At 46.7% G+C, this 118,180-nt stretch overlaps 14 protein-coding genes and 2 long non-coding RNA genes across 30 annotated transcripts; 8 read left to right on the top strand and 8 right to left on the bottom strand.

Moving 5' to 3' along the window:
• Positions 1 to 7,023: 7,023 nt before the first annotated feature.
• On the top strand, positions 7,024 to 11,817 carry LOC101771460. The gene is given in 2 exon segments (XM_012844434.2): positions 7,024 to 7,890; positions 7,892 to 11,817. Coding segments are annotated over 2 exon segments (3,909 nt in total). The 5' UTR covers positions 7,024 to 7,075; the 3' UTR covers positions 10,986 to 11,817.
• A 576-nt stretch (positions 11,818 to 12,393) lies between these two features.
• Positions 12,394 to 13,088, bottom strand: LOC105914081. Its single transcript, XR_001163615.2, has 2 exons — positions 12,818 to 13,088; positions 12,394 to 12,720 (listed from the first exon to the last, which is right to left on the bottom strand). It is a non-coding gene; the product is annotated as an uncharacterized LOC105914081 (long non-coding RNA).
• A 1,973-nt stretch (positions 13,089 to 15,061) lies between these two features.
• Positions 15,062 to 19,399, bottom strand: LOC101775629 (transcription initiation factor TFIID subunit 15). Its single transcript, XM_004960296.2, has 10 exons — positions 19,104 to 19,399; positions 18,951 to 19,015; positions 18,079 to 18,184; positions 17,667 to 17,783; positions 17,207 to 17,544; positions 16,895 to 17,104; positions 16,534 to 16,617; positions 15,839 to 15,920; positions 15,631 to 15,757; positions 15,062 to 15,491 (listed from the first exon to the last, which is right to left on the bottom strand). The coding sequence occupies exons 4-10, from the start codon at positions 17,781 to 17,783 to the stop codon at positions 15,265 to 15,267; spliced, it is 1,185 nt and encodes a 394-aa protein (XP_004960353.1). The 5' UTR covers positions 18,079 to 18,184; positions 18,951 to 19,015; positions 19,104 to 19,399; the 3' UTR covers positions 15,062 to 15,264.
• A 555-nt stretch (positions 19,400 to 19,954) lies between these two features.
• On the top strand, positions 19,955 to 21,122 carry LOC101776035 (chromosome transmission fidelity protein 8). Its single transcript, XM_004960297.3, has 3 exons — positions 19,955 to 20,310; positions 20,404 to 20,614; positions 20,721 to 21,122. Exons 1-3 carry the CDS (start codon positions 20,149 to 20,151, stop codon positions 20,765 to 20,767), a joined length of 420 nt encoding a protein of 139 aa, XP_004960354.1. The 5' UTR covers positions 19,955 to 20,148; the 3' UTR covers positions 20,768 to 21,122.
• Positions 21,123 to 23,501: 2,379 nt separating this feature from the next.
• Positions 23,502 to 26,085, bottom strand: LOC101776436 (pentatricopeptide repeat-containing protein At2g37320). Of its 2 annotated transcripts, XM_004960300.3 has the most exons (3): positions 25,757 to 26,085; positions 25,518 to 25,602; positions 23,502 to 25,438 (listed from the first exon to the last, which is right to left on the bottom strand). In XM_004960300.3, the coding sequence occupies exon 3, from the start codon at positions 25,366 to 25,368 to the stop codon at positions 23,755 to 23,757; it is 1,614 nt and encodes a 537-aa protein (XP_004960357.1). In that variant the 5' UTR covers positions 25,369 to 25,438; positions 25,518 to 25,602; positions 25,757 to 26,085; the 3' UTR covers positions 23,502 to 23,754. The 2 variants fall into 2 exon arrangements, with proteins under 2 accessions (XP_004960357.1, XP_004960355.1); XM_004960298.3 differs by lacking the exon at positions 25,518 to 25,602 and having other exon boundaries at positions 25,757 to 26,083.
• Positions 26,086 to 29,067: 2,982 nt separating this feature from the next.
• Positions 29,068 to 31,690, top strand: LOC101777403 (glutelin type-B 5). The gene is made up of 4 exons (XM_004960301.2): positions 29,068 to 29,401; positions 30,245 to 30,438; positions 30,533 to 30,961; positions 31,137 to 31,690. Exons 1-4 carry the CDS (start codon positions 29,089 to 29,091, stop codon positions 31,497 to 31,499), a joined length of 1,299 nt encoding a protein of 432 aa, XP_004960358.1. The 5' UTR covers positions 29,068 to 29,088; the 3' UTR covers positions 31,500 to 31,690.
• A 781-nt stretch (positions 31,691 to 32,471) lies between these two features.
• LOC101777810 lies at positions 32,472 to 35,306 on the top strand. 4 transcript variants are annotated; one of them, XR_002676830.1, is made up of 5 exons: positions 32,473 to 33,489; positions 33,675 to 33,811; positions 33,940 to 34,155; positions 34,571 to 34,654; positions 34,774 to 35,306. It is a non-coding gene; the product is annotated as an uncharacterized LOC101777810 (long non-coding RNA). The 4 variants fall into 4 exon arrangements; XR_002676829.1 differs by having other exon boundaries at positions 32,474 to 33,242; positions 33,330 to 33,489; positions 34,571 to 35,306; XR_002676831.1 differs by having other exon boundaries at positions 32,472 to 33,489; positions 33,893 to 34,155; positions 34,571 to 35,306.
• A 5,638-nt stretch (positions 35,307 to 40,944) lies between these two features.
• Positions 40,945 to 43,931, top strand: LOC101778088 (L-type lectin-domain containing receptor kinase VIII.2). Its single transcript, XM_004960302.2, has one exon. The coding sequence runs from the start codon at positions 41,402 to 41,404 to the stop codon at positions 43,661 to 43,663; it is 2,262 nt and encodes a 753-aa protein (XP_004960359.1). The 5' UTR covers positions 40,945 to 41,401; the 3' UTR covers positions 43,664 to 43,931.
• Positions 43,932 to 48,161: 4,230 nt separating this feature from the next.
• On the top strand, positions 48,162 to 50,561 carry LOC101779688 (probable serine/threonine-protein kinase PBL25). The gene is made up of 5 exons (XM_004960304.4): positions 48,162 to 48,282; positions 48,919 to 49,142; positions 49,243 to 49,432; positions 49,541 to 49,932; positions 50,107 to 50,561. Exons 1-5 carry the CDS (start codon positions 48,162 to 48,164, stop codon positions 50,518 to 50,520), a joined length of 1,341 nt encoding a protein of 446 aa, XP_004960361.1. The 3' UTR covers positions 50,521 to 50,561.
• Positions 50,562 to 52,223: 1,662 nt separating this feature from the next.
• On the bottom strand, positions 52,224 to 55,718 carry LOC101778485 (isovaleryl-CoA dehydrogenase, mitochondrial). The gene is made up of 13 exons (XM_004960303.3): positions 55,374 to 55,718; positions 54,993 to 55,259; positions 54,840 to 54,884; positions 54,647 to 54,695; positions 54,452 to 54,561; positions 54,087 to 54,163; positions 53,923 to 53,973; positions 53,778 to 53,842; positions 53,344 to 53,498; positions 53,195 to 53,235; positions 53,068 to 53,122; positions 52,883 to 52,939; positions 52,224 to 52,543 (listed from the first exon to the last, which is right to left on the bottom strand). The coding sequence occupies exons 1-13, from the start codon at positions 55,491 to 55,493 to the stop codon at positions 52,397 to 52,399; spliced, it is 1,239 nt and encodes a 412-aa protein (XP_004960360.1). The 5' UTR covers positions 55,494 to 55,718; the 3' UTR covers positions 52,224 to 52,396.
• A 2,511-nt stretch (positions 55,719 to 58,229) lies between these two features.
• LOC101780089 (tetraspanin-6) lies at positions 58,230 to 60,279 on the top strand. 2 transcript variants are annotated; one of them, XM_004960307.4, is made up of 3 exons: positions 58,230 to 59,026; positions 59,246 to 59,521; positions 59,875 to 60,279. In XM_004960307.4, exons 1-3 carry the CDS (start codon positions 58,526 to 58,528, stop codon positions 59,890 to 59,892), a joined length of 795 nt encoding a protein of 264 aa, XP_004960364.1. In that variant the 5' UTR covers positions 58,230 to 58,525; the 3' UTR covers positions 59,893 to 60,279. The 2 variants fall into 2 exon arrangements, with proteins under 2 accessions (XP_004960364.1, XP_004960363.1); XM_004960306.4 differs by having other exon boundaries at positions 58,234 to 59,026; positions 59,246 to 59,565.
• A 1,559-nt stretch (positions 60,280 to 61,838) lies between these two features.
• On the bottom strand, positions 61,839 to 63,568 carry LOC101781039. Its single transcript, XM_004960308.2, has 3 exons — positions 63,162 to 63,568; positions 62,804 to 62,925; positions 61,839 to 62,284 (listed from the first exon to the last, which is right to left on the bottom strand). Exons 1-3 carry the CDS (start codon positions 63,433 to 63,435, stop codon positions 62,120 to 62,122), a joined length of 561 nt encoding a protein of 186 aa, XP_004960365.1. The 5' UTR covers positions 63,436 to 63,568; the 3' UTR covers positions 61,839 to 62,119.
• A 2,575-nt stretch (positions 63,569 to 66,143) lies between these two features.
• Positions 66,144 to 74,682, bottom strand: LOC101781442. 4 transcript variants are annotated; one of them, XM_012844779.2, is made up of 6 exons: positions 73,423 to 74,682; positions 72,981 to 73,311; positions 71,904 to 72,881; positions 70,185 to 71,330; positions 67,399 to 69,321; positions 66,883 to 67,255 (listed from the first exon to the last, which is right to left on the bottom strand). In XM_012844779.2, exons 2-6 carry the CDS (start codon positions 73,183 to 73,185, stop codon positions 67,215 to 67,217), a joined length of 4,293 nt encoding a protein of 1,430 aa, XP_012700233.1. In that variant the 5' UTR covers positions 73,186 to 73,311; positions 73,423 to 74,682; the 3' UTR covers positions 66,883 to 67,214. The 4 variants fall into 4 exon arrangements, with proteins under 4 accessions (XP_004960366.1, XP_004960367.1, XP_012700232.1 ...); XM_004960309.4 differs by having other exon boundaries at positions 66,144 to 69,321; positions 74,031 to 74,674; XM_004960310.3 differs by having other exon boundaries at positions 66,144 to 69,321; positions 73,423 to 74,674.
• Positions 74,683 to 75,881: 1,199 nt separating this feature from the next.
• Positions 75,882 to 81,238, top strand: LOC101782094. Of its 7 annotated transcripts, XR_002677122.1 has the most exons (5): positions 75,898 to 76,168; positions 76,896 to 77,077; positions 79,026 to 79,255; positions 79,893 to 80,430; positions 80,878 to 81,238. XR_002677122.1 is itself a non-coding variant. In XM_022825551.1 (3 exons), the coding sequence occupies exons 1-3, from the start codon at positions 75,944 to 75,946 to the stop codon at positions 79,900 to 79,902; spliced, it is 336 nt and encodes a 111-aa protein (XP_022681286.1). In that variant the 5' UTR covers positions 75,882 to 75,943; the 3' UTR covers positions 79,903 to 80,351. The 7 variants fall into 7 exon arrangements, 1 of the variants encoding a protein (XP_022681286.1); XR_002677124.1 differs by lacking the exon at positions 80,878 to 81,238 and having other exon boundaries at positions 75,891 to 76,168; positions 76,977 to 77,077; positions 79,893 to 80,351; XR_002677123.1 differs by lacking the exon at positions 80,878 to 81,238 and having other exon boundaries at positions 75,892 to 76,168; positions 76,933 to 77,077; positions 79,893 to 80,351.
• A 1,161-nt stretch (positions 81,239 to 82,399) lies between these two features.
• On the bottom strand, positions 82,400 to 84,056 carry LOC101782377 (uncharacterized protein At4g08330, chloroplastic). Its single transcript, XM_004960311.4, has 2 exons — positions 83,765 to 84,056; positions 82,400 to 83,670 (listed from the first exon to the last, which is right to left on the bottom strand). Exons 1-2 carry the CDS (start codon positions 83,836 to 83,838, stop codon positions 83,301 to 83,303), a joined length of 444 nt encoding a protein of 147 aa, XP_004960368.1. The 5' UTR covers positions 83,839 to 84,056; the 3' UTR covers positions 82,400 to 83,300.
• A 482-nt stretch (positions 84,057 to 84,538) lies between these two features.
• Positions 84,539 to 91,114, bottom strand: LOC111256673. The gene is made up of 3 exons (XM_022825023.1): positions 90,565 to 91,114; positions 89,416 to 89,544; positions 84,539 to 84,543 (listed from the first exon to the last, which is right to left on the bottom strand). Exons 1-3 carry the CDS (start codon positions 91,112 to 91,114, stop codon positions 84,539 to 84,541), a joined length of 684 nt encoding a protein of 227 aa, XP_022680758.1.
• Positions 91,115 to 118,180: the final 27,066 nt, after the last annotated feature.

A 118,180-nucleotide genomic window follows, 5' to 3' on the forward strand; every position in this document is an offset into this window, starting at 1 on the left:
ATATCTGAGATGGACCTATCGGTTTAATCGTCTCTGAATGTATGGAGGAGGTGAGGGAATATCAAACCACCAGCAGGAATCGTGGATTCGACTGCAAGAAGTATGAAATGCTGTACGTGTGATGTAGAATGAGCCATCAAGTCCGTGGGCTGACGGCTACGGAGTGACCTGGATGAGGGACGGGAGAAATTCATGGCGACGCTGGGCAGACATCAGTTTGTCCTGAGGCGGTGCTGGTCGATGGTGCGATGGATTATACGACTCGGGATCCAGTAGCTGCATCCGCGGCGGTAACAATCGGCCCCGGGTAGTTAGCGTGCGAGCAGTTGGTGCATTAGAAATCGGAGGCCGGCAGCCTTAGAGTTTTGTTTCTTACCGCGGGCTGACAGGGCGGGGGGAGGTGAGGCGAGCGGCGGGCGGCGGCGCAGCGGGCGGGCGGCGCGGGCCACAGAGGCCGGGCGCGGAGGAGAGAGAGGAGCGTGGGGGAGGAGAGAGGGGAGGGTACCGGTGGAAAAATGGAGGAGGGGGACCACTTTTAGCACTTCTAGTCAATTTTAGCACCTCTTGGAGGGCTAATGGATTATGGGGGGCTAAAATTTAGCCCCTCCATTTTAGTCTAAGTGTTTGGGAGGAGGAGAGGCTAAGGCCCTGTTTGGGAAGGGCGTGTTAAAATTTAACAGGGTGTTAAACTTTAACACCCTCAAATAAAGGTGTTAAACTTTAGTATCTTGAGGTGTTTGGATGATCTGTTAAAATTTAACACCTTAGGTTGTAATTGACAACTTTACCCCTCATTACTCCTCTCAATGGCAGCCAAATACCCCTTCTTCCTTCTTCTCCTTCCTCCTCCTTCCTTCTTCCTCCTTTCCTGCGCCTGCCGCCTCCGGCCCCACCCCTGCTCGGTCCACGCCGTGCCCGGCGCCAACGTCGGCGTCAGCGCTGCCGGCCGCCCCGTCGGCCCCTCCCCTGCGCCTGCCGCCTCCGGCCCCGCCCCGCCACCGGCGTCCCCTACCGCGGCACTAGCGGCCGCGCCCGCCCGAGCCCCCAACGCCACCACCGTGCCCGCCCGAGCCCCCACCGCCACCACCTGCGCCGCCCGCCGGTCCCCACACCACCGGATCGGCCTCGCCCGCGCCCGCGCCCGCCGGCCGCGCCAGCCGCCGCCCACGCGAGGCCGCCCGCGCCAGCCGCCGCCCGCCGCCCGCGCGAGGCCGCCCGCGCGAGGCCGCCGCGTGCTGCCCAGCGCGGCATCCCGGCGCAGGAGCGGCGCGGACCGGCGGTGGCGCGCGATGGGCGGACCAGCGGCGGCGCGACGGGCGGACTGGCGGCGGTGCGCGACGTGCGGATCGGGGAAGGAAGATGGGGGCAGTGGAGGAGAGAGAAGAGGAGAGAGAGGGGGGCAACCAGGGAATAAGTGGGGAGGGGGACCACTTTTAACACCTTTAGCACATTTTAACACCCCCTCCATGTGTTTATGAAAAGAGGGGTGTTAAATTTTAACACTTCATCTTTAACACTTGTGTTTGGCAACCAAAAATGTTAAAATCTGTTAAAAAGGGGGTGTTAAACTTTAACACCCCCTTCCCAAACAGGCCCTAAAAGTGACTAAAATGGGGGTGCTAAAATTTAGCACCCCCCTCCCAAACACCCCCTTAGTTTGTTTGCCTCAGAAGATTCCTCTATTTAAGACCCAATAGTAGTATGGGGACACGCATTTGTTCCCCCAGACCCAATGCCATGCAAGTACGGTAAGCGCCTATGTTGAAAGCACGCACAGCGTCAAAATAGTAACAAGATAAGCATCGCTTGCCTTACCCCCAACGTATGAGGTGAGCTGGGGGAGGTCACGAAACATGAAGAATTAGAGGCCCCACATCCTATATGAATCAAATGATGCAAAAAAAATGGTTCTATCCGAGGAAGATTCCAGCACAGTTAGGAACAAAACGTATGGGTAGTAGTCTGTCGGACATATGCATATATTATGCTATTCTCTCTTTTTTTTTTAAAAAAAACTTTTAGCCTTGTGTGTGCGTGACAAAACTTTTGTGTACCCTGCATGCATGCATGCATTAGCGAGCGACTTGGAGTCTCAAATCTGCAAAAGGGAAGGACATGTCTTGAGCACGGAGCTAGTGTGGCCTTTAATTTGGATGGTGTACTGGGCAACACGGTAACACCCTTGCTATCACGGCTAGCCGTATGTCTCCCATGAATGACGCGCCAAACAGAGGCACACAGCAACTCTCCAAGGCAAAGCAAGAGTGCCCATCTGCCAAGAGGATCGTCACCGTGACCGTACCAATAATGCATTTTCCAGGTATATAATTGTTCAAGAACTGCATCTAATCTTAATTAGTAGTACATAGTTTGTGAATTTCATCAGAAATCTCCCGCCATTTTTGCAACGAATTAGATGCGTGGCTTCCATGGCGATGATGAAACACACACACGCGGTAAAATGCACAAAATTAAACTTGCTTTGGATGAATTAAACGCATGATGGAGATCAAACTAGCGTGTCTAGGTGGGTTGCAAGTCGTACGTGCGTGCATGGATGGTGGTGTACACGACACATGGGCGTGAGCCCCCTCTCTGGGCCAAGGCCAGTACGCTCTGCCGTGCGGCGACCACGGGCAACATCTGACGCATACGGCAACCAAAGTTTCTCCTTTCCTTTCCTTTCCTTTCCCCCATATATACGGTAGCTGCATGCCTTCAGCTTTTTTTCTCGTCTCCCTGTCCGTTTTGGATGTTGAGGATGTAGGTAAGTAGAAAGAGAACGACGTCTCTCCCTCTCTTGTGGTTTTGTGGATGACCATCTTGCTTGGTCTCTCTTCTCTGCATGAGAGGACCTCACATTGCATATACTGTAGCTAGCAATAGCATGGCAATTGGCAAAGCCCTCCTCCTAGGGTCCCAAGTGAAGAGTCACTTCACTGTGGTCATCTTATCTTGATAGGCAATGAGGACTTTTTGGATGCATGTATGTGTCTCTATACATCCACTCAATAGCCTATCAGGAAAAAAATGCTAATCCATTTAAGAGTGATAAAATGCATGTCTCAGGGGCAAGGCCTTCACAAGCACCGTATTATACTACAGGCAGGGTACTGAGTCAAAACAAGAATGAATCAAGACTGTTTCGGAGTAGCCGTGGAGGGTGTAGTACTCATAGATTGACAAGGCACTTGGGATTTACGTGTATACAACAATGATGCACATGTACTCGTACAGGTGCAGTCGCCAATGGACAACAATAATGCACATGTGTGTGGGCCGGACGGCGTATTGCTGGACATGTCGATGCAACACGTGTACTCCCCTGCCAACCAAATGCTCGATCCAATACAGTGGTACTGTTGTTCTCTTTCTTTCTTGGTTTTTTTTTGTGGTTGGGAGATGAACGGAGGACTTGATTTGCTCTAATTTTTACCGCATCCAAACCTAACTAAGCTCGTGCTCCAAAATATGTGCCGGCCGGTATTCGAGAAATTCTTTGGAAAATTAAGACGTTGTTAATATCTAAAAATACAAGTTGAAATATATGAGACTGAAGGACAAGTAAATCGGAGCAGAGAGGCAGTGTCACATACTCACATGCATGCATCCTGAAAAATCAGTTCCCCGGCCGGCAGAGGAGTGGGAACATGTAGATCTTTGACCAATAAAAATCATGAACGGGATCGTCCAATTCAACAAAGTCAGCGGTGTAGCATTGGATCAGGCAGTATCATTTGCTCCACCTTCCTCATGGGGCTCTATAGTAAGTACTATAGTAGTGTATACTGTTCAGTGGCCTTCCACACCTTTTGCCACGGCTTCCCATGGTTTTTACCTCTTGTTCAAGACCTCACGCAGTGACGGAGCTCTTGTTCAAGCTTCACGCAGTGACGGAGCTATGATTGGAATGTGAGGAGGCCCTGTTAATCTTTTCGTGGGCTAAATACTGAAACATGCAACTTCTTCTCTATCTAAAGAATGTCAATGGAAAAATGGACCATATGATGACTTCGTCCCTGACTTCACTGCTAAAAGCCGGCATCTGAATTAGCTAATTACTAATTAGTATCATGGGATACTTGTTATCTCATTTCAAAAGCCATTCTGTTTTGAACTGAGTAGTCAGATACAAAATCAATTAGTCCAGTGCGCAGTAAAATAATAATAATAAATTTACAAAAGTGTGTAGTCCATCCATTCAAGAATACGAGGCAATTTATTATTTATTTGACAATTTCCTTTTAGAATTCTATATTTTATTTTAGCCGTGCGAGAGATTTTTAGAATATGAATCTGACGGTATAATCTTTTAAACCTATGCCATACTTGTAATAATATTTGAGCGAACTGGAGCTCAATTAGGTAGGTTTGTTGTTACGGAGCCTGCATATATATTTGAGTGTTGATGCTCCATGCTCGTAATTTTGCGATTACGTTCCAGAAATGAATGGTACTATGCTTTTTTTAATGATAGTGCCGAGTCTAAGTGTGTGCATGCATTCACATGTGCGAGTATGTGTGTTTGTATCTTAGCCTTTGCGTTTCATATTTTAAAAAAAATAATATTTGACTTTTCTACAACAAAAGTTTTCACACGGAGGAACACATACTATTACTGCTCTAAGCGAAATATACAAGCAGAAAGTCTCAATTTAAGGACGGAGTAAGTTAGGTTAAAGACATGAAAAAATTAATATGATCTTGATCCTCCTCCATGTCATTAGGTCCAAACACGGAGCCTGATTGGTTGGGACCAAAATTTACCATGTCAAAACTATGGCAGACCAAAACGTGGGCATGCCAAAAAAAAAATTACCAAAATCAGGGCAAGAATTTTAGAATATGAGCTCACCAAATTTTTTTACCAAAATCAGGGCAAGAATTTTTTACCAAAGTTTATGAGCTCAACCTAATTTTGGCTGGCTAGACTTTGGATGCCACCCAAGCAGGCTGGTTTGATTATGGAATCAGTTTGCTATACATACCATACATGAGTCAGTGGGCTCATTTTCCTCATTGGAAAAGGGCTCCTGGGCTGGGACTGTTTAATGGGCTTCATGCTAGATTGTCCGACGTTTTGACTCTATACTACACCGACTGATTGCCTTACGGTAAAATGCCATTGGGTCTGCTACCTAGTAATAGCCCTGTACATGGTGCGGTTTCAATCCGGCCAGCCCGTGGAGCTTTTCGTAACTTTTTTGACCCAAAAAGTTAAACACCTTCTGTTAACGCCAGATTTTGACACGTATGGAATCGGCATCAAGGAAGGAAAAGATTAGCCGATATAGCGAGTTAAAAGGTCACGATCGGGAATCGGCCGATTGGTGCTACAGTTGGGGATCGGCCGATTGGTGCTACAGTGTTTTGGCAGACGGGGTTGGTGGAGATCGGCCGATTGAAAGGCTGGAGCGATTTGGCCAATATGGATTTAAAGTGGATCAGAGAAAGAAGATGGAGGAAGATTGGCTCGCGGGAATACAATAACCAACTCCGATACGAGTTGTCCTTGTAAATATTCGTTTTCAATTAGAGATAGATCCTAGTCGGTTAGGAAATTGCTTGTAACAGGCTATAAATAGCCATCTTTTTAGAGATTTGTAAACAACACATCAATCAATACAACAATCTACTATTTCCTCGTATTTTACTTTCAAGTCGGCGACTTCGCCAATACTTTTCTTCTTTCACGAGTTCGTACGGGTTGGCAGGGCTGCATCGACACGATCTCCGGCCGATTCTGTAAGTTCCGTTTATCGAGTAATATCTAAGCTTTAACTTCGGGCGCATCGCTGTCGTTTCGTTTAGATTTATTCACCAGTTATCGATATTTACTAGAATTATAGGTTTTATCTGTTGTTCTAGTTTTATCACCAGTTATCCAGCTTGAGATTTGAACTGTCGGCTTTGTTATTGTTATTTTCATTCATTATTATCATACAGCCGATTAGATCTGTTTCAAGTGTTGTTTTTGTAGCTTTGTTTAGTTCACTCTAGTAGTTTTCTTTACAATCGCTACGTGATTGTCGGCTGTATTATAGCCGATTATCTTTTTATAGCAAATCGGCCGATTCGCTGATATGCTCCTCGAGATCGAAACTTTAGTCGATCGGAACCCCTGGAATTTGACACGTTTTCTTCCTTGCCAATCAACAGGTCAGATTGGCTGGCACGCCGCGCGAACCGCACCAGGGCGATCACCCGAACAGGAGCTAAGCAGATTCTCTCGGGTCGTGTGTCCGATGCTGAGGGTCAATCAACTGACTTTTAGCGCCAGCACCTTCTAATTTTTATATGGAGGGAGTATATTTTTATCCTACTTTCCTTGCTTTTAAATTTGGATTAGTTGTATTTTAATAGGTTCTATAGGTCGATCTAGACCTGAGCAAACCTCGGGTCGGGCCGGGCTGGCAAAAAGCTCGGTTTCTTTCAGGCCCAAAAATCTCCATCCAAGCAAGCACATTAACTCTATCGGGCCAACGAAATCAGGCCTAATTCGGGTCGGGCTCAGGCCACACCCTTATTTTCTAGTGAAAATTTGATTCATTTTATTATTCGGATCGAGCTCGAGCCCGCCTATTTTTTTGGGCCGCGAAAAGCAGCGCCACGTCCAGCCCTGAATGAGTGTAGGGCCGGGTGAGAAACTGTGATATGAAACTCCCCGCTGGGAATAGCCTACCATATATCACCCACCGTCGCCAATAAATTTGCAAGAGGAAATAGTAGGTACGAGGGATAGAGGAGATTTTCACCTTGGTTTAATCTAGCAAAGCAAATTGAAGGCAAAATGAAAGCCCCAAATTAAAGAAAGCAAAAGGCAAGCTAATATACTAGCTAATAAGCATATACTTGCCTTGGCGCGTGGGTTCGCGTACGTGAACGGGAATAGCACAATTCCTTGGCTCTCCTTGTCACCTACCTATGGGCCATGGCCGCACACTTGACGACACTTGCATGCGCGCAGAATGCACGACCACCTTAGCCTTACCACTGCCAAACTAAAACTAACTGGAGAAACAGGCGGCACGCCGGGCACCAGCCGCCGCGCGGCGGAGGGAGAGCCTGAGAGAAGATGGCCGAGCTCGCGTCGGGCGCCGTGAGCTCGCTTCTGGGCGTCATCCGCGATGAGATGCGGCGGCTGGGCCGCGTCCGGGGCGACGTGCAGTTCATCAGGGAGGAGATGGAGAGCATGAACAGCTTCCTGCTGCACCTGGCCCGGACGGCGCCTCCCGGCCGCGAGCACGACGAGCAGGTCGGGACGTGGATGAACCAGGTCCGGCAGCTCGCCCAGGACTGCAACAACCGCATCGACCTCTACCTGTACCGCGGCAACCCCGACATCCAGCGCGCCAGGGGCGGGCTCTGGCGGCGCTACCTCTGGTGGGTTCCCTGGTTCCTGCAGAAGATGGACGCGCAGCACCACGCCGCCGCCCAGCTGCGCGCCCTCAAGGACCGGGCGCGAGACGTCGGCGAGCGGCGGCTGAGGTACGGCGTCGAGGTCCCGGGGAAGCACGACGACAAGGAAAAGGAGGTACCTGCTGCACGAGGCGGTGACGGCGACGACGGTGACGATCAACTCGCGGCGGCGAGCCATAACTATTCTACTACTAGCAGTCGTCGAAGGGCAGAGTTATTGGAGCCTCGCACGCCGGAGGACTTCTTGAAGTGGAAGCTAACCGAGTGGATAGATGAAATGCGCACAAAATCATTCCTCGCTATTGTGGCACCACAATCACATGATGAAGAAGTCTGTGCTCTTGCATGTGAAGTTCTGGACGCGAAGTGATATGCCAACTATGTCCTGGTCGATCTCCCGGCAGTGTACCTGGAATTCCTACCGCTGCGACCCAAGGACATTCTGTTCTACATCCTGCGGGGAAGTCGAGCTCCAGCGTGGCCGCATATCCCCATCCCAGCCCCAGCTGCAGCATGTTTCTAGATGGCGAGCTGAGAGCATAAGGAAATGGGATGCTTACTTTGAGAAAAAGAAGGAGTTTGATGAAATCAAGTATAGCATCCAAAAAATGAAGGTTTACGACAAGCTTGAAGAGGTCAAGAACGAGGTTCTGCAAGTGAAGGGCGACCACCTGCGGCTGGACCTGACAAAAGAGGTGGGACACAGATTATATTTCTTCGACAAACCCTTAGGCGCACTCCTCCTGCTGCTACTCAAGTCAGCTGCAGCGGCGGCTCAGCAAGATCGAGTAAGCAAAATGAAATTAGAAATGGCCACATTGGCAGCATGTTACAAATACTTCATCGAGGCAACAGCCAAGAAGCTTCAAGAGCATTTGGAAGGAGGTGCGAAGCAGCCGATTCGTCTCGATAGAAGACAATACGAGGACATCCTACGGGAGGTGTTCCCCAAGACCAGCGACACCAAGGACCAGGAGCAAGACACAGAGCAAGCAACGAAGATCTCCATCACCACTACATTGGATGAGAATCAAATCAAAGGAATTGTCGATAAGGTTAGACAACAAATCCTGCGGGAGGTGCTCCCCATGACCGGCGGCGGCAGCAAGCCCCAGCAGGAAGACAGCACGCAGCTGGCCATGCAAGACACAAAGACCACAACCACTACATTGGGCGACGAGGATCTGATCAAAGAAACGAGACACGATGATAGCCTAGTAATCGTGCAGAGGGTGACGGAAGCCGAATCTAACAGGAAACAAACAGCAGGTAAACTGGATGGTTCTATGGTTGAAGAAACCATGGAGAGGATTGAGACCATCAAGCGGAAGATCAAAACGCAGCTGAATATCAAAGGGATCATGGACAGGATTGAACAACTTTTGGATGACAAAATCACCAACACCATGGTTATCCTCAAGATAGGTGGTACGATGGATAGATCCGTATGGGAGGAGACCAGAAACGCTTTGAGCCTGTTGGGTTGTGTGGGTGGTGCATTAATCATCACCACCTCAAAGGGCACCCAGCGGGCTAAAGAATATTGCTATCCACCATGGGAGCCTATTGACTACTCTGTTGTTGGCCCCTACCATGCCACTGTGCTAGCGCTAGCAAGCCAGAAGATGCAACAGGACGCCCAGATTTTCCGCGACATCGTGGATGAGTGTGCGCCACATGAATTCTGCATGAAGATCTTCGCTCATGCTTTGTACGCCAAGCCCAAGAGGAGCAATGAAGAACTGCACCAGCTGCTCAGCACCCTCAAGGCGGTTTCGCCAAAAACTTTTATCGGCATTGCTAAGAAGATGCTCAAGTTCTCATTCAATGATCTGCCCAAAGAGTACAAGTCCTGCTTGCTCTACCTGTCCATCTTCCCTCAAGGTCACAACATCAGGCGGTCAACCTTGATAGGGCGGTGGGTTGCAGAAGGTCTGATAACCAAGGAAGACTGGTCCACTTCGGTGCGTCAGGCTGAGCGATGTTTCGATGCACTTATCGAGAGGTGGCTTGTTTATCCTGGTTACATTGGCGCTACAGGAAAGGTCGAGAGCTGCGTGGTAGGTGCTCAAATCCACGGATTCATTACAAAGATAGCCAAGAAACAGCACATTGTGGAGGCACGCCTGTCACATCACCTGGCTGGCCACTTCTCCATTTTCAATGATGTCCGGCTGCGCGGCTCTGATAGAATCGACGATTTCTTTCGAAAGCTCCCCAAGTCACATCAATTGTCCCTGCTCAAGGTGCTTGATCTAGAAGGATGCCATTGCTTTGGTGGGAAAAACCAGTCCTACCTCAAGGACATCTGCAGCAATATCTCACTGCTCAAGTATCTGAGCCTGAAGAGAACAAATGTTACCCAGCTGCCTAGTGAAATCAACCACCTCCATGAGTTGGAGGTACTGGATATACGGCAGACTGAGGTACCTGCACTTGCAACAAAAAACATCCTGCTACTGAAGCTGAAGCGTCTGCTAGCTGGTCACACCGTTCCAAGTCCAAGCAATACTGACGCTGGCATGGCTGTCCAAGTTCCTGACAAGATTGGAAAAATGTTAAACATGGAGGTACTATCCAACGTCAAGCCACGGAGTGGTCGAGATTTGGAAGACATTGGAACTCTATGGCAACTGAAGAAGCTTGGTTTGGTTATCAAAGAGTATGGTGATCTTATTAATTTGGCTGGAGCCATCAGTAACCTACATGAGAGTCTCCGGTCTCTGTCGATCACTCTTCCCATAACCAGTTGTGACGGCACTCTTTCCAGCACAGAGTTTCCTTATGACATTGATTCTCACCTGACATACGGTCCCAAGCTTCTTGAGAGCCTAAGCATCTGCGGAACCACAGCAAAAGGGTCACTTCTTTCAGTGTTGGCCAAATACGGCGATTGCCTTGTCAAGGTAACTCTAAGTAGGGCCTCACTAAACCATGACGAGCTGAATATCCTTGCCAAGCTGCCAATGTTAAGCTGTGTTAGGCTCCGACACATTGTGTGCGCCCAGAGAAAGGTCAGCTTCAAGGAGAATGAATTTCAAAAACTCAAGTACATTCTTGTTGAAGGCTCCAACATCACTGATATCAACTTTCAACATAGAGAAGTTCTTGAGCTTGAGAAGATTGTTTTGTCCTCCACCGGCTACCTGAAGTCTCTTTCTGGAGTCAACCATCATCGAAAACTGAAGGAGCTTGAGTTGAACAACAGCAGCAGATTGCTTTCATTATTTGACAGTGCCGAAAAAATAGCCAAGCTAACTCTTCGTGGAACATTTCTCATGCAACGTGATCTAAAAATCCTCGGTAAGAAACCAAACATGCGCTGCCTAGTGCTCCTGAACAAGTCTTGTGCTCAAAGAGAGCTTACTTTCAACAAAGATGAGTTCCCAAAGCTCAATATTCTTATTGTTTGCTGCCCCAACATCACCAAGATCAACTTCACCAACAGATCTGCTCTTAAGCTCGAGAAGATTGCTTGGACCTTCACCAACAATAAACTAGAACAAGCAAAAGGAGATGCTGCAAAAGAGGATGGTGATGCTGCAAGATTCCCATTCTGCTGGTAGAACAAGGTCTGATGCTGGGCTGGAGGAGCCTATCCTTTTATCTGTTCATCATCGATTTTCATGGTGTGGTTTGTGTGTGGTCGTGTGGTTTGCTATCTGTTCTGCTTGTGAATTTATGTTTTCTGCACCTGTGCGTGTGTTTATATTCTAGATGTGTGTCGACCAAGTGCATCCGGTCTCTAACTTACACACATGCCCTGAGCATAATGGTTGTGTCTATGCTCATGGATTTGGATTTGTGTGGCTTTCATCTGGACCATCATGCTGCAGCATGGGCCGACTGCAGGCCTGCAACCTACCTGAACCTGCCTCCTTTCACCCTGCCCTTCTGAGTTGTTGTGTGTGTTACAAGACAGTAGACTTCTCTTGCGTTTTAATCTATCCATGTGCGTGTGCCCGGTTAGGCCCACGTTGTAACTGAACATTCTATTGTTCTTTTTCTTCTTAATACAAAGATACGCAGCTCTCCTGCGTATTCTCGAAAAAAAAATGCTGCAGCATGCATAGGTTCACTCATGTAATAAGTGCGATGTTTGTGTGCACATCTGACTTCAAATTAATGTATGATGTGCCTGTAATATGTACAGTAGTACTTACTATTTTACAGGGGCTTCAAACTAGCTCCTGCATTCATGCCTGGCTAGGTCCTTGAAGCTCAGCTATGCAGATTAAACATGTGTCGTCTCGAATCTGTTTATATCTTCCCCATTGCAGTGCCAGCAGTAGGACTCCAGGCAGAATTGCACAATCATTTTCCAACGTCTCCTCACTTCTAACTCCCTCCATCCCAAATTATTAGTCGTTTTGACTTTTCTAGGTTCGTACCTTTTACTCCCTCCGTTCCAAATTGTAAGTTGTTTTGGTATTTTTAGATTCATAACTTTTACTATGCATCTAGATATAGATACGTAACAAAAGCTATGAATCTAGAAATGCCAAAACGACTTATAATTTGGGACGGAGGGAATACTATGCATCTAGACATAATATATATCTAGGTGCGTAGCAAAATCTATAAATCTAGAAAAACAAAAAAGACTAATACTTTGGGATGGAGAGAGTACATAGGATCGTTGAGGAGGCATCCTGCTGGTGCTCGCGAAAGCCACAGATTTAAGCCTCCTTCCACATGAGAATACGAGACTAGAGTGGAGGTGTGATCCACTGATCTGGGTGGTGTGGTCGTTTTGGTTTTGCGTGTGTGTATGTGGTGCTGATGGCCCCTATTTGCCTCAATAGACTGACTATTGGTAGGTTTCAACTTTTCCTATCATAAATACTAAGACTAGTTGATTACTAAAGCAGAGCTCGTGGAGATGTATGTTGGTTCCTTACTGATATATGTTACCAACTCCATCCATAATCATACCCATTCTTGGTAATATGGCAAAGAAAAAGAGAGAGTGCATATGTGCAAGAAAACGGCCTCAACTGGTAGACTTTGTTAGCATTATGTCTGCAAATTACAGGTATTAAAAATAACTCCTCCATGGATCTACTTTTTTCACGCTGAACAAATATTCTAATGTTTGGATTTGGCAGCAACGTGTTGGCAAAAGATTATAAATTCTCTATCTTGAAACGTAGGAAATTGGATTTGACCCAACAGAGAGAAAGGGCTCACAGCAAATTGGACGCCGGCCTTAAGCTGTTGACCTGCCCATGAACGGCACTGCGCCGCCGCCGCAGAACACTCCAGCACCGCGCCCCACTCCTCGATCACCACCGCTCATACCTAACAAACCAAAGCAAACCTGATTTAGTCAATCGCTTCCGTCGAGGGAGAGGTCGGCCAAGCGAGGTGCTCTTAGGTTAGCTCTTAGCAGCATTACACCGAACATCTTATATGCCGCATGAACGCCGCGAGGTCGGACGGCATGGTGCATGAACGCCGCGAGGCCGTGCATCAGCACATCGCTTCCCTCCTCCCGCTCATCTGCGCCGTACCCCGGCGTCCACCCTGGCCGCTGGGTGGGCTGTGTTGGTGCCTTGGAGGCTGACTCTTTTTTTTTTCCTTTTTTTTTTTGATAGGAACCAACCTTGGCTCGCCTTCGCTGGAGGCCTGGTGCGGGACGGGGGCTCGAACCCCTGCCGGCCAGCTGCATCGTGTTGTGTCACGTGCGTGGTCGTGTGGAGCTGCCTTTTTCTTAGAAGAAAAAAAATATATTGCAGGTTGCAAAGGATTTTCCTTCGTTTTGCAGCAGAAGTCTTATCTGATCCGGATGCTATCAGTTTAACATATGTCTTTGATAAAAAGCCGTGATAGATGGAGGCGGTTGCCCATCAGTCTGTTTTCACGAACATGGCAAGAAAATTCTACTGCCGATGAAGTGATGATTGATCAATCAAAGCGTGACGGTGGTGTAAAGGACACCGGCACTAATTTCTCCTTTTATTTCTTACAAGTTTTAAGGATCATGCTACTACGATGATAGAGATCAAGAGCTTCTGGACAAAACCAAATACTCATCGATTAGTAGTAGTAGTTGCCAGCTTCTACTGTGAAAAAAAGAGAATTACACAATAACCCCTTCGAGGGATCTAGTCCTCGTTATCATCAACCGGCTCCATCGCTGCTCGGTAATCTTCCAACATGGTGAGCGGTAAAGATCACCAAGGAGGAGCGGTGGCGGAAGGGAGGGATCTGGTCGGAGCCGGCCCCCTGCCTGCAATTTCACATTAAAAGCTTTGAATTTGATCAAATTTTTAGAAAAATTAGCTCTGTTGATCCCTCTTACAATAAAAAATGAATACCTAGCTACGCATTACGGAGGAGGTTCGAAGCTGATATCGGAGCGAACAAAGCATTCTTTTACATGCCATGAGTGGCACGACCCACAAGTAGCCGCACACTTGAAGCGTTGAACGCATGACATAAACAGCAGCCTAGAGCAGTTGGTTGCTCGGAAATCAACAGCTGCTTGGAGCATGGCGGTCCAGCATTGGCCTGGTTAATGCCAAACCCTCGCCCCAACAAAACGAAACCTCTTGGTGCTTCAGGTGAGAGAGGCGAAAAGGGAACGGCTTAGTTTTCCCGTTCTCCCGCCGGCGAGAGCACCGGTCCCCTTCTCCTCCGGCGGCTGTTTCGACCTCGGATGTGTAGGGGAACGATGCTTCTCTGCCCGACGGTGTAGTTTAGGTCCCTGTAGGGGTAGGTTTCCCGGTGGCATCTGCATGGTGGAGGCAGCGCCGCCTAGGTGGAATAACGTCCTCCGGCCCGTTCTCCACCTCACTGGCGCTTGCTACGGTGCCGGTGATGGGCTTGTGAGGTTCGTTGCTGGCGGATCTGGAGGTCCTGTGGTCTTCACGGATCTGTCCAGCTCCTGTACAGGAGTCTCATTCCGTCTGGTGGGTTCGCTGGCGGTGAAGGTGTCGATGACAACGCGGCGCTTGGGATGTAGAGGAGATGGTGCTGCGGTTGACAAGTATGTGGATCTAGCCACTCTTTGCAGTGGCTTCAAGCGACGAGCTCAGATTCAAGGCCAACATGGCGTGGGGTGCATCCCCGCCCGATGTTCTTGCTCGGTGTTCGGGTTCCGGTTTGTGGCGGGCATCTTTGCGGCTCAGTTCAAAGCGTTGGTGCGATGGCGCTTATCTTGGTCTGTGGCGGGCGGCTACCATCACGGGTTTCCTCCGGCAACTTCTGCGATGGCGGAATCCAGGGATGGAAAGCGGTTCTAGAGGATGCAGAGACCCCAAAGGATCTTTTTGTTGTTATTCTTGTTTCTAGGAGCCTGTCTAGTTTGGTTGATACCCCTGTATCCTTTGTGCATGCGTTGGACCATGTACACGTATCTGTTCGGTTTCATTACATCTTAATATATACTCCCTCCCCACCCCAAAATAAGGGCACATCTTGCTTCTCAAGGAATCAAAACGTTTCTACGTTTGACTAAGAATATAGAAAATAGTATCAATATTTATATCTCCAAATAAATTTATTAGGAACGTATACTCAATGCTCAATCTAATGATATTTATTATACATCATAAATAGTAGTGCATTTTTGTATGGAGTTTGACTCCTCACGAAGTGAGATGTACGTTTATTTTGGAATGGAGGGAGCATGCGCGAATTATCAAAAAAAAAAAGTCAAACTGGTTGTTGTAAAAAAATAACAAAAAATATCACACTCGTTTTACAAACAGCGAAGTTATCAGAATGCTGTCCGTGCAGCAAATCAGTTAAAGCAACTGTAAAATAATACCACAGGTACCACGGCTACAAAAATTGGCAAATGCAATGTAAAGAAACAGAAAGCCCCTATCATTTCTCTCTTCACCTGTGGCGGCGATCACGGTCCCGCTCCCGACTCCTCTCGTAGTCATGGTCTCTTCCCCTGTCCCTCCCTCTTTCCCTGTCATGGTCTCTGCTCCGGCTTCGGCTACGGCTCCGGCGCCGCTCCCTTCCATGATCACCCCTATCCCTGTTCCTGCTTTCCTTTTCATCATAATCGACCCTACCACGATCCCTGCTCCTCTCCCTGCCTTCCCTTTCACTGGAACCTACAACAGTGAATTAGCACCAGGTCATGTTCAGCACTGACAGTAATTCATGACAATTACCAAAAAGAACGAACTGAGCGATAAATAATCCTACAACGGTCTGAAATATGGACTTATTAAAGCGTGTCAAGAAGAATACCACGCTGCTCAACTTCCCATCCAGCACGTCCTGACCCAGGAAGAGTCTGCACACTTTCAGTATGCTGAGATTTAGCACGGAATTTCTTTTTGAGGTTGCCAAACTCATCATATATCTCTCCATCATCCTACGATACAAGCCAAATTTAGACATGGAAAGCAATGGTTAAGATATATAAAAAAAAGGTAATGTTCAGTAAGCATCCTACCTCCTCGACCTCTTTCCGACGCTTTTTAACTTCCTCTAGTTCTTCTTCATCAAGCTCTTTGTACCCACCACCACGGCCACCCCTAAAACAATAAGCAATTGGTGAGACAAGCCTCAATATTTAAAGAAATACCTTTTAGTTATAAATAATTGTACACATGGTTGCTCACTTATGGACATAACATACAACACCCAGTTGTGCTGGTCTATACATACATGGCCGGTTTTTAACATCATATTTCACAAAATATGCACTGCAAGATTCACAACTAGCCACTCACTATTGTCGATGGATTAAAGTGTTGTGGCACTGCACCGCACCTCCTTTGAGTCCAGTTTTGAGCCCAAAAGCCAAAAGCTGGTCACAAGGAGGGCACCATATCACAGCAGTTCACTGTTGACCTCCATTTTTGAAGGACTATCCTAATGTTGATGTGAGGCCACACTTAACCTGACAGTGAGTGTATCAGGTGGAAAAGCATGATGTTTGGAATTAATGAAACAACCCTCATCCATCCTTCACCACAAATAACAAATGCACTGCTCTTTGCAATAATTTGGTATTATAATTTACAAGCTGCCAGCCATATGGGCCCAAGGGCACAAACTATAGCTGCTAGAGTAAATTTTATATTCAACTTCTCAGATAATGTGGTTATGAACCAGCCAAATGCAAATAGTAAATCTTGTACTTACCTTACACCGCCTTCATTCGTACCAGGCTTGGAAGTGTTACATATATTACATTTTGTCCGCTTAGCCCAGTTTATGTTGCCACACCTGGAACACAAATGAAGTTGGGTATCATAACATCATTTTTTTCTGAGAACTCATAACATCATATAAGACAGCAGGTTTAAGTACAAAATTGCAACAGATATAGAGGGCAGTAGTTTAGTTTAAGCATAAACAAGCATATAATAGAGGCTTGGAAAGAACTATCCCATTGGTTTCATGGGGCAGCAATTACATGATGCATACAAATGAATGTGAACACCAAGTTCAAAAGATGTATCCAATCTATGAAACAGAAAAACTTAAGCTGTTAGCCTCTTACATTGGACATGGCCAATCATTTGGACCAAACAATCCAGGTGGACCACCAACAGCAGCAGCAGTGCCAGCACGGCTGCTTCCTCTTGCATCAGCGCTACCACGGCCTCTACCCCTACCGCCACCACCACCACCAGCTCCCCCAACACCAGCAGGGCGAGCGGCTCCACAGCGATTACAAACACCACGGAAGGCAAAGTTTACATTGCCACAACTGAGAGAAGAAATCACATCAGAAAGAACGGAATACACAATTAAGACCATACTAGTCAAACTGGAGAAGTGATAGAGAAGTTGCTCACCCATCATAACAGACCTTGTATTTGGACACATCCAATCCCCATCTTGCTGCCAAGCCTTTCCTGGACCATCACCACGTCCTCTGCCTCTGCCAACCCCGCTATCCAATTCATCTTGTCCACCAAGGTCAGCAGCGATGCCCAAATTCGTGGAGCTATCGAATGTATCTTTACTTTTTGACTCAGCTATGTCAACCTGGATAATACTTCCATGGAAATCCTTGTTATTGAACCAGTCCACAGCAGCTGAAGCAGCATGTGGATCCTCATATGTGACTGTTGCATCACCCTTCGGTTCATTTGTAACCTTGTCTCTATATATCCAAATTTTTGGACGCCCAGTCCTTTTGTCCTTCTGTGTGGTTTGACAACAAATAAGAGAAAAAATTATCATCAAACGGAATTTGAAAAAGGCATACAAGGGATCTTGACAAACTTGATAGTGGTTGCAAAAATGCTACCTGATAAGACCCATACCTTTAGCAACCCTATGGTGCCAAAATATTCAGCCAGCATAGTCTCATCAGTTCCAGGAGGCAGGTTGCACACATAAACCGAACCGTTTGGGGGCCCTCTTGACATATATCCAGCCATCTGTAACAAACCACCAGTATCATTATTATAAATTATTTTCTATGGAATAATATAAAGAAACCGTTGTGCATAAAGCCAAGCTTGTCCTATCATTCCAGGAACAAAATACACTTGCATACCAAAATAACAAATCTGAACTGATGGTTTGCAATCAACGTGATGAACATATATAGGGTTTTGAAAATACTACATGCAGACCACTTGATGCTAGAGCAAAGCAAATGAGAATGGCAATCACAACATAACTATTAGCCAGAGTGCATTCATAAATGTAGCAAAATTTGAAGAGCTTTACCTTGAACCAGAAGGCCAATTCAAGCCGCCTCCTTCTGTGTACAGTCCTGAATGGTTTATCAGTTGGTTGACTGCAACACAAATCTTCAGTATGTGAGAAATTTAACCTGTACCACAGAAATAATTCACTGTCAGTTGTAGTGATGCTCAGCTATACAAAACCAGAACCCGATAATCTTTTCTTATTGCCTAAATCTGAGTTGATTTAAAAACCTTAGCAATTTCATGTGTGGTAGTGGAAGCAGCTAACAACCAACGACTACCACGCCAATGTTTAAGTGCGGTACACAGATCATCCCCAAAATTGCTTACTACAGATTTCATTCATAGTTTTCCATCATGGGTTTAAACCTGATTTCATTACTTCAAGGTATGCAACGAAATTACAAGTCTGGTATGGTTCCAAAAGCATCCCTGAACTGAAAGCAAAGACTACTAAGACCAAAACCTAGCCTGGGCTCTTTATCAGCAACTGAGGGCTGAAGAGACACAGCTAACACCAAAGGGGAAATACATGAGAGAGGCAAGACAGACCTGTCACAAACAAAAGTAAACTACCAAACACCTTACAGAAAAGAACTCTAGATATGGATTCCAAAAAGACCTCCCAATAGACAAAGACTAAAAAAACCAACATGGACTGAACCCATCCCACCACCATGAACTTCATCCTATCATCTTCTCACACATCCCAGTTTAGATTTCATCCAACTATTGTTTTTTTATCTCTTTCTAAAGTATATACATACTGGTAAAGTAAAAAAATCTACATAATCACCTAAAGGATGGCAAATCCAAGACCTTTGGTCTGATCATCACTATCCACAGAAGAAACATAGTACATTGCAAGTCAAGGAAAAAAATGGCACAAACCAGTGGATCCGCTTCACGGGTTGGCTGGTTGGAGGCGAGTGGATTCCACGGAGGTCAGCGAAACCCTAGCACCACGAGAGAAGGAGAACCATATCATCAAAGAATCCTTGGATGGGAACGAAGGAATCGACGCGTCGAGCTTCTTTGTAGTACCTGTGGATCTCGTCTTCAAAGAGAGAGGGATCCACGGAGAGGGGTGGAGGGAGGAGGGGAGGGCTCGGGGTCCGCCTCGAGGGAGGGGTGTCGTCAGCGGGGAGGCGGCGGCCGGCGGCGCAGGGCCAAGGAACACGCGTCGAGGTAGAGACGGCGGCCAGCAGCGAGGAGGCGGCGGCGTGGAGGCGGGGCCGTCCGGCCTGAGGGGAGGCGGCGGGAGCGGCGACCGGACCTCGTGGTCTCGTGGATGCGCTTGGGAGCAGAGAGGAGACGGGGGTGGCGGCTGGGTAGAGATGTGAGAGGATTAACAAAATTAACAAATCAGGGTCACTTTTCATTAGTTTTAAGGAGATTGGCAACTGTTGATTATCTTTTTCTTACGGTTTCTATGAATTTATACATTATTTTGTATCAAATTACTCTGAGAAACACTAGGAAATGATATTTTTTGACAATAGTAGCAACCCTGTCCGAGTTTATATAGCTTCGGAAAATTGGGATTATTCATGAAGTTTTCTGCAGCAAGTTGTCCTGTCCGCAGTCCGCGCTACTGATAAGCAAGTCTACGGAAAGTACCTATCGTGCTCTCTCTTTTCACTGTACAATTTCTTTGAGAGGATTTTTTTCTTGTATGATAAAACCATACAAAGACAAAGGTAATTTTCTTGTGGGGGGATAGATTTTTTTTGTACATGATCATACTACAAAATCTCGTGTTTGGAGTGTCATCGAACCTAGTTTTCAAAAAAAAAAAAGCCAAAAATCTGTTGCAGCCCACATCGTTGCACTCGTTAGCAATGTCGTATTCCTAGACGGAGTGATCTCCCGCTCCCGCTGCCCTTTTTCCCCCGGCGGTGGCGCCAACTAAACAAAACACCAGAGGGGGAAGGCGGGAAAGCAAGCAGCAATTTCGCGCCAAGCGGCAACCCCCGGAAAGATCTGTCATTTTTTTTCTTTCCTATTCCTTCTCGTTTGCGCTTGCTTGCATTTGCATCCGTCTCAGGGGAAGCACGAAGCAGAGGCGCGTCGCCGAGGATCGGCGGAGATGCAGATCCGCGTGCGTTGCGGGTGCGGCGATTCGTCGTGCCCGGAGTGGGCCGTCGTGGAGCTTCAGGGCGTGGTGCAGCCGCAGGCATCCTTCTCCGGCGACATCCGGGGGCTCCACATCGGCCGCCTCTGCTCTGCCCCCTCCCCGTCCTCTTCCAAGGCAAGATATCTCTTCCCGATTCGCCGGTCTTCTCTTGTCACCTGATTGGAGGTGTTCGTCCCTGATGCGATTATGGGAATGCGATGGTTGCAGGGAGGGTACACCTTCACGGTGGGGTACCATGAACTCGCCGGGACGAAAGTGACCTTGAAGAAGCCCCTGCTGGTGCTCAGGAAGAAGAAGGTGACCGGTGGTGCTGCGGATCAGGAGCCACCGACGGCGGCGGAGGAGGCGGAGCTGGAGGTGATCGGCGTCATCCGGCACAAGATCCTCTTCAAGGACCGCCCCAAGGCCCTCATCTCAAGTAACCAACAATCCACTGTCTTCCGTTGCGTCCAATTGCGTCGGCAGTAACTGAATTTCGTGTATAAAAGACCCTGATCGTGTGATTCGGTTTTGGTGTTGTTTAGAGCCACCGACCAAGGAGAAGAAGGCCGTGCAGCCAGCAGCAAATTGACGCCATTCCTGGGGAACGGCCAGCAGCAACTTGGTCCAGTCATGCCAGCGATTTCGTGGACCTTGAGAATCTGAAACTCCCTTGGTTTGGCTGTGTGCATCCAAGGTTTTCTGAACATGCCATTGTTCTAGTCATGATTGGGCGAAATTGGATGTCGTGTTCTGTGGTTGGTTGATGCACTGTATGGTCTTTCCTCTGCATTCAGTTTAAGGATGTAACCTTGTACTGTTTCTGTGCTTTCTTGATAGCTAGTGTCTGTGTCAGTGCTGTTTGGTTAGCTCAAATGTAATGTAATCTGATTACGGAAGGTAACGAATCCTATTACGCATGTTTGATTGCGGTGGTTTATAATCAATTGACACTGTAATTGAATCCCTTACTTAAATAATATCTATACAAGCTTGTTACCCCTCCTCCTCCATCGTAATCAGATACAACGCCCACACCGTAATCTGATTACGTTATCATAGTGCATCCAAACAAAAAGAGTAATCACTCATTCCGTCATCAAATACATTTACATTACCTTAGCACGAACCAAACACTATCTAAGATATTTCATTATCACTGGCAGTATTGAATCGCTGCTGGTAAAAGTGAAACATTTCAGTGCTCCTCTTGGGGGCAAAGTGGCAACAAGGAAAGCTTATAGGTTCTAACCAATATGAACATTTAATCCTCCGTCATATATTATTCATACTCACATCTTCCTACTCACAGCAATGATGATTTCCACCCTTTCAAGTGCAGAATCATAACAGCACATCAGTTATAATTTCTATAGACCAAACCTACATCCAATTGAATGTGCATATTTCCCATTCCAAAATTCTTATGGCATCCGTCATGGTTTCTTCCCCCTTGTCCCTAGGTTACGTGGCCAAGTGATGAGTCTTGAGTCTCGAGAAGGCCCGGAAGCATTATATTGCCCCAGTTTAATGTGTCCAGCCCCCAACACTGGTTGCATCATCATGACATCCTTTTCACAAATCTCCATACCTCCATGAACCTGTAAACTTCAAGTTCTGATTACCTGGATAATGCAAAAAATGTTCAAACATTAATTAATACAAAAACTATGACGTTTGCAAGCCTGATGAAGCAAATAAATCGACTTTCAGAAAGAGTTGTAAACATGGGGAAAATAACTCATCTTATCATAGGAGGACAGTGTTCACCATCGTGGTAAATGTTGTATGATGATAAATACATAGTATAGCTAAAACTAAACATGATCACAACCTACATGCGATGTGGAGTGTAAATTTGGTAGCTTCTGCATGGTTACAGGGTGCCGAAAGGTAAAATGTTCTGCGCATCAGGATAGCACAAGTATTGGGCCACTAGTCTCACCAGATAATAAGCTTGCAGTAGTAAACTAATCAGAAGGCCATAAGGGCAATAACGGAGACTTTGCAGAAGAATTTGGGTCGATTGCCTTCTGCATTTTTTTAATAAAAGTATGGGTCTTTAATTTGCTGAAAGATCACAAGTTTCTAATCAGGCTGGTGAAACCAATGTACTGAAAAAAATAACATGTCATTCATTACACGTCAACAGTATTATTTTATTCTCAGTCCAAAATGTCATCTTGGAATGGCAACACATGTACTCCCTCAGTTCCAAAATGTAGGTCGTTTTAGGTTTTCTAGATGCATAGATTTTGATATGCATCTAAATATAGGGTTATGTCTAGATACATAGCAAAATCTATGTACCTAGAAAAGCCAAAACGATATACATTTTAAAACGGAGGGAGTACTTTATATTGGCTTAATATGGATGCAGATTCCTCCAGATATTCTGTTATTGTATAAGAGAGACCATATGGTTTTCAGAGTCCAATCATCAAACAAAAGACCAAATATTGGACAATATTGGGTTCGAACCAATGGGCCAATAAATGGATGCAAGAGTAAGTTTAAATTGGCTAAAACGTGAACAAGGTTTAATAATGACTTAGCCAATTTGCTAGGACTGGTTGTGGAAAAAATCAACCAATAATATCCTTTTTTTAAATGATTTTGTCTGTAGATCTGATGCATAGTCGAAATAACCATTTCTATTTCTATGCCAATAGTTGTTAAGGCCAGTATTAATAAAACTAGAATAACAAAGTGGATGATTGGAAGATAGAAAACACAAAAAAATATCAAATCCATCAACCACTCTAGAAAGCTCAGAAGGGCTGGAAAAAGGGATCAATATTCTAGACTTCATCAACAGGGTGAACATACATTTTATAAAGAAGTGAAAATGTCTACTTATCATAAAATGCTTCCTATGTTGTTTCAGAATACTAGTCCTACGCTAACCTTATCAGGCGAAATGCTCGTAGAATTAAATGATCATATCTTAGAAGTATGGATAACAGGTGAGAAACAGCATGAAGTGCAGTACTGGATCCTTGATTTCAACCACTAAGCATCATGGAATGACTATTCACAATAAAAATGGGAAATGCATTATGCAGTAGACATGGATATGCTGCAGTACAAAACAAATGCAGAAAATGAAAATAATGTTGCCGACTTGCCGGAAGTCGGACCTGGGTCTCTTGGGTGAGAATCGAGTAACAAGAATATTAACCACCTAGACTGCAACAGATCCTCTCTTGCAGAGCATTCACAACCAATTGTATCAAAGACACCCAGTTCCTCACCCATCATCTTCTATGCAGCACTGCACGTAACTCAGGTTATAAGATTTGAGTATTCATTCTTTCAAATGGAGGTTTCGGTTGTCAAAATATATTAGTATAAAATGAATATGGGTATCATTGACCATTCAACAGAAAGTAAACTGAGCAAATCACATTCTTACAAAATGCTTACACACAGGTGTTATACTTGCATGTTACATCGAGTGATCTTTTACAAGATATTTGAGGTGCGAGTGACCTTGTCATTTCCTATAAAGTGCCTAGTTGAACAAGGCAAGCCGTGATCTTTTAAGTTTATAGAGTGTCCTAACTTGACTTGATATGCTCAGTCCCAATCCAGACCATCAATCAATATATCACACTTATAATCCATATGTGACCGCAAGCAATCAAGAATGGCCAGAACATAATTTACTTGGCTCTTTGATCTGTTTTCTGCTGTGAAAGTGTAAACTTTGTTGCCAACTTCTATCCAACTGCACCCAATGTTTGTTTTCAGCCCTCTTTCTTTCATTGTCTTCCTCACTCTTGCCACATCACTCCAGCAGCCAAAGCTTGCATACAAATTCGCTAGCTGCACATGAGCTGCCGCGCAACCTGGTAAAAGCTTAAGACGGTGCTCTGCAGCCTGTATGCCAATTGAAACACTTCCGTGCACTCTACAGGAAGCTAGCAGGGAGCCCCATACGACACCATTTGGGGGCATGGACATCGTCTGGATAAGATCCCACGCTTCATCAAGCAGTCCTGCACGACCAAGGAGATCAATCATACATGAGTAATGATCTAGCTCTGGTTTTATTCCATGCTCAATCATTTCCATGAAGCAGCGTCGGCCTTCTGCTACAAGGCATGCATGCCGGCATGACGAAAGCACGCCTAGGAAGGATATTGCATCCGGCATTATGTGCCCTTGCATTTCTTTCAGCAAATCAAGGCAATGTTCAGCAAGGCCATGCTGTGAATATCCAAAGATCATGGAGTTCCATGAGATGAGGTCTTTGCAGGCGATGCTCTCAAATATGGCTCGTGCTTCACCAATACTCCCACACTTTGCATACATTGATACCAATGCATTGGACACATGCACATAGGAATCGAAACCCATTTTCAGTTGTAGGCCTTGAACGCTTTTACCAAGGGCAAGAAATGCATGGTTAGTGCACACACTGAATATAGTTGCAAATGTGATGTCATTTGGCTTGCACACAGACTGCCTCATCAGTGCAAAAAAATGGAGACATGGCTCCACCTGATTATCCTGGGCATAACCAGAAATAAGTGCTGTCCATGACACTGTGTTTTTTGCCGCCATGCCCAGGAAAACCATATGAGCATTTCCCAACTGGCCACATCTTGAATAAAAGCTGATCAATGAGCTGCCAACAAGGATAGAGGAGTCATATCCCACTTTCACTAGTAAAGCCTGAAGCTGTGCACCTCCAGTAAGGGTTTTCCTGTCAGCACAAGAACTCAGCGCAGGTGCCAAAATAGATGCATCTGAACCGATGCTCCCACTCCTATGCAGTTCCACTACCTGCATAAGCATGTCCTCCTTTGGGAATCTAGTCTTGTGAGGGTAAACTGAGATATTACTTGAGACAACATTACCACCTTTAGGCCGTCGTTGATTTGAGCTTGAGTTAAAAAAGTCATATTTTCTCTTATGCAGAACATTCCGCTTTGACTGAACTCCCAGGATGTCATACATACAGTCATTGATAAGGCGGTGATGGGATGGAACTTCCTCTTCACCACAATGGTGCTTGGTTGGTACTAGGTCCAAAACGCTCAATGCATTGTGGATGTTGGCACACCTTTGTTTTCTCGACCTCTCAACTGCTGAGGATGTGCCAAAATTTGCCACAACTAGACGAATTACCGCCAATGCTGGTAGAACAGCACGATTTTTGAACCGGCAGAAGAGATGATTGGGCATGACAACAGTGGCAGATCAAGAAAAACTCCCATGAGTCCACATCCGTGAACAGGTTCGGTTTATAGTACAGCTGCATCATATATTCGAAAGAATTAAGTCCAAGATTAAGCTAGTTGCAATACTAATTGTTGAGCATCGAATGGTCTTACATGTATAAAAGATTTGAAGTTATCGATGGAAAATTACAGCATTGCACAATGTTGTTTCAATCGCTTTCGAAGTGACTCGGTTAAACTAATAGAATATAAAAAAAAATTATTCCAAGGAAAATGCGTCGCTCGGCTATAAAGTCAGTGGATACTAATGTAGCAAATAAAAGACGAACATCCTTACTCCCTAATCCCCATATCAGAAGAGAAATCAAGGAGAGGAAGAGAGGAGAATATACCTGGCCGTGGGTTGCTTCCTGCCGCTCTGCCGGCGCTCAGGTACTGGCGCAGAGCCGCACGCACGGAGTGAGAAGGAGCAGCCGGCTGCCGGCTGGTGGCGCTGTGCTCGCGGCGAACCTCGTAGCGCGACACCGCCGCCGGAGGAACCGCAGGAGACCGTGCAGGACCGCCTGTCCGCCTCTCCTACCGTCTCCTCCTCCCCTCTCCAGTGGTGCTCATCCGCGGCGTACACCGGCGTCGCCGCGTCGGCCCCGTCAACATCGGGCGGCGCTACGGCAGATTGCTTGGACTGGGTGGGATAGAGATGATGGGCCGCGTCCACCTCCGAACGCGTCGGTCGCTGCTGTGTGGCCCGCGGCCCGTGGGAATATCGTCGTAGGCCTGGCGTACTACCTGATGGGCTGCACACTTCACGGTCCCCCAGCCGTGGGCGTGACGACCCACCAGACTCTCAAGAGATGGGGAATTTTTTATTTTTTATTTTAGTATTTTGAAAAATATATGGCCTAACAAAAAATTGAAGATCTATACCTGTACGAAACGGCGCAAGGTGCACTGTAGCAACTTAACTTACCGCTAGTTGAACCGGCGATAAGTTCCCTCCTCGAACAGTACACATTCAAAAAATCATAACTTAAGTTAGATGAAGATAAACTTTATATAAAAATTGTAGATCAGATCTACAACTTTGTAGTTCAAACTTTTTAAATTTGGTGTCATATTGGTACTCAAATAATGGACACAAGTTTTAATCTAAAATTCAAATTTTAGATGTGAAACTGAGCAGCACACATTCAAAAAATCATAACTAATTCATATAAACTCGGATAGAGATAAATTTTATCTCTCGATAAGATTTACAACTTTGTAGTTTAAATTGTTTTCATTTGGTGCCATCTTTGTGTTCAAATAATCGACACATATTTCAGATCTCAGCACAAAGATGGCACCAAATGAAAATAGTTTGAACTACAAAGTTGTAAATCACATTGAGAGCTACGATTTTTATATAAAACTTATCTCTATCCGAGTTTATATGAGTTTATATGAATTAGTTATGATTTTTTGAATGTGTGCAGCCCAGTTTCACATCTAAAATTTGGATTTTAGATCTGAAATTTGTGTTGATTATTTGAGTACTACTATGACACCAAATGAAAAAAGTTTGAACTATAAAGTTGTAGAGCTCATCGTGATCTACAATTTTTATATAAAGTTTATATCCATCCGAGTTTATATGAATTCGTTATGATTTTTTGAAAGTGTACTACCTAGAGGAGGGGACTTACCGCCGGTTCAACTGGCGGTAGGTTGCTTCCGCCGTTTCAAACGGGAGTATAGGTATAGATTTGTAATTTTTTTGTTAGGTCATATGTTTTTGCAAAATACTAAAATATAAAAATAAAAAAAATAGACATGGGTCACCCGCAGTCCCCCAACCCGAACGATAGACCTCTCTTTCCTCTTTACTGCAATTCCTGAGGCGAAAGAGAGGCGATTCTCCTCCCCAGTGCCGATCTTGCCGGATTTCCTTCTCCTCCGGTGGCCCTTCGGTCGCCGGAGGGAAGGGAATCTTGCAATTTCGGTAGCTAGTGTGAATAATCCCCTATTACTACTGTAGTTTGCTAGGGTTAGAGTAGGGTTAAGTTTCCCGTTGATGACGTTGCCGGTCACCAGTTTTGGATCCCTCCATGGTGGCTCTGTTGGCGACTGTGGAGAAGGATTCGGCGACAGTGCTACGGAGGTTTGTCGTGTCAAGTTTCTCTACCGTTGGTTTTGTTGGAGGGACGGGTTCCGGTGGTGACCATTGTTTGTGTGAGCTTGATGACGGTGTCATATGCGGAGGTTTTGTTACCGGTGATAATTTATTTGATGCTTCCCTTTGCGCCGGTGTTCAAATTTTCTATGGACTTATTAGTGTCGTTGGTGCTTGCGATGATTAATGGCATTGTCGACCCCGCATCCCTTGAAACAGGGTGTGGAGGACTCAAGGTGGCCTTACCGATGGCGAAGGTGACTTGGCCACTGGTGTTTTGTCCCTCCAAGGGGGTTCTGGTGGTGCCAGGATTTTCCTTGAGAGGTTTTTAGTCCACCTTCTCGTATGTACGGGTTGGTGTATATCAATCCCCCTAGAGGGTCTGCTGTCCGTCGTTCGGGGTTGGCCGGTGACGCAAATGACATCCGATCTCGACAACGACGAGGAGTCGGCATTTTTGCCGTTTGCCGGTGCATTCATCGGATCAATTGCGCACTTATAGTGTGTTACTAATCAGCTATTTAAAATTTCAACGTTCTTTGTTGATTCGGGATACGGCCACGAGCTTTATCTTGGATCTTCTTCATTGCGGGAGATGGACAAGAACCGGGTTGCGGCAACTACGGTCGGTGACAGCGAAGACCAACGGGTGCTCTGTGAGAGGTATATGGTGTATTTTCTTTCTTATTCAGGAGTGCCCTGCTCGGAGGCTGGATATGCTGCATGTACAAGCTTTGTTATCTTATAATTAATAAAATCCGACCCGTTCTAAAAAAGACAGAGATGGGTCAACCACTCTCTCTCGCGGGCTCGTGCTTCGCGAAGCTCTCTTTCCGGCTTCGATTCGGGTGATGGCTTGCTTCTTTGGCGTCGGAGGAAGAGGGTGGCAGGCTGGCAGTCGGCTGACCTCCCCTTGCTCGTCGTTCCTGCGTCTAAGGCCCGGCCTGATTTAGGTAGGAGCCGTCCTTTTGGAGTCGTTGCTCTCTAACGCACGAACGCAGTGGTAACTTTCGTGCGGCCAAAACCCGCAAGTTTTGATATGCATGCATGCGAACACGTACGCGAGATGCAAAGGACAGCCTTGTATTTCCGCTGGTACGTCAATAAAATTTCGTTGCAGCGCACGACTGCATGTGAAAATGTAATGCGTGTACATACGTACGTGACAGCCTGGCAAATGAGAGCTACTCCATCCGTCCCAAATTGTAGATCATTTTACTTTTTTTCATGTTCATAGATGTTTGTATGCATCTAAACATATATTTAGATACATACAAACATCTATGAACTAGAAAAGCTAAAACGATCTGCAATTTGAAACAAAGGGAGTAGCAGATAAAAGTTGTGAAATGAACTTTGACAACCATCTTGCACAGGTTGCACGTCCACACGTACTTCCCGGATGACAGGATCTATCAGTACAGTAGCTGGTCAGTACTGCGTACGAGTAGATCAAAAGGTTGATGGCTGTGTTCGAACTGCCTGTTCCCTGATTCTACTCCTATAAATTAAAAGGAAAGACTGCAGCCTGATCACAGTATCGTTATTTAATTACCCTAGCTACTTGATGCATGCATGGCTCCTACCGCTTGCTTTTGCTTGTGCATCGGCCTCCTCCTGTGGCAAAGCTCTCGCCAGCTTGGAGCAGCTGCTGCTGCTTCCAGCTCCGGCTCCGGCTCCGGCGGCTGTGAGTTCGCGTTCGACATGCTGCACCCGCTCGATCCGATTCGGAAGATAAGATCGGAAGCGGGGACCGTCGACTACTTCGACGAGGCGAACCAGCAGCTCCTCTGTGCGGGTGCCTTTTTCATTCCCGTTGTCATTGACTACCGGGGCCTTGTGCTACCTCGCTATGCCAACGGTGGTGTCCTAGCCCTTGCCCAGCAAGGTTGAAGTATTTTTACATTTGTTAATTGTTATATGGTAAAATAGGTAATTTCGTCTCTGAACTTTGCACCAAGGGTCAATTTCGTTCCTCAACTTTCAAATTGATCAATTTAGTCCTTTAACTTTTATTTTTAGGTCAAACTCGTACTTGTGCTGATGTAGTACTCTATATTTGCATAAGACTAATGCAAAAAGTTATTTTTGCCCTTGACTCATGTAGGTCAAACATATATGTGCTCATACTCCCTTAATACATGCACACAACAATATGTTTTTTAAACTAACATAAAATATGGTTTGTAAAAAGCGTATCTACTCGTACTCTTTGGAGTCCTTCACGTGCTCATACAAATTTGATAGGCAAAATATATGTGCCCAAACAAATATTTACTCATATTTGTTTGGTATATATACAATTTAATGTGTGCACATATACTCTAAAATCAACATATGCTCGCATACTCGTAGTACGCTATACCATACTCTGTCGACAAACATATGTATTCTTGTATTTATTTTGGATCATACGTTATTATAATTCTAGAGGTGAAAAATATATGAAGGGAGAAATGAGCCAAGGGTAAAAAAGACTTTTCAAATTAGTTTCATGACAATATGGAGCCACATATCAGCACAAGGACGAGTTTGATCCAAAAACGAAAGTTGAGGGACTAAATTGGTCAATCTGAAAGTTGAGGGACGAAGTTAACCCTTGGTGTAAAGTTCAGGGACCAAATTGCCTATTTTGCCTTGTTATACAGTATGTTCTGAAGTTTTGAGAATGAAGTATATAGTTCGTTTCAAAAAAAAAGAATGAAGTATATAGGGTAATTTCTTTTTTCAGGTACAGGAATTGTGGGATGGACTTTCCCTGGATGCCCCGAAGCGTACCAGAAGTTCAGACAAGGCGATGTCATTGCACTAAGGCCTGGTGTTCCGCACTGGTTTTACAATGACGGCGGCAATAATGAACCACTCGAGTTGATCATGTTTTACGACATAAACACCAACTCTAACCAGCTTCAACCACAGCACAAGGTAAATAACAAAGAGAATACATGGCTTATATATAGCATAATAGTAGATTATTATTAGTTTTTGCTAAGCCGTACGTGAATGACACCTCAAACAGGATTTCACTTTCGCTGGTTCCAACAGCAACCGAAGCAGGAACATCTTCAAAGGACTCACCACCAAGTCCATAAGCCAGTCCCTTGAGATCAACCAGGACCTGGCAACAAGACTGCAGGGTCCAAGTAATGACACTAGAGGCACCATAGTTCGCGTGCCGAATGGCCTCCGTCTACGTCTAGCGGCGCAGCTGAATCTGAACACCACGACCGCGACGCAGTTACAAGATGAAGAGCATGAAACAGGGCAGGCGCAGCCGGGACGACAAAGCAAGACCCTTCTGCCGGACAACAGGTACCTGAATTGCTTGATGAAGGTGATAATGAACTTGGAAGACCCTCATTCCCGGAGGATCACACGTCTGACCGGCGACAGCTTTCCCATCCTCAACTCCCTGGGATTGAGCGTTGAGAGAGGGACTCTAAAACCGGTACGTGCATGCATGCCTCTTGACCATCTACTCCTTCGTTTCAACTAGTAATTAATTTGACTTAATTTAGTGCAAATTAATTTGGTTGGATTTGATTTAAATTTATTGTATACATCCACAAATATGTACAACTACAGTACACGTGCGTCAGTTGATTGTGATCACATGCATGCAGAACGAAATTGTTTCACCATACTACACCATCAACGCCCAAACCGTGGTGTACGTGACCGGAGGAAGCGCCCGGCTGCAGGTTGTTGACAACCGTGGGGTGGCAGTGCTGAACGATGCGCTTCGCCAGGGGCAGCTGCTGGTCATACCGCAGTATTACGTCGTCCTAATAGAAGCAGGTCAGGATGCTGGGTTCGAATACGTCGCGTTCAAGACCAACGCGAACCCTCTGATCAGCCGCATCGCAGGGCCCGGATCCGTCCTACGTGGCTTGCCAGTTGGTGTCATCGCTGCTTCTTATAATTTCTCGACGGCGGACGCGATAAAGATTAAGAATAGTCGGGGCAACGACGAACGAGCTGTATGAATTGAAACTCTCTGGTGATTGTCGCTATGGATTATTAAGGCAACGGGCGACGACGAGATGCATGTATTGCCATGAGTACCGGCTGCTAAAGTAAATAAAGCATGGCATGTGTGTAGCTCCGTGATAACCGTCCACAATGTAATGCATACTATATGTCTACATAACGGTTAAAAAAATTAAAGTTTACCTCATCAGTTTCAAGTTGTAAGTCGTTTTGAATTTTACATCTGAACCCAACCTACCTCTAAGCGGAGCGGGCACACCTTTTTATTATCGTGCATCATTAAATTTTATTCTCGTAAAACTTTCAACGAGCTGTGGGGCAGCAGAGGAAGGCAATCTGATTTAGTGATTTAATTTGATTTAATGGGGGGGGGGGGAACGCTAGTGACAACTCGGCAGTCGGCGGTAATCTTAATTTGGTTTGCCTGTATATTTGGTTTCAATCAAAATAGATTAATTATTACTTTAGTGATAGATAATATGCTCGTCGATAAATCATGAGGTGTTTGATGATGTCATCAGTCTCTCAAAAGTCAGGCATTCAAAGAAATATATTTGTGTGAATGCATGTATATTTATAGAGGTGAATGTCTCTGCAGGTGTTCTTTCTCAAATATAAATGAATCTCCTATTTATCGAGGGGACGACTGATAGACACGCCTTCAACGTAAATATACTGACGCGGATCATAAATCAACGAGCGTTGTGTCCCGTCATCAACTAACTCCAACGACGTACGTCTACTATGGTCAGGAATAAGCGCCGCCCCAGGCGATCGATGCAGATTATCGTTCCGTCTTTTCTATACCTACCTAACGTTAAAGCAAGTATTTTTTTTCGTCCGTCGTGATTATTTTACAAAAAAGGCTCTCAACTTTTATGGAATCAACCCGTAGTCCAATTTTGAAGAGAGGGGAGCTCGGGTGGAAAAAGGAGGGAAGGGAGGGGGTTGAAGGGGAAAAAGCTTCTCCTTTCTTCACCGCTAGGCGCCTGGGCGAGGCAGAGCTGTGGCCGCCGCCGCGGGGGACAAGGCGAGGTGGAGCAAAAAGCGCGACCGCCGCCGCCGCATCTGCAAGCGAACCAGGCGGACTGAGCCTTGGCGCCGCTTGTTCACTCGTCACCATCTCACCATGGAAGGGAGCGGACTCCAGCGGCGGTCTCGCATAGGGGCGAGCGCGGGCGTCCCCGGGAGCTTGGCCGGCCCGCGTGCGGCTCCATCGCTGCTGGTTTCTGTCGGAGCTCGTCCACACCGCTCCGCTGAGCCGCGCGCGAGGACGGAGCTGGCGCTACAGCGTGGAAGGGAGCTCGGCCGCGGAAGAGGCGGGGCCCTGGAAGAGATGAAATCTAAGGGTCTTTTGCCGAATATTACAACCTATGTCACACTCACTGGAGCTATGTATGCGACACAGAGAATGCAGGTTGGAGAGAAACTACTGGAGGATATACAAGAAAGGGGCCTTATTCCATCTAAGCATTCTGAAAGTCTCGAAAGGAGGATGGAAGATGCAATTAGAAGGTTAAACATGATAAGAAACTGCAGAAAGGGAATGCCTGTTAAGGAGGTTGAGGTATTGCTTGTAGAAAGCTTCCAGTGATTGAAATTCCACTGGAACTTACCAAAGTCAAATGAATTTCAGCATTTGACCAATATGGTTGGTAGAAAACTGTGGGTACATTTCCTGGTTTATGCCCTGTGGTACTGTGACATTTTAATGCGATTTGCCTTAACAGTTAATTCAGGTCAGCTTTTGTGTTATGTATTTTTATCCTACTCTTTTTGTCATAATACTATTTCTTCACTTTTAATCATCAGTTTGGTGTTTCCAGAAAGACAAAATTTACCTGGGGAGGAACATCCCATATGCTTGAGCACGGGCAATTTCCACGTTTGTATCTTTATTTGCCTGTGGTTTGTCATTCAGTACATAAGAATGAACATAGCCATGCAATCTGGAGCACACTTACTCACTAAAGAGAACATAGACAAGTAAGCCACTCTGAAAACCCACATTTGACTTCTTCTAACGCCTTAATCTGCAGCAAAAAGAACTCCCAAAAGAGCTTTGTTATTACTCATTAGCTCAAATACTGCGAACAACCACACATCTTGCATTTTATCAGCACAGTTTTCACAACGTTTGAACAATAAGCTATCTACATTTTGTGCTGCAGAGGCCATCAGGTGGAGGGTAGCAGGCTAACAGCGTCTTGGACTCTTGGTCCGAGGCAGGGGCTACTGAACGACAGACAGGGACAGCAGGCGGTGGAAATGCTGTCTCGAGCTCAACATGTGCTTTCACTTGTTGGAGGTGAGTAGAAGTGTTGCCCCACTTGTGATTTAAATCTATGAATCAGAAAATTTTCAGGTTTCATCATGTTTTCATTCACAGGATATGTCTCCTTGGATAGACTATTAAGTGCTATATTTCTGTTGCAGTGAGAATGTACTCCTCGCAGAGGTTCAGTATCAATCTTATGTTCCAATTACCAGGAGCTTTTTAAATGTCTGTCACTCGAAGAGAAGACCTTGGATGGACATTCCAATGTATACGATTTACAAGATGGATGGCCATCACGCGTTCACTTAGTCAAATGCTTATGGTTTCTTGTTGGATCATTTGTTTCGATCTCTGAAGCTGTCTCTGCAACAAAGGTAACCCAACCCCACTGGTTTTATGGAACACCAAAGGATGATCATCTTAATGTTTAGGACAGAAATACTGCCAGATATAATTTCCCAATATACGATCAATTTTCTGCCTTATGCTAGACTTTATCGTCAACCTATTTAGTTTGGCATCTTGCATACTTTCTCACCAGTAAATCTAAATTGTACTTCTTGTTTTAAAGCAACATTGTTGTAAATGCCCAACCATTAGATGGAACCATTAGTTCATCCGGCGGCAAATTCTTCATTATCCTATTGTTAATATACTGTTAAAAAGTTACTGCTCCTATTACTATGTATTTTGCTTCTTGGAGCAATAAGTGTCTGATAATATCTGATTTGTTGATCATCATTAAAGCTATTTTTCATTTTATAGTCAATGACTCAATTTGTGTTTCAGATAAAGGAAAATTTACAAGGCAGAATATTAAGATTTCAGACAAAACGCTGGACGGTACCTTGGACTGAAAAAACCATTGCTCAGGTTAGTTCTTCCATGCATCTTCTGATGTTCGGTGTTTCCCCCTCTGGCTGTTGCACTAATGCCCATTGGCAGCTTATTTTTTGTGATTGAAATTTGAATGACATGTTTTTTCCACTAAGGGCCATGCCCGAATTTCATTACTCCATGAAGCAACGAAATTACAGAGTTTGTCTAGAAGACCGCACAGTTCAGATAGAGAACAAATGACTAAGAGACACTAGGCAAACTTGGCATACAGGACCCGCCACCTGTGCCACAAAAGCTACCCAGCGATCACCAGATACTAAGTGATACCAACAGAAAAAAAAAAAGAAAGGAAACACCGAACGCAACACAACTACATCTGATTGAAAATGGTAAAAGCTTTGGACGATTTTTCGAGCAGAAGATGACAGGCTTCAGCTACTGGATCAACACCACCCTGTGTCTTCGGTTGTGGCCTTCGTAGGATGAAAGTGAAGTGCCGCTTCCTTCTGAGCTTCAGCTCCTGTTTCCATATTCTCCTTGTCTTCTACTTTTTGCAGACCTGCCCAATATATCAAGAAAGAAGATGCTGAACATATAATCTCTTGTACCTATTTTTGTTATTAGGAATCACTTGCTTAAATAAAAAGTGTAATAAGTATGAGTAGAAAAAGTATGTTAAGTCAAAATTCTATTGATTTTCTAGCAAATGTATAATAGTAGAAATATAAAAATACATGAGGTCTAGTCTAATATAATGCATGCAACTCGTAACAATGTTAGTTAGGCCAACGGCCGGGTACATCTGATCCTATGTGCACAATCGTGATGCATGCATGGACGGCCAAAACAGGAGAGTGCACAGTTTGACATGCAGGCATTGCGAACACGTACGAAAGACGATAATTTCTTTGTAGCCAGCGACAGTGCATGGAAATACAGTGCATGCATCGTACGTATGCACGGGTCAGATCTAGCCAGGTTAAATAAAAGTCGTGCGAAATTTGAGAACTGATGGAACAAAAGCAAGTGCAGGAGCAGAGAGAACTAACAATATTCATAATGTATTGTCTTAGTAATTGGCCAACAAAAAAACATATATGCTAATTTTTAAGTTGTAGAAATTAACATGTTAACCACAGATGAAACCAAAATAATGCCCTTATACATGTTGATAAATTATCCAGCAAAAAAAAAATGCAAATGCCCTTGTATGTAGACCTATTTTTTATTAGGAGTTGAGTAGAACAACTACTGTGGCGATAATGAACGCTGATGATGAAGCAAATTGATCTGCTGGGAGCAGGACATGAGAGTGAAACAAATGAGATTTGAGAAGGAACCATGCTTGAAGTGCGTGTGCTATACTGCTGCTATCCATGGAGTTTGCTGCCCTATGGTGGAAAATGTAAAACCACGTATACATATGACCGCATGGTTTATCTCAACCGTTGGTTTCTTTCCATCCAACCGTTGATCCACTATCTACTCCATGTATTTCTCACCTACCCATAATCCATCTCACCATTGATTCATAAATAAATAGTTTGGATAGCTCATTCTATGATGGAAAATGTAAAACCATTTGTACATGCTCTGTGGTAGTGCATAATCCATGCTCTGTGGTAGTGCATAGTACGATAAGATAATAATGCTGAATACAAGCAGCAGTCACTTTGATCTGGTATACGTACGTGCATACTGCTCGGATGACAAGAGTCCATCAGTGGCTGACCAATTGCAAAACGTATACTACGTACGTCTAGGCTCTCACTACCACAAAACGAAGATTTCGTAGAGGAGCACCATTTTCATGAGAGTAACTAACAACTCTCATGAAAATGTTTGTTTTCGTGGGTCGATGCGCGTGTTCCCGTGACGTCGCAGGGCAGTTAAGATCCAGTGGAGATATTTTCCAATTTTCAGATTTAAAAATACATATAATAACTATTAATCCTATTACCTCCTTACAGGTAATATGTCATTAGATCGACGGTCCAAGGTTATTTGAGAGTGCCTTAGCAAAATCCTTGTATATATATTTCATTTATGCATTTCAATTCGTTGTAGGTTATACTTACTCGGTTAAGAAGTTTACAGGGTTTTCATTATTTTTCAGGGAGAGGTTTTGTTGGGGTCACCTTCCCTGGATGCCCGGAGACCGATTCACGCAAGGTGATGTTATTGCAGTGCCGCCCGGTGACCGGTGTTCCGGTTTGGATTTACAACGACGGCCAGCAGGCTAACCAGCTTGAGCCACAGCACAGGGTAATGAGAGGACGGATCGAGTAATGCAAGGTGCTATCCGCATAATTAACACGTTAATCGCGCGCCGCATGCAAGGATTTCAATCTGGCTGGTTCCAACGGGAACAGAAGCAAGATCGGTGTTCAAGACCGACGCGAACCCTGTGATCAGCCGCATCGCAGGACGGGGATCCGTCCCGCGGGGCTTGCCGGTTGGTGTCATCGCCGCTGCGTACAATGTCTCAACGAGTGACGCGATGAAGATAAAAGAATAGTGGAGGGAAAAACGGAAGAAGAAAAAAAGAGTGGGGCGGAAACAAAAAGGGGGTATGGAGTTGGAAGGAGGGCTGGGTGCATCGCCCACGCTGCCCCACGTAGAAGGCCTTTTCGAGGCAAAAAGCCCATAGAAGGCTCAGGCCCATTTCCCCTACTCTCAACCCCGAAGCGTGGTTCCCAGAGGTTAGAAAACAGATATGGGGCTGAGGCCCCGTTTGGATACATAATGCCAAACTTTAGCACATTGCTAAAGTTTAGCACTTGGGGTTGTTTGGATACAGTGCTAAAGTTTAGCACATTAGGTGAGAAATGACTACATTACCCTCATTTATAATTGACTTGGGGAAAAGTGGAAAAGAGAGAGGGGGGCAGCGGGGAAAAAAGTGTTTGGGACCACTTTTAGCACCCATTAGCATCTTTTGGGTGTGCTAAAGAAAATGGGATGCTAAATTTTAGCACACTCCTTTTAGCACCCCTGCTTGGGAGCCCAAGTACTAAAAGATGCTAAAAAGTGGGGTGCTAAAGTTTAGCACCTCTCTCCAAACAGAACCTGTTGCTGTCTTGACGTCCGTACAGAGGGAGGAGAATGGCGTTTTTGGCATCCTTGGGTCTTCACGTCCGGAAGGTCCGTATCTTGGAGCAGCAGCATGCACTTTGTTAAGAAAACCACTGCCCACGCGATCCGTTATCAGTCCCTCTTCTCGGTGAATTTTGGGCCTGGCGTGGCGTATGCGTTGCTTGTTAGGTTTGGGCCATGTTTAGTTACTCCCAACTTCCAACTTTGACACTATGCAAAAAGAAGATTCCCCATCACATCAAACTTGCGGTACATGCATGGAGTACTAAATGTAGATGAAATTAAAAAGTAATTGCACAGTTTTGTTGTACTTTACGAGACGAATCTTTTGAGCCTAATTAGTCAATATTTGGACAATAATTCACAAATACAAACGAAACGCTACAGTGTGCTACAGTGCTGTAACAGTAATTTGGCACCTCCCAAATTGGCCAACTAAACAAGGCCTTGGTGTCCGATATGCTCAAGTGGCAAGCCAACAAACCCGTTCCTCCTCTTCAATCTACGCCACAAGAACCATCAATCTCCAATGCTCCATGGAAAAAAGAAGAAGAACGACTGATTTCGCGTTGACCAATTTGCAGGGAGCCGCTTTCCATGGTTGCCCCCAAACACCTATATGCATATTTCAGCTTTTCCTGCAACCCTTTTTGATGCGGTCCTGCTACCCCAAGAAAAGAAGAAAAACATTTGCATGTGCAAGTGGAAGCATGTGTGATATATAGCCTAAAAGTTCGTAGCGGTTTCCATTTTTTTTTCAGCTTTTCTTCGTGCCCCCGCCACGTGAGAGCGAGCAGCCAAGGAATTTCAAGGACCAGCAGCAGCGCCGTGTGTGTCCGCCTCTTTGCTGCGATCGCAGGGGGAGGGAGGCGGCTGCCAGGCCCAGCTGCGGCCTTTTGCTCCCCCGGCACTTCTTTTTTTTTTTTCCTCCCTCCCTCTTCCTTTAGTCACTTGCATCTTTTAATTGAATTTTGCTATTTAATTTGGTTTCCCCGATTTTTAACCAAAGTCTAGTATTTTTTTCAAAACACGATATAAACGCATACGCACGCGCTTACTTTCATGAATACATGGACGCATCACTATCTCTACGAGCACATTCGAGGGATTGAGCCAACAGATCTCGAAATACATGTGTTATTTTCTATGAATTTCATGTGTATATATTTTTCTCGGCACTCATATATATGGTATATCCATGTCGCACAATCCAACGCATCAAGTGTGCTGACACGTTTGTACTCAGTAGGAGTAGGAGCTAAGCTGCAAAAGTTAGCGCGCGGACGACGACAATTAACATGCCAGCAGGATTAAGCATCAATGGCTATGATTAAGCGAACCATGCGGACTAATTGCTTGCTCTCCCTCTCGACATGAGTACGCTTCAAGCATGCATGCATATAGGATTCGCACGGCTCCGTCGAGCCAGACAGATCGATACACACCAGCGCTACTTTTTTTTTTGTTGCATTCATATTCTTTTTAAATTTGTTGGATATTCAGATACTTAATTAGCTTGCTTGCAAGGAATGGATGCCAACCTTGCTGGTATGGCCTTTGCGTAATTATTCTCAACGCGGGGTGGGCTCCAATCGTGCCATGCCTCATTGTCGCCACGGGCTGAACATCTCTCGGGAAACTTGTGCGCTTCTTTCAAGGATCTGCATGCTCTGATGAGCTGATCGGTAAGCTAAGCTGGTGCAGAGCAAGCAAGCTACGAGAAAGAAGCCAACAGAAACGCGGCACGTGACGGCAAGCAGTGTCGACAGCATCGTCTCGATGCACGGAACGGCCATGCATCGCTCGCCAAATTTTACAGATCGATCGTGCTATACACACAGTCACATACACGTGACGCTTAATTAGATTTGATCTCATCTTTGGATGCGTGAATGATTGTTCACGCGAGCATCTTCCTCGAACCAGGAACAGAAATGGGGATGAAGGAAGTAAGGGCGTCAGCTCGATCCACACTAGATGGTAAGTGCGTGCTGCCAATACAGCTCCACCAAATACAATGCCCATCTATCTAATCATGTGGATCGACTGCCGCTCGACAGGGACACGAGTTCATCACTTCACTCTGCTGCAGTAGATCCGGATTTGGCCTGGCGACCGCGATTGCGCGTCTACCAAATCACTTGTAGATCACGGTAAGACCTTGTTTAGTTGCTCGATTTTAGACAACCAAAATCACTGTGCCAGCACTGTAGCATAATGTAGCGTTTCGTTTGTATTTGTGAATTATTGTCCAAATATTGACTAATTAGGCTCAAAAGATTCGTCTCGCAAAGTACAACCAAACTGTGCAATTAGTTTTTGATTTCGTCTACATTCAATACTCCATGCATGTACCGTAAGTTTGATATGATGGGGAATCTTCTTTTTCATAGTGACAAAGCTAAACGAGACCTAAATTAAAAATAAGCCGAGGCAGATGGATGTGGGAGCCACGTCCACGTAGTGGTAAATCTATAATTTTTTTTTTACAGTTTCTGCCCACAGCAGTTTAACTCGATCTTGCAGCAGGCGCATCCACATCCCCTGACCCGTGCATTTGTTTAAGGTAGAATCCTGGGAACGGACCGACCAAATTTGCAAACCGAATGTAATTTCGTGCAGATCAAATGTGCGTGTTCCTCGCAAAAATGAAGCATACGGAATTTGCGTGCAGTCGTATTTCCAAAAAAGAAAAGAAAAGAATTTGTGTGTAGTCTAGCTCATGGGCTAGCCACTAGAAGTACTGAGACGGGATTACGAGTGCGTTTGGGATCCTGAGCCAGGCGATCCAGCGGTAGGAAGATTATTGTATGTTATACCCGTTGATCTCCATCTCCTCTTTTTCCCCATCCATCGATGAGTGCACTGCAGATTACGCCACCTTGGCTGCCATGGCGATCCACCGCGTCGTGCTCTAGCAGCTTGTAGTCAACGAGCACAAAAGGCTCGTTGGCTCGTTACACTTTTTACACAGGCAGGACGCAGGAGACCCAGAGCTGGATTACCGAGTCAGCGCAACGGCCGAACGTTACAGACGCCGGGGCGGCAGCGGCCGGACGCGATCCCGGCGACGTGACGCGCCAACGGCAAGCCGGCGTCCGCTTGCTTGTTACCGTTCGGGTGGGGGCTGGCGGCTGCAAGGCTGGATGGGCGCCGCCGCAGAACGACACGGCAGTCGGCGCCGCACTAGCTGGCGGCTGGCCTCTCTGCCCGCCGGGCTCCTCCTCCACGTATGATGCAACGGTGGACGACTGCGCAGCGCGCGCAGGTGCGCAGCCCAGCCCGCGCGTCCGTCCAACCCGGAAGCGACCACGCGAAAAACCACGGCGACCGCATCGCCTCGCTCACGCCGCTCCCCCTCCTCCCCAGCACACACCCAACTGCCCGCCCACTCACACTGTCGTGTCACCCTCCACACTCTTCCTCCTCCTCGCTCCAGCGTCGTCCATCCCCTGACCTCCCTACCGTTGCCACCCCGGCGCACGTGTCCCCTCCCTCCCTCGCCACTTTCTCTCACCCTCTCTAAAGCGGCGGCATCCTCTCTAGTCTCTCTCTCCACTTCTCCAGTCCCCCACCTCATCACTCTCCCCAATCTCTCCCCGCCTGCTCCCCTCTCTGCAGCTCTCGATCGCTTGCTTCTCGGGCCGGGCTCCCATGCCCCGCGGCTGATGCGCGCCTGGCCCCATGCCACCAATGCCGGCGCCCGCCATGGCCGCCAGAGCCGCGCTCTCGCTCGCATTGCCGGCGCTGCTCCACCTCGTACTCCTCCTGCGGCTCGCCCCTGAGCCGGCCGCCGCGGTGCGCTTCGACTACGCCACGCTCACCCTCGGCAGTCTCCGGCTCCTCGGCGACGCGCACCTCAAGAATGGCACCATCCGCCTCTCCCGCGACATGCCCGTCCCGACCTCCGGCGCCGGCCGCGCGCTCTACGCCTCCGCCGTCCCCGTCCGCGCCGGCTTCTCCACCCAGTTCGCCTTCACCGTCGCCACGCTCAACCCCTCCTCCGTCGGCGGCGGCCTCGCCTTCGTTGTCGCCGCCGACGACTCCACCGTCGGCGACGCCGGGCCCTACATCGGCGTCTCCACGGCCACCGACGCCGCCGCCATCGAGTTCGACACGCTCATGGACGTCCAGTTCGGGGACGTCAACGGGAACCACGTGGGCCTGGATCTCGGCTCCATGGTCTCCGCCGCCGTCGCCGATCTCGGCGAGGCCGGGGTCGAGCTCACCAGCGGGAGGACCGTCAACGCTTGGATCGATTACCGCCCCGATAAAGGGGGGATCCTGGAGGTGTCCGTGTCCTACGCCGCCAATCGGCCGCGGGTGCCGGTGCTGTCCGCGCCGCTCGACCTTGGGGAGACCGTAAAGGACGCGGCGTTCGTCGGCTTCTCGGCGTCCACGCAGGGGAGCACGGAGGTGCACGCGATCGAGTGGTGGAGCTTCTCGACCGCGTCGCCGGCGCCGGCGCCGCATTCGGCGCCCACGCCGCCGCCGGAATCCCCGGCGGTTGAGCCTCCGCCGAGCGTTAACCCGGTGCTTCCTTCGCCGCTGCTCCCGGGAGTCACCACGCCGTCGCCGCCAGCCGCGACGGTCTCGGCGCCGACCAGCTCGATTTCGGCGGCGAGCGCCCCGTCGAACGCCGTCGCGGGGAATGCCGGCGGCTCGACGCACCCGCCCGCGCACGCGGCCGTGGCCGGCGCCGCCACGGCGGGCGCCTTCGTGGCGGCCTCGTTCGCGGGCTTCGCGCTCTGGGCGCTGGCGCGGCGCGCGAGGGCCCGGAAGCGCACGGCGCTGGCGGTGGCCACGAAGCGCGACGGCCTCGCGTCCGTCGCGGCGTTCGCGCGGTCGCCGCGGGAGTTCAGCTACAAGGAGCTGAGCGCCGCCACGCGCGGCTTCGACGCGTCCCGCGTCATCGGCAACGGGGCATTCGGCACCGTGTACAAGGGCATCGTCCCCGACACCGGCGCCATGGTCGCCGTGAAGCGGTGCACGAACGCCAGCGCCAGCGCCAACGGCGAGCAGGCGCGGTCCGAGTTCCTGTCCGAGCTCTCCATCATCGCCGGACTCCGCCACCGCAACCTGCTCCGCCTCCAGGGCTGGTGCTACGAGAAGGGCGAGATCCTGCTGGTCTACGACTACATGCGCAACGGCAGCCTCGACAAGGCGCTGTTCGACGCCTCGGCCCCCGTCCTCCCGTGGCACCACCGCCGCGAGATCCTCGCCGGCGTGGCGTCGGCGCTGGCGTACCTCCACCACGAGTGCGAGCGGCGCGTCATCCACCGGGACGTCAAGTCCAGCAACGTCATGCTCGACGAGGCGTTCCGCGCGCGGCTCGGCGACTTCGGCCTGGCGCGGCAGGCGGAGCACGGCGAGTCCCCCGACGCCACCGCCGCCGCCGGCACGATGGGGTACCTGGCGCCGGAGTACCTGCTCACGGGGCGCGCCACCGAGGGCACCGACGTGTTCAGCTTCGGCGCGCTGGCGCTGGAGGTGGCGTGCGGGCGGCGGCCGATCGGGACGGAGGGCCGGTGCAACAACCTTGTGGAGTGGGTGTGGAGCCTCCACGGCGAGGCCCGCGTGCTGGACGCCGTGGACCCGCGGCTGGGCGGCGAGTTCGAGGAGGGCGAGATGCGGCGGGCACTGCTGGTGGGGCTGGCGTGCTCGAGCCCGGAGCCGGCGCTGCGGCCCGGGATGCGCGCCGTCGTGCAGATGCTGAGCGGCGAAGCGGACCCGCCGTTCGTGCCGGCGGCGCGGCCGTCCATGAGCTTCAGCGCCAACCACCAGCTGCTGCTCAGCCTGCAGGACAGCGTGTCCGACTACAACGCCCTGGGGCTCACCCTGTCGGACTCGTCGTCGGACTCACTCAGCTCGTCGTCGCTGACAAGCACGCTGCGCAGGGGCGGCCACGACATCGGGTTCAGCAGCACCGCCGGCGATGCCAGGTGAGCTGACCTGGCCGAGGCGGCGGCGCGCCCCGGTGGCGAGCGGAAATCCGACCGGCTCCCATAACTAGCTATAGAGTTCCTCTTCCTTGTCGATGGCCATTGCGAAAACAGAGCACAATGCTCTTCCTTGTCGATGGCCATTGCGAAAACAGAGCACAATGTATGTATTGAAGTACATAGATTAGCAGCATTGGACTCCAAAGTCCAAACCAAAGCCTCCATTTGTAAAATTTGTCTCAATAATGATTCAGAATTCAGATTATTCATTCCCTCGTCACTCGTTCAGTTCATTTCAGTTCAGCGGCGTCCTCGGATTGCAGCGCAAAACGCCACCTTTCTTCTCTTCTCTCTCGAGATATTCTGCATTGTGAACAAAAAGGATTTGCTTTCTCTGATCCTACGATGACATCACCACAAGGATCGGCGAAATATCTATCTTTACAGGGGAAGGATTGCTTGCATTGGTGTGCGATCCTGTGCTTGGGCAGCCGGGCAGCAGCAACAAGAAGAGCTGAGCTGGCTGGCGCATGGCACGGAAAGCATCTATCTGTCTGTCGAATTTCAATCCAATCCATGGGCGAGCAGCTATCTTCTTCTTTCGTCTTGCGCTTGTGCACACATGGCGTGGAAGCCATCCATGATGCGTGTCACCAACCGAAAGTCGCCGCCATTAGTCCACCACTAGCAGGAGCACTAATCCTAACACCAGTGTACCCCTTTCTTCCCTACTAGAAAAGCACCACTGGTCGCTCTCACTCGCACCAACTGATGCCACTGTGAGCACGCATGGGGATTGTCGACATCCAGGTGCCCAAAATCATTGGCCTACTACTTGGCTATCCCGTGAACTCGATCAAGGACACTGTCATGTGAGCCCGGCGGCTGAAGAAGCCGGTGTGCCGGCACATAATTTTTTTTCTCAGGTAAGCCGGCTGGTTCGGTGGTTTCCGTGTGCCATCAGCTTAGAACACCCGCGTGTAGGCCTACGAGCCATCCGATCGGCCCCGTCAGCGTGGCGTGCAATCCGGACCGTCCAATGTTACCATGATTAGAGTTGGGAGGGACCGAGGGAGCATGGGCCAGTCATCAGGCCATCAGATTCCATGAGCAATGGATGTGCTAACCTCCTACGATGCGGATGATGAGATAGTACTATCTCATTTGGATGCTTCCGTGGTATTGCATTGTACTTGTCAACACAAGTTGCGAAGCGGTAGGGGTAGCATCACTGGCGACGGGTTGATCGATGCTCATCATCATCATACGTTTTCCGACGGCATCTTTGAACACGATCCGGATTCGGACTGGTGGTGACGTGGCATGTGAGTGGCAGATTGGTCTCTATGAGCGCAGCGAAGAATGTTCGGGCCTGTTTGGCTGCAGCGTCCTAAAATTTAGCACCTATCACATCGGATGTTTGATACTAATTAGGCCTATTAAACATAGGCTAATTACAAAACTAATTGCATAGATGGAGTCTAATTCGCGAGACGAATCTATTAAACCTAATTAGTCCATGATTTAACAATGTGGTGCTACAGTAACCATTTGCTAATGATGGATTAATTAGGCTTAATAGATTCATCTCGTGAATTAGTATAGGGGTTCTGCAATTAGTTTTATAATTAGCTCATGTTTAGTCCTTCTAATTTGCATCCGAACATCCGATATGACACTCCTAAAGTTTAGCATCTTGTATCAAACACCCCCGAAGTTGTCGGGGAAGGAATCGATCGGGTTGCAGCTTTCCTCGGAGCGGACCACGGGCAGAGGGGCGGTGGTATATCGAGTTTTTGTGAGCCAGTCGGGACGGTGAAGAGTCGCCGTCCGGCTGGGATTAACGCGCGTAATTTGATGGTTGGAATTTGGAAAAGGAGGGAGGGCCTAGCGGTCATTAATCACCTTGTTTTTCGTAGGTTTCGGTAGGAATGGTGGCTGACGTGGACAACGCAGCCGCAGGGCTTTCTTCAGCAGTGTACATGCAAGTAGCCAGGTCTCGTATTTTTCCAGTTTCTAGGCTCTGCTCCTCGTCTGTCTGTGCTATAGCGACCGGCGAGGGAATACAAGTGACGCAGGAGCATTCGAAGCGGGAATTACGATCCACTGTAGGTTGGCACGCACGCTCGCCTGGCGTGTGTCGCCATGCGAGAGGATAGCGGAGGACGGGAATGATACGCCACAAGTGCGTTGGTGGATGGAATTGGATAAGGAAGGGGAGACAAATAAACTGATGCGCTATCCTGCTCAGCAGCACGGTGTGGCTTGGCTCACCCAAGGCCTGCCACTGATCTCATCTGGACACTGCCCTGCCACGAAGCGAGTTTCTTTTCTTTTTTATAAAGCTTGGCACGAAACAAGTTGCAAAAGACGTACTGGTAGGAATACTGTCGCTCGCGCGACGGGTCATCACGTCTCACCGGACGCTTTGGCTACATCTTCCATCCAGGCGGCGCAGACGAAGGAACCGTGGCTCTGCTTGAGGGGAGAACATGAAGAAGACCTCCTCAGAACCGTCCGAAATTCCGCCGTGCTGGCGTGAGATGGACCCCCCGAAAGGAGGAATGATAATACAGATTTCTCACAAAAAGCGCAGAAAGAGAGAGGGAGCCGGGGCGTGGGAACTTTGCGAGCTTTTGGTGTAGCGTCGTTGTCGCCGGGCTGCTGGGATCAACGCTCGTATTACCTACCTGGCCGCTGCGTGTGGGGTTGAGAAGGATTTTATGGCGCTTGCCTTTTACTACAGGCTTCCTTTTCAGAAGGCCCAAAGATTTGGCGGTTGCTGAAGTGGACAAAAGATATCGCTGGGCTCTCTTTATGCGAGTCACAAACTACCACTAGTCGACTATTACTACACTCGTCGTGCTAATTCTCACCGAATGGATTGCTGCCTTGCTGGCCCGCACAGGAGAAAGAAGAAAAAGAAAGGGACCATAGTCTCCCAAGAAATTTCACGGTAGCTCTCGCACCAGTAACATGGATGCCCGTGTATTTTACCGATACCGAGTAACCCCACAACACGTACGAGTTGTCGAGTTCACTTGAACGGGCAGTCAATCTCAGTATTGTTGTGGCAGGACGCCAGGACCAGGCACCGGGACACACCAGCCCGCACCACATGTTCACCGTACCGTACTGACACGGTGCCGGGACCTGCAACTGCGCGCCCGCATGATCTCTGTGCCGTGGCTCACAGTACGTGGTGTGCCACTGCCATGGCATGGCAGGTAGGCAAGGGAAGCCACAGCTCCAATTCACGGCTGCTCTTTAATGACGCACGCAGATGGGCTTCAATTCATGGGGTTTCCGGTTTCCCTCACTTCACACTTCGGGCAGACGGGGACGCCGGCGAGAATTTTCGGCGTATTTATTGGGGCCTCAACTTACCACTTGCATATATATTCTGCAAGATCCACAGAGGTGAGACTTCTTTTAAGCCAATAGGCCCGGGGCGATAGGGCATTATTACGTAGCCCGATTCCATGGATTCTTTTTCGCCATATGGAGTAACAGATCTCACTGTATGGCCGGCCGGCCATTGGCCACCCAGTAGTCCTGCACCGCAGGCTGAAAAGGACCGCAGCGCCCACTCTGCAGTCTGCACTACAGCCTCTCACATGTCCTGCAGGCCTGGATCAGAATTTAGAAAGGACTACTATGATCAGGTAACAGTACAATTATAATGTGCCAGACAATCCCTTTGCATTGAGCCTATAGAAAGCAGTTTCTTTCCTTTTTTTTTCCATCTCTTTTACAATTTTACTTCTTGTCAAAACCTCAAAATGGCTGAGTTGTTTTGCTACCACATTCAGCAGCATGCCACCAGAGACCAGACAGATCAGACCCCTAGACAACTTGTGGTACGATGTAACCAATCCGTCGTGGCCACTGTCTGGAAAACCAAGTAGGCATCCAGATAAAACCGGCCAAAATTGGAACAATAAACGTATGAGCTTATCAAGCTCAACCCAGCTGACAGCTAGTTTCTAAGTGCAGCGCAGGTAAAACCCAGCGTGTTTCAATGCAATGCCATGCAGATCTCCTTAGAACAGAAAAATCAGCAGCAATTGTTTCTAGAATTGGAACTTCGCAAGGTAAAGACGATAGATCCAGCGTTGCATCCAGCGCATTAGCTGGGACACAGATCCTGGAAGACGCAGAGAGCTTCTAAGTTTAGGACCCCTATGACCCTATTCTTGGCTCAGCACATTCTCCGCCGCAAAGGCATGGAGAGGATGATCATCCCATTTGACCACATTTCCTCACAGGGGTCACATTTTCCGCGCACAAAGCACGAACAACAATCGATAACCTGGATAGGAGATCTTTAGCACAAGGAGGGAGGAGGCTGCATATAAAACTCTCACCCCGTGCTGCCATTCTCAACACAACGAGGTCTGTGGATTCGTCTGTGTGTGTTCTAGAGAGAAGGAAGAGGTTTACCAACTGCGGGAGCGGAGAGGAATAGGGATTCAAGGTTTCATACATACAGTTGGGGGAAGATGAGCTGCTTCGCATGCTTCAAGCCTGAGAAGAAGATGCCGTCGAGGAGGGCGGAGTCGAGGGAGGTCGCGGTCGTGAGGAAGTCCACGAGCCAGAATGAAGCGCCTCCCAGGGAATCTGGTAAGAATAATAAGATGCTCCTGCCACTGCTTGAAAACAAATAAGGAATTAGTTTGTTTTGTACTATTCCAACTGATAGCATAAACTACGTTGATTGGCAGCAGTGTCAATTAACAGGCCAAACAATCATAAGTAGCAAATTAAATACAATGTATTAGTGAAGATCCCTCAATACGTCCTCTTCTGCACAGCAGAGTTTTTGAAGTTGGATGCCAGTGGTTAAATAATACACTGTACCAAGTTCAGTGATTTCTTGCAGATGCCTTTTAGGCCTCCAAATACCGACCATTCAGAGCATCTGTGTTTAAGGCAAACCACACCCCTGTGCCACAGTATTCCCTTCTGGATATATGTGTATACAGTATACTCCTCAGAAAGTCTGGATCGAATCTTTGTAGCAATTTTCTTATGCACTGTCTCCTGCCAGTGTCACATGCATTTTGGTGTTATACTTGCCCCTGCAATTTATGTCTAGTTCTAAACTGTCATTGATCAAAGGAAGTGACTTTCACTAATATAACATGAATCATTGCATCCCATTCAAATTTGGTCAGCAAATGACAACAACAACTAGATCAACTAAATAAGTAGAAAATAGAAAATCTGTCTAATGTATGCTACAACTCACCTTTGCAGGGTCTATCAAGCCATCAATAGTCTCTTCAAAGCACAAGCACAAGCCATCATCTGAAACATCAACAAGTATCGAACCTCCTAAAGGAAGCTGTTCTGTTGCCAAAACCGCAAAAGCATTCACTTTCCGTGAGCTGGCTACAGCCACAAAGAACTTCCGTTCTGACTGCCTTCTTGGAGAAGGGGGCTTTGGTAGGGTCTACAAGGGCAAGCTTGAAAATGGGCAGGTACACACCAAACCAGCAAGCATTCAAACATTTACGCCAGGCACACTTGATTCATCTTCAGTAATCAGTGGCTGACTTATTTTTTCGTTTGCATTATCAGCTTGTTGCTGTCAAGCAACTAGACCTGAATGGGTTTCAAGGCAACAGGGAGTTCCTAGTTGAGGTCCTGATGCTCAGTCTACTGCACCATCCAAACCTGGTCAACTTGGTAGGCTATTGCGCAGACGGAGATCAAAGGCTTCTGGTGTACGAGTACATGGCGCTTGGTTCACTCGCAGACCACCTGCTTGGTAAGTGTTAGTCTTTCGTCTTCGATAGCGCATTCAGATAATGGCCCCTTAGCTGTAATTTGGTGAGCTAGATACTTAAAGAAGTTCAAATTTGAATTGTCATTGCAGATACCACTCCTGAACAAGTACCACTGAGTTGGCATATTAGGATGAAGATTGCCCATGGAACTGCTAAGGGGCTAGAATACCTCCATGAGAAGGCGAACCCCCCTGTTATCTACCGGGATCTCAAGTCCCCGAACATCCTTCTTGATGAGGAGTACAACCCTAAGCTCTCAGACTTTGGCCTTGCAAAGCTTGGCCCTGTTGGGGGAAAGACACACATCTCCACTCGGGTGATGGGAACATATGGGTACTGCGCTCCAGAATACATAAGAACAGGGCAGCTAACTGTCAAGACAGATGTGTACAGTTTTGGGGTTTTCCTATTGGAGTTGATCACAGGAAGAAGAGCAGTGGATTCCTCCAGACCAACAAGTGAACAAGTCCTAGTTAACTGGGTATGTACTAAATTTTTATTCTATTACACCACATATATACTCATAATTTGCTTGCCCATAGAATTTCATATATCACTAAGAGCAACACCACACACATGGAAAATGCATATGAACAGTCATAAATAAGTTATGGTGCAAGGTTTTCTGACTGTTAAATTCATGTGTGATCAACAGGCCAAGCCCATGCTGAGAGACAGAAAGAGATACAGTGAGCTAGTAGACCCTCTTCTCAGAGGCGAGTACACAGAGAGGGACTTGGGCCAGGCTGTGGGCGTGGCAGCAATGTGCCTACAAGAGGAAGCCTCAGTCCGGCCTTACATGAGTGATGCTGTTGTTGCACTAGGATTCCTTGCAGAAGTTCCTGCTGGCTATAAAGCGAAGTCTAGCCCTATACCCCAAATGAAACAAGTTGAAGATCCCTCATTAACTAGCAGCTCTAAGCAAGATAAGAACACATATGATCGTCAAAAAGCTGTTGTGGAGGCCATTGAGTGGGGCTCACTGAGGCAAAAACAGAAGTCTCAAAGTCCACAAAAGAAAGCTCAAAGTCAAGGAATATCATCCCCTCCAGAAGCCAACAGGTTGTGAAAATCACATCTGTGGAGTAAAATATACTAGACCAGCCTAGCTTGTAACCTCGCAATTTTGTACAAGCCTCAGGGCTAAAAATTGTCATGCATAGTTAAGAGTTTGTAAGTCAAGTCCTTGCCTCCTAAGGGTGTAAGTGATCTATAGTACTCACTGCCGCTGCTAACATGTATGCATCGTGTCCAGAAGAAATTCTTATTCCATCTCTTCTATAGATATAGCCCTTTGGATCTACAAACTACAATAACCGATCATTGTTTACCCCTCTATCTAACATCTGTATAAGAGAATAGAAAGGAGCACATTGAGGTTCGTCTATTCCTTTGCAGCAGTGGAAAAGCAAATAAATAATACTCTCATACACATAGTGGGTGTTTTGAATGCACTAATCTATTTAGCTACAACATACCAAAGCATCAAAGAAACTCATGTGGCAATGAAAGCTACAGAGCCACTTCCACTCTCTTTTACTATGAATACACTTTTTTAAGACAGAGCCTTTCTAATAAACCTTGCAGCAAAGCTCTTGCTGTCCTTTTAAAAACTATTTAGAGCCTTTCTGGAAAGGTAGGACTGCTCAAGGATTTTGGATTGTAATGTAATCCCACCACCCCAATCCAAGCAGGCTGATAATTGACTTGCAGCAATGATGTTACCAACTTTGGTAGTGTTGCACCGAAGTACTTGTGTCAACAAAACCCTATAACTTAAGTGAGTGATCCATTATTTACTACACAGCAGCAAATGTCAGAGAGTCTTGTAGTTGCTTAAAATTGGTTTTGGGTTTGTTAATATAATTAGCATATAATGGATCATTCTAGCTATGTTTCATATGCCAAGTCGCCAACCGCACATGGAAATCTTAAGCTGTTAAAAGAACAACAATTTAAATAGCCTCGACAAAGTAATGAACCCTACAACATGGACCACATGAACTAAGGGATCAAGTAATGGCTGCAAACTCAACTACTCAAGTACAACAAGTTTTTCTTAACATGGACTCTCCAGATGAGCCCGAGCACTAAAGTAATGATGCATCACTGTGAAAATTAAGCCCCAACAAACTATAAAAAAATGTTCAGAATATGCAACTAACTTCATCAATCTTTAGTTCTTCAATGTTATTATCAGGGCAGCCTATTATCAGATATTCCGATCACTAGTTGTCTTCTGAATTTCTACTGTCATGTTTTCTCCCCAAAAGGGAAGATTCTTACTATAGTGACTGTCAGTGTTAACTCACATTTGTTTCCCAAAACATTAATCATAGCTTCCATGTGTGGCCTATGTAAATCAAATTTTGTTTTTTTTTTTGCTATTTGCCTGCTCAAAACAAGTTTGAATTATCATTATTTTCAGATCATTTGGAATAAAATCCTCAATATAAAAAAAAAACCACCTCAACTAAGTGCTCCAATGTTGTTGTTCAGGATTCGAAGTTAAAACAAGATGGAACCTATGGAGGAGCTATCTAAGATATTCTGATATAAATATTCCCTAATCCCTATGAGAACAATGGCTCTACTCTGCACTTTTGGAACCATCGATACCATGTACTTTGTTTAAACCTTGCAAACCCCCCAACAGAAATTGACTGTTAGTGTTTCTTGTCTATGTTCTATTTATAAAATGTGACTGGCCAACCATGCATAAGTCACAGCACCGCATTTAAAACTTTGCAGACAAAACATAGAGCCACAGCAAGTACAAGGAAGTGAACTTTATTTGATGAATATTGGAGTTATACAAAAGCATGAGACTGCTAGGATATAACAGAATCAACTTTTTGAACCGCATGGGTTGCTAAATATCTAAATCCCGCTCACCTCCTCCAGTTCATAATGAACATTGATATCTGGCTTGCAAAATAACAATTTCAGTCCTCTTTGAAGAGCTCACGGCCAATTATCATTCTTCTTATCTCACTAGTACCAGCACCAATCTCAAACAGTTTTGCATCTCTCAGGAGACGGCCAGTTGGGTACTCATTTATGTACCCATTGCCACCAAGACACTGGATTGCCTGCCATAGTGAAAGGGTTACGCTCAATTAGTGGGCCATCCAAAAAACAATGATACATGCTACAAATTATTAGTTCCAAATCTAAAAGCCTGTTGTGATCCATAATATTGGAAACTGCAATAGAGTGATTTAATATGAATTGTTTGTCAGAAGAGGGCAAATTGAGTTTAGAGATAACTGTAACGCAAATGCAAAATTTGCGAGGTCAAATATTATCTCCTCAGGGAAAGAAAAATGGCTAGGTACATGATGTCCGATCACATCCTTAATAATTCACGAAAAAACAACACAAGAATATGGGTTAACAAAATCCCCAATAAACTGAAGAGAGGTTTTTACCTGAAGTGCAACTTGGGTTGCCCTTTCAGCAGCAAAGAGAATTACTCCTGCACAATCCTGATTAAAAAGATTTGTATGAGATGAACTACTCGCTTGATTTTGTCTTGAGAAGAACTACATGCAGGCAGTGCAGAAACAGAAGTTCAGAGGAATAGTAATGATATTTCATAAACTTATAAGGGTACCTTGCGGTCAACTTTGCCATTATCACAGTCCCTAGCAACTGAGTATACAAATGATCTGAAGGAAAAATGAAACAGAAGTAAGAAGACATTCAAATCTTATAAGCAAAAGTTTTGAGGAGGCTCCTACCTTGATGATTGCAGGGAGGTGTACATATCAGCCATTTTACCCTGCATTAGAAGCATGGTCATTATTATTAGTGCCACGCCTATATTAATAAAATGTTGCACCAAGGAACACGAGAAAACAGGACATAAGTGACAGCTACATGAATTTACCTGTATGAACTGAAATTCACCAATTGGACGGCCAAATTGCTCCCTCTGGCGAACATATGGAAGTACGGCATCAAGGCATGCCTGCATGAGGCCAATGGGACCTGCAGCTAATACAAGCCTTTCCAGATCAAGCCCTGACATCATGACATAAACACCTGCGACAAGAAAAGGCATAGAGATTTCAAGTGAGTATCTCGTTAAGAGAACTCTTTTTTAGTTTTACAGACTTCTGCGTGATAGTACGATAGAACTATAATAGTTTCCCATGTGAAGAATATCTTTGCCTTCTTATTTAGATATTATAAATTTATAATTCCAATCTTTATGCCATGCTTACTGCACAGGCAACTAAGTAACTAACTATAAACAACAAAGCAAAAACCCGGGACAGGAACTTATCTAGAATGAGCATCAAAACAATCAGGAGATAATACCTTTGCCTTCTTCACCAAGAACATTTTCGTGTGGCACAAAGCAGTTCTCAAAAACAAGCTCACACCTGCAGAATAGATATCTGTTAAATTGGGGCCGAATTCATCATTTTAACTATCATGCGTAAGTAGAAACATCATATCATACGTATCGCTTCCTCGCATGCCAAGTTTGTCCAACTTCTGAGCAGTACTGAACCTGTAGGCATAAACAAAGTCCATCAGTACCATGATAAAGGAAGTTACAGAAAATAATAAAATATACATTTATGTTCAATCAAGCCCAATGAAAAGAATGGAGTGGTTCTGTACCCAGGCATCCCTTTCTCAATTATGAATGCGGTTATTCCTTTTGATCCTGCAGATAAATCTGTTTTTGCATAAACAACCTGCAAATCCCAACTTTCGTGAATTAGCAAGTGTGTTATGGCTGCATACAAACAGAAATTCTCTTCCAGCAAAGTGCCATGAAATTCAGGAAAAATCCTGAAAAAAAAATGTGTGACTCTGCTATCTGAATAAGCTCTCGATGTTAACACTACACATACATCCAAAATTCAACAGTGACTTAAGGAAGCACATCAAAACACCAAGGACGTGAAAAGGGCCACGGAACCAATCATACAAGTGTTGGAACAGCAGAAGGGAATGAATATCTAAGAGCTTCATGGAATTACCAGTGTCTGAGCAGAAGGCCCATTCGTGCACCACATCTTATTCCCATTGATGACATAACCACCGTCCACTTTCTCAGCTTTGCATTTCATACTGACCACATCGGAGCCCGCTGAAATTGCACAGGAGGAGCATCAGATCATGAGACCTTGTGCTGAAATCATGGAGGATAGCACACCAACTAAAATGATACTTACAGTTAGGTTCACTCATCGCTAACGCCCCGACATGCTCGCCACTGATCAGCTTTGGAAAAGGTAAAACAGGTTAACAAAATCCATCATCCCCCAAAACATTGGGGGCAAAAAAAGTACTGTTGAAGTGTTAAGCATTGCTATAACACTTAAAGAGTCTGATGAAGGAGACGGTGTTAACAGTCTGGGAACCCACCTTGGGTAGGTACTTCTGCTTTTGCGCAGGGTTGCCATGACGGACCTGCACAGAAACACCACGCACATTTGCAAATCGCTTTCGTATATGCTGTGATGGCAGCATGTGTCATAACCAAAGCAGAGTATTATTACTGTGGACCGATCACCGTACCAGCTGGTTGATGCAGAGATTGGAATGCGCGCCGTAGGAGAGGCCGACGGAGCCGGAGGCCCTGCTGATCTCCTCCATGGCGATGCAGTGGTACATGTACCCCAGCCCCATCCCGCCGTACTCCTCTGGCGCGGTGAGGCCGTGGAGGTTGAAGTCCCCCATGAGCTTCCACAGGTCCACGCCCTTGGGGAAATGGTTGGAGGCGTCGATCGCCGCGGCGTGAGGCGCGATGGCCTCCTGCGCGAACTTGTGCACGCTCTCCTTGAACTGGCGGGGGGAGCGAACGAGCAATCAAACATCAGGCAAGGGGAAATAAGAATGGCGATTCAACTGACGGCGCGAGCGAGCGAGCGAGACGAGACGAGATGAGACGGTGCGTACCTGCTCCTGCGTCTCGTCGAAGAGGAGGGAGGACGAGGAGAAGAGCCGCGCCGCCCCGCCGCCGCCGCCGGAGACGGCGGGGGCCGCGCGGCGGAGGATCGCCGGGAGCCACCGCTGCATCGTCGGCCGGAGCTTAGGTCGGGAGCGAAGCGAAGCGTGGTACGTAAACCAGCCGCTGTCTGTGGGTTATCAGCGCGCTAATGCAACTTTTAGCATGGGGGGAGGAGGGGGAAGACCACCCCACTAGTCTCTATCGGTCTTGCCCTCCCGACGTGCTGGGGTGGGTGGGGTGGGATGGGGGAGACGGCGAGCTTTCCAACAGGATGAGCTGGAGCCGGCGCGGCAGGCCGATCGGTCTGTTATCCACTCTGCTCTGCAGTCTCTGCACGCCGAACAGATAGATGATGACGACTGAGATGAGACGGATCGGGACGGCTCCTCCTCTCCCTCCTGTTTTCGTTTTCGTTTTCTCCTCCTTTTTATTGCCTGGTTGCTTATCTCTCCTCCCGTGCACAGCCTTCTTCGCTCAAAGTTGGGAGCATGACTCCCAAACGTGTTGGTTTTGGTTCCTCTTCCTCGTACGATTTTGAACTAAATTTTGCGCGGTGAACAAAAGTTTCGTCGAATTTCTTGCGGGCGCGGTGACCACTTCGAAGTTCGAACGGGAATTTCGAACGGATTCTTCGGAGGAAATCGCGCAAAACAGACTGGAGACCCCACCTCATGAAGTCATGATTGCTCTGCCCAAGGATGGTACAGTACAACCGCAACTTGTCCTCCGTTACAAAGGCACGTGTTGCCCATGCCTTCCTGTCCCGTCAGACGGTTTTGGGCCGAGCGGATGGCCCAAGATCCCAAGCGGGGGGCAGGCAGCCCGATAGAGAGAAAGGACGAAGCATTGTGGATGCAGCCCACGGAGTTGAAGGACTTGTTTGGGCCGGAGAGCTATGGGCTCTTGTTTGTTTGGCACGGTGGCGGCGTAAGGGAGTTATGGGCCGTTGTGGGCTTGGTGATATTATCATATTTGTTTTTTGCATCCTAAAAGAAGTTGCTTTTTTTTTTACTGCGTGAAATTTTGGGTTTAAACTCAAGAAAAGTTAGGCCTGGAACTTCCGGAGTTAAACCCCCGTGTTCCATATGAAAACAGCTCCATGAACTCTAAATCTTGGGAACCAGGCCTCAAACTCAAATTCTCTTCCGTTTTACGGCAAGCAAATAAAAGTTCGCCTTCTAAGTAATGATGAATCCTAATCCTAATATGATCGCTATTTCGGTTCCCAGGTCAGTAGGTCACTATACTGTTTAGAGTGCAAAATCAACAGCTCAAAAGAAATGTGAGCCCGTCATGAACCAAATAAAAATCATGCTAACTACCAGTAGTTTGCACCTCCAAAGTTCCATGGATCTTCACGCTTCGCGCTTGTGTGGTGGCGAGCTGGCGATCCAAAGCAGCAAAGCTTTCCCTTTTCCACCTTCCCCACACGACAAGCTTTTCCCCTAGTCCGTAGTCACAGTCACCACTACTCATCGTGTCACCTCTGCAATGCAATCACAGGTGAATCATTGCGTCAGGAGTCAGGACCTTTGTGCTGCATGTACTTCCTTTGTCTGTGCACACAAAGTTGCATTGCATGTCTCTGGTCCAAACTCCAAACAACAAAAAATCCTCCAGAATACACACTGATTCGGTGATTCCAACACCACATGTGAATGATACTCCGCTCCCTGGTACTCAAGGCGGCTATATGTTAGTGACAAGACCTAAAAATGAGTATCAACAACTGACAGTTCTGAGGCTTAAAAAAAGATCAGCAACATAAACCCTTGTTTTACCAAAAGCAAAATGGAACAGCATTACAAGAGGTAGAATGCTCTAGACTAGCTCTCGAGCTCCTCAACGTTTCTGGATTCGGACGCCTGGTGCACTTTCTGTCTACCGAAGTACCAAGGTTTACAACATTCCTTCACATCAGAACTCAAGAAAAAGGCAGCACAAAAAAGCAGGCTCAACGTGAACCAATCCGCCATTTTTAAGTCACCTAATATAAGAAATTCCTAGCGTGCGGTGGCGCCCCATTTGTCGTTTGAACAAATTCCAAGCGCCTTCACCTGATTGCCTGCCAAGCTTATCCTGCTGAAAGGGCAAAAAAGAAGGAACGAAATCAGTCAGCAAAGAGATTAAAGCAAGCGCATATGAGATGCTTTTGATTTGCAATTTCTCTGGGCAAGACAAGTAAGGGCCCTTCTTTACTTGCAAAGCGAATACTGGTATGATGCGGCCATAAAGCAGAATTGCTTCATGCACTCGAATTCATGCAAAAGGGCATCTCCCTCCCTCTTATCCTTGCAAGCCCAGAACCAAGAACCACATGCCTTTTTTTAGTTTTTTTACTTCATGATTAAGCATCAAGTTGAGGCTAAGGCATCCCACCCACACATCTCCCAAAAATTCCCACCATAATTCTGCCACTTTTTCAAGCAGAATCGATACCGATGAAACAAATCAAATCGAAGAGAAGTTTTATTCTTATTCCACGAAACAAGCAAACTGTAGCAAGTGGATATGAAAAAAACAGGTGCTCCTTCAACATATTACAACAGAAACTCTCAAATGTGCTTCTTTGATGCTCCAGGAATTGGTCAAGAGTACTCAAATATGGAAGCTTCATAAACTCAACAGCAGCAGCGCTGTACTATATTTCACTCACAAAAGATATTTGAAAGGGAAAATACAGAGTGAAGGCTGAAAACACGGAACCGTAAGAAAACATACACACGTCACGATGGGAGATGGTAGTGCAAAGAGCTAAAAGCTTTCAATAAAAAAGTGAGAACGCAAAAAAGCAAGCAAGGGGTGCATAAGATTTCCAAACCATCAGAGCATTATTAAAGACAGGCCGCCACAAAGCAAACCCAAGCATAGAATACACACAAGCACCCCTTCAAGAGGCACTTACACGCACAGACACCAGGATCAAAAAGTTGTCCAAGGGAAGAAGAAAAGCACTCATACTTGCACCAGACCACTCAGAGAAACGCCACTCCAATCAGTAGAGCTGGACACAAGACCCTGCACCAATCATAGCCATATCATATAAACCAAGGGCAGAGCACCCAAGAACACAGCAAGAGCAAGCAGGAACAGCGACAAGATGTATCCTTACCGCTTCAGCAATGTGCTGATCGGCTACCTTAACCTGGGGACGCTCCTCGCCTCGATTCCAATCATCGGGGCGGGGCTCTGGCTCGCCAAGGGCTCCAACACGACATGCTCCTCGATTCTGCAGACGCCACTCCTCGTCATCGGCTTTGTCGTGCTCCTCATCTCTCTTGCTGGCTTCGTGGGCGCCTGCTTCCATGTCGCTTGGGCGCTGTGGCTGTACCTCTTCGCCATTATGCTCCTCATCGCTTTCCTTCTTGGGATCACAGCGTTCGGGTTCGCAGTCACAGCAGGAGGCGGAGGCACACAGATTCCAGGAAGGCCTTACAGGGAGTACCACATCTCAGACTATTCCTCATGGCTCCAGCACCACATGCAGGACATGAAGTACTGGAGGCCAGCCCTTGCCTGTGTGGTTGGCTCCAAGGCCTGTGACAAGATTGAGAGCTGGACTCCAATGGATTACCTCCAGCATGATCTCACACCAATACAGGTTTGCCCTATCAGCGACTGGTTGATTTTGTTTTCGATTTAATTGTCTGTGTTACTGCTCCTATCCTATATTCACTATCCATAGTTTAGCCTAGATTATCAATTCAACCTAGCTCTTTTCTGTCAAGAAACAAGATTGTCTACTGCTTTTAGTTTCGAAATTTTGACTGCTGCTGCCTTCCATGGCTCTAAGACACTAAAACCCTGAACTATCCTGCAGTCCGGTTGCTGCAAACCACCAACAGCGTGCCAATACAGTGGGGGCATGCCCGTCGGAGCGCAGGACGAGGACTGCTATCGGTGGAACAATGCCCCAAACATCCTCTGCTACCAGTGCAACTCGTGCAAGGCTGGCGTGATGGAGCAGATCCGCCAGGACTGGCACAAGATCTCCGTCCTCAACGTCATCGTGCTCGTGGCCCTCATCTGCATCTGCTCCTGTGGGTGCTGCGCCTTCAGAAATGCTCGCCGCTCCTTGTCCGAGTACCCATACGGGGTAAACCGCATGTCCAAGATAAACCCACGCTGGGACTACTACTGGTACTCAGCAAAAAAAAATTATGTTTTTACTCTCTTTTTTCCCATTTGGCACCTCTTTTTTTCTTCGTAAAATTGATTTCAGCACTGAAAATGCAAAACTATATAGGCAAAAGTGGAAAATGAGGAAGTTTATGGAGCATAAACAATCCCATGACCAAAAAGAAAACATCAATCATTAAGATTTTTTTTATAAAGGATAAAGGAGATATTTTTTATTGTATCCTCACCCTTACGCAGTATATATATACCAAATTTCCCCCCAAATGTTTTCTGTGGTTTTGACACGGTTTTTTGGTTTGTTTGCTGTAGGTTGCGATGGTTCCGTGATAGGAGAGAACAGCTCTACTAGGCTAGCCCTTGGTTCTCAGAATCTCAGTGCTTGTATGATATTTTGCTCCTACTCTATATTCTGTCAAGATATAATAATACTTGAGAGCTGGGTTAGCTTCTGTGGTATACTCTATTTGATTTTAGTTGTACAGTTCCTTACATCCCTCCAAGTTTGTATAATTAAGCTTGTGCAGATGTTTGAGTTAGAGGAGAGTAGCAGATCAAGTAAACAGGATGTATAGTCTTTCCAGTTTCCACTTTTCACTGGTTCAGTATTACCCGAACTCAAACACAGAAGGGCAATGTTCCAGAAATAGGTTCACAAGATTTGCATGTGTCAAAACTGTAGTACATTCCAAAGCAAAACTACTAGTCCTAACTGAATGTTTGTCTCCTAAACATCCTTTCTCTTCAGTTATATCCCAGGTAACTTATCAACAGTTTCCACTTTTCACTGGTGCAGTATTACCCGAATTCAAACACAGATGGGCAATGTTCCAGAAATAGGTAAATAGGTTCACAAGAATTCCAAAAGGAAACAAGTGAAGGCATACAAAACAAAAGGTACACAAATAACAAAAGAATCTGATGCAACCGCAATCATTAATGGGATCAAATATGATTGGATTTGATTATTATAGAATATATTCACATTGACCTTTTATTGCATGTTGAACTGGTACTGATACCAGAGCTTCTCACGGCACAATGGTAGAACTATGAAAAACCCTGAAACCATCCCGAGTTCGATGCTGAGGTACTCTTCTTTAAGACAAAACCAGGACGTCTCTCCCTTTGGTTGATTTTTTTAATTGGCATCTGATATGGTGCAGCAATTTGTGTCATATCAGAATAACACTAACCCCAATCTCGTGGGGAGAATAACACAAACCCAATCTCATATGGAGAACCTCAAAAGGTGGCAACAGTTTATTGGACCAGACTTGCCTCAAGTTCTGAAATAATCTGTGTTTTGAAAGCTACTGTCCAGTGACCCACATCAGCTTGCAATAGTTTAACAAGGATTATGGTGCAAAGAACAACCGTGTTGTCCAACAGGAGTATCTACTGCTCCATATTGGACAAAAAACAACTAAAATTGTCTATCCACTTCAAATTCTGGAACATAATTTAGCAAGAAATAGTCTAAAATGCGGAACGCAGACAGCCCCTCAATGGAGAGTGATTTGGAGCAGTAGGATGTGTATCTCACTTCAAAGTATTCATCATTACCCACTTGGTTACAGTCCGCAACATGATTTGGCTTGATCACCACACACCTCAAACTCCAGAGGGTATATCATCCATTCCAGCTAAAACTTTTTTTATTTCTAGTTAATTCTTAAATTCCAAATACTGAAAAGTGAAAACCACTCAATGGGATTAAGAAGTTTATAGGTGATTGAAACTAACCGTTTCAAAGATGCCTAGAACAGTAGAACCCTTGAGGACCCGCCATGTAACCATGCATTGGGCCATCAAAGGTAAACTAGTTTATAGACTGGCTGGAAGCAGCCAGGGCAGGCCATGTTATTGACCACCTGTTTATAGGCTATGGCCTTGATGGTTGTAATGAGCAGTTGGGAAAGTTAGACCATGCGAAGGATAATTATGTAGTCATCACTGGTAAATCTAAACCAGAATTGCCAGACAGCTACACTGTGGAGAGGCGGGGCCAGAATGCGGCAGACAGGAAGTGTGCTACCATGAAGAGTGCCACTTGTGATGACTGGAGGCAGTGGAATACCAATCTGCATCTACTTCATAAATAGTTTTTTTAGAATCGCTACTATCATTCAGATATTTTGCAATCCAATGTAAACAGCATCAGATACATCAAAACCGAGGGAACAGATGACGGAGAGTGAAGAGGAGCAATAGATTTGCAACCATAAGTTGTTTCAATACTGGCAGCAACTTCAAACGAAATTCTGTATCATCAATGAAACAAAATTGTAGGTTGCAGGCACTGGTCATTCGAGGTTCCCAGCAGACAAAAACCAGCATATCACTTATTCTAAATACATCACCGAACACAAACTCCAAACTTGGATTTATGAAATTCATATTAAAACCAGTTCCAGCATTTCATATTACTGTTGAAAGAAGTGGTACAGCTAGTCTTCCATCACAAGAATTGTGACATTAGACTATCTAGAAAAAAGGGGCGGAAATGCAGCAGCAGAAACAAGTTAGACGCCTTGCCATTTTCCAGAGCAGCTCCTTAAGCCATTGCAGCTTTCTTTTCTTCCTCGAGCTGTTTTAGCTCTATCAATCTTTCTGTCCATGCCCGATCTCTTGCCACAGCAGCCATCTTCCTTTCTGTTCGTTCTGCCTCCTTTCTCTTAACAGCAGCAGAATACTGTGCCCTGCGCTTCTTCTTTTCAGCCTGTACAAGTAAGACATGCATTTAAGCATTTGATTAGAAACTAAGGGCAATACATCAACCATACCTAAAATAGAGAGGTCAGATCAAAGTAATCAAGCAAATCAACAGCCATAAGCAAGTGGTATAACTTAAGTCTAGCAAGTGGCAAACTAAACCCTCATCCTATACAGGCCAGTATTGTGCGTCTAACACAGGTACAAAGGTGCATTTGGGGTTCAAGAAAATGACATAAATTTAACATCACGAGGAAAAACACGAAACGAAATATAAAGCAGTTATTATATGTAGTTCCAGTTCATCACGATACTCGGGACTGCTAGGTGGCATATATCACCAACTGCAAAGATTTTATTTGTCAATCTTTTCATTCCGTTTCATACTGAACCTAAAGGTAGCTTGGATTGCAGAGAATAATTGAACATTATAGCAGGATGCGCAACAGGACATCCATAAGTAACTTGTTGTTATTATAAATTTACAATAATAACAACTGGTATAAAGAATGGAACGAGGGTTAACCATGATAAAGTCCTTGCGCTGCTTGATCCGCTTCTTCTCCTTTCTCCCTTGCACACTCCCTTTGTTTGGCTGGCTAGTTGGTATGGGCTCCTCAGGATTGCACTTCACCCAGTAATATGGACCTACGGGCGAACAGCAGCATCACCATCCGTTACAAAATTAAACAAGGATAGATGGACGATCAACGCTACATTTAATCCATGAAACGTCACAAAAACTCTGTAAATAAACTGCTGAACAGAGACATATTTCTATTGAGCTGCGAAATTCGAAGGAATGGAATAATACAATTGCAAAAATAGTCCGGATCGAAGCATTTTGACTGCTAAAAACGAAAGGCTGAAGAAATCGTCCACACCTTTGGGGCGCAAGCTGGCCCTCTTCCGCCGGTTGGCGAAGCCCGGCCGGCGCTTCGGGAACCGGGTGTTCATGAGCCCGCCGAAGAGGGTGGCCCCCATGGCCGGCGCCTGCGAGGCAGTGGCGGCGGCGGAGAAGGGGCGGAACCCGATCGGATCCAGGAGCCAAAGACGAGCGGGAGGAGGAGGAAGCGGATGCGGGGTGTGCCGGAGGAGAGCCGCCGCCGGCGAGGAGAGCGGCGGCAGGGCTCGCCGGAGAGCTCGGAGGAGCGCCATCGAAGAAGGTTCTAGAAGGTCGCTGCCTTGATCGGTTAGGGTTTTAGCAGGGAAGGGTGTGCGCGCGGGCGGGCCGCCACGGAGAACTGGAGAAGGCAGGGGCGAGTGTGCTGTGTGCGTCAGGCCGTGCGACGGTGCGAATGGCGCACTTGACAGTTTACGCAAACGGTGTCGTAAAGCGTACTTGGGGAGGAAAAACTGTGGGCGTTAAGACGAGGGCTTTTTTAAGCAAATTTCATAACTTCTTTTATTTTAAAAATAAATAACATTTCAGGATTTAGTAAGAGTGCTTTATGCAGGACACACAAAATAAACTTCTATATAGCATATTCCATAGAATGTTCGCACACAACACGACATGACAACTCATGAATATTGCGGGAAGTTTCAAAAAATCAGCTAACATCTTCCTGGTTTCACACTAAGTCCAACCTTTTTGATGCATTTAAGAGCCACATCAGTCTTTGTGCTTCCTCACTCTCTCTCTCTCCCCCTCCCCTCAATCTTTATCCTCACACAACATATGTACATAGCCATGGTTTCATCATCCATCGGTGAGGATCTATAACCTTCCTCACCTCTTGACCACAAACACATTTGCAGATACTAAGAAGGCGATTTATAAGAGTAGATGAATACATCGGAGACCAATCATCGGGATGTTTGTGTCTTCCGCTCCTCATTTTTCTCTATAGGTATCCTTTATTTATGATATTCTTCAATTTCAGCGAATCTTTTCTGGCAACTATTTATCGAAAATCTGTCCATAACCCTTTTGATAAAATAATTCTTCTATATAATATCTTTACTCTTTTTTTGCTTTTATGTGATACAAGAATTTTGAATAAAAAAGGTGAAAAAATGTTTCTATGAATTGAAAAAAAAATCGTGATTTTTTGGATGTGTGTTTTTGTTATTTTCGATTAAATTATTATGGTTCCTAAGACATTGCTAAACATTAAAAAAAACTTCTAGACCCTGGATAAGATGAGCGGTGCACGACAATGCTAAGGCCTCTATCATATTTGTCGTGCGCTACTCTTGGACTTACCTGGACATGATGCATCTCTTTTTTTTCTACTTTTCTCTATGCCATCCAATTGTTTTTATCGTGTGTTGCCTCTTGCACATCTATTATATTCCATCTCCTCTTTTGTTATCACTAGTGTGCCACCGTCACCCAATAACAGATGTTTTGGGTTTGGTGGGATGTGAAAAATTGTGATATTAGCTTGACACTACTATAATGAGGTGGTAAGACAATGATGATGACGATGATGATAGAGCCATAAGCAGTGAGTAGAGCCAATGGCGACGACAGCCATTGCATATCTAGAGGTGGGACCTACTAGAGGTGGTCTGCGTGATTAGTAGGTTGCGTAGGTTGGGAAGTGCGAGTCACAAGGCACCTTTTTATCTTTTTCTCATATTTTGTTTCCTGATCATCCCTTATCTAGGTTCAAATCTTGCAAAAAGGGCATGTGGCCAAATACATGTGAACGTGAAGAAAACATGTTGCTCTAGAACCTAGCCCCCACCCCCACCCCATGCTATTGGGATGCGTGCGGGTGTAGGTATAGATAAGATGTACAACTCTCAACTCTCAAAGCTTCAACACAGTCAATCTATGTCACCTCATAAAACACTATACAACCTTTGTATATCGTATGAACGAACTCAAGCTGAATCAGGTCTCATCAAAGGATCACCAGTTCACCACCTTACCAATCACACGGAATGAGAACAAGCCATCGCAGAGGAAGACCGTGCATCAAAGAGGTTAGGCCTTGACCGGTTGAGACAACCGTGTTCTTCTGAGCAAAAAAAAAATGGTGAAAGAGAGGACATGCGAACCAAGAAAAAAAAGAGGGAAACGCTTTCCATGTCTTGGGCATGGTACCTTGCACATTTTCCGTGACTAGCTTGGCTAGAACGGCCGTGGATCATCTTCAGCTGACACAATGAGATCGAACCGAGCACAGCATCATGGCTTGCGTAGCTGCCGCTGGACCACCTACCCCATGCTGCGGAAAGGGCCGGCGCCGGAAGAAACTCGTGAAATCAAAAGCAATCCGCAGCAGGTAGGGAAATCGAACTCGAACCAGAAATTCACGTGCACACAAGTCAAAAGCCATGACGTAAAATCTACACGAGGCCACGAGCACTACTCAACTCACTTCAAGGACACGATTAACAGGATGCTTGGACCAAACGCAGATTGACGAGTACGTAATAAGCCCATTGCAGTAATTCACACGGAGCACATTGTTTCAAAAAAAGGTGCCAACTAATCTAACCCTGCTGCACAATAGCAGCTGCTGTAGCATCACCAGGAATAAGAATAGGAAAACAGGAGCAGCATCAAGTCAAGAATTTTGAAGGAATCAACAAAAGGCCCAGCACCGAACACAAAACTGATCAGGCTCCACCAGTCATCCATGGAACTGCTGCCTGCAGGCGCAGAGACAAATCACCCCATTCATATCAGCACCAGCACCCAAAGTTGCAAGGAACTCCAGTAGGAAACAGCGCGAGGATGCCCGTTCATCAGATGGAACAGTCATGTGGTAACCAAGAGCATTGTTATAGCAAAATGGTTCAACATGATAGCAGAAGCATGGCATCCCTGAAGCAAGTTACAGTTGACAGTCTTAGAAATGTTAAGCACAAAACAAGAGACAGACATCGGCCATTCGGCCAAGGCAAAATTTCAACCAAAACTCCATCAGACTAGCATACCGAATTAGGCATTACCATATTACAATGATCTGTGAGGTTTCTGCATAAACTGACAAAATAAAACCCTACCGACAAACATATATAGTCAGCCTGCGGACAGCACTTCTAGCGAACCTACAGCGCTGTGCCACTGTTGACAGGTCAAGCTAGCAAAGGGTATGGAGCTGCAGAAAAGGTAGAGATGTTAATGCCAAGTACATAACATAACCCAACAGCTACTGAAAGCCTACAAATAGTATGGACAGGAAAGCCATTCACTTTCCCTTGTTTCATTTCATTAAGTTACAAAAACTAAATATGATACAAAGGGGCAACAAAACATGCACTAAAGCTGCTACCACTACCAATGCTACCTGCTGCCTATGTCCTTCCAAGGATCCACGTCACTGCCCATAACCTTAGAACCGGGACCATACTGCGCCTTGAGAGCAGCCACAGGGTCTGAGACACCACTAACAAGGATACCAGCACCCCCAAAACGTGAGATTTTACTAGGCTGCTGGAAACCTGAGATGAATTCCACCCCATTGCGCTTCTGAGGGTCAGAAAACCTCTCCAGCCGTTTTGGATCTGATTGATGCGGCTGAATGGAAGGCTGTTGATAGTCCGAAAACACACCAACCGTGCCATTTTTAGCCGAGTAAAACGGTACACCGGCTAAGCTCTGGCACTTCGCCATCATGAGCAGCGGCTCAGGCTGTGTTGTGCTTCCATCCAAATGACCATAGCTCTTAGCTGTTCTTTCCTCCAGACCTAAATGAGTGATGCCTGGCCTGGAAGAACAAACCACACGATCCCGTGGATTGTTCAACGATCTCACAGATGATATGTCAATCTTTGGCGAGGGAGGCTTGCTCTTGTTACCATTACATGGTGGGACAGGACTTTGCAAGGATGATTGATGACTGAGAATCTTCCCAAATAACTTGACATCACCAGGCCGCTTTTGTTGTTCATCACCCTCAGAGCTTGTATTGTGAGAGCATGACCTCAAAGAGCCTTGCAGTACTTCTTCGTGTTTTCTGGCCCATTGAATCCCATCAGAAGTGTTTGGAAGGCCCAAGCTGCTGGACCTGCCATTCTGGAATTTTGTTAGAGTGAACCGATCAGTCTGAGAAGTACTCACAGTGCCACTTGCAGTTCTTTCAGAAAAAAATGGTAATTTAGTTGTCAGATGATTCGTGTAACCATCAACATTACGAAACAATGCGTCATGCTGATTACCAGTTGGGTCTTTAAAAGCTGGGTACTTGCTCATGTCTTTGGCCCCTAAAGCACTGCTGACTCTGTTGCCACTGTCATCAAAATTGGGCATAGTTATTGAAGCTATGCCATCAAAACAAATCACGGTAGGATCAGGAACCGCAGAACTGAACTGCACAGGCATTAAATCTTTTGGGGTAAGGGGAGTAACCAGTGGCTTTGGTTTTGTTGGAGGCATATCTGCTGGCACAGAGTGCTTATAGCTTGGAGGAAATGCAGGACTAATGGTGGAAGCACCAGTCATGTTTGCAAAGTGAACATTGTCCTTAGTAGAGATATCTGAAGCTATGCAAGCTGAGGCACCAGAATTTCCAGCTTTCCTTAGTTTATTATCAAGAGCTTGGTTTGAACACTCTTCCATCTGGGAAGCATCAGTGCCACTACCCAAAGGGGCTTTGTTTGTTTGATGAAGTACCTCGACAGAATGTAAACTGGATCTGACTTCCGGGTGCGCTGCCATTGCTTGCTCAGGCGAGGAGCTGATGGCACTATTGTTTTGCATATTTACTTGGTCAACGACATCATCTTTTCCTTGCAGTTTCTCTGTGCTTTCTGGGCAATTAATGTCAATAGTACCACATGCTACTTGATGAGTATCTTCATTGAACCTTCCATGATCAACAATACTGCAATTTTTATCAGCTTTCTTCTCATCTTCCTCAGTTTTACCATCTACAACATCAAACCCATTTGATATATTAAGTTCTGGCTGCTTAGTGATTATACCTCCAATGGCTTTTTCAGTAGGACATACATCCTTCTCAATTTCTGAACATGACTGTGTGCTACAGATTGCTGAATCCATTTCAGCAGCGCAGGCCTCATCAGTATCACTCCGCCCTCCATTTGTATCACTAGTTGGCATACTAACATCAGCTGCTCCTTGATGGATCAAATCCAAACCAAGTGATTTCCGAGCCTTGCTGAAGAATACTTTGCACTGTTCATACGACTTGCTCTTCACGCATGATGAAATCCGAGCAAAATCCTTTCCATAGTTATTCATAGCCTCGATGAAAACTGACTTCTCATCATCATTCCAATCAACTGGATCAACTTCACACTCTTGATCTGAGAGTGTATCTTCCTCATCAATGCTTCTGTCAATTTCAGGGGCTAAGCCATGCTCCATTCTTGTCATGCTAATCTTCTGACCAGGATCAGCAGAACTAGTAATGCACGAGCCCATTCCCTCAGGAGAGAGAGTGCTACATATCCCTGCTAACACATCAGCAGCTACAGATTCTCTCTCATGCAAAGGTACATTGTCAATGCATTCCATGTCAGAAGATTTTTTGGCCGCAAAGGAAACATTGGACCCATATGCAGTCCGGATGAGGGATTTCGCAGAGATTTTCTCCACTCTGTTTGCATATTCAAGGCCATGGGCAGCTACTACTGATGCTACCCCTAGCATATCAAGAGAAGCAGCATTCGCCTCGGGATTCCATTTCTTCCCAGATTTTGCTCCCAGAAAATTGCTAGCAGGTTGTTGTTGACGAAGGTCCAAAAGTTTCTTGACTTCTCGGAAACTGTCTGATTTATGATGCTTGTAGTAGAACTCAACACAGTCGGCAGTAGTTTTGTGCATAAGGAAACTGGAGATCTTGGAGAAATCCTTACCAAATTTAGCAAACATCTCCATAAATATTTCCTTTTCTTCTTGTGTCCATGGATTTATCATTACCCGCTCCTTCTCTACTAAAACAGGGTCATCAACGAAGCCATTCTTGCTGACAAACCTCGAGCGTTCCTTCTCTCTTTCATCTATAATCAGGGCAGGCATTTTCAAGTAGTTTCTGCAGCGCTTAATCTGAAATTCTGAAAATAACTTGCTTGCAACATCTGACATTTCTGGAGTCGAGAATGTACTTAAATTACCAGCTGCAATAAAAGAAGGAATAGGTCAATACAGTCTCAAAGGACAAAAACATGTGATGGAAGCTAGGATATAAAACCCATTTATATAAATTACGAAAGCAAAAGGAACTACCAGAAATAGAGAAGCAATCTACAAAAAATTATCAATATAAACAAGTGAAACTAAGAATTCAGTACATAGATGCTTGGGTTTAAAAATAAAATTGAACTTAAAACACATAATTTTCATCACAGCAATAAATAAACATATACAGTTCAATGTTTTGTTTTTGTACTCCTGAACCGTACAGTTTCCACCTGTCATAGCAGTGCCAGCCAACACTTTGGCCACCACATAGAAACATGTCACTCTGTAAAGACTTCCCAAAAAAATTCTAATACTATCACATGCATGACACCATTAAAAGATAGCTAACATGAACCTGAAAACTTGTTAAACAGGAATTGATATTTTAAAACAGGGGTTGATAACTGATAAACCAAACATGAAAGGAAGAATATTTCCACACCCATTCTCTCTAGACCTGATGTTCACTGGAATAAAATTAGTTTTGTAGATTATAAAGATGTTAAGGTTTTTTCTCATACATGTTTCACTTCACCTAATTTACTTGGGAAATAAGGAGCAAGTATCATGCTGTCAAGACTACAAATACAAACCAGTAAGAAGTAAATTATCTAATTCATCAAGCTATTAGCTCAAAATGAAAATAATCCTTGTAAGTTTCTAAACAATCTATCATCACAATTCACAAGCTGAGCAGGAGTTAACATCGTATAAGAACTAATAAAAGCTCAAGTAGGAGCAATACATAACAACTTAAATGATGATTAAGTTAAAAGTTTTAGATAGAAGGAGAACTGACCAGGCATGGCCAATCGTGAGCGGTTGGAAGAGCGTTGCCTCTGAGATCCAATATGTGATGTCCGGTTGCTCTGATCAATGCGCTTGTTAGACTTTGGGCGTTGTTTCTTTGCAGAAAGTAGTCGCAGATCCTCTTTCCACAAGTGACGATATGCCTTGAACTTTAAGGTAAGAATCTGCTCCTTCAATCTCAGCCTATTTTTACATACCCCAAGCCTCTCTCTAATATGATGGTCATTCTTCCTTTGGCTCAGAAGATGACTTGATGCCAATAAATCAAGGTGGGGTGTATCAGCAGGCAATGATTTAAATAGCGATTCATTCATTACTTTGGCTATATTATTATTGGCAGATGTAACTGAACCGAATAAGCTATACTTATGATCATGGTCTGAGCATTGCGTCACTGGTATGTCATCACTGATTTCTGTTTTGATGGAATCAGCATTAACATGGCATGAAGAAGTTTCCAACCTATCATTGTGCATATCATTTTGAGAGCCAGCTCGTTCAGAAGCTTTCAATGGGCTAAGATCAGCAGCAGCACAGACCGGACCCTCTGCAACTCCAGGAGATACAGCACTCTCTTCTGAGGAAAGTGTTTTAGCATTACGAACTGGAGCTGGCTCGATTTCCATCATATCAGCACCTTTGACATCAGCATCCTGCACCACAGGTGGCTTGGGAGAAGGGATGAGCTCCCCTGGTTCTTTCATCACATGAGATGCTTGAGAGATCTCAGCACTTTCAGGGACCTTTGATGTCCCACTAGAAGGTGAAAGATTTTCTGCATAAGTGACACCTGTGGGAGAACCTTCAACAGCTGTTCCAGCCTCAGTATTCACAGATTTAAGTTCACCTTCCAACAAATCAATCTCTAATTCAGTTTTTTCGATCTCCTTGGAAATGCTTTCCTTCAGTAGCAGCAGCTTACTTGTACTGGTTGGACCTTTTGAATCCCCAGAGCAAGAATCATCATGCTGAAGAAGGTCAGCAAGCATGTTTGCAAGGGAATTAATAGGATCATCCCCCAGCTGATCTAAATTAATGGAGAACTCATTGTTGACAGCTTTATCAGCAGCTTCAGGGACATCTTTAGTAGGGTTGGTGACCGTACCCGTCTGTTCACATGATTTATCTTCAGGTGCTGCAGTTGACATATAAGAGAGCAAATAAGCTACCATTAACCCCACGGAGCGTATTGTTTTCAATTATGGTACATTTAAGTATACCAAGTATCTTGCATGCTAACAGGATCAAACAAGTCCAACTAACGACTGGGATTAAAAAAACGTTTGCAGATATTTATATTTCAGTAGTTTGAATGTAAAAGTGTAAATATTGATACAAAAGCAAACAAGAAAACAGCGGAGGTAAGGTTACTGCACAACATAACCAATGATAATTGAAGGATCTCTGAACTATCATTGAATACCATTGCAAGGTGTGTTTTCAGTCAATCAGGCAAGACGAATACCGTATGTTAACTAAGGGTACGTGTGAACCTACAGAGAAACTCGTTTGCAAATGCCCCGACACTATTTTGATTCCACTACAATTATAGAACTAATTCAGCAACAGAATGGAAACTAGATTGACAGTGAAAATGAGTAGTACTGGATATTAGAATTATTATCAAAGTATTGGAACCAAAAGGGATAGGGGAAATTGTCAACATTTAAGATACAGCGAGGTTGGTAAATCAAAACGGGTTCCATACCTGAGGTACAATATGGTGGTGCAGATGATGGTGTATCAACTGGAGAAGTGCAAAACGCAGGTGCAGGCACGGGGGCAGGCGCAGGTGCAGGCACCGGGGCAGGCGCAGGTGCAGGCACCGGGGCAGGCGCAGGTGCAGGCACCGGCACCAGCACAGGTGCAGGCGCAGCTGGTGGCTCAGGCACAGGCTCTGCAGGAGGCTCAGGCAGAGGTGCAGGCGCCGCAGGAGGTGGAGGTGCAGGCACCGCAGGAGGCGGAGGTGCAGGTGCAGCAGGAGGCTCAGGTGCAGGCGCAGAAGCAGGAGGTGCAGGCAGCACAGGCACAGGAAAAGCAGTCTTCTGTTCAGCCTCAGCTGGGCTCCCATCAGCAACAGCTTCAGCAGGATCTGCAGGGCCGTGCACCTTCTGCTTCTCATACTTGGCCAAACCTTGCCCCCATCCAAGTCGAGCCTTCTTCCTTGGCGCCTCATCCTCAGTTCCAAGAGGAGCTGAACCAGCTGGAGGCTGAGCTGAAGCCTCCTTTTCTGAGGAGGCCGGTCGAGTGGTCTGGCCAAGAGACACAGGTCCAGCCCCAGCGGCATCCGCAGCCTCAGATCTGCTCTCCCTCCTCCGCCATGGTGTCACCCGTGGGAGGTTGTCCCTATCCCCCCTGTCAACTCTATTGCCCGGAGGGTCATAGCAGATCGGAACAGCGACTGACCTCAACGGAGACCTCCTCGGCGGTGGCGGAGGGGGCTGCTCCGGATGGTTTCTGGAGAAGTCACTTCCATAGCCCCTGAACGGGGACCTTCGGTAAGAACCCCTCACCTCACGGCCGTCCCTCCGGCCGCCGCCTCCACCACCATACCGGCCGAAGCTCTTGTATCCCCCGCCGTCGTCTTCCACCCAGTACCGGTCTGAGCGCGAGGGCGTGTAGCCTAGCGGCGGCTCATCAGGGTAGGAGCGGTCGTACGCGCCACCGCCCTGTCGGTAGTAACCTTCTGAAATAGCAGAGCGGTTGGGGGAAATTAGGGGCGCCGAAGAGGGCAGCCGAGGGCGCGGTCGCCTCAGATCTGAGGATTTGCGAGGGGCAGGCCTACCTGAGGAGGCCGACGACGGCGCCCGACGGGGCGAGGGCCGCGCGTGGTCCCGCAGGGGCGGTGGCGGCGGCGGGTGGTACGGCGAGTCCCGCCAGCGCGGTGGCGTGGGGGCGGGCGGCAGGAGCGGGTCGCCCGCGCCGCCGCCGTCGTGCCTGCGGCCCTCCCTGTACAGATAGTCCCTCCGATCCGGTGGCGGCGGAGGCATCCACGGCGCCGTCGTCGTCGTCGTCGTACCAGCGGCGCCTGTACCCAGCTCCGGCCGCCGCCGCGAATCACATACGCGCGGCAAAGCCAACTCTGTGAAGCCTCCAACCTTCTACCCGTCGAACACCTACGCAGGAAGCACAGGCAAAAGTCAGCGAAAAGCACCCTTCGGTGGAGGACGGCCGGCCGGACGGCCTGCCCTGCCGGCGGAAGATGGATTCGGGAGCGTACAACTCACGGTTCCCAGCGGAGGCGGCGCCGGTTTTGGAAGGGCAAGGGCGTCCAGCCCTTCAGAACACGCGGAGACGGCGTGGGCGGGGCAGCAGTCCGTCGCCCACCGCCCGCCGGCGAGCAAGCGGCGGAAAAGGCGATGCGAAGCGCCGGAGAGGCGCGGGCAGACGCTCCCTTACGGCGCTCAGGGCCGGGGCACGGGGAGGCGGGCTCGTCCGGGGCGGGCACGCGCTGATCTGCGCCTGCGTGGAGGAAGAGGCGGCGGTGGCTGGGGCAGGGGGGCGGGCGGGAGGTGGGCGAGAGGTAGCAGGAGGAGGGAGAGGTGGGACGGGAGGGAAGAGAAGGAAAGGGGGAGGGGAAACGGAGGCCCTGCCAACGTGAGCCGATAAAGCGGACGCGCCCGGCCCTGAATCCGATTTGATGCGCGCCCCTCACGTCCGCCCGCGGCCCCCCGGAGAGAGGGAAGGAAAAAAGAAATCAATTTCCGGGATTTCGCCATTAAATAACAACCGATTTTTTTATATATTCGGGGGGCAAAAAAAAAAAGGAGGTGGAAGGATAAGTGAGATTGGCAACCAGCAGCGCAAGCAACAAACACCAAACAAAGCTTCCTACCTGGCCCGCCCGGGTTTGCCATCTCTGCCCCCGGGCAGCCGCGGGATTCACGGGAATACCAGCCCCCCGATCAACGGCCAGGATCCGGAGCCGATGGCAGGCACCGTGATTCACGCCAACTCCCAGGGGCAGACCGGGCCGGACACGCCGTCCCAGCCCCTCACCCAATCTCGCCTCGCCTGCTCCGCCGCTCGCCGCCGGCCCCGTCGGCGGCGGCACCTCCACGATCCGCGCCGCGCGCAGCCGTCGAGCGCGGCCATTCGCGGCGCGCGAGCAGGCCCGCTCCCCCGCGGGTCCGGCGGCCGCCGATCCGCGCGCTTGTGCTGGGGAGCAAGAGCGAATCGATCGCGCGGCGGCGGAGCGGAATTGAGCGCGGCGGGGAGCCGGGGGGGGATCTGGTGGGTGAGCGAGCGAGCGAAGCTAGCGGCAGCGCTCGCCGAGAGGCTGCTCCGATCTGCCGCGGGGAAGGGACGCATCTGAGGAGTTTATGCTTGCGCAGTTGCGCTCTCGCCGCATGTGATGGGGATTGGGGAAATTTCGGGGGTGCGGTGGCCGGTGGTGGCGTCGGTGTGTTTGGGTTGGCCGGGGGCTGAGGAGGATCCGGGCCGCTTGCCGCGGCAACGGACGGCCTCGATGCGCTGCCGCGAGGTCAGGGAAGGGGAGCGGGGACAATCATGACACGATTAGATCGGCGCACAACGACCAGGTGGAGGATTTCCGGCTTTGTTCAGGGAAAGCGGGGTTGGTTTTGCTGTTGGAGATGCGTTTGGAGCTGGATGGGTGGGTCCGTGGGTAGGCTGGTGAAAGTGATTTTCTCATGGGACCCTTGCCGCCTCGCTTTACTTGGGGCCAAGCCCGAGAAGGTTCCATCCCAAAGGGAGCCGGCTATTATGGATATGTGTTTTTCTTTTGTGTTATTTATCGTGGGCTCATGGTACATCCTTGCTGCATGCTGCAGTCTAATAAATTTGCAAAAATTTGGGGAAAAAAATTGTATATGAAAGATCTATATCGATGTAATTTTGTTTACCTTACAAGTCAATATATGTAGCATACAGAGTGATTAAAAGCTTTCGCTCCCCTTAAAACTAAAATATTACTATACAGTTGGCACATCAATATCATTTCTTTTTGAAGTATAAACCTAGCATGCTCCCATGCTCTTGCAAGGTACAAACAGTTGTGGTAAATCCCTCTCTCATGCTCCACTGCTTTTGGACCATTGGTTCATGCAAACCGTGCGACTTGGAGAAGAAAGGGTAAGCAATCTGCAGAATCTATGTTGTGGGGGACATATAGCACGTGAGATTTGTTTCCCTGATGGGGGAACAAGTACTAATGATGCTTATCATCTTCAAAACACGCAATATACACAATACACAAACGAAAAAAAGGAAGTTAAAGAGTACTCGTGCTCAAACGATACCCCAAGATTAAAAAAAAAGTAATTTATGTTTTTGGACAGGGTATATTTAAGGCATGGTCTAAATCTAGATTGGATTCTGAAAAATTCCTAGGGTAAAATCCTCGTTGCACTGCACTATGTTTTTATTATATTCATGATATTTGAAGTGCCACTTTACTAAATACAGTTAATTTGCAGTTTCTTACATTTTCAGTCGAATATTTTAAAAACTATTAACGATTAACATTTAAAAGTTCCGCTGTTTAAAATGTCGTGTATTCGTGACAAGGGTGAGAATGTTACGAAATCGCTGTAGCTGGAAACCATCAAACCTCATGGCGTCTTTAAAACGCAACACGAATATCACATGAAACGATGTGCTATTTTTTTTTTTTACGAAACGTTGGGATCAAAAAAGAGTTGACCACCTATCATTTGCTTACCCAGGCGGGCCCCTCTCTGAGTCGCTGCACATGCTGGCTGGCCTGTGGTACGTGCACAACAGTCAATGCGACCTCCAGACTTCCCCGTCCCCACTGTTTCCCTTTCGCCTACCGGTGACGTCGTCGCCCGGTCGCTCCTCGCCGTATCAAAAGCAGCCCACAAAGATCTCCAGAAAAAGTTCCCGATCGTGAGGACGATGACGACCCAGCAAGAGAAATCGAGGAGGCAGAGGAAGGGGAACCGAAGCCGGAGATGGAGGTCGGCCGCTACTGCCGCGATCCCGCCCAAGGTCAGTGCGGCATCCTGCCTCCCGGTTCGGCCAGTACTCTCGCTCCGCTCGGGCGCTCTTGCCCCTGCCTGCAGGCTGCAAACGCGGCGGATCTGCCGTTCTTCCACCCCCGTCCTAGATCCGTTCAGGTCCGATGCGCGCGCGGTTGGTTAGCTGCTGGTTTTGCTCGGGGCGCCGTTGGTTATATCTGCTGGCTTGGCTTGGCTCCACCCGATCTCCTGCTATTTCTGACGCCTGCGCGATCCGTCTCGTAGTGATAGCCCGTGGATTGGATGGAGGTTGCCATTCTCCTCCTCCTGAGATGGGAGCAGTGACGCCTTGTTTGATCCATCATTCAATTCAGTTTAGATGGAGCTTGTATGATGCTATTGTTCGTTCAGACATTTGGTGTCGAGATTAGGGGAAGTGAGGAAGTCTGAGCATTTCATCTGATATACTGCAAAGTACAAACAAGAAAAGACAGACGTTTCACTTTAACAACAGGACCACTCCAGAGTAATTGTTGGGTAATACTTGGGAATGTTTCACTTTAACAATAGGACCAGGCCAGATTAATTGTTCGGGTAATACGTGGGAATTTTGTAGGGGTAAATGAGACATTGATTGCTTCCAATTTACACTGTCAGATACTTATATGCTCTTATCCCTTGCCCAATTTCTTCCGTGGATGTTAAATAACGAATACAAATGCTCTGAAAAGATTGACAATGATTTTTCTCCCCTTCAGGGTTTGCCCCTAAATATTTAAAATTGGCACTTTTTAGTTTTGGTGGGCACCATAAATGATCAATATGGGGACATCTGATAGATTCCTTGGAGTGCTAAATGCTGCACCGGGTTTGTCCCAAATCATTTAAGAGCTTGGCAGGCGACAGGCGTAGCAACGGGAATCTACTCCTCACCATTCAGGTAAATCACCTTATCTACTAAGATGCTGCACGCTTCTTCAAGCACAATTACCTTTCTTCTGATAGTTTACACGTAAGGAACCTCCACTATGCAATCGAATGATTTATTTACAATGCTACCATAATGATATTTCCTCATCAAAATTTTGCGAACACTGCTTAACAATAATGCTGAAGGAGAAACACGATTTTTATCTTCCTTCGCGCTAGAATTCTGAATTCTCTGTAATCGAGTGCCGTGAAATTTTACAAGTTTGTTTTTCTATTTTCACATTTTGGGAATAGATAGATGTCCGGTTGCCAATAATAATGAATCATGCCCTCTTTGGGACAATTTATGGTTAGTTTTAGCTCACCTACAAATATGCTTGCTAACTTTACACTATTAGTTAACTTTGTTATTCCAGTGGCCCGGACCGGACCTGTCAGTTTGCGTTTTCTCTTCTTAAGTCTATAGGGTGACTGGGTCAGAAGTACTACACTGAATTGCTGGAGCTATAGCACTGGAATGATTCAGTGAGAAAGGAAGTTTTTAGTTGAAATTCTTCAAATGCATGATTCTGGTGATTTTTCAAAAGCTTAGAAAAGATTAGGAAAATTGTATATGCTCCGCAGAAAGTGATTGGTTGTCGTCGAAGTTCTTTTTCAGTTGACGTTAAAGTTTCATAGCATTCAGGATAATAAAAATATGATTTAGAGAAGTATCCCCAGAAAGAAATAGTGGAAAATAAATAATAAATTAGTCAACTTCAAGATAAACTTCGGAATGCAAAAGTATTAGTAGAGATGGAGTGTGATTTTAGGGATTGGATTTATTCGAAGCAACGAGTAATTTGGGTTGGCGTCACATGTGTGCTTGCTATGTCTTTCCTGACCATGATATGAATTTTGGTAAAGTTGCATTTATGGTCTTTCTGACCTCCATTGTTTGCTTAACCTCCAAAACTTCATTGCCTATTGAAATATTGTTGTTCCTTTCCATTGAAGAACTGTAGAAAGGTGTATTATTGTATGTAGGAATTAGCGCTCCTATATGAGTATATTTTTGCTGTGTGCTTCATGGTTCTATTGAAACGAGACAGCTTCATGGTTTTATGTGTTGAACTAAGGTTGCATGGAATGGATTAACCAATGGAAATGCGAATAGACTTATGAAGAATCTTTTTATTAACCATGTTTCTGTAATGCCGATAAAGTGTAAAATCAAAGAAATCGGACCTCTGTGGATGCTAGGACAAGTGCTATACTGCTATAAATTTTGGCACACAAAGCAATCCAGTCCCTTTGAATCAATTTAATTATTGCTTTAGCTCTATATACACATACTGCTGTAGTTTTTGGCATGATTGGACCTTAATAGTTGCATTCTTATTTCTCTAACACCACCAGCAACAAAATCAACAGTGGTATTTAGTGACGATGTTATCTTGAGGAACTGATACTAAGCTGCCAAAATAACATTTATTTTTGATGGTGGGTAATAATTACTTAACTGCTGTGTATTTTTCTGAAACCTGCATTAAAATTGTGAACTTATTGTTTCTCTTTATACTTGCCATGCATACCATTAAATATTGATCCCATTTTTTCATACACCGAACTTAAGCAGTCATAACAGCTGTAGAATTGCTCCATGATTGATTTACAGTGCTCATGACAGCTTTACGGACTTATCTTCCAATGTAGCTCTACACTGATAGCAAAAATTACAGTTCAGAATGTCACAAGTTTGCTGATAGCGATGGATAATGTGCTTCAGATATAGGTTATGTATATGGAGGGAACAAATTTCTTTAAGTACACTGCATGGTAGCAAGCAGAATGGACTTGCTTTTCCTTTTCTGCTTATCAGAGTTCATAAAACAAATGGACTGTAGAGAATATTTGGCTTGCCATCAGCTTTGGTTATACTATTTTATCATTGTTAATGCATTACTTGTGATGTTCAGAATTCAGATGGAAAGGAAGATGCAAGAAACATCTTTGAGAACCGAGAAAATGTTTTGAAAGTGAAAAGATTGTTACAACAATGTGCTTTGGGTGTTAAGGACAACTATTTCTGCTAGTAAACATGACTACAAGAAGACAATAAGACGATAAGTTGGCATCCCAGCATAACCCAGATAAGAAGTTTGACAACAAACAGAAATGTTTTCATCAAACTGCTCTTGGTTATGAGGTAAGCAAGAGCATGAAACATAAGTGTTGTGTGGATTCATTTCTTTGTGGTTTGTAGCACTTATAAGCGATACAGCCATCCATCGATCTTGAGGTGAACTGATTGTACCCATTACCTAACGCTTGGTAAGCAGATAGTCCCCACACAAAAGGTCAATAATAAGGAAGAGTAGCAGTACACAGTCCGGTGCCTTTTCCAAAATATAAAAGTTTTCAATTAAATTTTAAAATTGTGATGGGCTTTTGCAAACTTGATTACTTCAATGCTAATTTCCAAACGTGATAATAAGTTTATTTTCATCATTTCGAAAAAAGGCATACTTTTTCATTCCAAAGAGGCATTCCCTGGAGGCCTTTTTCCCTCGGTCCTTTTTGGCGCATTCACTGCTAGCTACCACCTCTATTTTCTGCAGAGTGGTTGGATGGGAAATGAAATGGAAGTTAGGGTCAGTGGTGCCTAAGGTTTACTTAGTTCACTCTAATTATCTGTCAATCACTTGCAATGCTGACGATAGATCACCAACTGCTTGCCTTCCATGGTCTAATTAGCCATTTTGATGTATCACTATTCATTTATTTATTTGGTACAATAAATCCTATGCTATCAATTATGTAAATTGTGAATCTAATTCATGCAGAACTCAGTGATTGTGATGAGCATGTGGTGAACCACACTGTTTCTGCTCGATAATGGAGAAGATGACAGTAGCATCGGTACGGGAGGTACCTGGGGAGATCACTGCCATTGCAAACTGCATCTTAATGGCTTGCTTGATACAACCACTTGGCATTGTGATCGCCAGAGCGGCACAGCCCTTCTTTCCTCATTGGCATCTTCATTTCCTAGCAGAGTTTTATCATGGGCCAACCTCTTTGCAGTGAACTCTTGCTCCTCTGCAATTGTGGTGCTGTCTTTAACGATGTTCAACTTCCAGTGTGCTGGTGTTTCATGGCAAAGGTAGTCATGGAAGTTTCAGATATGTGCAGGTGTTCCCACCACGGTGGCACGGTGCAGTGGCTTGGTTATTCTTGAACTTGAATGAGATAGTGCACAGGGGGGAGTTCAGATTCCAATCTGATGGGCAAGGTTTTCGTTTGCTGGAGGTTTTCAATTCGACTTCTGAGTTTTTGTGACAAACCCATACTCTCGTGGTGCCAGTCTTGAGCACTGAAGAGGTTGGTTTCTTCATATTTCCTGGGCCTAAAATCAGGTGTCGATAAAAAGCGTATCCGCAGCCGCATGGGCGCCCATGATCTAAAAGCTAGGGATTGATAGTGCATACTGCCTCCAATATATTTGATAGATCTGACCATAAGCCAACCAACCTAACGTTATAGTTTTTGTTTTCGGGGCATAAATTTCCTCAGGCAAAATGGGAATAAACTCGGGTTACCCGTATGGCTGCATTAGCGTATTTCTTTATTCTGAAACAAAGTCTATTTTAGCATTTTATCATGGCTTCACTTGCTGCATGTACGAGTCGCAGGTTACGCACGCTTTTGGAGCATCTATGATCTATCACGTCTTCACATGAACTTTCAACAATTTTTCACATGAGTTCACAAGCTGGCTGTTCCGCAGTCTGCTTTTCTTTTTATTTCTTTTCTTTCTTCATGGAACAGATTCCCAGGCCCGTGAACACAGCTTTGGCATCCGCGCGAGTCAACGGACACAGAAACCGGTGGCGGGTGCAGGCTGATCAGTCGGTCGCGTTGTTCCATGGCTCAGCTTGCAACTTGCGAGTTTGCGCAATTGCATAGGAAGTTCAGTTCAGCTGGAGTTGGATCTATCCAAGAGATGCCACAGCTTTTGACTTTCCTTGGGAGAATGGGAGGCCGCCTCTGCCGGTCTAGGCTTCACCCCAAATCCCAACTTTAGTAGTATGTAAAAAGAAGATTCTCCATCACATCAAACTTGTGGTACATGCATGGAGTACTAAATGTAGACGAAATTAAAAACTAATTGCATAGTTTTGTTGTATTTTGCGAGATGAATCTTTTGAGCCTAATTAGTCAATATTTGGACAATAATTCACAAATACAAACGAAATGCTACAGTGTTGCTACACTAATTTTGGCACCCCAAAGTTGGGCAACTAAACAAGGCCCTAGTCGAGCCACCCAACAACGCGTCAAGATCGACAAACAAATCACTTTTCTTTTTTTTCCCAAAGACATGTATAGCACATTTTTCATTAAGAAGAGAATTACAGTGACGCAATTTTAGAAAAGATCTTAAAATATAGAATATAGAGTTACAAGAACCATCACCTACGACCAACAACGGAAACACAACAACAGAAAAAAAAGAACCACAACACCACCCCCACCTTAAACACGACCTAAGACGCTTGAAACCTGCAAGAGATAAGGACACCATGAACACATGCATATCACCGATTGCCTAACAACCCCGAACCAGCAGAGGTAGAGCGAGAATGTCATACAAGACGATGCCTCTAGGAGGAGCGATGCCAACGTCGCCATTGTCCATTGTCCACGAAGGAGCAGACCAAATCTTCACCTGGCAAAACCAAATGAATTTGGTGGCCACAACAACACCCTTAACGAGGTGAGCTACATTAAGGAATGCAACCGTTGTCGGCATCAGCGAATGCCGGGCAAAGCTTTCACTAAGGCCCCAAAACCAACTCCATGCAGCTAACCGCCAAGGCCTGCATGAGAGGCAAATCGATGGGATGGCAACGAGCAATCCACGGCGACGACGACGGGGAACATCCGCAAGCCAGTGATCGCCATCACAACGACCAAGGGCCTCTAGCCTTGTAGCCCATGGCGGGGAGAGACGACCTTGAAGAGAACGACCATGACCTTGTGGGGAAGGCAGTGGGGGAGAAAGACCTTGGGGCCACCCGGCCACCCCTGGACAGTGGATCCGAAGACCGGTGGCTTAAAGTTGCCCCTGCTGCCGAAGGAAGAGCGACGATGCAGTACGAAGGAGCGACCTTGCACCATGCCGACCATCGAAAAGAGCGAACCCGGTGACTCCACCTTGCGGGCCACGGTGACACCGTCAAGCCCCCCGCCTCTTCCGCATCCTCCAAGCCGCAGGCACCATTCCCAGTGCGACGACAGTACCGGGAGCAGGGTTTGCCCTTGCCAACCCAACCGGAGGCCACAACAAGTCAGGGGAGCCCGGGGAAGATGGTGGCCAGCGAATCCGATGAAGAGGGGGAGGAGCGACCTTGCGCCATGCCGGCCACCGGGAGGCGACCGGCGGCCAGGGGACTGCCACCACTCCCGGACGGCAAGTCCTGGCCCAAGACGCACAGATCGGGACCCAGACGGTGGATCCAGTGACTGAGCTGGCCAGAGAGAGAAAGAGCGGCGACGGTCGGCGATAGGCAAGCCGACGGAGGCGACCTAGGGTTTGCCGGGGGAGAAGAGGAGGCCACCGCCGACGCGGCCCGTGGGCGCCTGCGGCGGTGGCCGGACGGGCGGAGCGGGTGGGGGGCTAGCAGCCCACGGCCGCCACGCGCAGCCCGCCGAAGCTCCTCTGATGGCAACCATGGTGACTCTGACGAACAGGAGACCAATCCTAGCAAGTAGTAGGCAGATCTAGCGAGGGGCGTGGCAGATCCGACAACCGAGAGGATGAATTCAGCCTTTGGCGCCGCCGACGACCTCTACCGATGGAGGGAGACACGACCATGTTGGGGCTAAGTGGGGAAGGAGGGGAAGGAGGGCCTCGCCGCCGCCACACGAGCTTCCGCGGCTGGCTCTGGTGGTGGCGTGGCTGGGAGAGGGTGGGGGAGCTTGGTGGCGGCGGTGGTGCCGCCGTGCCCAACCTCCCTCAAATCAAATCACTTTTCTTTTGAATATAAAAAAATTACAAAGAAAAGTGGGGGTCAGCGTCGATTTGTACATTTCTTGAGATGCAAGCGAGAGCGGCCTGCAGACGGAAACACGGGCGACAGCGACTTGTGCAGGTAAAAAACAGCAGCAAACGCGTCAGGAAAAAGGAGGAGCAAGACAAGAATCTCAATTCTCAACTCAACAGCATCGAGCAGACGGGAAGGAATCAATCATGGCCCGGGCGGCGAGGTGGCCATGTCGGCGCTGCCGCCGTCATCATCGGCGGCGGAGGCCAGCGGCTGGAGCGCGCGGATCTTGATGTCGTAGCGCGGGGACCTGGCGTCGCCGGCGCGGTCGTCGTAGGCGAACCCGAGGCTGGCGCCGCACTTGCGGCAGAGCAGTCGGGTGCGGCGCACGAAGAGCCTGCGCGCGCGCACGTCGACGCAGCGGAACTCGTCGGCGTGGCCGAAGCGCGCGTCGTCGATGGCGTCGAAGGGCACCACCCCGCGCCGCGCCGCGCGGCCGTACCCGCCGCCCACGATCCCCGCCGTGTTCCGGTCCGACGACCGCAGCCGCAGGTCGTACCCGCACGCGCCGCAGCTGCCGTGATGGATGATGAGCTTTCGTCAGCCGGAGAACTAACCCGTCGTGATCCTCGGAGCAGAAACCAAGTCGAGGCAAAGAGAGCACTGACCAGTAGGTGACGGCGGAGAGGCTCCTCTGGAGGGCCGACGCGTCCTTCTTCTCCATGTCCGTCGGTTGCTCCATCGGCGAGCTTGCCTCGTGTTCTTGGCAGGCAGTTAACTGTCGCTGGATTGGTTGGGATCTTGCGTTGCCTTGTCGACACTCTTCACTCGGTTGAAGACAGACAAGTCAGCCAGCATATATAGAGGTAGAGATGCTGGGAGTGGGAGAGCCAGGAGGGCTTTGCAGTTGCAGGGGAAATTGCAGTTGCAACTGCAAGGAAGGTGGCAGGTGAGGCGTGGCGTGGGTCTGCGCCGACCGCGCGGGGATGGCGCGTGGAGGTGGAGCACATCAGCACAGCTCTGCCCGTGGCCAGGGACGGTCCCATAATTATGACGTGGACACGCGCACGATGTGGCTTCCATGCATGATGTGGGGCGGTGAGCGGGGTGCGTGCGTGCTCCCTGCCAGAGTGCCAGGCTTGCCCACGTTCCAACCAACCCAATCATCAGGGCAACTGGAACACTGGATAGATGCGCATGCGCTTACTTCTTCCTCCACACTTCGGCGAGGATATGGCATGGCAGCGCTGCCGCCCGAACGCCGATGATCCCCGGCCGCGGCGGGCACCGTGCTAGCATCAGGCAAGGATAAAATGTCCTGCAAATTGTGCAGTTTGCTGGCTTCTCATGCTGATGTACTAGTACGAGTGGAGTCAACGCAGCGCTAGCAGTACGAGTAGCATTAAACTTCTGCCTGCCTTTTTGACGTTTGACTTCTGAGCTTAACCTGAGCGAAAAGAATGGTGTGTGAGTGCAGCAAACCTGGTCTTATCGTCCATGGGCTAGACTCGGCCCAAGATGTTACTTTTGGGCCTCAAGGCCCTCAAGCATCTTTCAAGTTTGGGCTTGTCTTCTCGAAGAAGATAGGCCTGATTGAGCTTATGGAGGCCAATTTTGGGCCAATATTCCGATGCCCTCTATTCCGTGGCCATCGAAAGACTTTATCAAAATTAAGATAATTTATAACTTACGAGTAGAAATGCCGTTCGTAGCACGTTGCTACAGGTCCTTACTTCTCTCACATTATTATGCTCTCATGTTATTATTCACTTATTCCTAATATGTTAGCTTCGCTTCATAATGTGTTGGTGCGTTGTCCCTAATAGTCCTCTCTTTACAAGTATAGTAGTAGAAGACATTTGCGGTTGCTTTGATGCTATATGTTTATTATGTGGGACCCACACATGGAAGTCAAAAAAATTCACCGCTTAACCTCCGCTCTATCCATTCATTCGATTTTCCCTGTACTCATCATCATCCAACCAGTCGCTACCTTTTCGTCCATCAATGCCACCCGCATCTGGCCCTATCCTCGTCATCGCCCAGGCAAGCGCTCGTCCTCCCCGTGCCTAGCCTCATTCCCGCTTCGAGCGCTAGGCCACAGTGCCTCTAGCCGCCATGAGCAGGAGTGCGTCCTCCTCCTCTTCTCGTTTCCATCCACCTCCCTTCTATAATCCACTCTAAATCGTTCCAATTAAGTGCAAAATCAGACCCCCAATTGCTAGATGTGGAGGCCTTAGTTCCGGATCTGAAGAGGATGGACATCATTGAGAGGCGGTGTGAGGTCCCGGCCTACGCCCATGTTTGCGTTGCCTGCTGATTGCCACTGTACCCCCCTCCCTAGCGCCATGCCCTCGCTGGCACATGGCTCTACTTGGTTGATTGTAAGGAGGCACTCGGTCCTTGTTTCTTTTTCCCTTCATCCTCTCTCCTTCACCCCTTAGGTCCAGATGGCGGGTAGGGCGTGTAGCCCGAGGGAGCAGCTGCCCGCTAGGGCGAGCGGCAGTAGTGCGTGGGGAGAGTTGGCCACGCGAGGGACGGAGCAGTGGCGCGCATCTCGCGCCGTCACCGGCAAGTGCGCTATGTGGGGGGCCAAAAGAACAGGAGGAAAGGCTAGACCTCGGGTCAATTGCATTAAAGTTTGGAGACTTTTTAAAAAAGTCAAGAACTATTTCAAAAATTGTGGGTTGATTACGAAAAAGTTGAAGAATTTTTTTTGCAAAATAATCACAACGATCGGAATAAACAACCGGTAGAGAAGATAAAATTAGATGATTTTTTTTTTAACAGAGAGAGGTGCTAGGCGAGGCGGTGTTGCTCGGCCTAATCACCTAGCCTAGCTTGCCTACATAGGGACGCCTTTTGTAACAAAGGTGGCGAGATAGATGCAGATAGTTCTCACGTAATCCAAATTGGGAGTCCATTCTTTTTTTTAAAAAAACCAACTGAATAACAGCGTCTACACGCACAAGCTTTTTTGTCGCAAAGAAACTCAGGCAGGTGACTTATCAAAATCGGTCGGGGGCAACAATACCTGCTTTCTGGGATGGGATCGTGCATGGGACCCTGCACTGCAGGCTCTCTCCGTTCTATCGTCTCTGTTCGTTCGATGACAGCGCCAATGTTTATTTCAAAAAAAAAAAGATGACCGCGTCAATGAGAGTCGAGAAATTTGGGTCTCGCCGATGCTAACCGGACACCAGACGCAATCATTTGCTTCTAAATGCGCACGCAGGTGCTCGGTTAGTGACCCTGATTGATCTGGATTTTACGAATTAATTGGTCGTCCATCATCGATGTTTGCTGCACCCTCCACACTCTGTCTCCGAGCGATGGCCTTTTGCTTTCAGATAAGTATATAACATTATAACAGGACAGCACCCTGTCTGTTCATTGCACGGGTCGAATCGGTTCCAGCATCGGAGCTGAAGGCAACGTTTGGATGCGTTGCAGCAGGGTGACTGACCTTTGGTGTTGTTTCGATCGTGCTCCTGTTCTATACAGTGTTTTCATTTCGACATTTCCATTCTGCCAGTCTATAGGTCGAGGAAGAGACAGAGCCTCCCTACATCTATGGTGCGAACTCATGTAATCTGGTATATACACCGTCGACATCTCACTCTCACACCTACTCCCTCCATCCCAAATTATAAGTCGTTTTGGCTTTTATAGATACTATGTATAACAAAGTCTACGAATCTAATAAAATTAAAATAATCTATAATTTGGGACAAAGAAGAATTGTTGGTTCTCATGTATGGTGCATGCCGATGGCATCGGTAGAGTAAAATCTACTTTGCCCTCCTTCGAAAATCAGAAATCATACAGACACATCTTAACTTACTGGTCAAATTACCCCCTTATTGTTGTTAAATGTTTGCACACATTTCGCTTTCGGCTGAAGATGATAAACCACGAAACCACACATTTCATTACCAAAAAAATGTTAATATGGTACCAGCTACTTGTATATATACAGTAGCCAGAAGGCCTGATTACATTGGACACAAACGACTCGAGTCAACGCACGCAGCATCTATTACTCGGAGTAGGATCGGCTCCTCTCTCCTCATTATGTTTAATGGCGCTAGCAAGATCGATAGAGCAACACTTGGATGGCCACAACTTGTGGGCGTATAGTTTATCTCAGTGGATGAACTATTTTACTATACACATGTACATCATCTCATGGATTTTTCCTAAGATGCATGACTTGACTCGATCAGGTGTACACGCGTACGTACTGGGCTATACCTCAACGTATCCCTAACCACTGATTGTGTTTTCGAGCCAACAGAACTGGAAAAACTAATACGTTACCCGACGAAACCGGCTGTCATTGACATGGAGCAGTACCGGGAATGGCGGGAACCTGGACACCTAGGTTGGTAGGCGTCCTATCCACGTGTACCTACTGCTCCCTCCGGTTATTCTAACTTTTTTTAAAGTCAAAATATCTGACTAAATTTATACAATAAACTGCTAACATTCATGATATCAAATAACTACTATTAGTTTCTTCATTAAATATATTTTTATAGTATATTTATTCGGTACCATAAATTTTTGTGATCCTCTTTATAATTTTGATCAAATATAAAATGATTTGAGTGAAATAACTTATAATTTGGAGGGAGTAGACATAAAATTCATTTTGACAATACACAATATATAAGGTGGTCATTCTGTTTCGTTTCTATCACATAGTGCATTATTATTACCTCTCCCTCTCTTTCATCTTTTTACATCCTCTTTTTACATCCGTGATTAATGCAGTGTCCAGGGAGGTAGATGCCTACCAGGCTACCATAGCGTTTCTCGAAAAAAAGAATCAAGCTTCCTCTCCTGCCAGCGATTCAACCCGGACGTCGATCTACCACCTGTTCACAAGTGAAACTGTGGCGGAACCGCCTAAATTAACTTGGCTAAAGCACACTTAAGTCGCCTAAACGCGATCATGTACTTTAAACAAGTCAACTTGGTCGTCCGTCGGATTTCCTCCGATAAAACCACGTAACGCAGGATCGAGAAAGCAAAACTCACACGATGGTGAGTGGTTACAGAGATTACAACAGTCCACCCAGATTAAACAAAGTGCATCGATTTATTACAACATAAAGTTCAGAAATTCAAACATAGTTTGTAGAGTGTTCAAGCAGCGGAAATAAAACGCACGGAAACTAAACGTCGATGCACGATATCATGAAGAAGCCGATCATGACATCACTGACCCCTGTCCTCGCCGTCCGAGGAGGGATCCCACTCGACCGTCCAACCCGGAGGGAGCTGGGTAGACCAAGCAGAACTAGCAGCGAACTCAGGAACATCATCCTCACCTGAAAAGAGGTGCCACAACAAGGCTGAGCAACTATGCTCAACAAGACTTAACCGACCTGTGGTACTAATCCACTAACACCTAGACATGCAAGCTTTTTGGCTCTGGGTTTTGTTTTGCCAAAAACGACTAGTGTAGGTCCTTACTTTCAACATTTTAGCCACCAGTTCTACTGTTGTTCATCATTCTAAGTTAGCAGCTATACTAAACAAGCATAGTTTTCCAAGCAATTAATAACAAGTAACAATATTATATCATCATCATCTTTCATTCTTACTCAGTGTAGCATAGCGATCAAGTAGTCCCACACTGTGAGAGGCAGACGAATCGATTCGAATTTATTAACCATGCATGGCGAACCTAATCCCACGACATCCGCGCACCACGAAGGGTCGCTTCACTTGTCAGCCGTCCCCATCGATCCCTAGGTACGTGTCAGGTCCAAACTTCCTTTGGCATGCAATGCTCCACAGTCCCGGTCTCTACCATACTATGACCGCCATTGCACCCACATGATGCACCATGGGAACGACGTTCCAAGGACAGCAGGGGTATAAGCCACGTCCCAGTTCAATCAGGTACTAGGCTTCCCCATCCCATACTAGGTATGAGATTAGTACTTTCAAACACTTGATCACGAACACCATCACCTTTCGACCTTAGTCCAATTTCAAGTAGACAGACGGGGCAAACCACCGAGTACCAACATAAGCCCAGCCCCGTCCATCATCCTTATAGTTGCAACGAAAAGAAAATCATTCAACTCCTATAACTCGCGAGTGACAGGAAATCACTCGACTTTTACCGAGTCCTATTTAGCATTGCAACTACTCGACTTCTTATACTAGTGTTCAGATCAAGGGGCACTGTATTCATGCATCTATGGTTTCAATCAATTCCTATAAACGTAAATGCATAATCAAAACAACCAATATGTTGCAAGTATTTAAACATAGGAATTTATGCTCCGGGGCTTGCCTTCACACTCGGAGTTAGCGAACTGGTCCTCGGCTTGCTCTAGCACGGGCTCGACTTCGGCGTGGTGTAGATCCGCTACAGCTTCCTCTTCGGGCGTCGGGTGCAGCTCGTATGTACCGTCGGCGATGTTAACTTCTACATGAAATGCAGGTGCAAATGATTCAACATGCAAAACCAAGAGTCTGAAAGGCATTTCATATATTATTCCTTTTTATCTTTCTCTAAAAAGGAAAGAGGTTTTCATTAACTTTCAAACCAAGTCTCATAATTATCCTGTGAACTACACCTCATTCCTGAATTATTCCAAGTGGTTTCATATTTTTATCATCTCTGGATTTATCATTATGCAAAAAGAAAAATCTACCCGTAGATTTCAATTAATAAACTAAAACAGTAACTTAAATGTCTAAGCTAGGCTCTAAACCATTTTTCTAAGCTTTTATTCTCTGAAACAAACACTTGAGAGTTGGATTTACCTTTTTAGCATTTTTCTGTGATTTGCTATGATTTAAACTAGCTTAAACAAGGATTAAATCATATAACATTAATTCTAACAGAGACATGTGTAAACTTATTTTTATACGAAACTACACAGAATATTGAGTCTAACAAAATTTATCTTGCATTTTTAGCATTTTTCTACACTTTTCTATGCCTTTTTAAACTTTCAGCCTTTTTAGATCTAGAAAAAAAAAAAGAAAACCGAGGAAATCTTCAAATCTAGCCCTCCAGTCTATGGGTTAAATGCGTAGAGGCCCCTGGATCTTGCGCCTACACCCCTGGACAAAAACCCACCTCAAACATAAATCCCACGATTTTCCCCATAACCCCCTGACTTTCTTTTCCACTCGCAACTAGACCCCTGGCCTTCTTCTTCCTCTGGAACAGAACGCACAGCACAGCAAAACAGACAGGCTTGGCCGGCGTTCGGGCTTGGGCCAGCGGCGGTAGGGGGAGGGCAGCGGGGCGGCTTGGGGGCGAGGAGGGGCTGCGCAGCAGGGCCAACGGCTCCCAGGAGCAGGTCCAGAGACGCGGATCGGGGCGGCGCAGAAGGGGCTCCGCGGGCGGCGAGGAACGCCGTCGACATGAGCGGAACGAGCGCGGAAAGTTGACCCCAGAGGAAATCGAGCGCGAGCATGATGATCAGTGTCTTACCGCGGTTCCGTTTGAGTGGTTGGTTGACGACGAGGATGACTGGAAGATGGTGTTCCGCGGTGAGGCAGTGGGGGTGGCGGGTGGAGTTCCTGGAGTTGGGGAAAGTGGGATTCCGGGCGATGGGGTGGATGGCAGGCGACGAGGAGTGTCCGAGGGTGTGGCTGAGGAAGTGGAGGAGCCTCAGGCGTGGGCTATTAGACAGAGGCGGAGGGAGCTGGCCAGATTTCGTCTGGGAACGGGAACCTCTCGAGCTGCCGGTTTGGGGCAAGAACTTTCTGTTGGAGGGCACGGGGGCTTGGAAAGGAGGCAGGAGACTGGAGGAGGGTGGTTTGGAGGATGGGGCGCTAGTACACTGCTGCGGGGTGGACCGGCCACGGCGGGCGCCATTGGCGGACATGGGAGGTGACTTGGCGGGTGCACTTGCAGGCGGGCGCTGCAGGCGAAGCAGGCATGCACGGGTGAACGGCTCCATCAGGGCGCTGCAGGCGAGGCCGAGGAGCTGTGGCGTCTTGTCTCGGGCGTGCGTTGGTGGGCACGGCGGCGGTGGCATGCCAGAGCGTCGCAGGGCGCGGCCGGCGAGGGGAGCGCGGCGCACGCGTGCTCGGCGTGAGCTCTGGTGCGGGATTTGCGGGATCGGACGATAGGGCAATCTTCGAGCGCGATCTTCTCCAGATTTTTGAACTGCACAACCCCTACTCCCTTTACAAAAGTTGTAGGCCTAGGATCTAAGTTCAATTCTTGTAATTGTCTTGATTTCAAATTCGAAGCCGAAATGAAGATAAAACGCTTCAAAGTTTGGCAAGATCCGAAAGTTTCAGACTTGAACACTTCAGCCATTTTTGACAGTGTTGACCATTTTAGCTGCGTTTGACCTCGTTTTTAAAAACCTTCTGTGCAGATTTTGGCCTATGCTCAAAAATAAAAGTTGTTAAGGACTCGTAGCACTAAAACTTTCATAAAAGGTTTGTCATTAGCATACATTCGAAAATGTGAGAAAAAGGGCTCCAAAGTTCTGACTTTATTTTATCTGCACCTTTCGGCCCAGATTTGTAATTCAATATTTTGACCCTTTTCTGATCAGTTTCAAGCAAAAAGCTAATTACAAAAGTTGTTAGAATTTGTGAGTTATACAACTCTTAGTTAGGCATATTTTTAAGTTTTTGAGCAAAAAATTGAGTTATGGCTTGAACACGTGTTTAGCTTGTGAGGGGCAAAAGGGGTCATTTTACTTGGGTGCAAGGCTGTTCATTGGTTCCATTAAGCTCTAATGACTTCACTTAAGCTCAAAGAAGGTAAATTTTAGCTCGTTTGCTACAGCCTACCCCCCTTAAAGGAATCTCGCCCCGAGATTCGAGTGAAAGAAAAAGAACTAGTGTGGCTTGGGTATCGTACCTCCCTGATCGAAAAGAAATCCACGGAAGTGGGTATTAAGATACTCCTCCGTTTCCCATGTGGCTTCGGCTTCTGTGTGATGACTCCACTGAACTTTGAACATCCTCATTATTTTGTTCCGGGTCTTCCTTTCCTTGCGATCAACAATCTTGATTGGGTACTCCACATAGGAAAGATCCGGGTCTATCGATACCTCTTCTTGCTCAATAATTGCCGTGGGAACTCGTACACACTTCTTGAGCTGCGATACGTGGAATATGTCGTGTATAGCTGAAAGTCTGTTAGGGAGTTTAACTCTATATGCGACTGGTCCGCATATTTCCACGATCTCATAGGGACCAATGTATCGGGGAGCCAATTTTCCTTTGATCCCAAACCGTTGTACACCCTTAGTCGGTGAGACTCGGAGGTATACATGATCACCAATATCAAACTGTAAGGGCCTTCTCCTTTTGTCAAAATAGCTTTTCTGTCGTGATTGGGCGGCTTTAAGATTTGCCTGAATTATTTTAACTTGCTCTTCGGCTTCAACTACTAGATCAGGCCCGTAGGTTTGTCTTTCTCCTGCTTGTGACCAATTTAAAGGTGTTCGACACCTTCGACCATATAGGGCTTCAAATGGTGCCATTTTCAAGCTAGCTTGGTAGCTATTGTTATAGGAAAATTCCGCTAATGGCAAACATTTATCCCAATTCTTGTCATAATGTATGACGCAAGCACGTAGCATGTCTTCTAGAATTTGATTCACTCTTTCTGTTTGGCCATCAGTCTGAGGGTGATATGTTGAGCTACGGATTAGCTTAGTGCCAAGTGCGGACTGTAGTTGTTCCCAAAAGCGTGCGATGAATTGAACTCCTCGATCAGAGATGATTGTCTTCGGCACACCATGTAGGGACACAATACGGTCAAGATACAATTCTGCATATTTCCGAGCGGTGTAGGTAGTGTGAACAGGAAGGAAATGTGCCGTCTTGGTAAGACGGTCCACTATAACCCAGATAGAATCATGGCGCTGAGAAGTAACGGGTAATCCCACAATGAAATCCATGCTGATATCTTCCCATTTCCAAGATGGAATAGGTAGCGGTTGCAAGGTACCTGCTACCTTCAAGTGGCTTGCCTTGATACGTTGACACGTGTCGCATTCCGAGACATAGCGTGCAATTTCCGGTTTCATTCCACTCCACCAAAATGTTTGACGGAGGTCATGATACATCTTATTGCTGCCAGGATGAATCGAGAACTTGGAGAGATGTGCTTCATCCAGGATTTGCTTCCTAAGGTCAGGGTTAGATGGGACAACAAGTCGGTTCTCATAGTACACTATTCCCTTCTCATCTTGTCGGAAATGTTTATACCCCTCATCTCTCTGTGCAACTTTCTCCTTAATTAGCTTTATTTCCTCATCTTCTAATTGTATCAGCCCAACTTGGTCCTCTAAGGTAGATTCAATGGAAACATGACCTAAGGTGCCATGGGAAATAATTTCCAAACTAAGTTTTCCCATCTCATGACATATGGTTTCTGCGAAGTTAGTTGCCGACAAACAATTGCAATGGGCCTTGCGACTGAGAGCATCGGCAACTACATTTGCTTTGCCGGGGTGATAATGCACTTCCAGATCATAATCCTTAATTAATTCCAACCACCTTCTCTGACGCATGTTAAGATCCGCTTGAGTAAAGATATACTTGAGGCTCTTGTGATCAGTGTAGACATTGCAGTGAGTGCCCATAAGATAGTGTCTCCACATCTTCAAGGCATGAATCACGGCTGCCAATTCCAGATCATGTGTCGGGTAATTCAGCTCATGCGGCTGTAACGCTCGTGAGGCATAGGCAATGGCTCGGTTGTCTTGCATGAGAACACACCCAAGTCCAGTGCCGGAGGCGTCACAATACACGTCAAACGGCTCAGTAGTGTCAGGTTGAGCTAGGACTGGAGCAGAGGTTAAAAGTCTTCTCAAGGTGTGGAAAGCTTCTTCACATTTGTCACTCCATGTGAATTTGACTCCTTTCTTCAATAACTCAGTCATAGGCTTAGCTATTTTTGAGAAATCCGGAATGAATCGCCGATAGTAGCCTGCTAGACCAAGAAAGCTTCGGATTTGATGAACCGAAGTGGGTGGCTTCCAGTCCATGACCTCTTGCACTTTGCTGGGGTCGACTGCAATGCCATCTCGAGAAATAGTGTGTCCCAAGAATTTAACATTCTCCAACCAGAACTCACACTTGGAGAACTTCGCGTACAGCTGATGATCTCTCAAGCGTTGAAGAACAATGCGAAGATGCTCGGCATGTTCCTTCTCATTCTTCGAGTACACTAGGATGTCATCAATGAATACCACGACGAATTTGTCCAGCTCGGGCATAAACACCGAATTCATGAGATACATGAAATAAGCAGGTGCATTAGTAAGCCCAAACGACATAACTAGATACTCGTAGAGTCCATACCGTGTGGAGAAAGCCGTTTTGGGAATGTCACACGGTCGGATCTTGATCTGATGATAGCCTGAGCGAAGGTCTATCTTGGAGAATACTCTGGCTCCAGCTAACTGATCAAATAGGACATCAATGCGGGGCAATGGATATTTATTCTTAATCGTCACCGCATTGAGAGGGCGGTAGTCCACACACATGCGTAGACTCTTGTCCTTCTTCTTCACAAACAGTGCTGGACAGCCCCAAGGTGACGTACTTGGGCGAATGAAACCCTTTTCCAACAGTTCATGTAATTGGGTTTTCAGTTCTGCCAGCTCTGCGGGTGGCATTCGATACGGCCTCTTGGATATTGGTGCCGTGCCTGGTTGCAACTCAATAGCAAACTCCATATCCCTGTCAGGTGGCATGCCTGGCAGGTCATCCGGGAATACATCTGGATACTCACAAACAATGGGGATATCTTCCAGTTGGGCCTCAACCATGGGATAAGCACAGGAGTTTATGCACTCTCGGTGGGGTAAGTGGATAGTGGAGGTGCCATACAGTGGTGAGTCTATGTGGACAACTCGGGCGGAGATATCTAGCATTACTCGGTGTTTAGTCATCCAATCCATACCCAAGATAATATCTATTCCCTCTAGACCGAGAATAATAAGATTTTCCTTAAAGAGGGTTCTTCCTAACTTGATAGGTACATTGAGGTTCATTTGATCTGAGGCTATTTTCCCACCTGGGGTAGAGATCATATACGACCCTTTGGTGTGACAGAACCTTAACCCACATCTAGCACCAGTTTTACTTCCGATGAAACTATGAGATGCTCCGGAATCAAATAAAATCAAAACTGGTTGATTATGAATAAGGAATGTACCCGTCATCACCGGTGCGCCTTCTGGGAGTTCTGCCACATTGGTGAAGTTTAGCCTGCCATGACGAACTTGTACTTTGGGCTTCTTTCCCTTGTTCACCATTGCATTGCTCTGGCCGGGGCGTTGATTCTTGTTTCTGGGGCAGTCCTTGGCAAAGTGTCCCACGTTGCCGCAGGTGAAGCAGCGGTTACCATTTGCAGGGCGCGGCGGCGGTGGAAGGTTGCGCTGAGGCGCCTGCGGCTGGAAACCGGGGAAACGAGGTGCTGCCGGTGGTGGAGGGCGAGCAACCCATCTCCCAGGCTGCGCGGGCCTGCGAGGTGCTGAAGGGGGAACCATCCTGAATTTCCGAGCAGGCGGGCTAGGTGATATCATGGGAGCTTTCCGCTTCAGGTCGGCCTTGAGGGCCTTCATGCAGTCTTCCTGGGAAATGGCCAGATTCACCAGCTCATTGTAGGTATCCACTTTGATGGGGTTCAGCCTTTCCTTGAGTTCGAGACTCAAGCCCCTGCGGAACCGATCCCGCTTCTTCTCATCCGTATCCACGTGATAGCTGGCATAGCGGCATAGGTCGTTGAAGGCCTGCGCGTAATGCAGGACGTCGCGACTTCCCTGGGTGAGAGCCAGGAACTCATTGAGCTTGCGCTCCATTAGGCCCTCAGGGATATGATGGCCTCTGAAAGCGGTCTTGAACTCGTCCCAGCTGACGATGTGGTCAGCCGGCAGCATGGCGTGGTAGTGGTCCCACCAGAGGCGGGCAGAACCACGCAGCTGCTGGGCTGCAAACCGTGCCTTGTTGTCATCGGTGCAAGGCGTAGTGAGAAGCTCGAACTTGGATTCCAGAATGTGAATCCATGCATCAGCATCGAGAGGATCCTCAGTCTTGTGGAAGAGCGGGGGCTGGGTCCCTAAGAAATCCTCATAACGAGCAATCTGGGGCTGCTGATGACCCCTTCCTCCCTGAGGCTGGTGTTGCTGCCCTTGGACGATGTGTCGCAAGAGCTCTGTCTGTGCAGCCAAGATCGCCTCTAGCGAAGGCGGGGGAGGCGGTGGTGGCGGAGGTGCTCGATTATCCTCGCTACCACTTGGGATCGAGCTTAAGCGCGCAGTGCGCACCATCTGCAAGAGGGTATCTTTCCATTAGTCACATAATTCGAAAGCTTGCTTAAAAACAAGGAAAAATTATGTGCGGGATCATAAACATAAATCTTGCGGATCCTGAGAAAAACAACAATAAGATCCTTTTGTTGAGTAGGTGCATATCTCTTCTTCTGTATGCACATTGTTTCTCATCTTTGGTCAGTAGTTAGCACATTTCATATGCCACAACTTTTGTATTACGCTCACTGACCAAAACATAAGATAAAGAGATCGAAAAGTGAGCTGAGTGAGTCGTTGTCCGGCTGTTTTTCAGCAATCTGAGCGGTGAAGTTTTGGCTTCTAACACGAGTTTAACAGATCGAAAGGAGCTGAAATTTTACGAGCGATTAGAACACAAGTTTTTGCACAGCTTTGGTATTTAAAAATCAGTTCAAAAGTGAGTGGAGATAGGGTTAAAACTGAGACCAAACAGCAACTATATTTCTGCCAAGTTTTCGGTTACATCGCCAGTCATGACAAAAGCATGTCCATGCATACATAACAAGTCTATGGCAGCAAGGGTACTCAACTCGAGGCTAACCTATTACATCGCCATCCAAAATATAGGTTGCCGAGGAGTAACAACAGAAGACCAACTCGCTACAACAAAAACCTAGAAGTCATCTAAGTTGCCCACGGAGGAAGCGCTGTGCACCGGAGAAGGGGCGTCACCAACTCGGGGCGGAGACTGAACGCCCTCGAAGTCCATGCTCGAGACACCCTCGATCTCCTCGGGGTCTTCCTCCTCCTCCTCCTCCATCGGGTCATTCTCCCCCTGCTGCTCCTGCGCATGGATGGCATTGAGCTCGGCGTGGTGCTCATCCAAGTGCGCATTAGCAACAGCTAGCTCCATCTCAACCTCTAGCTTCTCCTCTGCAAGCAATACCATATCGTGCTCCATATCTGTCACCTCCTCCTCTAGCTCGGTGATCCGGGTCTCCATGTCAGAGATCCGTATACCCCTCTGGATGAGCTGGTACGACTGTTCCACCAAATCTTTCTTGGTGGTATTGAGATGCTCCTGGGTGTCCACAGCTATCCGAGCCAAGACAGCCATAGCTCTCCCCTGGAGCTCGACCAGTCGGTACAATGCATTCATACAACGCGTTGTGGTGGAGAGGGTGAGCTGCGGGTGTGAGGTGACCAACACCTCCATGTTGTTCACCCTATCAAGCCAGTCTGCGTCCAGCCTGTCCCTAGCGGGGAACAAGCCAATCGGATCCAAAAGGACCTCGAAAGGGTGTAGTCTGCAGAACTGAGTGAGGGCCTGCAGGGCAGCGGACTCCCAAGTATCCTCGAGGGTATGACCATATGTCAAAACCTCAAGCTGGGGCCACTGTGGCTGCACTGGGGGTGGAGGTACGACCACACGCACGCTGCACCTTTGCACCCCGTGCTCCAGGTACTCGCGTCCCGCGTAAAGAGGCGGCGACTGGTACCCAAACCACCTCAAGGTGTCCCACAAGATAGCGGGAAAACCCTCGAAGTGTAGGCATGTGGAGTGGGAGGTGCCATCCGTGCCACGCATCACGTGCCCAGGAGCGGCCATCTGGAACCAAGGAGTGATAAAAGAAACGTGAGATTAAAACTCAGGATGAAAACAGATTCTGGTAGGCTAGAGAAAAAGCTCATAACTCAACAAGTACTCATCCAAAAATTCCCAAATTTTACCAACATTCCCTTCTGATAATTGGTAACAAGTTTGATATTCATAAGTGGAGTGAAAACAGATCCTAACAGGGTGATATACTCAGATCTTTGGCAGGTGGCACATGCTGGAATTTTCAGGGACAGTGTGGCAATAAACTGAGCATAAATCCCAAACCAGAGATCTAAATAAGCTGAAAATTTACCACAAGGTTCTTCAAACAGTTCTCTACATCTTTTCTTAAGCAGTGCCTAGCAGAAAATGTCCTTAAGGGAGTCGAAACAGGAAGACTATAACAGGTGCACAAACTGTATTTCCAGGAAATAAGGAGTTACAATTTTTTTTTTGTCATTGCTCGCAAATCCTTTGGGAGAATTTACCAAATTTTACCAGTGGCATAATAAAACGTTTTTACACACTTTTCTTATATAAAGTTTCTGTAGATAACACATGGAAACAACCCAAAAGATTTTTATAAGACACCATGCTGAAAAGGGCAGCTAGAAAATCCTTAACGCGGAAAAAAAAAACTTAAAACACATGAGCAAGGTCGATTTAATGGTTCGGTTTCATGGATTTTAGTTCATGATGCATGCACGACCTACATCGTCCTCTCAACCAAAATAATTGCCAAAAATTGGACTTACGTGATTAGTGCCGGTGGCAAGGCAACAATTACATCGCTCCCTATAGTATCTAGTCGAGTTTCTAATATCGTTTTCCTACGCGAACGTGGTTAGGGTACCTGCAGAAAAACACAATACCACATGAACCTTTCATGCCAGCACTCACAAAAGCGTCCCCATTCATTACCATTCACTATAGAAATGGCACCCATGCGTTTAACGCTGCATGGACAGCGCAACAACCGTGGAAATAGGCCCCTTTGAATAGGACCATATAACCCTTCGCATACTCGTGATGCGGAATCATGCGCACGTATCATAAACGTGGGCGAACAACCGTGATGATAGGCTCGTTGGAATCGAACCATACCACCCTTCGCATGAATCATCATACGGAACCTTACGCACGTATAATAAACGTGGGCGAAAACAACCGCGATGATAGGTTCTTTTGAATATAACTTCCTATCACCCCTCGCATACTCACGATGCGGAACTCTGCGCACGTATAATACACGTGGGCAAAAGTGCTGGAAGTCAGTAAAATAACCAATAGCTAATAGCCACCTTAAATAACCCAAAAATTCCCCTAGGGCTTCTCGTACTAAGTTCATCCTAACGATCGTACGAAATTTCAAACTAATTTCTGCAAGTTTTATTTAGAAAAGATATTTAAAGGTCTGTTGTTTCTCTGTCATGCTTTCAAGCTCTGGTACCAGCTGTGGCGGAACCGCCTAAATTAACTTGGCTAAAGCACACTTAAGTCGCCTAAACGCGATCATGTACTTTAAACAAGTCAACTTGGTCGTCCGTCGGATTTCCTCCGATAAAACCACGTAACGCAGGATCGAGAAAGCAAAACTCACACGATGGTGAGTGGTTACAGAGATTACAACAGTCCACCCAGATTAAACAAAGTGCATCGATTTATTACAACATAAAGTTCAGAAATTCAAACATAGTTTGTAGAGTGTTCAAGCAGCGGAAATAAAACGCACGGAAACTAAACGTCGATGCACGATATCATGAAGAAGCCGATCATGACATCACTGACCCCTGTCCTCGCCGTCCGAGGAGGGATCCCACTCGACCGTCCAACCCGGAGGGAGCTGGGTAGACCAAGCAGAACTAGCAGCGAACTCAGGAACATCATCCTCACCTGAAAAGAGGTGCCACAACAAGGCTGAGCAACTATGCTCAACAAGACTTAACCGACCTGTGGTACTAATCCACTAACACCTAGACATGCAAGCTTTTTGGCTCTGGGTTTTGTTTTGCCAAAAGCGACTAGTGTAGGTCCTTACTTTCAACATTTTAGCCACCAGTTCTACTGTTGTTTATCATTCTAAGTTAGCAACTATACTAAACAAGCATAGTTTTCCAAGCAATTAATAACAAGTAACAATATTATATCATCATCCTCTTTCATTCTTACTCGGTGTAGCATAGCGATCAAGTAGTCCCACACTGTGAGAGGCAGACGAATCGATTCGAATTTATTAACCATGCATGGCGAACCTAATCCCACGACATCCGCGCACCACGAAGGGTCGCTTCACTTGTCAGCCGTCCCCATCGATCCCTAGGTACGTGTCAGGTCCAAACTTCCTTTGGCATGCAATGCTCCACAGTCCCGGTCTCTACCGTACTATGACCGCCATTGCACCCACATGATGCACCATGGGAACGACGTTCCAAGGACAGCAGGGGTATAAGCCACGTCCCAGTTCAATCAGGTACTAGGCTTCCCCATCCCATACTAGGTATGAGATTAGTACTTTCAAACACTTGATCACGAACACCATCACCTTTCGACCTTAGTCCAATTTCAAGTAGACAGACGGGGCAAACCACCGAGTACCAACATAAGCCCAGCCCCGTCCATCATCCTTATAGTTGCAACGAAAAGAAAATCATTCAACTCCTATAACTCGCGAGTGACAGGAAATCACTCGACTTTTACCGAGTCCTATTTAGCATTGCAACTACTCGACTTCTTATACTAGTGTTCAGATCAAGGGGCACTATATTCATGCATCTATGGTTTCAATCAATTCCTATAAACGTAAATGCATAATCAAAACAACCAATATATTGCAAGTATTTAAACATAGGAATTTATGATCCGGGGCTTGCCTTCACACTCGGAATTAGCGAACTGGTCCTCGGCTTGCTCTAGCACGGGCTCGACTTCGGCGTGGTGTAGATCCGCTACAGCTTCCTCTTCGGGCGTCGGGTGCAGCTCGTATGTACCGTCGGCGATGTTAACTTCTACATGAAATGCAGGTGCAAATGATTCAACATGCAAAACCAAGAGTCTGAAAGGCATTTCATATATTATTCCTTTTTATCTTTCTCTAAAACGGAAAGAGTTTTTCATTAACTTTCAAACCAAGTCTCATAATTTTCCTGTGAACTACACCTCATTCCTGAATTATTCCAAGTGGTTTCATATTTTTATCATCTCTGGATTTATCATTATGCAAAAAGAAAAATCTACCCGTAGATTTCAATTAATAAACTAAAACAGTAACTTAAATGTCTAAGCTAGGCTCTAAACCATTTTTCTAAGCTTTTATTCTCTGAAACAAACACTTGAGAGTTGGATTTACCTTTTTAGCATTTTTCTGTGATTTGCTATGATTTAAACTAGCTTAAACAAGGATTAAATCATATAACATTAATCTTAATAGAGACATGTGTAAACTTATTTTTATACGAAACTACACAGAATATTGAGTCTAACAAAATTTATCTTGCATTTTTAGCATTTTTCTACACTTTTCTATGCCTTTTTAAACTTTCAGCCTTTTTAGATCTAGGGAAAAAAAAAGAAAAAGAAAACCGAGGCAATCTTCAAATCTAGCCCTCCAGTCTATGGGTTAAATGCGTAGGGGCCCCTGGATCTTGCGCCTACACCCCTGGACAAAAACCCACCTCAAACATAAATCCCACGATTTTCCCCATAACCCCCTGACTTTCTTTTCCACTCGCAACTAGACCCCTGGCCTTCTTCTTCCTCTGGAACAGAACGCGCAGCACAGCAAAATTCAGGCACGGCACAAAACATGGCGCTGGAACTTGGGGGCCGGCCACGACAGAGGGAAGGGAAGAGCACACGGCAGGGGGAAGAGGAGAGGGGCGGCGCCTTGGGCCAGGAGTGCTCACCAGAGACGCTACGATGAGGAGGGACGGCGTGCAGCAGTTCTCACGGCACAGGGAGGGGGCGGATGGGGGCTCGTGTGGAGGGGGCTGCTCGGCAAGGGAGGGAGCCTGGGAAGGGGCAAAATGGAAGCGGGACGACGAGGAGGCGCCGTGGCTGCAAGGAATCGACCGGAGACTCGCTCACGGCGGTGGATTTCGCCGGCAAAGTTTGAGCGTGGCGAGGTGCTGCGAGAGTGGGGAGGGGAGTACGGTGGGGTGGGCGAGCTATTTATAGCCGCGACGAGCTCGTGGGGCTGGCCGGTGGGTCGGAGGGGCGTTGGTACGCTGCTGCGGGGTGGACCGGCCACGGCGAGCACCATTGGCGGATAGGGGAGGCGACTTGGCGGGCGTGCTTGCAGGCGGGCGCCGCAGGCGAAGCAGGCATGCACGGGTGAACGGCTCCATCAGGGCGCTGCAGGCGAGGCCGAGGAGCTGTTGCGTCTTGTCTCGGGCGTACGTTGGCGAGCACAGCGGCGGTGGCGTGCCAGAGCGGCGCGTGCGGATAGAGCAGCGGCAGGGGGCAACTCGATGGGGCAGCGACGAGGAGCACGTGCCACGGGGCGGCCGGCGAGGGGAGCGCGACGCACGCGTGCTCGGCGTGAGCTCTGGTGCGGGATTTGCGGGATCGGACGATAGGGCAATCTTCGAGCGCGATCTTCTCCAGATTTTTGAACTGCACAACCCCTACCCCCTTTACAAAAGTTGTAGGCCTAGGATCTAAGTTCAATTCTTGTAATTGTCTTGATTTCAAATTCGAAGCTGAATTGAAGATAAAACGCTTCAAAGTTTGGCAAAATCCGAAACTTTCAGACTTGAACACTTCAGCCATTTTTGACAGTGTTGACCATTTTAGCTGCGTTTGACCTCGTTTTTAAAAACCTTCCGTGCAGATTTTGGCCTATGCTCAAAAATCAAAGTTGTTAAGGACTCGTAGCACTAAAACTTTCATAAAAGGTTTGTCATTAGCATACATTCGAAAATGTGAGAAAAAGGGCTCCAAAGTTCTGACTTTATTTGATCTGCACCTTTCGGCCCAGATTTGTAATTCGATATTTTGACCCTTTTCCGATCAGTTTCAAGCAAAACGCTAATTACAAAAGTTGTTAGAATTTGTGAGTTATACAACTCTTAGTTAGGCATATTTTTAAGTTCTTAAGACAAAAATTGAGTTATGGCTTAAACACATGTTTAGCTCGTGAGGGGCAAAAGGGGTCATTTTACTTGGGTGCAAGGCTGTTCATTGGTTCCATTAAGCTTTAATGACTTCACTTAAGCTCAAAGAAGGTAAATTTTGGCTCATTTGCTACAACCTACCCCCCTTAAAGGAATCTCGCCCCGAGATTCGAGTGAAAGAAAAAGAACTAGTGTGGCTTGGGTATCGTACCTCCCTGATCGAAAAGAAATCCGCGGAAGTGGGTATTAAGATACTCCTCCGTTTCCCATGTGGCTTCGGCTTCTGTGTGATGACTCCACTGAACTTTGAACATCCTCATTATTTTGTTCCGGGTCTTCCTTTCCTTGCGATCAACAATCTGGATTGGGTACTCCACATAGGAAAGATCCGGGTCTATCGATACCTCTTCTTGCTCAATAATTGCCGTGGGAACTCGTACACACTTCTTGAGCTGCGATACGTGGAATATGTCGTGTATAGCTGAAAGTCTGTTAGGGAGTTTAACTCTATATGCGACTGGTCCGCATATTTCCACGATCTCATAGGGACCAATGTATCGGGGAGCCAATTTTCCTTTGATCCCAAACCGTTGTACACCCTTAGTCGGTGAGACTCGGAGGTATACATGATCACCAATGTCAAACTGTAAGGGCCTTCTCCTTTTGTCAAAATAGCTTTTCTGTCGTGATTGGGCGGCTTTAAGATTTGCCTGAATTATTTTAACTTGCTCTTCGGCTTCAACTACTAGATCAGGCCCGTAGGTTTGTCTTTCTCCTGTTTGTGACCAATTTAAAGGTGTTCGACACCTTCGACCATATAGGGCTTCAAATGGTGCCATTTTCAAGCTAGCCTGGTAGCTATTGTTATAGGAAAATTCCGCTAATGGCAAACATTTATCCCAATTCTTGTCATAATGTATGACGCAAGCACGTAGCATGTCTTCTAGAATTTGATTCACCCTTTCTGTTTGGCCATCAGTCTGAGGGTGATATGTTGAGCTACGGATTAGCTTAGTGCCTAGTGCGGACTGTAGTTGTTCCCAAAAGCGTGCGATGAATTGAACTCCTCGATCAGAGATGATTGTCTTCGGCACACCATGTAGGGACACAATACGGTCAAGATACAATTCTGCATATTTCCGAGCGGTGTAGGTAGTGTGAACAGGAAGGAAATGTGCCGTCTTGGTAAGACGGTCCACTATAACCCAAATAGAATCATGGCGCTGAGAAGTAACAGGTAATCCCACAATGAAATCCATGCTGATATCTTCCCATTTCCAAGATGGAATAGGTAGCGGTTGCAAGGTACCTGCTACCTTCAAGTGGCTTGCCTTGATACGTTGACATGTGTCGCATTCCGAGACATAGTGTGCAATTTCCGGTTTCATTCCACTCCACCAAAATGTTTGACGGAGGTCATGATACATCTTATTGCTGCCAGGATGAATCGAGAACTTGGAGAGATGTGCTTCATCCAGGATTTGCTTCCTAAGGTCGGGGTTAGATGGGACAACAAGTCGGTTCTCATAGTACACTATTCCCTTCTCATCTTGTCGGAAATGTTTATACCCCTCATCTCTCTGTGCAACTTTCTCCTTAATTAGCTTTATTTCCTCATCTTCTAATTGTATCAGCCCAATTTGGTCCTCTAAGGTAGATTCAATGGAAACATGACCTAAGGTGCCATGGGAAATAATTTCCAAACTAAGTTTTCCCATCTCATGACATATGGTTTCTGCGAAGTTAGTTGCCGACAAACAATTGCAATGGGCCTTGCGACTGAGAGCATCGGCAACTACATTTGCTTTGCCGGGGTGATAATGCACTTCCAGATCATAATCCTTAATTAATTCCAACCACCTTCTCTGACGCATGTTAAGATCCGCTTGAGTAAAGATATACTTGAGGCTCTTGTGATCAGTGTAGACATTGCAATGAGTGCCCATAAGATAGTGTCTCCACATCTTCAAGGCATGAATCACGGCTGCCAATTCAAGATCATGTGTCGGGTAATTCAGCTCATGTGGCCGTAACGCTCGTGAGGCGTAGGCAATGGCTCGGTTGTCTTGCATGAGAACACACCCAAGTCCAGTGCCGGAGGCGTCACAATACACGTCAAACGGCTTAGTAGTGTCAGGTTGAGCTAGGACTGGGGCAGAGGTTAAAAGTCTTCTCAAGGTGTGGAAAGCTTCTTCACATTTGTCACTCCATGTGAATTTGACTCCTTTCTTCAATAACTCAGTCATAGGCTTAGCTATTTTTGAGAAATCCGGAATGAATCGCCGATAGTAGCCTGCTAGACCAAGAAAGCTTCGGATTTGATGAACCGAAGTGGGTGGCTTCCAGTCCATGACCTCTTGCACTTTGCTGGGGTCGACTGCAATGCCATCTCGAGAAATAGTGTGTCCCAAGAATTTAACATTCTCCAACCAGAACTCACACTTGGAGAACTTCGCGTACAGCTGATGATCTCTCAAGCGTTGAAGAACAATGTGAAGATGCTCGGCATGTTCCTTCTCATTCTTCGAGTACACTAGGATGTCATCAATGAATACCACGACGAATTTGTCCAGCTCAGGCATAAACACCGAATTCATGAGATACATGAAATAAGCAGGTGCATTAGTAAGCCCAAACGACATAACTAGATACTCGTAGAGTCCATACCGTGTGGAGAAAGCCGTTTTGGGAATGTCACACGGTCGGATCTTGATCTGATGATAGCCTGAGCGAAGGTCTATCTTGGAGAATACTCTGGCTCCAGCTAACTGATCAAATAGGACATCAATGCGGGGCAATGGATATTTATTCTTAATCGTCACCGCATTGAGAGGGCGGTAGTCCACACACATGCGTAGACTCTCGTCCTTCTTCTTCACAAACAGTGCTGGACAGCCCCAAGGTGACGTACTTGGGCGAATGAAACCCTTTTCCAACAGTTCATGTAATTGGGTTTTCAGTTCTGCCAGCTCTGCGGGTGGCATTCGATACGGCCTCTTGGATATTGGTGCCGTGCCTGGTTGCAACTCAATAGCAAACTCAATATCCCTGTCAGGTGGCATGCCTGGCAAGTCATCCGGGAATACATCCGGATACTCACAAACAATGGGGATATCTTCCAGTTGGGCCTCAACCATGGGATAAGCACAGGAGTTTATGCACTCTCGGTGGGGTAAGTGGATAGTGGAGGTGCCATACAGTGGTGAGTCTATGTGGACAACTCGGGCGGAGATATCTAGCATTACTCGGTGTTGAGTCATCCAATCCATACCCAAGATAATATCTATTCCCTCTAGACCGAGAATAATAAGATTTTCCTTAAAGAGGGTTCTTCCTAACTTGATAGGTACATTGAGGTTCATTTGATCTGAGGCTATTTTCCCACCTGGGGTAGAGATCATATACGACCCTTTGGTGTGACAGAACCTTAACCCACATCTAGCACCAGTTTTACTTCCGATGAAACTATGAGATGCTCCGGAATCAAATAAAATCAAAACTGGTTGATTATGAATAAGGAATGTACCCGTCATCACCGGTGCGCCTTCTGGGAGTTCTGCCACATTGGTGAAGTTTAGCCTGCCATGACGAACTTGTACTTTGGGCTTCTTTCCCTTGTTCACCATTGCATTGCTCTGGCCGGGGCGTTGATTCTTGTTTCTGGGGCAGTCCTTGGCAAAGTGTCCCACGTTGCCGCAGGTGAAGCAGCGGTTACCATTTGCAGGGCGCGGCGGCGGTGGAAGGTTGCGCTGAGGCGCCTGCGGCTGGAAACCGGGGAAATGAGGTGCTGCCGGTGGTGGAGGGCGAGCAACCCATCTCCCAGGCTGCGCGGGCCTGCGAGGTGCTGAAGGGGGAACCATCCTGAATTTCCGAGCAGGCGGGCTAGGTGATATCATGGGAGCTTTCCGCTTCAGGTCGGCCTTGAGGGCCTTCATGCAGTCTTCCTGGGAAATGGCCAGATTCACCAGCTCATTGTAGGTATCCACTTTGATGGGGTTCAGCCTTTCCTTGAGTTCGAGACTCAAGCCCCTGCGGAACCGATCCCGCTTCTTCTCATCCGTATCCGCGTGATAGCTGGCATAGCGGCATAGGTCGTTGAAGGCCTGCGCGTAATGCAGGACGTCGCGACTTCCCTGGGTGAGAGCCAGGAACTCATTGAGCTTGCGCTCCATTAGGCCCTCAGGGATATGGTGGCCTCTGAAAGCGGTCTTGAACTCATCCCAGCTGACGATGTGGTCAGCCGGCAGCATGGCGTGGTAGTGGTCCCACCAGAGGCGGGCAGAACCACGCAGCTGCTGGGCTGCAAACCGTGCCTTGTTGTCATCGGTGCAAGGCGTAGTAAGAAGCTCGAACTTGGATTCCAGAATGTGAATCCATGCATCAGCATCGAGAGGATCCTCAGTCTTGTGGAAGAGCGGGGGCTGGGTCCCTAAGAAATCCTCATAACGAGCAATCTGGGGCTGCTGATGACCCCTTCCTCCTTGAGGCTGGTGTTGCTGCCCTTGGACGATGTGTCGCAAGAGCTCTGTCTGTGCAGCCAAGATCACCTCTAGCGAAGGCGGGGGAGGCGGTGGTGGCGGAGGTGCTCGATTATCCTCGCTACCACTTGGGATCGAGCTTAAGCGCGCAGTGCGCACCATCTGCAAGAGGGTATCTTTCCATTAGTCACATAATTCGAAAGCTTGCTTAAAAACAAGGAAAAAATTATGTGCGGGATCATAAACATAAATCTTGCGGATCCTGAGAAAAACAACAATAAGATCCTTTTGTTGAGTAGGTGCATATCTCTTCTCCTGTATGCACATTGGTTCTCATCTTTGGTCAGTAGTTAGCACATTTCATATGCCACAACTTTTGTATTACGCTTGCTGACCAAAACATAAGATAAAGAGATCGAAAAGTGAGCTGAGTGAGTCGTTGTCCGGCTGTTTTTCAGCAATCTGAGCGGTGAAGTTTTGGCTTCTAACACGAGTTTAACAGATCGAAAGGAGCTGAAATTTTACGAGCGGTTAGAACACAAGTTTTTGCACAACTTTGGTCGGTTACATCGCCAGTCATGACAAAAGCATGTCCATGCATACATAACAAGTCTATGGCAGCAAGAGTACTCAACTCGAGGCTAACCTATTACATCGCCATCCAAAATATAGGTTGCCGAGGAGTAACAACAGAAGACCAACTCGCTACAACAAAAACCTAGAAGTCATCTAAGTTGCCCACGGAGGAAGCGCTGTGCGCCGGAGAAGGGGCGTCACCAACTCGGGGCGGAGACTGAACGCCCTCGAAGTCCATGCTCGAGACACCCTCGATCTCCTCGGGGTCTTCCTCCTCCTCCTCCTCCTCCATCGGGTCATTCTCCCCCTGCTGCTCCTGCGCATGGATGGCATTGAGCTCGGCGTGGTGCTCATCCAAGTGCGCATTAGCAACAGCTAGCTCCATCTCAACCTCTAGCTTCTCCTCTGCAAGCAATACCATATCGTGCTCCATATCTGTCACCTCCTCCTCTAGCTCGGTGATCCGGGTCTCCATGTCAGAGATTCGTATACCCCTCTGGATGAGCTGGTACGACTGTTCCACCAAATCTTTCTTGGTGGTATTGAGATGCTCCTGGGTGTCCACAGCTATCCGAGCCAAGACAGCCATAGCTCTCCCCTGGAGCTCGACCAGTCGGTACAACGCATTCATACAACGCGTTGCGGTGGAGAGGGTGACCTGCGGGTGTGAGGTGACCAACACCTCCATGTTGTTCACCCTATCAAGCCAGTCTGCGTCCAGCCTGTCCCTAGCGGGGAACAAGCCAATCGGATCCAAAAGGACCTCGAAAGGGTGTAGTCTGCAGAACTGAGTGAGGGCCTGCAGGGCAGCGGACTCCCAAGTATCCTCGAGGGTATGACCATATGTCGAAACCTCAAGCTGGGGCCACTGTGGCTGCACTGGGGGTGGAGGTACGACCACACGCACGCTGCACCTTTGCACCCCATGCTCCAGGTACTCGCGTCCCGCGTAAAGAGGCGGCGACTGGTACCCAAACCACCTCAAGGTGTCCCACAAGATAGCGGGAAAACCCTCAAAGTGTAGGCACGTGGAGTGGGAGGTGCCATCCGTGCCACGTATCACGTGCCCAGGAGCGGCCATCTGGAACCAAGGAGTGATAAAAGAAACGTGAGATTAAAACTCAGGATGAAAACAGATTCTGGTAGGCTAGAGAAAAAGGTCATAACTCAACAAGTACTCATCCAAAAATTCCCAAATTTTACCAACATTCCCTTCTGATAATTGGTAACAAGTTTGGTATTCATAAGTGGAGTGAAAACAGATCCTAACAGGGTGATATACTCAGATCTTTGGCAGGTGGCACATGCTGGAATTTTCAGGGACAGTGTGGCAATAAACTGAGCGTAACTCCCAAACCAGAGATATAAATAAGCTGAATATTTACCACAAGGTTCTTCAAACAGTGCTCTACAGCTTTTCTTAAGCAGTGCCTAGCAGAAAATGTCCTTAAGGGAGTCGAAACAGGAAGACTATAACAGGTGCACAAACTGTATTTCCAGGAAATAAGGAGTTACAAATTTTTTTTTGTCATTGCTCGCAAATCCTTTGGGAGAATTTACCAAATTTTACCAGTGGCATAATAAAACATTTTTACACACTTTTCTTATATAAAGTTTCTGTAGATAACATATGGAAAAAAAAACCCAAAAGATTTTGATAAGACACCATGCTGAAAAGGGCAGCTAGAAAATCCTTAACGTGGAAAAAAAAACCTTAAAACACATGAGCAAGGTCGATTTAATGGTTCGGTTTCACGGATTTTAGTTCATGATGCATGCACGACCTACATCGTCCTCTCAACCAAAATAATTGCCAAAAATTGGACTTACATGATTAGTGCCGGTGGCAAGGCAACAATTACATCGCTCCCTATAGTATCTAGTCGAGTTTCTAATATCGTTTTCCTACGCGAACGTGGTTAGTGTACCTGCAGAAAAACACAATACCACATGAACCTTTCGTGCCAGCACTCACAAAAGCGTCCCCATTCATTACCATTCACTATAGAAATGGCACCCATGCGTTTAACGCTGCATGGACAGCGCAACAACCGTGGAAATAGGCCCCTTTGAATAGGACCATATAACCCTTCGCATACTCGTGATGCGGAATCATGCGCACGTATCATAAACGTGGGCGAACAACCGTGATGATAGGCTCGTTGGAATCGAACCATACCACCCTTCGCATGAATCATCATACGGAACCTTACGCACGTATAATAAACGTGGGCGAAAACAACCGCGATGATAGGTTCTTTTGAATAGAACTTCCTATCACCCCTCGCATACTCACGATGCGGAACTCTGCGCACGTATAATACACGTGGGCAAAAGTGCTGGAAGTCAGTAAAATAACCAATAGCTAATAGCCACCTTAAATAACCCAAAAATTCCCCTAGGGCTTCTCGTACTAAGTTCATCCTTAACGATCGTACGAAATTTTCAAACTAATTTCTTGCAAGTTTTATTTTAGAAAAGATATTTAAAGTCTGTTGTTTTCTCTGTCATGCTTTCAAGCTCTGGTACCAGCTGTGGCGGAACCGCCTAAATTAACTTGGCTAAAGCACACTTAAGTCGCCTAAACGCGATCATGTACTTTAAACAAGTCAACTTGGTCGTCCGTCGGATTTCCTCCGATAAAACCACGTAACGCAGGATCGAGAAAGCAAAACTCACACGATGGTGAGTGGTTACAGAGATTACAACAGTCCACCCAGATTAAACAAAGTGCATCGATTTATTACAACATAAAGTTCAGAAATTCAAACATAGTTTGTAGAGTGTTCAAGCAGCGGAAATAAAACGCACGGAAACTAAACGTCGATGCACGATATCATGAAGAAGCCGATCATGACATCACTGACCCCTGTCCTCGCCGTCTGAGGAGGGATCCCACTCGACCGTCCAACCCGGAGGGAGCTGGGTAGACCAAGCAGAACTAGCAGCGAACTCAGAAACATCATCCTCACCTGAAAAGAGGTGCCACAAACAAGGCTGAGCAACTATGCTCAACAAGACTTAACCGACCTGTGGTACTAATCCACTAACACCTAGACATGTAAGCTTTTTGGCTCTGGGTTTTGTTTTGCCAAAAGCGACTAGTGTAGGTCCTTACTTTCAACATTTTAGCCACCAGTTCTACTGTTGTTTATCATTCTAAGTTAGCAACTATACTAAACAAGCATAGTTTTCCAAGCAATTAATAACAAGTAACAATATTATATCATCATCCTCTTTCATTCTTACTCGGTGTAGCATAGCGATCAAGTAGTCCCACACTGTGAGAGGCAGACGAATCGATTCGAATTTATTAACCATGCATGGCGAACCTAATCCCACGACATCCGCGCACCACGAAGGGTCGCTTCACTTGTCAGCCGTCCCCATCGATCCCTAGGTACGTGTCAGGTCCAAACTTCCTTTGGCATGCAATGCTCCACAGTCCCGGTCTCTACCGTACTATGACCGCCATTGCACCCACATGATGCACCATGGGAACGACGTTCCAAGGACAGCAGGGGTATAAGCCACGTCCCAGTTCAATCAGGTACTAGGCTTCCCCATCCCATACTAGGTATGAGATTAGTACTTTCAAACACTTGATCACGAACACCATCACCTTTCGACCTTAGTCCAATTTCAAGTAGACAGACGGGGCAAACCACCGAGTACCAACATAAGCCCAGCCCCGTCCATCATCCTTATAGTTGCAATGAAAAGAAAATCATTCAACTCCTATAACTCGCGAGTGACAGGAAATCACTCGACTTTTACCGAGTCCTATTTAGCATTGCAACTACTCGACTTCTTATACTAGTGTTCAGATCAAGGGGCACTATATTCATGCATCTATGGTTTCAATCAATTCCTATAAACGTAAATGCATAATCAAAACAACCAATATGTTGCAAGTATTTAAACATAGGAATTTATGCTCCGGGGCTTGCCTTCACACTCGGAGTTAGCGAACTGGTCCTCGGCTTGCTCTAGCACGGGGTCGACTTCGGCGTGGTGTAGATCCGCTACAACTTCCTCTTCGGGCGTCGGGTGCAGCTCGTATGTACCGTCGGCGATGTTAACTTCTACATGAAATGCAGGTGCAAATGATTCAACATGCAAAACCAAGAGTCTGAAAGGCATTTCATATATTATTCCTTTTTATCTTTCTCTAAAAAGGAAAGAGGTTTTCATTAACTTTCAAACCAAGTCTCATAATTTTCCTGTGAACTACACCTCATTCCTGAATTATTCCAAGTGGTTTCATATTTTTATCATCTCTGGATTTATCATTATGCAAAAAGAAAAATCTACCCGTAGATTTCAATTAATAAACTAAAACAGTAACTTAAATGTCTAAGCTAGGCTCTAAACCATTTTTCTAAGCTTTTATTCTCTGAAACAAACACTTGAGAGTTGGATTTACCTTTTTAGCATTTTTCTGTGATTTGCTATGATTTAAACTAGCTTAAACAAGGATTAAATCATATAACATTAATCTTAATAGAGACATGTGTAAACTTATTTTTATACGAAACTACACAGAATATTGAGTCTAACAAAATTTATCTTGCATTTTTAGCATTTTTCTACACTTTTCTATGCCTTTTTAAACTTTCAGCCTTTTTAGATCTAGGGAAAAAAAAAGAAAAAGAAAACCGAGGCAATCTTCAAATCTAGCCCTCCAGTCTATGGGTTAAATGCGTAGGGGCCCCTGGATCTTGCGCCTACACCCCTGGACAAAAACCCACCTCAAACATAAATCCCACGATTTTCCCCATAACCCCCTGACTTTCTTTTCCACTCGCAACTAGACCCCTGGCCTTCTTCTTCCTCTGGAACAGAACGCGCAGCACAGCAAAATTCAGGCACGGCACAAAACATGGCGCTGGAACTTGGGGGCCGGCCACGACAGAGGGAAGGGAAGAGCACACGGCAGGGGGAAGAGGAGAGGGGCGGCGCCTTGGGCCAGGAGTGCTCACCAGAGACGCTACGATGAGGAGGGACGGCGTGCAGCAGTTCTCACGGCACAGGGAGGGGGCGGATGGGGGCTCGTGTGGAGGGGGCTGCTCGGCAAGGGAGGGAGCCTGGGAAGGGGCAAAATGGAAGCGGGACGACGAGGAGGCGCCGTGGCTGCAAGGAATCGACCGGAGACTCGCTCACGGCGGTGGATTTCGCCGGCAAAGTTTGAGCGTGGCGAGGTGCTGCGAGAGTGGGGAGGGGAGTACGGTGGGGTGGGCGAGCTATTTATAGCCGCGACGAGCTCGTGGGGCTGGCCGGTGGGTCGGAGGGGCGTTGGTACGCTGCTGCGGGGTGGACCGGCCACGGCGAGCACCATTGGCGGATAGGGGAGGCGACTTGGCGGGCGTGCTTGCAGGCGGGCGCCGCAGGCGAAGCAGGCATGCACGGGTGAACGGCTCCATCAGGGCGCTGCAGGCGAGGCCGAGGAGCTGTTGCGTCTTGTCTCGGGCGTACGTTGGCGAGCACAGCGGCGGTGGCGTGCCAGAGCGGCGCGTGCGGATAGAGCAGCGGCAGGGGGCAACTCGATGGGGCAGCGACGAGGAGCACGTGCCACGGGGCGGCCGGCGAGGGGAGCGCGACGCACGCGTGCTCGGCGTGAGCTCTGGTGCGGGATTTGCGGGATCGGACGATAGGGCAATCTTCGAGCGCGATCTTCTCCAGATTTTTGAACTGCACAACCCCTACCCCCTTTACAAAAGTTGTAGGCCTAGGATCTAAGTTCAATTCTTGTAATTGTCTTGATTTCAAATTCGAAGCTGAATTGAAGATAAAACGCTTCAAAGTTTGGCAAAATCCGAAACTTTCAGACTTGAACACTTCAGCCATTTTTGACAGTGTTGACCATTTTAGCTGCGTTTGACCTCGTTTTTAAAAACCTTCCGTGCAGATTTTGGCCTATGCTCAAAAATCAAAGTTGTTAAGGACTCGTAGCACTAAAACTTTCATAAAAGGTTTGTCATTAGCATACATTCGAAAATGTGAGAAAAAGGGCTCCAAAGTTCTGACTTTATTTGATCTGCACCTTTCGGCCCAGATTTGTAATTCGATATTTTGACCCTTTTCCGATCAGTTTCAAGCAAAACGCTAATTACAAAAGTTGTTAGAATTTGTGAGTTATACAACTCTTAGTTAGGCATATTTTTAAGTTCTTAAGACAAAAATTGAGTTATGGCTTAAACACATGTTTAGCTCGTGAGGGGCAAAAGGGGTCATTTTACTTGGGTGCAAGGCTGTTCATTGGTTCCATTAAGCTTTAATGACTTCACTTAAGCTCAAAGAAGGTAAATTTTGGCTCATTTGCTACACTATATTCAGTCTCATCATCATCCGATGCATCTGAGCTCCACACAAATTTCTTTCTTAAAATTGCTTTCTTCTTGACATCCTTTTTGTAATTGTTGTTAATATCCTGAAGTATCCAAGGTCCGCGCACTTTTTGATTACAATGATCATTATAATTTTGACATGGTTCCTTGAGCTTATTCTTCATTAACAACGGAAGAAGGTCCCGGTCATGCTTCAACACCCACTCCATCTGAGAACACGATTCATTAAGGATCCAAACTTGAAGTCTGCATCGTCCTTGAAATGATGCACAATAAATCCCCTTTTCTGACTTCCCCAAATACAATTCTGTAATTCCTGCTGCCGGTGGTTTAATTACATAATACTTGTCATTTGACAAGGACATTCTGCAAAATTATATTGTCATTTAATGGTTAGAAAACCATAGGAAATAAAAATCTTGTCATGTACGGGAAAAATCAAAACATAGCAGACATTATAACTCCTAGATGCATTGGTTGCATCTAATAGGTTCGCCGACTGTTGGTTGCCACCGTGTGCACTGGACATTACAAGAGAAATTGGTTGCATTAATAAACACAACTATGCCAAGTTGGCAGTGTTGACAGGCAGGCCTCGATGGGTGCCACCGTGCCAGATCGTCGAGTATCAATGCTGTCAGATTTGGTGATGTTAAACTCTGGATGGAGGAAAATAGATTACTGAAGGAAACTTATCTGAATATAGAGTTAATTCATTGTGAAAGGAAGGAATGGGAGTTTTTCCTCGAAACCCAAATATTACCTCATTTGCTAGCAGGATAAATTGAAAGACCAAGATCATTTTAATGCTATTTTGAAACATCACTTTCATTTGAGTTGCATTTACTGTAGTGGCACTATTCAGATTATAGTCCTATTGTCTCACAAGTTGCTTCATTGTCTAATGTCGATTGAGATGATTGGAATCAACATAGATCAGTACTTATCGGAATTCATCTTGGATGCCTGTTTCCACTTAAATCAAGTGAGTGAAACTTGAGGCCAGATATGAGATTTTCTAATTGTTTGCTAGAGAGTCGCAGGCTCAAATGTTTATTTAGCAAATGGCTTCTTAAACTTCTTACTGAGAAGGTATGTGGCAAGAATTGTTACATAACAAATATTTGAAGGATAAAACTCTTGCTCAAGTACATGCAAAACCCACTTATTCACCCTTTTGGAAAGGGCTGATGCGGGTCAAGGATGGATTCTTCACCATAGATTTTTCAAAATTGGAAATGGACAATCCATTCGTTTTTGGAAGATATTTGGCTTGGTGACACACCTTTGGCTCAACAATATCCGTCATTATATAATATTATGCGACACAAGCATGTTCGTGTTGCAAATGTACTTGCTCAAACACCCTTAAATATTGCTTTTAGAAGAGGTTTGACTAGTAATAAATGGAACGAATGGTTGCATTTATGTCAGCGCCTAATGATAGTTAACTTGTCTGTTGATCCAGACCAGTTTGTTTGGAAACTAACTACTACTGGTAAATTCACTGTGAAGTCTCTGTATCTCCAACTCATGAATGGTAATACGAGATACTTGCACAAATACTTATGGAAGTTAAAAGTACCCTTGAAGGTTAAGATTTTCATGTGTCCTGTTAACAAAAGATAATCTGGCTAAACGGAATTGGAACGGATGTCAAAAGTGTTGCTTTTGTGACTCAATGGAGTCCGCTGAACACTTGTTTTTATCATGTCCTTTTGCCCGCAATATTTGGCGTATAGTTTACTTCACTTATAATATACCACCCCCTTCCAATATTAAGAATATGTTCGGAAATTGGCTTAACGGGGTAGATAAGAAAAATAAGGCTAGGATACGTATTGGAGTGTCAGCTTCATGTTGATCCATTTGTAACTGCATGAATAACTTTATCTTTAACAAACAAACGGGTACTAATTTTTTGCAGGTTATTCGTATGGTGGTGCACTGGATACAATTATGGTCCCACCTCCTCCCGATGGATCAGTGGGAGCCTATAGTTACTGGATGCAACCAGCTGCTGATGGTTGCACAGGACTTCTATTTCCAGGCTGCTGGGTGGCAACACACTAGGAAAATTGCAAATGGATAGCTATTTGATGCTTTTCATTTTTACATGGTTGATTCATGCCTCAACCTTGACTGCTCCATGATTATAATATTTGAAATCTTCTGAAGTATACAATAAAAAAAGCTGTGTGCATCGATTGATCCAGAGGTCGGGGTAATCCCCATCTCGAAAAAAAAAGAGAGTCACAGGCAGATTAATTTGAAATAGAAACTTGATGCTACACTACACTGCATAATATTAGACGAATTCTGTCAGTCCAAGACCTTGTTTAATATGTTGGAAGCTACATTTATGTGTGTGCGGACGTGGCTAATTCTAAACCAAAAGTAATCATGAGGTTATGACTTCATACATGCACTGCAGTTCTGAAGAAGGTAGATGTCTCGTCTGTTCCCCCAGATTTTCTCATGAATTTGTCCTGCAACTTTGCTATTCGCAATGGGGCCAAGTGTTTTCTGCTTAAGTATTTTTTTTCAGTGGGTACAAACAAACATGATCGCAGCCAAGCAGAACTTACTGTTATGCGTTTGTTGTCCTACCAAGCTATGACTATGCAGGACATATTTTACTGACCAAACACCTCATTTGTGCGCTACTACATATGTGAATTTTAATTTTTCTGAAAAAAGATTATTGCTACTTGTAAAATCACATTTTTTTGTTGTTTAGAGAAGATTTTCAGTCCCTCGAGGTGCCTAATACTTGCTTTTGTCGGTCAGATACCAGTTTTCAGTACTGAAGAAACGTTACATCAGCTGTCAACATCTTGTTGGGATGCTGAGATCACCTGTCAACATCTTGTTGGGATGCTGAAAGTTTATGAGATTATCTCAATAATGCACTACTTATGACATTATTATCATGTTCTGATTAATGACAATGTTGTACGACCTACCAGAATAAAAAAGAAATTATCTAGATCTGCTGCTGCTGTAATAGTGTCGGTGGTGGTTCCGACGAACGAGACAGTGAGACAGGCTGTACCCAGTGGAGTTCGGTGGATTACTCATGTGTTGCTTACTTGTTTAGTGTATATACTTGCATGATTGCATTTGGACTTACATGAGGTGAAATGGATTTTAGTACACCTAATAAAAGAAGCATAAAAAACTAACAAGTTGGTTGCAACTTGCAATGCATAACTTGAAGTTGTATGTGTGTGAAGATCAAGGCTAAAATTTCCTGTTACTCATGCTTCCATTTTTTGATAGCCTGGGCTTTTTACAGGACTGAACTAATTTGATATCTGAGTCTGAACTATATAGCAAACTCTGAATTTCTGATCACATTTCACTTGATATTAGTGACGGCAAGGGGAACAGTTATGTTTGGATGCGTTTGGTACCGGGGACGGGACGGGACGGGACGGGATGGGACAATCCCAAATTTGATAGTGTTTGGTTCGGAGTCACAAGGGATGGGACGGTCCACAGATGGGAATATGCTGCCAAGATGCGGGATGACCCCGTCCGGCCAAAACGAGCGGACAGGGTCATCCCACTTCGGGCGCCGTCTGCTCCGTCCTTCTCCGTTCGCGAGACTGGCGCGGGGCTTCTTCGTCTCCGGCAGGGCGGGGTCCTCCAACCGCACGGCCGGTGCCCAGGGTCGCGTGGCCTGGGGCGAGCGGCGGGCGGGGTGATCGCCCCCAGCC

Source organism: Setaria italica, chromosome III (genome assembly GCF_000263155.2).
Source record: "Setaria italica strain Yugu1 chromosome III, Setaria_italica_v2.0, whole genome shotgun sequence".
Lineage (NCBI taxonomy): Eukaryota > Viridiplantae > Streptophyta > Magnoliopsida > Poales > Poaceae > Setaria > Setaria italica.

Excerpts from the sequence above, each read along its gene's own strand:
- LOC101776035 (XM_004960297.3), top strand. The coding sequence starts at position 20,149 with ATGCAGATCCGCGTGCGTTGCGGGTGCGGCGATTCGTCGTGCCCGGAG. Across the intron at positions 20,311-20,403 it reads CCTCCCCGTCCTCTTCCAAG|GGAGGGTACACCTTCACGGT; the intron begins GCAAGATATCTC and ends CGATGGTTGCAG. Across the intron at positions 20,615-20,720 it reads CCCCAAGGCCCTCATCTCAA|AGCCACCGACCAAGGAGAAG; the intron begins GTAACCAACAAT and ends GGTGTTGTTTAG.
- LOC101781039 (XM_004960308.2), bottom strand. The coding sequence starts at position 63,435 with ATGGCGCTCCTCCGAGCTCTCCGGCGAGCCCTGCCGCCGCTCTCCTCG. Across the intron at positions 62,926-63,161 it reads GGCCAGCTTGCGCCCCAAAG|GTCCATATTACTGGGTGAAG; the intron begins GTGTGGACGATT and ends GTTCGCCCGTAG. Across the intron at positions 62,285-62,803 it reads AGCGCAAGGACTTTATCATG|GCTGAAAAGAAGAAGCGCAG; the intron begins GTTAACCCTCGT and ends TTACTTGTACAG.
- LOC101778485 (XM_004960303.3), bottom strand. The coding sequence starts at position 55,493 with ATGCAGCGGTGGCTCCCGGCGATCCTCCGCCGCGCGGCCCCCGCCGTC. Across the intron at positions 55,260-55,373 it reads TCGACGAGACGCAGGAGCAG|TTCAAGGAGAGCGTGCACAA; the intron begins GTACGCACCGTC and ends TCCCCCCGCCAG. Across the intron at positions 53,123-53,194 it reads ACCTCCCTGCAATCATCAAG|ATCATTTGTATACTCAGTTG; the intron begins GTAGGAGCCTCC and ends TTTTTCCTTCAG.
- LOC111256673 (XM_022825023.1), bottom strand. The coding sequence starts at position 91,114 with ATGCCACCGCCGCCGTGCCCACCAACGCACGCCCGAGACAAGACGCCA. Across the intron at positions 89,545-90,564 it reads ACCACTCAAACGGAACCGCG|AAGTTAACATCGCCGACGGT; the intron begins GTAAGACACTGA and ends CATTTCATGTAG.
- LOC101775629 (XM_004960296.2), bottom strand. The coding sequence starts at position 17,783 with ATGGCTGGATATATGTCAAGAGGGCCCCCAAACGGTTCGGTTTATGTG. Across the intron at positions 16,618-16,894 it reads AATGATTGGCCATGTCCAAT|GTGTGGCAACATAAACTGGG; the intron begins GTAAGAGGCTAA and ends TTTGTGTTCCAG. Across the intron at positions 15,758-15,838 it reads GTCGGAAAGAGGTCGAGGAG|GATGATGGAGAGATATATGA; the intron begins GTAGGATGCTTA and ends CTTGTATCGTAG.
- LOC101781442 (XM_004960309.4), bottom strand. The coding sequence starts at position 73,185 with ATGCCTCCGCCGCCACCGGATCGGAGGGACTATCTGTACAGGGAGGGC. Across the intron at positions 71,331-71,903 it reads ACCACCATATTGTACCTCAG|CACCTGAAGATAAATCATGT; the intron begins GTATGGAACCCG and ends TGTCAACTGCAG. Across the intron at positions 69,322-70,184 it reads CTCACGATTGGCCATGCCTG|CTGGTAATTTAAGTACATTC; the intron begins GTCAGTTCTCCT and ends CTTTTATTGCAG.
- LOC101782377 (XM_004960311.4), bottom strand. The coding sequence starts at position 83,838 with ATGGAGCAACCGACGGACATGGAGAAGAAGGACGCGTCGGCCCTCCAG. Across the intron at positions 83,671-83,764 it reads CTCTCCGCCGTCACCTACTG|CTGCGGCGCGTGCGGGTACG; the intron begins GTCAGTGCTCTC and ends CCATCACGGCAG.
- LOC101780089 (XM_004960306.4), top strand. The coding sequence starts at position 58,526 with ATGTATCCTTACCGCTTCAGCAATGTGCTGATCGGCTACCTTAACCTG. Across the intron at positions 59,027-59,245 it reads ATGATCTCACACCAATACAG|TCCGGTTGCTGCAAACCACC; the intron begins GTTTGCCCTATC and ends ACTATCCTGCAG. Across the intron at positions 59,566-59,874 it reads CCACGCTGGGACTACTACTG|GTTGCGATGGTTCCGTGATA; the intron begins GTACTCAGCAAA and ends TGTTTGCTGTAG.
- LOC101777403 (XM_004960301.2), top strand. The coding sequence starts at position 29,089 with ATGGCTCCTACCGCTTGCTTTTGCTTGTGCATCGGCCTCCTCCTGTGG. Across the intron at positions 29,402-30,244 it reads CCTAGCCCTTGCCCAGCAAG|GTACAGGAATTGTGGGATGG; the intron begins GTTGAAGTATTT and ends TTCTTTTTTCAG. Across the intron at positions 30,962-31,136 it reads AGAGAGGGACTCTAAAACCG|AACGAAATTGTTTCACCATA; the intron begins GTACGTGCATGC and ends ACATGCATGCAG.
- LOC101782094 (XM_022825551.1), top strand. The coding sequence starts at position 75,944 with ATGCGACCTCCAGACTTCCCCGTCCCCACTGTTTCCCTTTCGCCTACC. Across the intron at positions 76,169-76,976 it reads CTGCCGCGATCCCGCCCAAG|ATTCCTTGGAGTGCTAAATG; the intron begins GTCAGTGCGGCA and ends GACATCTGATAG.
- LOC101779688 (XM_004960304.4), top strand. The coding sequence starts at position 48,162 with ATGAGCTGCTTCGCATGCTTCAAGCCTGAGAAGAAGATGCCGTCGAGG. Across the intron at positions 48,283-48,918 it reads AGCGCCTCCCAGGGAATCTG|GGTCTATCAAGCCATCAATA; the intron begins GTAAGAATAATA and ends TCACCTTTGCAG. Across the intron at positions 49,933-50,106 it reads AACAAGTCCTAGTTAACTGG|GCCAAGCCCATGCTGAGAGA; the intron begins GTATGTACTAAA and ends TGTGATCAACAG.
- LOC101778088 (XM_004960302.2), top strand. The coding sequence starts at position 41,402 with ATGCCACCAATGCCGGCGCCCGCCATGGCCGCCAGAGCCGCGCTCTCG.
- LOC101776436 (XM_004960300.3), bottom strand. The coding sequence starts at position 25,368 with ATGCCCAATCATCTCTTCTGCCGGTTCAAAAATCGTGCTGTTCTACCA.